Raw genomic sequence first — 144,179 nt, 5'->3', positions numbered from 1 at the left:
TAAATAAAATTAGTAAAATTTCTTACCCCTTAATGCATACGAAGCCAATATTGGCTTATAAACAAATTTTTTAAACAAATTAATTTAAACAAATTTTTTTAATGTAAAACGTTTTGAAACAACCCAAAGAACCCATGTAAAGCATTTTTTAATTTTTTTGTCTGCTAATATTAATTCATGCAGTCGGGTTAAGAGAATTGAAATTTATCAAAAATACATTGGAATATTATTTTTAACATATTATATAAGTCTTAAAATATATGAAAAAAAAATTTTGACACACAGTTAAAATCCATTTGTTTAATTTAAATAGGTGACATCTAACCACAACTATCAAATGAACATCAAAAACAACAGATGAGAATATTTTCTTGTTTCACACATTTTATAGCTTGATTTTGGGGAAGTAAGGTTTTAATATAACCAAAATGGTACACTATCTTTAAAAATAACTTCCCAATTTCAACATAGAGTGTATAGTAATTTTTTCTTAGTCTTTCCACTTTAACCCTTTGACTGAACATTTAAAATATAACTTTTTAATATGCCTACATTTTTAGTTTCCCAACCAAAAAATTCTTGCATTTTTGTTAACCATACTACTTTACTTCAAATTGTTTTTTTTTTTCTATTACATTATTTTATCTACACCTGCACTCAAGAACATTTGAATTTTAAATTAAAGTAAGTAATACTAAAAAAAAACGTTATTACCTGGAACCTGGCAAAAATACTGTGTAAGGATTCTCTCAAAAAATCCTCTCCAAGTTTTAATGCATTGCATTTAAATGTTCAACCATAAAAGTGCGCTTGGTTTATTTCAATCTAATTTCTTTGTAAAAAAAACATTCAGAATATAGTTTGCTTATCTTCTTCCATAAAAGTTCATATTCTAAGAAAAAAAATTATTATTTGTAAAATAAATTCCAAGAGTGTTTCTGTTGAATTTTTCAACATTTTTTCGAAGAAGAAACAACACTTTAAAAATATTCATGTTTTCTATCAAATTCAGTTCTAAGGAAGAATAAAAGTTCTTTTCATACAATTAAAGTCACATAAGCCAAAAGTAATTGTTGAAAAACAACCCAATTTACGAATATTAAGGAAAAAAACAAAACTTCCACAAAAAAATTCTATTGATTTTTTTTTGGTCAAGTCCTTTTCGGGGTATTTATTACATTTTCAAACTTTTTTTTCTTTTTGATTTTTCCTGAAAGAAACCACCCAAGTCCTTGTCCTTTGATCATAATCAGTTTTGGCATGAAAGTCTAATGTTCAATGACATGAAAAGGGTTGATATATGAGTTTGAGTTGTTTTTTTTTTTTCTGTTTTCTTAAAGGAAATCAAAAAGGAAGTTTGTGAAGGAAAGTGAAACAACTAAAGAAAATAACATTCGAAATAATTGTTTGGGAAGAGCCAAAACATTGTTGTGGAACCTTTTTTTTTTTTGGGTGTGTGTAAAAAATTCAACCTTCTCTAGAAATAGAATGGAGATCAAAAAAACTGATAGAAATCTTATACATTTGTTGAATAGCTGAGGACAAGGCGAGCTCTAGTTTTTATTCGATTAGATTTTCTGTTTGAATTGAGGAAAAGGTTGATAGAAATCCCACAGGACATTCCTTAAATTATGGTTATGATTATTAAGGATACTTCTGAAAAACTTTCCAATTTTGTAACAAAATTTATGAACGATAACAAGAAAATCGATATTAAAAGAAAAAGGATATCAAAATATCAGGATTAGTTAAATTGAAATATTTCCTTAGTTTGAAATTCCCAAATTAACTGACCTGCCCTGGTTAACCTCTTTTTTAATTAAAACATGTTACTTCTCTCATCTCCTTGGAACTTCAAATGCGTCAAGGGACGAATGTGAGAGAACTGTTAATATTATAATTTAACAAAAAACACTTCTACTTGCTTAAACTCTTGTTTATAAAACATTACACATTTTTATTTCTCAAGAACCCCATAATTTACTGTGAGGAACTTAGGAATTTATGAAAAAAAAAACTACAACCTTCAATGCATGATGTGTATGCTAATTTGTTCAAGGAGCGAATGTGCATCATCATCACTTAGCCTAGATTTAACTCTGCATCTTTTTCTACACACATTGCCTTGAATTTCTCTTTTTTTTTCAAACTTTACTTCTATTTTAATATTTTTTCTTATAAGTTCAAGTTGTATAATGAAGAGGGTTGGGATTTTTAATGGCAAAGGACACGTAAGGACCCTTGAGGTGTGTGTAATGTGCTTTCGGAATTATTTTACTTTTTTTTGTATTCCAAAGCCCTGGTCTATATTAAAAAAAAAAATGTTCAAGTGTTGTTCTCTCTTGTGGAAGAGATGGAAAAGAAAATGCTCACAAAAGAGATTAAGTTAGTATTTAAAAAAAATTAGCATGAAAAGGGTTTAGTTTAATTTTTTTTTGTTTTTTTGTTTTTTTTTTTTTTTGTAAATGAAAATACATATAAGGCATTCTATGAATTATAATTTCTTGTATTTTTTTTTTCTTAAATTGTGTTTTAAATTTAATAAGCTGTTTTTCGACCAGATAAAATGAAACAAATTCTCAAACAAAATTTCTAAGGTGGAATTTACCTTATTTGGACAAAATAAGTTAGGATTTCGCAAGCTATTTATCAATGAACGCAGAAATAATTTTATTGCGTGAGTAGGTCTCTCAATTTTGATTTCTTTTATATGCAGAGTGACTCAAAAGTATTGGTCTAAATTGAAATTGATTACCTCGTGGGCTATCAGAATTTGTTAACATCTTTATTCCAAATCTTTACGGTTTTCGATTAAATGTCGTTCTTTTTATGAAATTTCGAAAAATTACTGCTTTTACTCAGTACTTTGCATTCATGTCCAGTAGTTGGTTTTTGTTTTTATTTTTACAATTATTTTTCTTAAACAGTGGGTAATAAATGGGAAAAAGTAATTAACTAAAACATATTATATTTCGTTCATTATTTTGATATAAATTAATTAACAGTTTTAAGTTTTTATAAAATTTATTTTCTAAATAAAATTTAAGAGCAGTTCCCTAAAAAATTAAATAAAATAAATATCAAACGTAAATTTTACAATATGCACAAAATAAATAACATAAAAATCGTTCTTGTAAGAAAAACAAAACTTCTTAGATGAATTTGCAAAGAAAAATCACACAACTTGCTTTAGAGGAAAAAAAATCTAAATTTGTAGACATATTTAGGTAGTAAGGCTGTAAAAGTAACGACAAAATGAGTACCCGCATGTATACGTTACTTTTGATACTAGTACCCGCATCAATGATATCGTTACTCGTTACTTTCGTAGGTTTCACATTTTTCGCATATTTCGTATGTTTCGTGTGTTTCGCATGTTTCGTTACTTTCGTTACTTTCGCATGCTTCGTGTGTTTCGTACATTTCGTATATTTCATGTATTTGATACGTTTCGTAAGTTTGGTATTTTAAGTATGTTTCGTACATTGGTATAAGGGTGAACAATTTTTTTTTTTGGAAAAAAACCAATAACAATTTCTATATTCTAAGCTACATTTTCATAAACATTAAAATTAGTTGCGGCATTCTCAAGTAATAAGAGTTTAAAGGTAGCTATATTGAATTTTTTTCTTTTTTTTTTAATCAAACATGGAAACTTTTTTGATTTTTTTCCAAATTTTTAGACAAAACTTTGGTAATTTTTTGTTTATATTCTTTCAGTAATCTTATCACAATTCTTTGGAGACCTTTATTTCAAAAGTGCAATGCGCAGATCTTGAAATATTAACACTTCAATACAACCATGTCGACCAATTTTTCATTTATTTTTTTTGTTGAGAGTGATTTTCAAACCCCGTTTTCTCTGCTTTTTTTGTGTTGAAAATTTTGCACCGAAAATAAACTAATTTTTTGAAAAACCAAAAAACTTTTGTACATTCTTGAGCTAAATATATCAATACCATTAACACCAAGGCCATAAACAGATTGGTTGCGTCGTGGATATACATATTTCAGCCAAATAGAGAAAATACAAAAACGTCTCTTTTGATATTTTTGTATAAATTATCGATAACCCAATGATTATTGAACCTTAGCACTACTGTTTTAATCGATACAAAAGTAAAATCCAGATAATTATCTGCAGTTAGCATTCTGACTATGGTTACGATACCGACACGAGATGCGAAATGCGACAAATTGAGTGTATCACTTCATTTCGTATCTCTTACATCGGATTTAGTATTGAAACTGGAATCGCGTCGTTACTCGTATGTTTCGTATGTCGTACGTTTCGTATGTTTCGTTACTTTAGTACCCAGTAACGAAACATACGAGTAACGATACTGTTTAGAAAGTAACGTTTCGTTACTCGTTACTGAAGTGAATACCCGCATTTTAGTAACGAATACATACTATTTGCTACAGCTCTAGTAGGTAGACAATAAATAAAATTAAAAAAAAAAAAAAATAAAATAAAATAGGTAAATTTTGAATGCTTTTTTGTACTTAAACCAAAATTTCACAAAAAAACCTACCGTTTTCGAAAACTAAAAAAAAAAAAAAAATTAGTACAATATAATGAAGTTACTTAATATTGATGAAATTTTTCAGAGTTGTATAAAAATTAAATAATGTACCTACCTATTTAGAAATCCAAAATTAATATTAATTTTTTGTCCTCAAAAATTGATTTCGAAAACCTCTCTGGAAAGTGCATAAAACGAAGATAAGCTAAAGGACCTATTCATTTAAGCTATAAACTATATAGAACAAAATCGCTTTCATGTTGATTGTTTTAAAATGTTCAAATTTTGCATATAAAAATGGTATGTATACCTAATCTAGTCAAAAATATTTATAGGTACAATGCAAATGTTTAATGTCAAGAACTGGTTCCTTTTGATTTTATCAGTTATTTTTAACCCAATGCATTACGCTTATTTGTCACGAAAACTAGATCATTGTAATATGATCCAAACAAATATAAGTTATGATAATTTTAACGTTATCGTGCTATTAAATAATAATTATTCAACGTTACTGGTTACTGATTATTGTATAGCTTCAAACGAGGTTCATGTACGCCAGAAATAACTTTAAATCTTATATATTTAATCATAATATAGTTAAATGTACCAGAAATCAGTTAAATATTACAGAAATAAAGCTAAATTTATCAGAAGTAATGTTATTTCTCTATTATTTTTTTCTGTTTGTGTAAACACAAATATTTATATCAAAATCGCAAGAGCAGTTTTTGAAAGAATTCAACTCTTCCAAAATTGGTAGAAGATATATGGCATGCCAGTTACCCTTATTTATGCTTTCCAAAAAACTGTAAACAACAAACCAGATTTTGAAAACAATCAATTCATTCGTTTAGGCTGCAGCATCAGTGTTATTCTTTACCTCACTTCAACTCCAAAATATTTATACTGCCAAAAAATTTTCGACTTGAAATTTTATCTCATGTCAATTTCTTACTTTTTTGGATAGCTTTTTTTTGTTGTGATTATTTTTTTGCAACATTTTTAAGGCCATGGTTCGATCGAGTATCAAGTGTGATAAGGAAAGTGCAATAGCTGTACAATTTTATACTTCAAAATTTACATGAGACATGACATACAAAATTTTAGAAGGTAGTAAGTCCTCAACATAAAATCTCCTAATTTTAATAGAGAAGTCAGTTTGTATCCAAACTGTTTCAAAAGTCTTCTAAAATATCATTTAAATGAAGGTCGCACTTAATACAATTTTATGATCATGTGTAGTATGGATATCAGCAAAATGAATTTCTCAAAAGATACTTTTTATCAAACATAAAAAATTTTTTCCAAACTTTTTAATTTCAGCAAAAGTTTAATCAATTTAACCTAAACTCAACCTACATTATTATTTACCAAAATAAAAATCTATACACACATTAAAAAAATCTCTCCAAACAAAACCTCGAAAAACAAAAATTCCCAACAATTATCCTAATTACATTATCACCCACCACATAGCGTGAGCGTTCATTCAATTGCCTGTTTTTATTTTTGTTGCTAAACAAATCACGAAAAATAAACCCCAAATCATGCTGTGTGCTATTAAATCGTTTCGTTTCACCTAAAAAAAAAAAAAAATATTTTAACCTTCGAAATAGTATAAAAACCCAAAACGAACTCAATTACGGTTAATAGCTGTCAAAAAAAGTTCTAATTTTCCCTTGGAAATCACGTTCCAAACACGAAAAGTCCATGTTCTAGTTACGTTAAAAAAAAAAAAATAAAAATACCCAAATAGCATGATTTCAACTGGCATTATTCAAAAAAAGAGAAAATGTTTGTAAAACAACAACAAAAAGACAAAAAAAAAAAAACAATCAAAATCCGATTTAGGGAAAGAATTGCCAAGCTTTATCAATTTTATCACACAAAGAATCATTTATCCTCTCGAGGGCCATCCCTTAACTAAAAATATAGTTTGATAATTTCAATTCAATTCCCCTTAAGACTTTTGTAAGGACGAAAAGGACACCCCACAGAGTACCACCGCCGGCCGCCACCGCTGAATTATAGCACAGAATTCAAATAAAGCCATTAAACATAAACAAAACGATTTCTCAAAATCGTAATTTACATAAAAGGATATAAGGCGGAAAATAACCTACAGCTAAAAAAAGAAGGAGTCTGGGTATTTCGGGATAGGTATTCAAATAAACATAATATCGTCCTGCCAAAGTGACAGACGGACAGATTGTGTTTGGCACTTCTGCCCGCGCCGCCATCTCTTAACACAATTTTCTTTGCCATGAAAATATAATTTAAAATGGTTCTCTGTCAGAAAAGGCAGCAGCAGCAGCATCAGGCAGCAGGAATGTGTTGGCCTCATTTGGTTGTTTGGGAAAATATTTCGCAAGGATCCGCAGGATACCAACCATCCGGTAAACACTTTTAGGAATTCCCTTTGAATTTGATTGTCTTGGAATTTGGCTGACGATGGGCGATGGGTCATAAAAGGATGAGAGTATGATTTTTGTTTGAAAAAGGCTCCTTGCCAGGTTTTTTTTTTGTCTATTTTCTGTGTGTGTTTATATTTTTTCGTTTGATGAGAAAAATGGCCAATTTAGGAGTTTTGCCCCAAAAAATATATATTTTCTCTGTTCTCTTTTTCTTTCGGTACCAGGCCAGGCCCAGGACCAACAGGAGCAGGACGCACGCAAAAACAAACTCATTAAATTTCTCATAAGCTAAACAACAGCAGTTGAAAGTGTGTGTGTGTTTGTGTATGTTTTAGTTTGAAGTAACTTTTTGCCAGAGTTTTGACCTGAATCCATTCTTTTTTTGTAGGCGGGTTTCGAGCTTCTGCTTCGATATAGTTTTTGTTGTTGTTTTTTTGAAAATTTCATCCATTTAAAGTTAAAATTAATTGGAAAACTGAGGCACATAGACGGCTTGAAATTGCTAAAATGCTAAGAAAGAAGGCAAATTTGAAATCGAAAAGTATGTTGCTGACGCCGATGGCGATGATGGTTTGGCTTGAAATTGCTTCCTTTTTGGCCTAAAGGATAAATTTAAAATACAAAATCGTTTGAAATGTGTATTTTAAAAGTATAGGAAGGCAAAGCAAGGATGAGTTGGAGGAAGTTGATTTATAATTTACCTCGAAGCCAAGGCGATTGAAAAATATTTATGAGTGATAAATTCAAAGTTAGTGTTTTTGTTTTCTGCTATGAAGAAGAGAATATACAACACGATAGTTATTATTGAAAATTTCTTCGAGAAAGTTGTTGGAATGAATTGAAAAATTATAAAATGTAATTTAAAATTCTCTTTTACACAGAAAGTCTTTGTGAATTTTACTCAATTTTAGTTTTTAAATATTTGTTGGGAGTTTGGCCTTTTTCAGCAAATTGTTATTATTAGATTTTATCATTATCGGAGGACCTAGTTTTTTTTTAATTGGGACATGCTAGCTTATAAAATTTCTAGTTTATTTTACCAGTAAAAAAAACCTACCGAGTATAAAGGAAAAATAAAGAAATTTCTTTACTTAACTTACTCCGAAAAGTAATACAAAAAGAAAAATGTACCGTTTTAAAAAATTTAACTCAAAGAAGAGTCTAAGAAAAAAAAAAATATTTACTGCCGAATACGAGAGTCCTCCCACGAAATAGATCAATGCCACTTTGAAGTCAAATCATTCTATAAACTAATAAATAATAGCGGAAGTTATAATAAAAGCAATTGACAAGGACAACTAATCGAATATATAGGATCACCAATATTATTTAAAAAAAAAAACTTTAAAATACAAGAAGATTTGTTTGAATTTGTCAGAAAAGTTAGGACAAAAATTTCCTAAATTTCTTACTTAGACGAGTTCTGCCTGAAAACATTAATTTAACATTATTTTTTTTTTTTTTAATTTTAAACAAAAAATTTGTTTTGATACATTTTTCCAAAATTTCATTTTTAATATTTATTAATATTTTGTTTTATTATGGCGTACCAAAATTTAATTGAGAAATATTTAAGAAATTATTTAAACGTACTTGCTCTTGTAGGAAATTAAAGCTTTTTTTTTGTAAATTATCAGATGATCAAGTAAAATCAGGGGTACAAAATAGTAATTTTTTCTTTGAAAATTTGTAAACATTTAATTCTTAAAAATGATATGGTATATGTATTAGACTGATTCAAAAAAAATTTTTTTTTATTTTGTTCAATGCATTGTTGAAAATATTGTTGGAAATGACGACAAAAAAATACTGTAAAAGTTTCAGCCCTTAATGTTAACATTTAGTACCGCCGCATCGCAATCTTCTATTTCCCATACGATTTGTATGGGAAAGATTGTGTATTTGTGTTTAGAATTTTGTATCTTTTTAATGGTTCATCAAAAAGGCTAAATTTAATCATTTTCTTGTATAAAATTGAACGCTCTACAAGATTGCATTTATGAAATTAAAAAAAAACGGACGCGAAAAATTAATTAAAATAATTTTTAGTTGAAAAAATGAATAATTCGAATTTATTGAAGAAATCTAATATGATAGTTTTAGGGGTTTGAGAGTTATATAAAAGGATCTGTGAAACCAAAACACAACATAGAATACAAATATTCGAAAATTTTGCCAAATTTTTTGAAAAAACATAACAATTTCGTCAAAAAATCGGAAAAAAATGAGAAAAAATTACTTTTTATATTTTAAAGTTGAATAACTTCGAAACGCGGGGGTAAATCAAAAAAATTAATAGGAGCTTTTTTGTAGAGCGGACAATTTTATAAAAGAAAATGATTTTGTCAAGCCTTTTGGATAAACCATTAAAAAGATACAAAATTCTAAACACAAATACACAATCTTTCCCATACAAATCGTATGGGAAATAGAAAATTGCGATGCGGCGGTACTAAATGTTAACATTAAGGGCTGAAACTTTTACAGTATTTTTTTGTCGTCATTTCCAACAATATTTTCAACAATGCTTTGAACAAAAGAAAAAAAAAAATTTTTTGAATCAGTCTAATATGTATGTACGTCAGAAAATTAGAAAAAAAAATTCAGCCTTTAACAAATATTCACGATAACTAAAAACTATGTCAATTTTTGCAAACAAAAATTTTAAGAAAAAATAAATCTATGTATAATCGTTAGGGCCGTTTTCGAGGCAAATTGCAGTGCTCCGAAAACGTTGGATGGGAAAAAGATATGCGTTAAATAAATAAAAAAAAAATTGCTTTGGGAAATTGCACAAAAATCATCTGGTCCAATTTTCAAGCACTACATACAAAAACCGCTCTAACAATTAAAAAAAAAAATGTTATTCATTCTTATATACAACATACATATAACAAGACAATGTTCGTTCTTCTTTATGTGTTCAAAATCACTTGAAACGATATTTGAGTAATTCTAGTATTTTTGAGGAAAATTGAAAAAAAAGTGCTAAAAAACCATTTATAATTAAAAAATGGTTCAGATTTAAAACAGACTATCTATTGCAGAAATGGAGCAACCATCAACTATGCTTTTTTCACCTGTTTGCGACCATCAGACAATAGAGCCCGTTTGGTTGTAGAGAGCAGAACTGCATACTTGGTTTAAAAAAAAGTGAAAATTGATTTCATCACCTTTTGAAAAGTCACTCTTCAAATGTATGAAGCTTGATATGCTTGATTTCAACTAATGATTTCCATCGAATTTCAAAAATATAAAGAGAAGTGGAGAAACTAATATCATGGGGCTAAAAACTAGCACTCCAAACATTCCAATAGACAGCTTGGGACAAAATATCTAAAAAGTAAATTTTTCACCGGCGCAACGAAACTAAACTTGACATTACGGGGAATTCATTTTTTTACTCTTTTCTTTTTTTTATTTCATCGTATACTGAACGATTAATATTATTTAATTATTTTTTTGTAGTTAGTTTACTGAACGGGTCACTGTGGCGTATGTGGAACATTTTATGTATTGAAAAAATTTTGATTTATTGAGAAATCTAACAGATTTATTATTTGTATACTGAAGCCAGATAATTTTATGACAATTGTTCGGTTCTGTTTTGATTTGACATATTGTAGTATAGAGAACAAACAAACCAAAAAAACGCGAATGCTTTGTGTTGAGCATCAACAGTTTAGGCGATAAAAACAACACGAACATTTGCATTCCAAGGCTAGATCTACACATCCATTTCAACATATAGATCACATTATGAAAACTGCTACAAGCAATGTATACAAAACCATAGAGTCCTTTCCATTCCACCACACAACACAACATCATTCAATCTCATTTCACCACGTACACGTATAACGTACGTACACAAACATCACAGAGAGAGAGAGAGAAAATAGAGAAATCCTGCAAACATTATATTGCGATGTGCATCACGTTGATTGTTGAACAAATTGCCTACAAGAGCATATCGGCAAAGGAGTATATTCGATTGCAATAACAAAAAACCCGAACCAGAACATCATTTTCACAACCATCATCAGGATCAGGAGAAAGAGACTCCCGTAGTTATCATCATCATCATCACAGGATAACAAGCAACCTACCGCCACCCTCTTCTGCCAATGAAAACCATCAGTGTATGATGAGTAGGGGAGTGTAGTATAGTTACATGCAACACAACAATTCCATATGCCAAATGAAGGTAGAGAGAAGTATACAGTACGAGCATAGTGATGGGTACACAAACTTAGATCCATATGTCCTCATTAGTCTTCATGTCAGCCTAGGATACGTGTTAGGATTTATGCCTGCAAATTTGCAGAAGGACGACGAACAAAATAGGACAAAAAATAAACAAAATAATCACAAGAAAATAGAAAAACAGCTGTCAGTTGAGGGAATCCTTGACTATGGCATCCTGGCAAATTATATTCCAGCAGGTTGGATGCTTAGTTTTCAATGAAAGTGAACATGGTGTATTAACCATGACATAAATAGGTTTTTTTTTTTTTTTGAAAAAAAAGGGAACACATATAAGTCAGAAAATTGTGATAAGTACGAGTAAGTTTAGTAGGTACATGTTTTTGGATGGAATAGTATTGTACTGTTTTTTGAAGTAAGACCAATTTATGAATGAATTAATGAATTATAATCCTTCTATAGAGGGGTATTTTTTTTTTACTAAAAGGAACACACCCAGGGGCGGACTGGCCCACCGGGCATTCTGGATTTTTCCCGGTAGGCCCTCGGGCAAGAAAACATTTCTTAAAAGCACTTGAAATTCAATTTTTAAATTCACTCACGTCATGCTTCAAGTCGGTTTCTGGCCTTTTTAGTCAGTATAAATCTATTGTGCCCCTTATGGATCTTTCGAGACCAATAGAATTATGTTTGTGAGCCCCCTATGTATGTTTCGAGGCCCACAGAATTATGTTTGCGGCATTTAAGTCAACGTAGGCCTCCTATGGATCTTAATGGGCCTACCGAATTCTGTTTGTGCCACCCCTATGGATTTTCAAAGGGCCCCATATGGATATTTCGAGGCCCACTGAATCATGTTTATGGCGTTTAAGTCAATGAAGGCCTCCTATGGATCTTTAGGGGCCTACCGAATTCTGTTTGTGGGTCCCCTATGGATTTTCAGGGGGCCCCATATGGATCTTTCGAGGCCCACAGAATTATCTTTGTGGCTATTAAGTCAATGAAGGCCTCCTATGGATCTTTAGGGGCCTACCGAATTCTGTTTGTGGGCCCCCCATGGATTTTCAGGGGGCCCCATATGGATCTTTCGAGGCCCACAGAGCACAGAATCATGTTTATGGCGTTTAAGTCAATGAAGGCCTCCTATGGATCTTTAGGGGCCTACCGAATTCTGTTTGTGGGCCCCCTATGGATTTTCAGGGGGCCCCATATGGATCTTTCGAAGCCCACAGAATCATGTTTATGGCGTTTAAGTCAATGAAGGCCTCCTATGGATCTTAAGGGGCCTACCGAATTCTGTTTGTGGGCCCCCTATGGATTTCCAGGGGGCCCTATATGGATCTTTCGAAGCCCACAGAATCATGTTTATGGCGTTTAAGTCAATGAAGGCCTCCTATGGATCTTTAGGGGCCTACCGAATTCTGTTTGTGGGCCCCCTATGGATTTTCAGGGGGCCCCATATGGATCTTTCGAAGCCCACAGAATAATGTTTATGGCGTTTAAGTCAATGAAGGCCTCCTATGGATCTTTAGGGGCCTACCGAATTCTGTTTGTGGGTCCCCTATGGATTTTCAGGGGGCCCCATATGGATCTTTCGAGGCCCACAGAATTATCTTTATGGCCTTTAAGTCAATGAAGGCCTCCTATGGATCTTTGGAGGCCTACCGAATTCTGTTTGGGGGCCCTATATGAATCTTTCGAGGCAAAAAACAACAAAAACTTTATCTGTATAGATTTTTGAAAAATCCAGATAATTATCCAGATTTTACTTTCTCTCGATAAAAACAGTGGTGCCAAGATACTTTATTTGTTGTGTTAAGCCTGAACTACATCAAAACACAAAGTCAAAAAAGTACAAAAAAGTAAACACGATGTTTTTTCTTCTTCCCCCTAGTAGCTTGTTTGTATATCTCTCTTTCATTTTAAAAAAGTATTCGGTTCAAAAAGCTTGAACAAGACCAACCTTTCGATTTTCACAATGTTTTAAAAACAAATACACTGAAACAATATTTTATATCCTTTCCGTAAGGTAGCTCTTCGATCACATAGTTCCTGTCATTTTCCAAAAAAAAAGCTCTTTTGGCAAACAATTGAAATTTCAAATACATTCGATTCCCTATAAGTCATACTGTATCACTAACGATTCTCGAGCTACTTGTATTGTTTCAACCGTCCTTTGCTTCAACAGTACCTAATCTCCAATAATTAGAGATTTAGGTGACAAAATATGAAATAAAAGTAACAAATTGAGTTTTTAAAAAATATTGAACTCTTAATTGATTTGTAATCCAGTTAAATAAGGGTTTAACCTCGGAATGAATGTTAGTAGAAATTTTTTTTGCTCAATATCTTCCTTTTGCCATTCTATAACGTATCTCAAAAGTCTAGAAAAATCTCATGTCCGCTTGTCGCGATTTCAAGGACATATCGCGAAATGGAGATTTTCAAAATTAGCAAAAATAGGCTATGGTAGTATATACACATATGATACATGATTTCAAGTTATACCTGTTTTTCATCTGTCAACTCATATTATTATAACAGTTGCAAACTTACTGCCGAAAAACCCTTAAAAGTTATGGTAGATGAACCAAATTTTGCATGAAGATTTTAGAATCCATCATTATTAAAAATCAAAACAATCCCTTACAAAAAATATATATACCTACGAAATAATGGTATTTTTTGATGGAGGGGCAAATTTTAGGATATGCACTAAAGAAGATTCTTGTTCATCTTAGGAATAAGTGCAAATAGGCACTTCACCGCAAACCGCACTTCACGAATGTGGAATTTTCTATTAATTTTAATAGTAATCTTAAAATCTGAAAAATTATTAACAAAATATCGTTAATAGGTAATAGGTGTGTAGTGTGTTCCTTTTTAAATGTTAGAAAATTTGTATACCTACTTGAAAATTTATTTTTATAACTTAGGTATTCAATTTTTAATTTTTGTCTTTTAAATTCTTCTTTTTACAATAAATCAATTGGAATACTTCGTTTTGTCATTTTAATCTTTGTTTGGATATTCTCTAACTACCCTCAAAAATCTAAAAAAATCTCATGTCCGCAAGTCCTAATTTTCTTGGTTTGAAAATAAGGTGCAGATTTTAAAAAATTAATAAGAAAAGTTTAAATTTTTATATGTATACCAACATAAGCGACATGATTTAAAGGTATATTTTAACACTAATTCCAACAAAACTCACAAACAAGTGAGCCTGACCATCCCTGAAAAGTAATGCACCTTATTCATGTTGATCTGACACAAATATCTGAAGTGTAGTTTTCCAATTTTTTAAAATCTGCACCTTATTTTCAAACCAAGAAAATTAGGACTTGCGGACATGAGATTTTTTTAGATTTTTGAGGGTAGTTAAAGTATATCCAAACAAAGATTAAAATGACAAAACGAAGTATTCCAATTGATTTATTGTAAAAAGAAGAATTTAAAAGACAAAAATTAAAAATTGAATACCTAAGTTATAAAAATAAATTTTCAAGTAGGTATACAAATTTTCTAACATTTAAAAAGGAACACACTACACACCTATTACCTATTAACGATATTTTGTTAATAATTTTTCAGATTTTAAGATTACTATTAAAATTAATAGAAAATTCCACATTCGTGAAGTGCGGTTTAGGAAAAAATCAATCACTGTAATTCACAGTATATTTTACATTAGAATCAATTAGAGATAAATTTATTAATGAATTTCTATTTTTTTTTAACCAATTTAACGAACTAATTTTAACTAAAATTAAAAAAAAAATGTCAGTTATTTTTTAAAATTAAATTATTTTTAAAAAACGGTTTAAACAAAAAAAAAAAAAAAAAAAATATGTAAAAAAATTTGTTCGTTGGGAAAAAAACATTAAAAAAAAAAATTATATTAGATTTCTTATAAAAATAATTAAAAATAAAACTAAATTTTATTATTATTTTAAGATAAATAAATTCAAAGCTTTTACGCCATCTGTTACCAAGTTGTGCATTTTAATATATTTATTAAAAATGGATTCATTTTTCGAAAATTAGTGAATAAATTTTCTTAAATTATATTTTAGGCAGTTAATATATATTAATTTAAAAACAAGATTTTAATTTTGGAAAAAAAAATTAAACGTTAAATTTAGTTTGGTTTAGTTATTAAAAATAAACTTAAAATTAAAGTTGGTGTGCCATTTTCTAGCAATAATTACCCAACATTTAAAAATTATTTTTCAAAATCACTCTGTTTGTATAAGGGTCAGCAGCTTTAACGAATCCTTCGATCCACTTCAAACTTGCTTTGTAGCGGTTTTTGATAACTCTACAGAGAAATTTTTGGAATAAACTTGTATGGACAAAAATTAAAGGTACATGTTGCTATTATATACCTATCAATTTTGTTAAATTTTAATTTTCTCACAAACGAGTCCGGTTTTGATAAAAAAATTGTTTGTGTTACTTTATAGACAAGGTATTATCTTTTAATGAAAAACCCAATAATTTTTTTTTTAACATTTATTAACGATACTTAGCATAGTTTTTTTTTTAAGTTTTCGAGTATCTCTCAAATGACTGGATCAATATTTTCTCATAAGATAAATTAAATTACAAATTTCCAAATAACTAAACGGATTTTGAAAAAAGATTTGTTTTTTTTTTGACAAATCAAATTTTTAAAAATGGTGCATTGATTTTTTATTATTTTTTTTAAGGTGATCATTAAAAGCTTCTACAGATTCTGCAAGATGGCATTTAAACTTTTTTTTCAAAAATGTTTTGATTTGAAATTTTTTTAACAAAAAATACATCTTTACAAGAAATTAAATCGCATATTTTTTTCTTGGCGGTCAAATTCATTGTAAATGATGTTTTTTGCCTTTGAAGAACAAAATCTCTTGTCTTAGAAAAGTATTCCAAATAAAAACGCCTCTTCAATATAAGATCTTTATTAATGAAAGACATTCATTAGAGTTGTAATCTGAATTTCTTCAATAAAGTAGTTTTATTTGTTTCAAGGATATCATTTTTAACATTCTAGTTCAAGTTTCTAGGTTTTGTGTATCCTCCTTTCAACTTGATCTATTTATACAACTCTCATGAAAATTCCATCAATTTTAATCATTTAATTGGGTATAAAAAGTACCTACTTTTTTTTCAAAACCCTGTTTTTGTTGAAGAAGAGATTTTTGAAATTTTTGAAAGTGAACTGATTTGAAACTGGTTTGGTATCACTATAAAACTTGCTTTCAATTGATTTCAAATAAATTTGCTGTTGAAATTAGAAACATTCATAACGAATATTGTATAATGGAATTTTATTTAAATTAAAACCAATTTGTAAACAATTTGAAACTAATTTGCAATCAATTTAAAACTTTTTACTAAGGTTGTGGTTGTGTACATAGTAAATATACAATCAAATAACTTCAACACATCTAAAATTTCAAATTATTTGCATTGTGAACTTTTGACAAAAAAACACCCTGTTTATTTATAAATGTATATGTGCATTATACGTGACCATCTTAAGAAGACCATAGTTTCTCGTTGAAGTGCATCACATGTTTTTCTAAGTAGAAAAAGGATATGTCACCTAGCATTTGGAAAAATAAGAAACAACAAAAAACCACAACAACAAAACAACAACAAAAACACAAAAAAGAAAATGCATTTTCCTTTAACATGAAAAGATGAAAGGACAAAACGAAGTGCAGCAGCAAAACAAGAGTCACCATACCGACATATTATGCTCAGCACTCTCTACTGTATACAAACTTATGCTTCTTATATGCATCCGCAGTCCTTGTTGCCCTAGCTTGTAGAGGTACTATTCACATGTGGATGGGAATATAAAAAAAAGTAGTAGTGTATGTTATAGTGTGTTGTGGAGCATACAGAGTGGAGGTTATCCACTTCGTTTATGTCTACGACTGCATTCATTTGTCAGTCGGTGCACAAAACGACTTAACCGGTGTGCGGTACACAATTGAAGACGACAGTTAAGGAAGGACACACTTAGTGGCTAAAAGGAATAGAATGCCATACAGAATAAGAGAGGATATGGAAAAAGAAAACTTGTATAGCAAGGACATTTTTTTCTTTTTTCTCTAATGTTTGTACATATTCTTATGTAGATTTATATGAGTCAGTATGTATGTATATGATCTTGGCCCTAAGTGAGAGTTGGCTAATATGTGACATTTACTTGGGGCATAAGTCACCACTAAATCAAACATTACATATATAATATCCTGTCTCATTTAATATGCATAAGGACTTGTATAGAGGGGATTTTCGAAGAAAGCTTGCTACAATATAGATAGTGTACTCTTCCGGAAACAATAACTATCTGAATAAGGAAAAGAAAAACTTTTCATGATTATGCACAGAAACGTATCATACGACGACGACGACGTCGAGAGAGGTTTAAGTTGATTGATGTAAATATATAAGAAATAAGTACTCAGGGATTCATGAAAATGTCCTTCGACATCTTTTCCCTTGTTTTTCTGATATTTTTTTTCTTGGTAGGTACAAACAAATCCTTTTAGGAAGATTAATAAATCCAAAGGATTTCCAATACAAAACCACATTGTTCTTCCTTGATTTCTATTCATTAAGAGGAAAAAATTCTCAACATCTGGGAAATAATTATTATTATGAATGAAGATGAGAGTGGGTGGGGTTGAGTACTGAGTACCAGGATCTATATTGTTGGAAGGTACGAAATCAATTTTTATAAGGTGAGGATAAGCTTTTCATCTTCTCTCGGTACTCTATTGAAAAAACAAGTCCTCTTGTTGAAAGGTGGAAAATGCTTTTAGAAATTATTTGCTTTTATTTTTATTTTTTTCATATTTGAAAGGTTGCTCAGCTACTACTTCTGATGCTGTGTTGAAAAAACTTTGTCCATTGTTCGATGAATGTTTTTCAAAAGTTCATTTATTGTTTAAAAAAAAAAAATAAAGTTCCCTTATATTATATTTTTTTTTTATTTCTTAGAGAGAATATTTTCTTTGTTATTTATGGAGGAAGATGAAAAATCAAAAGGAATCCATTTGCAGTATGAAAAAAAAATTTTGTAAGATTTCCAGGATTAAGTGATTTGTATTCAAAAGTAAATCGATTTGACACAGATTTGCTGTTTATATTTTTTTTATATAAAAAGTCTTTTTAATAATAATGTCACGAGATAATTTTTTTAGTTTGATAGAAAAAAAAGAACGCAAGGAAAATTTGACGAAATAGGGATATGAAAAATGTATTTTTTTTTTTGGAATTTTTTTAAAATAAAAAAAATTTTCCCTAACACTTTTGAAAAAAAAAAAATTTAATGCATTTGTTTTCCATTATGTACCTACAAATTATAAAAAAAAAATATTTATTGCAAATACAAAATTCTTCCATTAAAAAAAAATATTTGTTGGAACTGAAAAATATTTGCATTAAAAAAAATTATTGCAAATAAAAATTTTTATGCATTGAAAAAAAAAAAAAATTAATGCAAAGTGCTTAGCTACATTAAATATATTTTTTAAATATTCGTCGACTTTCTTACAATTTTGGCTATCTGTCCATACATTAGGTTTAATATTACATATAGGTACATAGTTAAAATAGCTTTTGTAGGTCAAATAGTAAGAAATTCGACGAATGTTAAAAAATTGAATTTTTTTTTTTCAATGCAGAAAATTTTGTATTTGTAATATAATTTTTTTTCTTAACTCAAAATATTTTTATCTGCAATATTAATTTTATTTTCAATGCAAATATTTTTCACTAATGATAAATTTTTTTTAATGCAAAATTTTTTATTTGCAGTAAATATTTTTTTTTTTAAATATTTATGCTATTTTTTTTTTCTACATATTTTTACAACACTGCTTTAAACAAGTATTGAATTTATCTCCCTTTTATTTTTTTTTTTCAACCCATAACAACGCTAACTTTTGTTCTTAACAATCTCAAATGCATGGTTCATCCAAGTCCTGATAAATTTATATTTTCTTAACAAAACTTCACTTTTCTTGTTAAAATAATTGAAGAATAGATTGTATTTTGTAATTAGAAGTCTAAAACTTCCTCCATTTCCTTTTTAAAAATCAACAACAACAATAACAAAAACAACAACAACAACAAAAATGAATAAAAATTCATCGTTAATTGAAAAACTTTTTTCTCAAAATAAGTCATCAACGCTGCTTTTCATCGGAATTTCCTGGAAAAGCTGAAAAACAATAATCTCCATCCGTTTCCGTTTTGGCCTTTTTTTGACCTTCTTTATTGAATGGAAATACTTTTTTTTTTTTTTTTCTTTAAAATCCATAAAGAACTAATCATCTGGTCTGGTAAACATTTCCAATTTAAACATGGCTGAAACTGAAAGCATGATTAGTACCGAATGTTGCATGGAAATTAGGGACATCCTTTATGGCATCAAATTGCCTATTAGCGTTTACGTTTCCTTCTTTATTTTGTTTAAGAGATGGCCCTCCAAGGAACCGTTATTTGGTAAATCACCTTCGATTTGACTTTTAGCTTAAGAAAAAAAAATAATAATGCAAACGAGTGAACAAGAGTTTCTCAAATAGCAACAAGGTCCTTTTTTTTCAATGTCCTCCTGATGTTTCGTCCATTAACCGTCATTTCCACGCGCTGGAAGAAAACAAACAAAAAAATAAAATGAAAACAAATTCAAAACTTTTTTCATTTGAAAAGAAATCAACGACAAGGTGTGTGCCAGCGACGACGACGCACGACAACAATGACAACAACACCGTCCTTGTTATTTGCAAGGAGATTTAATATCCTGGTTGTGCGTTGAGAGGTTGTTAAGCACCGGGGATAAGCTTTTTTAGTCACGTAGGACTTTTTTAAAAGAACGGGAATGGAGGGAAACAACAAAAAAAAAAACTGGATGACAGGTGTCAATTGTGGGCTGCTGATTAGGGATATTTTATTTTTTTGCCTTTGGTTTCATTTTAGGGCTTAACGCTATTGCAAGCTTCAGCTTACAGACACTGTTGGCTGAACCGAAAAATTTGTTGTTTTTATGAATGTTTTTACCATAATCATAATGAATTTTTCTGATGGATTTTTTTTGTAAAGAAATCTTAATCTAAAAAAACAAGAGTTTAACAGGCGTAGCGAAATTTTTAAAAAACAAGAAAAAGATTTATGTGATTGAGGGTTCCAGTTTGTACCCAAATTTGAAAATAAAAAATTGAAAAAAAAACATTTTTGTAAAATTTGGAATTTTGCATTGATTTTTTTTTTTTTTTTTTTCATATGAAGACAAATTTTCGAGCCATTGATAAAAAATTGACCTCCCATTTTCCACTTTCCTTTTACCTATTGATATCTTCAATCAACATGAGGTTTTCAAAAAGAAAAAAAAAATCCCAAATTCGAAAATATGAATAAATTTTTTTTTTAGGTTTTTTTAACGATTTAACGATATTTTTATTGAACAGTTATTATATATACAATTTGCTTAAAGCTAGTAATCTAAAAATGTACATTGATTATATTAGTAATATGTTGGCACAAAAGGGGCCTAACGTTTTTACATTGTTTTTTTTTTTAAGCTAAATTTACAGTTAATTGTCATTGTGTTTGTTTTAAATATTAATTCTGTTGGCAGCTTCTTAACTCGGGTTGTTCAGGTCCGGTTGTCATTGTAAAGGTTGGATTAGGGAGAGGTGAGGCTTTCAGCCACGATAGTGAGCTGATCCAGGATCAGCGTAGAAGGGGATGTTCTCTTCGTCGTTGGTTGATATAAGATCCTCATCCAAAAGTTCCTTAGCTTCTAGGTACCGCTGGTTAGGATGTCTTGGCTGGTTTATTACTCTTCCTATTATGGGGTTTGGATGATTGCTCAGGTTCTGTAGGCATCTTCTGCTTGATTGGATAAGATATTTGTCGAGTTTTATAATTTTGGCTTCTTCATACAGTCTCTTGTTGCTGACGTGTTTCTTGCGTATCCTGTCGTAGTGCATGCCTGTACAGATCCTTAAGATCTTCCTCTCCAGTATTGCTAACTTGTTTAGATGGGATTTTGTCACCGTGAACCAGATAGGAAAACAGTAGGTGATGATAGGCCTGATGAGCTGCTTGTACAGGAGAAGCTTTGTCTTTTGGCTGAGTCCGTTTCTTTTCCGCATAAGCGGATGAATGCGATGAAAGGCGAAATTGGCTTTTTTCAAAACGGCTGCTGCTTGAGGGTTAAATCGGTTCTTCTCATCGAATTGTATTCCCAGATATTTGACGTTATTTTTTGCTGAAATTTGTGTTCCATCGGGAAGGCTTATCTTGATGTTCCTGCAGTTCCTGGCTGAGCGTATTCTAGGATTTCCTGGGGTGGCTGGTCGTCTAAAGCATATTAGTTCCGATTTGGCTGTGTTGATTTTGAAGCCCCAGCGCTTATAAAACTCGTAAAGTTGTCTTATGTGGGCTTCCACTTTCCTTGCGGCTAATATGGGTGACTTCGACTTCGCGTACGTGAGAGAGTCGTCTGCAAACAAGAGATTCTGAGCTAATTCTGGTTGGGGCTGATCGGATGTGTAAATGTTGAAGAGGAATGGTCCTAGCTTCGATCCTTGTGCAACTCCGGCATTGATTGTCCTAATTGTTGATTGGCTGTTTCCTAATTGTACAAAGAACGATCTGGAATGAAGAAAGCTGTAAATAATTTTGATTAGTGAAATTGGAAATCTCAGCTGGAATAGTTTGTGAATAAGTCCTACAATCCAGACACTGTCAAATGCTTTTTCTATGTCGAGAAAACATCCGACAGTGACTTGGTTTCCGTTTAGGGAGGCGGCAACATCGTGTTGAAGTTTTAGGAGTGGATGGAGTGTAGAGTGCTTTTGACGGAATCCAAACTGCATATCTGGCACTATGCAGTTGTCGCTGCAAAAAGATTTCAGCCGCCTAAGTATTAGCTCCTCGAGTATCTTGCTCATATTGCTTAGAAGTGAAATGGGCCTATATCCAGAGACGTCCTTGTTGTTTTCCTTCTTTGGTATGGCCACGACTTTAGCTTTTTTCCATTTGCTGGGAAAGTAGCAATTGACAACACAGTTGTTTAAGATAATTGCCAAGAAAATTATCGCTGAATGAGGTATTCTTTTAAGAATAAAATTAGAGATGTTATCTGGTCCTGTTGACTTCTTTTGATGGCTTCTTTGTAGAATTTCCTTTATTTCATCTGGGTTGGTAAGCTCGGAGTTGTCTGTGGGGTCGCTGGCAATATTGTTGTCGCTGAATTGCCTGGTCTCAGTGACAGTTTTGGCGCGTTGCACTGAAGTGTTGACTTCTTCTAAAAACTCAGGGTCCAAAGGCGGGTTCGGCTTGAAGTGATTTTCAAAATAGTCGGCAAACGCTTTCGCTTTATCTTCGCTAGTTGTAACTTCGCCATTAGGTGTTGTGATGATGACTGGCATAGGAGGCTTCTTCCCGATAACACTGTTGATTTTCTTGAAGGTGTCAGGACCTGGCTTGATTGCTTGGAGTCTTTTCTGTAGCTGAATATCGTTGAAGTGCTGTACTGAGTTCCTAAACATAGTGTTTACACAGTTGAGTTCGCTGAGTACAGTTTGGTAGTTGCTGTTGTTGGTATTTAACTCCCTCTGGTGAATCCTTTGGAGCAATTTCCTTAGCCGTTGTCTATGGTGGTAGAGGTTCTGGATATATAAGGGCAGATGTTGGTATCTATCTTTTGAAGTCCTTCGCTGTTTCTGATTTTCTAGGGCAGTACTGATAGCATTCTCCAAGTTTTCAATTGCAGCATCGATCTGATGGTTTTGAAGATTACTGTTTTCTGCTGGTAGAATGATTGCCTCATCGATGTCTCTCTGAAGCCTTGGAACATCCAGCTTGGAATAGTTGATGAATCCTTCTTCTGGTTGGTTTGTTGTGAAGATCTGGTGTTGTAGATTTATTGAGAGGATAACTGCTTCGTGGTCTGAGTCACTAGTGAGTGTTGTGCAGATATAGTTTCTCAATTCTGGAAGAATGAATACTAGGTTTGAAGTTGCAAGAAAGAAGTCTAGCGTTGATGGTGTTCTTGGGAATGTGGGCTTAGGTTGTGAGATGATGACTAGGGAATGTTGATCACTATTATCGTCCAGCCAGTTGACAATAGTATTCCCATCATTGTTGTTTTCGGTATCCATCCATCGCTGATGTCTTGCATTGAAGTCGCCACCGATGAGTCCATATGTACTTCTGCTGGCAGTTTGGTTAAGGATTTGAAGATCGTGTCTTATTTCATTCAATCTTGCTGTGCATTTGTTGTAGATGCTGATAACGGTTAAAGATTCGCCCATTTCGAGCTGGATTGTGATGGCGGTGGCTTCGAAGCATTTTAGGCCGGGAATTGTCACTTTTCGGGCACAGTAGGCAAATTTATTGTGAAGGTACAGAGCAGTTCCTCTCTTTCCCTCGCTCTTGTCCGTTCTGAAAGTCTTGTAGTTGACGAAATCAATGTTGTTCCTCGGCGTTACATTTGTTTCGCTGATTAAGGCAATGTCCGGGTTGTTCTTTTTCAGGAAAAGGTTTAATGATGTTCTTTTTTCTAAGCTATATAACGAGTTAACGTTATAAGCCACTATGCGCAGTTTTTGTAGGCGCATTAAGCGCTGCATAGGTCAAAGATAAAGGTGGCCAGGGCCACGGACTTCTGTTTTTCGCTTAGATAGTTGTAATTTGGTGGCACGGCGCTACGGGCTTTATCCATAACCGTAATGAGATCGGATCCAAACACACGTTTAACCTCCTTCGTTAAGTTTTGACCTGAGTTCTTTGCTCCATTAGAAGGTGATGGTGTTGCTACTGATGTCTTTTTTGGGGTCCTCACTGCTGGCTGAATCTGGGAAGTAGGTTTCATAAATGGATTAATTGTTGATTGTGGAACTGGGTTTTTTCTTGATATAGCTGCAAAACTTATGGCTGGTTTGGTAAAGGTGCAAGCTGACTTCGTGACGAACTCTTGTTGAGCTTTCTTTTGGGTCAGAGCTTGTTTTTTCTCTTCTTGTTTCTTCTTAAGTGTTGGGCATCCTCTGTAATTGGCTGGGTGTCCCTCGGTTTTGCAGTTGGCGCACCAAACATCATGGGTAGAGTTGTCCTTGCGTGGGCATTCTCCTGGCAGATGGCTGTCCTTGCACTTAACGCAGACGTAATTCATTCCGCAATTCACTGCTACATGCCCAAAGCGCTGGCAGTTCCTACACTGGACAATATCATTGGCCTTGAAGCGCTCCCAGTAAACTTTATGGTTCATGATACTTGTCTTTGTGTAAACTTCTGCAACATCGCACGTCTTGCTAAGTTCTACAACAAAGCTGTTGAATTCTTTGTTGGAGGTCTTTCTTGATCTGTAGGGGGAAACTTTAATGATGGGCAGTCCTTCGATTTTAAGTTCCTCTTCAACTTCTATGGCACTGATGGTGAAGTGGATACCTTTCAGCAGCATCAAGGTTTTTCTGTCTTCTTTTGGGGTAAACGATAGGTTTTGGATTTTCATCATCTTCAGATAGTTCTTGATCTCATCGTGGTCTTTCCTTGTTGTTGTACTGATTATGGTTTTTTTCGTGTTAAGGTTCTTCAGAGTAAAACCAAGCAGTTTTCCTTTAGCAAACCTGCGTATTTCAGCAATGTTACCAGAGAAAACTATGATTGGTGGCATGGCACTCTTTTTTGTTGTCTGGCTTGGAACTGCTACTGGCTTTACTGGATTCGGCACAGTTGATGATGTGGTCGCCTCCTTCGCTGCGGTTATCGGTGCCTCAGTGGGTTGAACACTTTGCTCGAGTACTTCAACAGGGGTGTCATTTTTCTTCTTTTTAGGGTCCTTCTTCTCTGGTGATTTCCTGGACCTCTTTTTTCTTTTCACTTCAGTGAAGTCTGCTTCTGTCTCCATCTCGTCACCTGTCAGACCGATCATTGGACCGTTGAATTCGGGTTCGTCCGTATCTGTTTCGATGGTTGATTGGATGTTACTATCTTCTTCTTGTTGAGGACCCATTACTGCTGGTGGTGTTATCGTGTACTTATCGTGCAACTCCTTAACAAATTGACTAATCTGGGTATTACAGCCCGGGCCCAGGTCATCGATCATTCGAGTAAGGAGAGCCTCTAGTGCAGCGAATGCCGTTACGATGGTGAGTTTTTCCATTGTTCCTCTTAATCTGGTGATTATCCGTCTTTCTTTTAATCCGGTGATTTATTACCACACACAATATTTTAAGAAAAACTTTGTGTAGGCTTAAGTTAATTAGTTTGTTGGGGATAATCCTTTTTATTACCACAGGGTAGTAAAACGGGTCCTTCGTACTAATTACTTTTTGGCGGATTAACTAGCTTGGGGAAAATCCTTTTGTCTGTTGACTTCTTGGAATTTCCTTCAGGTAGCTGGCAGGTAGTTTTTGAGGTTACTGTCGGGGTGGGTTTTTTTTTTTTTTTTTTTGAATTTTTAATCCGTACACACGTCCGTGTCTACTGACTGCTCGTGTTGAACTGACATGATTTTTTTTTTTTTTTTTTTTTTTTTAGGTAGGTACTTCCCATTTATAGAATTGGTCACGAACCTTTTTTCTTGACTTTAATTCCTGATGGGTTGCTAGAGAATACAACCTTTTAATTAATTTCGTAATCTTTAATCAAAAACTGAAATCAAATTGACATTTTCAATTATCGAAAAGAAAGAGGGCTTTTTTTTTTTTTGTTTGAACAAATAAATCTAATCAATTTGATTTATCCCCATTTGGTGTTTGAATGTTCTTTGCTGGGAGCAAACGAAACCATTTTCAAGGGTGAAGGCAGAAATATCATCCTTTTTGAGTATATCCTTAAATCAATGAAATTCAGTCAATTGTAGGAAGGATGTTTAGATAGCTGTGGTGACCATTCTCTGTGTTTTTAGTTAAATGGATTTGATCTTAAAAATAAACGTAATTAAACAAATAGAGAGCAAATAAAAATTAATGAGGGTTAAATATTTTTCAATTCTGTATAAATTTATGAAAATCCTGAGTAATCATCAATATCTTGAAGAACCAAAGGCTCCTTAATAATTTAGTGTACGAGAAGCAATAAGTCTACAAGGGATTTCAAAGCACATCTCAAAAAAAAAAATTTTATAAAACTTGGAATCAAGGTTTATTTATTTGAATAAGAAATTACATTTCATTTTATTTTTCAAATATTTGTTTTTCTATAAAATTCCTTTCTTTGTAAATAAGAAATCGAATAATTGCAGGTCACTATGGCGTATGCGTAACTTTTACTTTCTATACAAAAACTTAAGAAGTTTTGTACAATGTTTCTATACTAAATAAATTTAGTAAATTTATTTAGTATAGTCATTTTGTGAAATTTCATAACCTAAACTTAAATATGTATGTAAAAATTGCAAAATATTAGTAATAACTAAAACACTAGCCCAAAAAATTAAGGGAACAAAAAAATCGTTGTTTTTTTGAGTGATTTTCGATAGTCTGTATCTTAGCACAAAATGATTGTATCATGACGAAACAAAAAGGCTGTGAAAGCTACATTCTTCTAATTTTAGGATTTTTAACGGTAAAATAACTTAACCGTTGGAACGGTTCAAAAACCAAACTTTCAACCTGGCTTTCATTGCTGCTTCAAATTTTATAATCCGATACACTATGTGCGTGGAGCCTAAAATTGTGACAAGTCAATATGATCGGAAATTTTGCTTGTTGCAAAAATATTAAGAAAAAATTAAATAGAAAATATAGCTATATAAAATAAAAAAGACCGAAAAATGAAATTTATTTAAAAAAAAAATGCAAAAATGTATGCAGCATTCGGAAATTCCAATTTTTATTTCCTTAAAAGTGTTTGCGTAAAAAGTTTCGTGAACATTGAACCACTCGTTTGGAAATAAAATATTATGAAAAAATTATGGCCTACCTTTTTGTACCAACATCGTTAGAACCATTTTTGAAACAATATATTTTATTTTTTGAGTTGGTATATGTAGATACGAGAGCTACAGTTTTTACTTGCGATATAGGTACTATAGGGCAAGTTTAGGATTCGTAAAAAAAATCGAACTCGAGATAACAAAATTACATGACATTACGATGATGGAGAATGCCAAAAAAGTGGGTCCGGCAATTCTGTCTGTCTGTCTGTCTGCTTGTGTGTCTGTCTCTATCTGGAGCTGCAGCCTAAACAAGTGAAGTGATTTTATTCAAACTTATTAGTTAGCAGTTTTTGGTAATTCTCTAGGGGGAAAAGTGAAATTTTTTTTTATGACCAAAAATAACGGTACCTGCCATATAACGGAAACACAAAAGTTAATTTTTTTCAAAAACGGCTCTAACGATTTTGATTCAAATTTTTGTTTGTAGTATTACACATAAGAGCCAACTTTTAAAATAAAAAAATATTTTTTGTACCGTTATTAACGGTATCTTTCATAGAACAGTTTTTTTCGTTCCTAATATCTCGTACAACATTGACCCGATTTTAATAAAAATTTTTATACAAAAGTGTTTAAGTAAAGGTAATATTAAAATTTCAGAAAATTTTCAAAAAACCCATTTTTGTATTTTTAAAAAATATTTCAAAAATTTTTTTTTGAAAATCAATTTTTTGAAAACAGATTAATGAAAAATTTTGTAATTTAGTTTTTATGTGTAAATTAATTATTTTTTTTCAAAATGGCATACCAACTATTTTGTTGAAAAATGTTAGAAATTTTTTATATATAAAAAATTATTTTTTAAAAAAACGGCTCCTATGATTTTCGAAATTTTTTTTCTAAAAATACCTTATTATATAAGTAATAAAATGGCATAGGTACTTGTTTTTTTTTTTTAAACATCATTCAAAACGGTGTTTAATTAATTATAAAAACAGATTTTATTTTTTTAAACTACCTATGAAATTTCTTGAAAATATCAAATTTTTCCTAATTTTCTTGAATAAAAAACTTCAACATTAGAGTTACTTTCAGCATAAGAGCAAGTACGTGCGACCCTAGTCGTGCATTTTATTTTTTCTTGATTCTCAAAAATTAATTCTTAAATTCTCATCCAAAATAATTTTATGGCCTTTCCTAATGTTTATTTTCTATGCTAATGTAACATTGCTACTAGATTTCAATTGTGAACTGTTTTGTAACTAATTTTCGCCAATAGTTACTTAAGTCTATTAAAAAAAAAAAAAAAAAATTTTTCTTTGATACAACAAAATTAACTTCCTAGTCTAAAATAAACTCCCGAAAATAATTTTAAGTGGTCTCTAAATAATTGGTAACTAACGAAGAAAAAAATAACAAAAATAATAAAAAATTATTAAAATTATTTATTATTTTATTGAATTAATTGGTAACTATTTCAAATGTAACTCTGTTACCAAAAATCAACCTTTCATTCATAATTTTTTATCGTTCTGCGTTTCCAATCTCAAATATGTAATTTTTTTGTTTCCTTCATTTATTATTTTCTCTTCGCTTAAAAAAAAAACACCCTTTCAACACATGAAAAAAAATTATAGACTTATTTTATTCGTTACATTCAATCCAAATTCTTTTTAATAAAGTTCCTAAAGCTTTCATTCATACGATTTGTTATTTGGAACTCATGGCAGAAAATCCCATTTTCCCAAAAATAAACACCCTATTCCCCTAAAATATTTACTTTAACAAAAAAACAAAAAACATACATCTTAAAATTTCGATTTGTCAAAAATCGTGGGTCACTGTGGCGTATGCGTAACTTTTTTGTCTATAGAAAACCTAGAAGGTACCTAAAAAATGCTAACATTTTTGTTTTCTGTTGTAAATTGATCATTTTAAAACAAGAAATTTTAATTTTCTTCCCATTTTATTATATAAGTATAAACATTATGAGAATGTGAACTAAATGAATCAAAGTTTAGAACTCTATTAAAATTCATAATTTCTTAAAGCTTTTTCTTTTTTTTTTTGTAAATTTCTTACCTGTTTAATAGACAACGCCAACGGATCAAAATAAGTATATTGAAAGAAAATATGGTCACACTATTTGGTATAAATAAATAAATAACTCATCAAATCGGTGGCCAATAGAGACTTTGATGAGTCCTATGCTCTCACAGGAAATTAGATTGCTTTGGGGACATACATAAACATATGCACAAAGATATATTTAATTGAAATACAGTAGGTAGAGTTGATTAACTAAGATGAATGGCTCCCCGCGGGGATATTGTCTATTCTCTTCCATGACTATCATATATGAACATGTGGTTGTGGATCTGAAATAATCGCAACCTCCAGGTCATTGACCAATCCTCTAGCTATACATAATCTTAACTCAAAACTCCTCCACATTACTTTACTATCTTTGTATCTCTGTCTGGTTGATGATTATCTATGATCTTGCTTTGTTTTCCGTTTGACTTTTCAGACTTGCAAAAAAATAAACAAACTAAGCTAAATAAAACAATGAGAACATAATTCACCCTTTCGTTTTCGATGTCAAATTAAAAAAAAAAAAAAAAAAATAGTGTCACCCACAATACAATGCTGATGATGATGGTGTCTGCCGCACACAGATCCACATAATCTATCTCTTCTACTCGTCGAAATGTATCTCCACAAATTTAATGAATGTCGTGAGATATGCTCGACACACGGACACCATCTAAATCAGCGACGTGTCGGTCGTCGTTGTCTGTCGCGTCCGGGTGGAATTCACTTTTGTTTTTATTTGCTTCCTCTATACACAAATATATTCGAGTCAACACGGCAGCACTTTGAATCTCTGGAGACCTCCAGACAACACGACTGCTGGCTGGACTGACCGAAAGATGGAGGTTGCTGGATGCTGATTGTTGGACCGTTTTTATTTTATTTTTTTAGCAGATACAACACTCTATTAGCTTTGCGCTGCCGATTTAATGAGACAGGCGGGTGTCGGTGGCATTTTTATGTGACTGCTGGACAGAGGGTACTAAATCACCACATGCATATGTTGGCTTGAGATATCTTTATGCAGTTTTTTTTTTTTTTTATTCATTTGCTTAATGATGACCTTTTTCCTTCCTTTAAAGTCTATGGGTTATACAAGCAAAAATATAATATAGAAAAGTCTGAACTTGCCGACAACACTCGAAATACACACGATCGTAGATAGTTAAGAGTTGTTGTCTGACTTCTGGCAATTCGATGGCGATGGCGTGGCGGTCAGCAATTTTTCCATTAAGCTCTAAATGTCATCCGCTTGGTGTGAAAATTTACGCTGATAACTTAATCAGCGCTTTTAGATGTCAGTCGGTCGGATGGTATGTTTTTTTTTTAGTTTTTTGTTTGGTCTATGGAAATGAATACGATTCAATTTGGCATGTAAACAGGTATTACTAACATGAGAAACATACGAGTACTTTTACCTATGCATATTGTTAGCGATGTGGGTGCGGGATTGTCAAGTTGTAGCGCAATCAGATTTCTATGCTGAAAGAACTTGCATTGATAAATTTAAAAGAAGTGCATATTGAATGTGTTTTTTTTTTGCTTTTATGGGCTACACTGTAAAAAGTAAAAAGTAAAAAAAAAAACACACCAATGTCTTGTTTTGTTAGTAAAACATTGCATTTGTAACGATTATTTATATGCCCATTTTTTCAAATTTTTAATAAGACCCATTACGGGCAGGATATTATATCTAAAGCTTCTCATCAAAGAGTTGAGAGATTAATCAATTAAATATACCTTGATTAAAAAAAAAAAAAAATGTTCCACATACGCCACAGTGACCCTAAAATAACTAAATAATGAGAACAAGTCACTACAGATTATTAAAAAAAAAAAAACTTCATGAGGCTTATATTTTTATGAACGTTGTTAAACTTTTAACAACTGCTTAAATTTTAAAAATGTTTTGAAAAACCTTGCTTGTTGTTGTCTTATGGCTGTCAAATTTGTGTCTAAGTATATAAGTTGTATTAACAATGAAAAGTGTGATATTAATTTTTATTAAGTTAAGCATATTTAACACAGTTTTAAAAAAGCTAAGTAGTAAATAAATTAAATGCTGTTATTCAATTTTAAATTAGGCACTTATGTATATTAAAAAAAATATACTGTTGGCTTAACCCTTTACCGCACAGTGGCTCATATATGAGCCAAACCATAAAAAGCAATAATACTTTAAAGTTTGAAAAAAAAATCTAGTTTTGTTTATACTTTTCGAATTAAGTAATATAAGGCCCCTAAATATCATTATAAAACGCCATCTGTAATGATTTGGGCGAGCATAATTATCTGCTAAAGTGGCCAAACTGGTGATAGGCAGGACGGAGCATATTTGAAAAATTGAAAATTGAATAAAAAATATAAAACAATGAGTAAGAACTTTTAAAAAAATATGCCAATAAGGGATATAATGTGATTATTATTGCTAATATATATTTTTTTACATTTATCAAGTTTTAGTCATTTGAAAGTGGCATTAAGTGAATGGATCATATATGAGCCACCATGCAGAAATGTTCCTCTCTTGTTGGTCCATATATGAGCCATCATGCAACAAGGGAACAAATTCTCTTTTTTTCTTTCTCTACACCCGTTTTTTTTTACGTTTACGTGGGGAATGGTATAAATTTAATTTTAAATAGATTAAAAGGCCTTTTAATCTATTTTATTGAGACTCATACAGTTCCAGCGCGTAGTTTTTACGTATAATTAATTTAATTTAAATTTTTTTTTGTTCGTTTTCTGCTCAATGTGCCAAATATGATCCAAACCGGAAAACCCAAAATTTTCCGACTTTTACTCAAAAAATTGAAAATTCCTGAAACACGTGTCTTTTTATTTAACATAATCTACCATATACATTTTTTTCACGCAAAACAAAAAAATCATGCGGTAAGGGGTTAAAGTACTTACGCAATTTTTTTTTTTTTTTTTTTCAAATTGATTATTGTAGAAATGGCACCGATTATTGTGGAAGTAAATTATTTCGACGTTAAGATGCCTAGTAAATTGCTTTTAGAAATACATTCCACGACTGCATTCAACAAATATGAATCGTTTATTTCAGAAAGTCCATTTTTCCCAAAAAAATTTTTGTTTGAAATTTCTCATTTATGTATATGTAATTATTCATCTTCTAGAAAAAAATTAAGTATGTCAGACCCCCCAAAACACGAAAATTGAAAGAAAAGGGTTCAAAATATATGGAAATTTTTCACCCGGTGACAAAATTTTTGACTGTTAAACACATGACTTTTTGGCAATTTAAAATTATTTTGGTATTAATCTTGACACGCACACCCTTTTGTTATACATCTATAAAAAAGGTAAGGAATTACTCTATCTATATCTATTAAATTCATTAAAATTGAACATAGGGTTCAAAAGTTTTAGCCAGATTTCTCGCGGTGGCAGCTTTTTTAAATGTTGAATATGTGACATTTTACCAGTTTTACATTATTTTGGCAGCCATCATGACACGCAAGCTTTAAAATTATATATCAATGAAGAGGTTAATATTTATTCTTTCTATTGCTATTTTGTTCATTAAAATCATAAGCAGGGTTCAAAAACTATAGCTAGATGAAAACAAAAGTTTTACCAACAAAATTCGTTTTGAGCAGAAACGACATAAGTTTAGAAACTTTAAAGTCTTAAAAACCCGCTAAGACTTGAAAAAAAGTTTATATTTTTAAGGTTTTTAGATGCGTCTTTAGCTAGATTATAACTCGGCTTACTCTAAATTTGAAGTGCTGTGGAGTTTTAATATAAAAAACAGTTTTTTGTTGCTCCTGAAAAGTTAGTGTTCATGGCTGTTTCTGAAATAAACGATTCATTTGATATCGTATTCAAATTAAATTATTATTTTTTATATTTTTTCCAAAAAAATTTGTTCGAAAATTTGAATAAAATGTATGTATATGTATAATTCATTATTAAAAATGATGAGAAAATCTGTCTGTAAATTTTGAATTAAATTCTTTCGCCTATTGAAAAATATAAGAAACCAACTAAAAAATATGTATGTCAGTATTTTTGAATCACGAAAAACAATATACGAACAAAATATGTATTCAAAAACATTAGAGCTATTTATCAGAAAGTTGCAATTATTTGAAGACCTTATCCGTTTAAAAGGAAATATTAAAAAAATAGGTCTTAGAAATCAAGCAAAAATCATAGCAAATCCATCGAACCGTTTGGGAACAAAATTTTTATTATAGCAAAAAAAAAATATTTCCAAACTTTTGTTTCAGACTGTTAGGGAAAGTGGCCTAAAATGGCACCCCAAGGTAAAATGGCCCCCTTGCTAGAAATCGTAGAATCGAACATAATTAGAAAGTTTTATGAATGCTATTCTTATGTTAATCTGGCAAAACCGACATATACGAAGTTTTAGCAACTTCAAGCCATTATTTAAAATTCTACAGGTCAAGCTGTCTCTAACCACATCAAAAAGTACACTCGTCATAATTTTATGAAATTTTTTTTTGCAAAAAAAAAGTATAAAAAACATTGTATTTTGGAAAAAGAAGTTAATATACGTATGTATGAAGTATTTCTTAATAATTATTTAATGTAATAAGTTGGCTTAAAACGATTTTAGATTTTTCGGTATAAAACTTAAATTAAAAAAACCCAAAATGGGCAAAATGGCCTTCTTAGTACTCGGGTAAAATGGCATACTTACTTACACATGGCATTTTATACTGACTTTCACATTTTAATTTTTGTATAGTGAAAATGGTTGCTTAACATAAACGATCTACAGAGAGGAAGCCCTGGACTGAGGAAAGTCCTTGATTCCGTCCAAAATCTCGAAAAAAGCAACCAAATTATTCGAAGTTCCAAGAACTACAGTCAGGAGATGAGAAACCAACGGGAACAGGGTTTTGAATGACTCACAGACATTTTAGGGGTTAATAAGCACAAACTTGTTACAAGGAAATGGAAAAGGAGCCCTTTGACTCGATTTTTCAGTTAAAATCACGTATGTTTGGACAGTGTGCCATTTTACACGGGTAAATTTGACCAGTGAAATTTGTAGACGTCTTGAAAATTAAAAAATTTAAATACTTTTTAGAATTTTTTTACCTCACAAAGCACAAAAATTGTGAGAGTAATATATTAAACTTTGAAAAGTATATATAATTTAAGTTTGAATGTTACATTTTTTCGAGGTATGGGACATTTCCCTTAGGGGGGCCATTTTAGGCCACCTTCCCCTACGTTATATGTGCAAACTATGATTATGTATATAGTTAAATTAAGCATTCAAAATTGCTAACTGTTTAATTTGTTTAAAAAAACAACATAATGGAATTCTTGTGAATTGAAATCATGTATAACAAAATAACATAGGTACAAATTGAATAAATGAAGAAAATTTAGTCTGTCACTTTCTTTTAATTTTGGGTATGTTTTTTTTTCAATTAAGGTATTTTTAATCTAAAAAAAAAATGCTATATCTTGTTCTTTTTTATAGAAAAATATCAAAAACCCATTATCTGAATATTTTTCTCATCAGGAGGTTATGTGTGACTGTAAATTCTATTACGCCGTATTTAAAAAGAATCATTTTTATTCCAATTTTTTTCCAAGTTGTCTCTGTGATACCTTATGCAGTAACTACAAATTTGTGATTCCGCCATAGAAAGAAAAACGCTATAAGCTACCAACTACAAAAATACGCTTTCGGAAAGTTTCATCTCTAAAGACAAATAAAAGATTGTTGAAAAATGAAACGCAAGAATATTTTTTTCGTGACGAAAAATAGCCTTTAATGAACCTTAACTATTTTATTTTGGTTAACAAAAACAACAACTGATTTATTATAATTATGTATGTATATTTTATAAATTAAATAAAAAAAACCCAACCTGTTATGAAATAAGAATAAGAAATTGGCTTAATGTTTAAATAGAGAAAAAAATTAAAAAAAAATTTGGATTTCTTAAGAGAATTACAACATTTTTTCAATTTTGTTTGAATTTTCAGTGGCATATCGAATTCTTTTTTGAACTATTGGATTATATATTTTAAGGATATGTTAAATACATATGACCAGGACCATGGCTATTGAATGAACAACACATAACAATTTGAGATGAAAAATTTTCATTTTTCATATTTTTGGAGCATGATTTTGGAGTAGGGTTTTAGTCGATTCTTGAACTTATTTTTTTTTTTTTTTTAATTTACCTAATTGATTTAAGGTAATACATTCCGGATCAAGTATTCACATAGCCTCAGTATTATTATATTAAAAATAATAACATAAATTCAAGACTTTTCCTAAAGAGGGCTCCATAATTAGATTTATGCAACATTCTTACAACCATCGGACAAGTAAGACGCTTTCAACGATATGTCATCCTTAAGAAAATGATGAAAAAGTGTGAAAAGAGGTTAAATGAGCAGTGGGAAGCGGCCTTAAAATTAGGTATTATTTATTTTTATCTTTACAACATTTCAATTCAATTTTGATGCTTTGAATGCATCTTCAGTTTTAAAACTAAAAAAAAAACGAATTTAAGAAATTTTGTACCTGTTATCTCACTGCAGAGCTTTAATCCTTTGACATAAAATGTTCAATTTTATTTAGAGGCAAATTTTTTAAAAATTATTAAATACAAAATGTTATAAAAAAAAGTTTGTTTGATTTTAACAAGGTTCATTAAATAAATATATCTTCCTTGTAATTGGGTTATAAATAAAGGAAATTCTTTTGAACCAAATATAAAAAAAAATCCCTTACAAGGACGAACATCAGGTGAAAGAACTGACCTAAGACTTAATTATAATATTCCAGGTTTCGCATTCATCAGTATATTGAAATATCCCCCCAAGATACAAAAAATTCATCCTCTCTTTTAAACTCTCCAAATCTTATTTTTCCATACAATTCCAGTCTCCATTCAAAAAGGATATTATCCCTGCGCATGTTCAATTTCCCCCCAAAAAAAATACAATACTGGGAAAATCCCCAGAACAAACAAGTGAATCCTTCCCCCTCAAAGAAGAACCGCACAATTTGGTAAAATACTCATTACACAGTTCTTGACTTCTTCAGTAATCTTTAGTCGACAGAACCAACCGGCTGTGAAAGAGTTCTTGTGTCGTCCTTTAAAAAAAAAAACGCGAAGCAAAGTAGCAAAAAAACCCAAATTACAATATTGTCTTTTGTGTACATACAACTTAGACTTCTGTGTGTACATAAATATTGGTCACCATTCGTGTACACAAAGGAGATGTCCTTACAGAAAATGTTGAAAGTAGTCAAATTTTACCCAAGTGTTACGTAAAAAAAAGTATTAATCTTCTGTGTGTCCTTTTTCTCTGGTTCGTTTTTCTTACGCTATGAGTGTTACATGATTTTCTTCACGAATCCTTGATCTTGAAAATATAACTTCTACCAAGAGTGTCCTTTAAGGAGAAGCAACCAAAAAAAAAGGTGTTTAATTTTTTTTGTCTTCTCTCTTCTGGAAGTGTCGTAAGACGACAGGAATATAGTATTATGTAAAAAAAAAAATAAAGGAAGAAAAAAATCAAAGTTAGTGAAATTATGTAAAAGAGTGTTGTATGTAGTTTTCTTTTGATGTGAGAGATATACGAAGTTCGAGAAAATAGATAAAAATATCCATCACTTTGTGTGTCCTTTCTATACTCTTTTGTGGAATAAAATTCTATGTTCGCTGCGCATCATAAGGATACACTACATCACCTGAAGCAGGGGAATCAAAAACAAATTACGCAAAAGGTATACCAAAAAGACGACGTCAAAAAAAACTTATCTCAAAGGATGTAAGATATGCACATATAAATATGATTATGTTTATGTTACATGAAAAGGATGTATAGGATATTCAGGATGTATGTATTTTTATGTATAAAATTGCGATAGGATTCTATACGTTTTCAAGAGTTGATGATGATTACGTTTTTATGATATACACTGAAATTTCTTTTGATAGAGTTCCTTTATTTTTTTCGTCCTTATTTTTTTTTCTTTTTTCATTTTTTTGTGGTTACCCAACTTGTTTAACTTTGATAATATACACAAGTTCAGTAAGGGTAGTAGGTATAATGAAAATGAATTCAATATATTCTTTATACATATACAAAAAAAAAAAACAAATGAGTTTTGATGATATTTTTGAAGTTTTTTTCCTTCAAAGTTAACGAGAGGACTTTATAGCTGCATTACCACAAAGCAGTTAGAAAGTAGAAATATTTTTGATAAGGTCTTTTCTTTCCCCACAGAATATCCTTTAATGTTATGGTTTTGGTACTTAAATACAACAGCATACTTTCAGCCTGAAGGTATTTCATAAAGTTGGTTAATTAATAATTCAAAGGGAGATAGTGTTTTAGAGACTACTTCGTGCGGTAAGATTATGGGGGCATAGAATGTGGTCTATATCGCGAAGAAAGGATAAAAGTGGTTCATTAGGTTCTTGGGGGATTTTTAAAAGGACTGCAGAGAGAGAGACTTTCTGGTTATTTCTGTTCGTGTTATGTTTTTAAAAATAAATGTTAGACTCGAGTTTTTCTTAGGTATCTAATCAATATTGAGTTAAGGTAAGGTGAAAAGTGAAAATTTTGCAATTATTTATTCATAAATTTATAAGAGCTTGAGATTGATTAAAGAAATTAGGAGTTAGGGTTATTATCTCAACCATCTTTAAAACCTTTATGAAGCTTATGAAAAAAAAAATAAGTTTTACATTTTACTTGTAGAGTTGGACTTTAGGTTATATATTCAATTAATAAATAAAGTCATTCTTAGTTGAAATTGAAGCTTTAAAGAAGATCTTTCATAGAGAAAATTATTTGAATGAATTTATAATTTTTTTAAAGGATCGCTTTTGCAACTAAATAATAAAATTTAAAGCGTTTTCTATTATTTGATTGATTTTTATACTGCTAGGCGTTTAAATATGGCTGTCTTTGGCCAAGTTTGGGTTTTCTCAAAATCAACCGCTCTTTTTTTGTACCTACACGCAGAAAAATTATTGGTTAAAAACAATGTAAAACTCGTGTAAAATTAACAGAGAAGATTGTAAATAAAGCACCTGCAAACTAACCCGGGTTAAAATTACACAAGTTGACTCGGTTATTCAAAATTGTTTAATCTTACCCACTTTCTCGGGTAAATTTTACTAAAATCTCAAATTTTAACCGAGTTTCTTGATCAATATCAACAAATTGATCGCTTAAAATAACCTTGTAAAATGGTAATTTTAAACAATTTAACTTAACCGAGACGACTGCGTTGATTTTAGCAACAAGAACTAAGTAGTTTTTAAACAAGACTACGTTATTTTAAACACATTTGTTTTAACCCATTTCTCGGTAGGTCCATTATTTTTCTGCTTGTATACGTAACTAGTTGTTGCTATTTTTTGTTAAAAAGTGTCAATCATGGTTGACAATTGTTCAGTAGATAAATTTACTAATAGATGAGAAATAGCTCAATAGGTAAAAATAGGTATACTAACCACATGAAAGAGCAAGGGCTAGTGACTAACAACAACAACTCTCAACCAGTCTTGTGTGCTTGTTATTATTTTGCAAGAATGGAAGGACCTACAATTTACCATTGAGTCCGAACAGCTAAAAGCAGAGATGCACTTTTCTTGCAGACCTTGACACTTCATCAGAAGATGCAGTGCCCCTTAAAGAAATAAAAACATTTTTTTAGGTTGTGGTGGTGAAAGCGAATCGAACCCGGGGTTCTAGTGCTAACTATTAATTTTTAAATCGATTTTTTGTATCTAAATCACAGAACTTGTATCTTATATAATATTTTAAGATTATTGTCCATAAATGACCCCACTTGATTTCATATGCAAGAATCCATTTAAAGGGCCAGTTTGTTCACACTTTAAAATTAAAATCCAAAAGTAATAGGTACAAGATACTGTTAATTTGGGCACACTGTTTTGGCCAGCAATTTGTTATTCTTAGCGATAGTTTTTTTTTTTTTTTTCATTTTGATAGTGGAGTGATTAGCTAAAGCCAATTATTTAAGGAAACCCGCCAAACAGCTGCCATTTTCATGATTTTTTTTACGTCCATAGTCGGTAATTTTAAATGGGTTAAAAATTGCCGTTTTTAACGTATTTTTTTTTTTTGTATTAAAACTAAAAAAGTGTTTTAAAAATTTTGTAAATTATAAATGATAAAAAAGATAAGATAATTTAAAGAAAAAATTGTGCATAAAGATGACAACTTTGCATCGTTTAGTTAGGTTCGATTGATGATGCAATTTTCTCACAAATTGACACAATAGCAACACCTTTAATACTACTTGTTTATTTTTGTCACTTAATTTTAAACAAAATTAATTCAATAAATGGTTTTCGAAAAAAAAATGGTCTTTTAACTCATTATTTTGAACAAAAACGAAAATATGTATTTAAAACACTTTTTAATTTCTTTTTTTCGTCATGAGATATAAATTTTCTTTTTTGACATATTTCTTGTTAGCCTAGGTAATTCAAAAATATAGAAAATCTTATGTAAAAGAATTTGAAAACCGTTAATTTTCATGAAAGTTGTAAGAAATGTTTTGAAATAATTTTAAACATATTTTTTAAGTTTAATATTAAAAAATAAAGTTATTGTTACTTTAATTCATTAAATGCAACAAGTTTGAGGGCCTAGTTTTTGAGAAAATTAAAAATATTTCATTAATATCTGTTTTTATCAAAAAAATTTTATAAAAATGTATTTTTTTATAAATATTTTTACTTCATTCAATTAGCTTGATTTTAAAATCAAAGATAGGAATCCCTACAATCAATGATAAGCTATGTGGTGTTAACTCTAGTCGGGAAATTACAAATTAAGGTGAATTTACAATGCACTTTTTAAATAGGTAAGGATGACACAAAACAAAAATTTTTGACAGAAGACAGATCTTCCTTGGCATATATACTAAAATGTCTGGCATATGGAAATATTTTGGAGCCAATCTGATTTCTCTAAAAATAGTTTTATCTGAAAAAAAACACTATCTTCATACTTTGAAATTAAGAATAGTGAAAATAAGTTTGGTAAATGGTTTTCTGTGGCAAAAAATCATATCTGTTGTCTAAGATTGATATACTTTTTCAAGTCGTATATAGATCTTATTTTAAACGAAATTGGCTTTTTTCACCATATTTTTGGACATTCTACTTTCTTAAAAAAAAAAAATTAAAAATAGATAAACAGATACAATTTTTTATATTAAGTAACTTTTTTATAAGAACGAACCACACCTAACAATGTATTTAATTTTTCAAGTTTTTCCCACCGATTTTCATCCAATTATATTCGATTTTTAAAACATTAATTTCAATATTTTTCCTTGAAGTTTCAGCTATGAAAATAGAATTTCGTCGGCCTCACAAGGAAACCTCGTAATTCCCAAAATCAAAATTTTACAGAAGAGACAAAAGAGTAGAAAAACAACAGAGTAGTTGGGGGAGTAAAGTGCTTTACAAAATTTGAATTGAAGTCTTTTTAGAGTTTTCGAAATGACTTTAAATTCTTCTGGGTAGCTCCGCTGACATATTTTCTAAAAAATGGAAAAAAATGGGAATTTAGGGAAAGTCCTCTTTGCTTCTATTTACTAAAAGTTTTACCGATAAAAAACTATTGAATGTGTACACGCAGAAAAATAATGGACCTACCAAAAAGTGGGCTAAATAAAATGTGTTAAAAATAACTTAGTCTTGGTTAAAAACTACGAAGTTCGCGTTGCTTAAATCAACGTAGTCTAGGGTTGCCAGGCGTCCGGGTTTTCCCGGACATGTACTCTTTTTTGGCTGTGTGGGGGACCTCCGGGATAGCTTCTATCAATTGTCCGGGATTGTACTCTTTTCTAGCCTTTAAGTATCTCACTACTTGTATGCTTCTCTTAATTCATTTAGCCCTAATTTTTCAATCGTCAGTTAGACTATCATAAGAATAAATGTCAATATAAAAAAAAAACTTTTATTCCTAGGAATAAGCTCTGAGGTTTATCTGACTATTGAAAAATTGGCCCTTATTATTCAAAAAACGAATCGAGTTCATTAAAAGCGAGGCGTTTTTATTTTGGTTTATTATCTGCTCAATTCTGTTTTGTATTCTGTTCCAATATAATCAAAACTCAAAAAATATAGAACATGGCAAAATTTTAAACGATTAAAGAAAATCTAAAGCCACTTGAGGTATAACTACAACATCCACTTTTTGCAAAAAGTCAAAAAGTGAAAATTTTCAAACTCATTTTGTGACAGTTTTTCCAACCACAAAATTAAAAATAATGATGCAGAAAGCTTATTTTGTTAGTTTTTTCCTAAAACAAATAGCGCTAAAAAGAAATAAAAATTTTTTACTTTTGTAAATTTCTCACTTTTTCACTTTTTAGGTTATTGTAGTTATGGCTTTAAGTAAGTTGCTAAGTCAAAAAGACCATTTCTTAACTTAGTAACTTACTAAAAATTTTATTTGCATTTAACTAAATCGTTTAAAATTTTGCGCAATTGGTTTTCAATGGAATTTTAAAAAATTTTTTAACTGGAATTGCATTGCAACTTTTGTAGTATTATAGCTCAAATGTTTATTATAATACTATACCGAGAAGGCCAAACTTTGTCCCAGAGTTTTTTTTTTTTTTCTTTTTTTGTGAAAAAATAAGAAAAAAATGCTACGGGAACAAGGGTTAAAAATGTGATTTTTAGTTAAAAGGATTGTTCGGTTATTTTTTTTATAAAATTATGCATTTTTTTTGTCCTAGTTTTGTACTCTTTTTGTTGTCCTTATTTGTCCGGGAAAGTCCGGGATTTTGCATCTCGATCACTAGTTTCGTCCAAATATATCTGGCAACCCCAACGTAGTCGCCTCGGTTAAGTTAAATTGTTTAAAATTACCATTTTAAAAGGTTATTTTAAATGATAAACTTGTTTATATTGATCAAGAAACTCGATTAAAATTTAAGATTTTATTAAAATTTAACCGAGAAAGTGGGTAAGATTAAACAATTTTTAATAACCTAGTTGACTCGTGTAATTTTAACCGGGGTTAGTTTGCAGGTGCTATATTAACAATCTTCTCTGTTAATTTTACACGAGTTTTACGTTGTTTTTAACCGATCATTTGAAGAGAAATTTTGAAGTTCCCCTATAATCTCAGAGCCAATTATTTATATCCAACTGTGTTCAAAACTAACAGAAAATATATTAATATTAATAAGTTTACGATATATTTATGACATTTTTATTTTATTATACTTTTATTTATTGTATCTAATTTATTGTATAAAGAAAATATGAAAACTTTAAAAGCACTTTACTGAGATCTGTCTGTCTTTTCGAGACACTGAATTTTCATCCTTTTTCAATTATAAAAAAGAACTCCAATAAAGATAATTGAATCCATTGGTGTGAAAAGGTCTCGTCTCTCGTCGCCTTTCATTTCAAGTAATAATAATGAGAATATAGGTATTTACTCTTCTCTTGTAAGCTCCCAAGAGTATTCTACATGTCTTACCTCGTGTTGCTGTCATTTCTTTACTCAAATTCACATAAAGTTGAAAGAATTTATAAATTATGTAAATTTTTTCCATTAAGGTGTGTGTGTGTGTGTTCAGAAAAAAAAAGGAGCCACATTCCATACACATTCCAAAGTTTAAGTGCCTTGCAAGGTTAACTCCTTTTTGGTCCCTGGGTGGTTTTTTGTTTGTCTGAGGGCGACGATAAACAAAAAAGGAATGGGCATTGAAAAAAACCATTATTGTATACATTGTAACCGATTCTATGAGCTTTATTTTGCTATAAATTATAAACTTAGCAATCGTTTGGTTGATGTTTATGCTTATCTTTCTAGAGTTTGAGGTATCAAATAAAAGGACATAAATCAACACAGTCAACAAAAGGGTTCACCCAACCCTCATTTCTAACCTGTCGTCATACCTATTTTAACTTGTTTTGAGTTCTTTAAAAGTTTAATACCCTACCTCAACCCCAGATAAGGTGTTTATTTTAATTAGATTATAAAGACCTAAGCTCCGTTGATGACGGTTTTTGTCTCTGCCTCTTGTTGTATTCATGTGACACAAATTGATATTTCAAAACACACATTTAGGCATATAAAATAAACGCATGTCAAAAGATTAACATTTCTATAATTAAATCCACTCGATAATAAAGGATTTTGTACGTGACGCAACTAAAAATACAAAAGCACTCTGAAATAGAAAGGATATAGAAAGAGATATGACATAAAACTCATTTAGATGCTTTTGACATTTTAACAATTTAGCTAGTTTTTTTTTTGAATAGAAATTGTAGATTTTAATTAACATTATGAACTAATATATTTGTGTGTGTTGATGGGTTTTAATATGTGGGGATAATATGAGCGAGTTAAATAGGGCTTAGAATGGATTTGAACTTAATATTACGTAAGGTTTATTTTAATTGGACGACCAAAATGAATGAATAAAAAGTTATTTGTTTGTTAAAACCATTGAAAGGTAAATATGTGTTGAATAATTCTACGAGTTTATAATCGGTTTTTTTTTTTTTGTGGTTTTTTTAGTTAATGTTTAGTTATGCAGTTCTTAATAACAGATTTAAGTAGATAGTTTTTTAGTTTTATAAATTTCAACACTAAGCGGATTATAATGAAATGTATTTAGAATTAGGTTTATTTTTTTTTTTGTTTGGTCATTAATTTAGTGAGTTTTGTAATAAAATGAAATAGTTATTCAACTGTTAAGTAATTACTAAATAAAAGAGATAATATTTGAAAATGGTAATCTAAATGTTAGTGATGTACCTAATAATGTTTTTAATAACCCAGCAGGCATATAAATATAAGACTTTATCTTGGGTGTTTCCATTGTGAGGCTTTTTAATGGAAGCGAAAATGATAAAAAAAAAATACTTAAAGAGTTTAAATTCTAAAAATTATTAAATTGAAGCAAGTTCGTTTTTTCGCGAGATCTAGAATAAAAAAAAAAAAGATATCGTTCCTGCTCTAAATATTGTATTTTTTAAATACAACCCATTTTTATTTTTTTACTAACGATACATGTATACAGAACAGAAATTTAAAACTCGTAAAATAATGAACTGAAGGTAACAACCACACATGACATTACGATGAAAGAGAATGCGAACCAAAATGGGTCTGGCAATCCTGCCTGTCTCTATTTCCAGCACCTGTCTAAGCACCTGAAGGGATTTACTTAAAACTTCGTATTTAAGAGAAAGGTGAAATAAAAGATACGTAATTTTAAGGGACTTGTCATAAACTAGAAGAAGTTGATTTTATCAAAAACGGCTATAACGATGTGTTTGAAAATATATTAATGCAGTCAAATAAGGTGAAAAAAAGGTTAAACCTCGGAACGAATGCTAATAGAAATTTTTTTTGCTCAATACCTTTGTTTTGGCATTCTATAAAATACCTCAAAAGTCTAGAAAAATCTCATGTCCGCAAGTCACGGTTTTCAAAGTCAAAGCTCTAAATGGAGATTTCAAAATTTTTGTAATGCAAGGTATTTTGTAATGCTGATTCCAAATCATCTAAAATCAAGGCAATCTGACATCTCTGAAAAAAGTTATACCGGTTTTTCATCTGTTAACCCATATTATTATAACAGTTGCAAACATACTACCGAAAAACCCTTAAAAGTTATGGTAGAGGAACCAAATTTTGCATGAAAGTTTTCATATCCATTATCTTTAAGAATCAAAACCATGCAATGAAAAAAACATTCATATCTAAAAAAAATGATATTTTTTGATAAAAGGGGAAATTTCGGGATATGCACTATAAAACATCCTCATACAATCTTGGAATTAGTGCTAATAAGTTAATTTTTTTGTTTCTATCTTTGTTTGGATATTCTATAACTTATGTCAAAAATCTAAAAAAAATCTCATGTCCGCATGTCCTAATTTTCCTGGTATATTAAAAAGTTTTATACATTTTTTTTTTTCATACTTCCTTTGGAGGCCACTAGCAATTAAAGAGACGTTTTTGTAATTTTAAAAATAAAATTTATAGGTAGTATTTTTTAGTTTTTAATAAATTTCTTATAAAATCAAATTTATATTAGTATTTAAATCAATTTTTACAATTGGAATGTACTTGCTCCTGTTGTGTGGCATACCAATTTTGTTTTTGAAAATTTTTATTTATAAAAAAACTTTTTCTTAAATCGGCTTTAGCTATTAATAATATTGATAAAAACTGTTTCTTATGCTAGGAATTTGGAGGTAAATTTTTATATTACCTATGTATGTATGTTTTTGTAATTTTAAAGAAATATAATTTTATGTAGTTTTTTGAGTAGTTAGGTATTGAATTTCTTATAATTAATAATTTATTTTTTTTTTTACTATTTTATTTTTTTTATTATTAACTAAATTATTTATTACGAATTTTTACATACACATTAGGGTGCTTCTTAAAAATCAATTTTCGAAATTTTAATGGGACACCCTTGCATTTTGTTCTTCCTGCCTTAAATATTAATTGGGTAAAATTTGGTCCAGTTTAAACACGTTCTAGGGGTCGCTACCACAACTCAAAATTTGGAAAAATACACCAAATTTTGTTTTTTTTTTCTCAAAAAATTAAAAATTTGTAATCAGAATTAAGTACTTTATATTAAATCTTTAACTGTTTTGAAAGAAATTTTGATAAAAATACAGCGGAATAAAAATGAAGTTTAATTTTGAATATTTTTGAATTTGACATTTTTTTGTGTTATTCTGTAGAATAGCTTAATTGAAAAATTCAATGATTTTATCTGATTGTTTATGAGCTTAATATCTTTATTCGACAGACAGTTAACTGACTGTTTATTAGAAGATTGAAAAATCGGTCTTAAACGTACTTTGTATTGTAACAAAAAAAAAATTGTTGAAATTGATTTTTTTTTTTTTACTTAAATCTTTAGTGAATGGTAGCGACCCCTAAATTTTAATATTAAAATCGGAAAAAAATACCATACACTATGCTTATATGGTAGAACATAATGCAGGCGTGTCCCATTAAAAAATCGAAAAAAGATTTTTTCGACCATATAAGAAGCACACTAATACACATATAAAACTTTCTTATTCACATCAACTTATTTCCCATGAGGGCAAAAAGTCCAACAAACAAATTTTCTTCTATAAAACTTTATACAAAGAGAAGAAGAACGACAAAATGGGTTTTGTTTGAAATTTTGACTGAATTGATACTTTAAGTTTTCTATTTTGAATGAAGTTGCGCGAATGCAAGTCACCAAACTTGATTAAGGAACATTATGTGTTGCTTTGCAACTCAAGTCAACATTACTTTCCGCCGAAAAAAAAAAATTAAAAATTACTTCAATTTCATTGGATTGGACTAAATTTTTGTACAGAAATAATTGATTATCTCAATGAATTTGACAAACAAGACCTTCAAACTATCTCCATTTCACCTTCAAAAATAAAGATTTTTGAATGGAGAAAAAATAACTTTTTATTTATATATAGGTATGTTGAACCTTGAAAAAAAAAAAATAGGTTACATTTTTTTTCAAAAATTTCCATAGGCCCCCCTTTTTCGTTATTTTGTTTTTCTTAACGATTTTTGGTTTGGCTTAAGAAATATTAATGTTCAACTTGTAACAACTTTTGGAATTGTATTTTTCGAAAAAGGGGGCTTATTAAAATTTTTGAAAATGTGAAAACATCACGATTTATTTTGAAATTGCATTTTCATACTGTAGAACACTGAAACTCACTCCAAATATGTATGTATGGTTAAATATTCGATACCAGAAAAAAATTTTGAAAATAGTAATTGAAAAACTTGTTTTTTTTTAGTTAAAAAAAAAAAATTCCAAAGCGATATCTTTAAAACTACCAATTTTAGGACCTCAATTTTTTGGAACAATGTTTAGAACACTTTTTTAAAGTTAAAAAAAAAATATAAAAACTTAAAAAATCGACAAAAAGGGGGCTACAATTTTTTTGTTTTTGGCCCCTAACTTTCGAAATGTTGAACTTATGGGTCCAAAAATTTGGAACATTGTTTGGAACAACTTTTTAAATCGGGAACAACTTTAAAAATTTTAATTTTCGAAAAAAGGAGGGCTAGGTCAAAAACGGTCCATTTTTGAAAATTAAAAAAAAAATTTGTAACATTCCGGAACAAATCGGGAACAACCTGGAACAACTTTCATAAATGACAGTTTCAAAAACAGGGGGTCTAACTTCACACTTTCCAGGATTCTTTTTTAAAGTTAAAAGTTATGAAACAAACAGAAATCACAATTTTTAGACGTTTTTTTTTCTAACTTCTCTATTGAATAATCTATCCAGAACGTTTGTACAAAAAAAAAACTACATAATTTCTTAAAACAATATAATAACAAATAAAAATCTGAACAAAATAGCAAGGTAATGCCATTAGCAACAAATTTCAGAATCAAGTTAAACAATAAAAAAAATGTTCAAACTAAAATTGATTTATAGTATAAGATCTACTCTAGCTATTGAATTATCTTCAATTAATTGTATGCCCTAGCACCAAAAAATTATTGCAAAATGCTATCTTATGTTAATCTTCTTAATTAATTGCTGCCATTTTGTATTAATTGATTTTTTATTTAATAACTTGAAAAAACAATCTTATACTCGATCACTGGCAAATAGGTATCAATTAAATAGACATTATCAATTTTTTGTTTGTCCAAATGGTAGCTTTTAATTTTCCGTACAAACAAATTCATCAGTTTGTTTTAATATTCGCTCCCCAGTTAAAGGTTAATATTCAATTCATGACTTACAAACTTAGGATCATCTGTCTTTTGACAATTTTAGTTAATGTTTCCTCAAAGGTATAATACTTTTAAATAATAAAAAATGTGAATGCATTTAAATTTGTTTCTTTTTTTCAACAAAAAGCGTCCATTTAATCTTTTTTTCGATGAACTCAAATGCACTCACTATGGAGCCCCAGTCAAAGAGTTGTTTTGTCACAAATACGTCCAAGAAAACAAAACTATAATTGATGCAAAATTAGTGATGCCAATGGAAGTAAATGATTTTGAATTTCGTGGATTAGTGGAAATTCCACGTGGTGAAGGTGAAACTTACAAACTACTTAATTTGACTCTAGATGGCTGTAAGCTTTTGGAGGATGTTGATTCTAATGATTTATTTAAAGTATGTTTGCAAATGATGAGAGAATCTGGAAATATTCCAAAGAAATGTCCAATTGCAGCAGTAAGTTTTAAACAAACAAACAAAAAATATATGATCCAAATTCCTTTGTTTTTAGAATGAAATAATCACTTTGAACAAATTGATTTTGAATCCAGATATACTTCCAAACTTTTCACCTGAATTTGCTTTTTTGGTTAATGTGGATTTTTTGTTTAATCGAAAAATTGGTATTAAACTTTTCATTAAAGGACGAGTTGAAATGAAACGGAAACGAAAGTTTTTCTCTAAAACTTAGATATTTTTTGAAACAGTTAAAATATTTTATAATCATATTTCTTGTTTAAAAATGTATAAAAGGAAAAATATTCATTTAGTTAAAAACTAAATAAGAAATAAAATAAAATAATGCGTGTATGTACGCGAAACCTTCTACAAACAAATAGTGCGGAATTTACACATTATGTAATATTTTCTGCTTCGAATTTTTTACCGGCATCTAAAAATTGCACCAAAGAACTATTAGAGAAATCTAACATTGAGGCATATTTTCAAAAATTCCATAAAAATTGTAAATCAATTGAAAAAAAAAATTTATTTAAAACCTTAATACATATATATTTACAATTTGTTTATAGTTAAAAAAAAAATTATAGGTTGTAAAAAATAATTTTTTTATGCATTTGTTTTCCATTACTAATTAAAGAGAAAAAAATGCATTCTGCAACTAAAAAATATTAACATTAAAAAAAATGTTAACAATAACAGTGAAAAATATTTGCATTGAAAATACAATTTTTATTGCATAATAAAATATTTAGCATTCAGAAAAAATGTAGATATTGCAATTAAAAAATTTTCTGCATTACAAAATGTGTGAATTAAATATTTTTTTTTTTTTTAATATTCGTCAAATTTCTTACAATTTTGGCTATTTGACCATAAATTAGCTATTTCAACTATAATATTAAAACTAATTTAATAGTCAGAATTGTATGAATTGGACGCTTAAAAATGCAAACATTTTGCATTGAATTTTTTTTTTGCAAAGCAGAAAATTTTTTATTTGCAATAATTTTTTTTCATTTTGCAAATATTTTTTAATGCAAAATTTTTTTTAGTGGCAATAAATATTTTTTTTAGTGACATTTTTTTTCAGTTGCAATAAATATTTTTTTAATTTTCAAATGTATTTTTTTAATGATATTTTTGTAACTCTTTATTAGACTGAAATTCAATGAAAAAAATCAACCAATCTTCTTAAAATCTTAATTTTCCCTGCCAAAATTTCCACTAAAAAGCACAAACAAGCAATTGCTATTAGAAAAAACAACAATTCAAAATTTCCAATAATTTCATTTAACGGTATTGTGTGAACAATACTTCCATGCATTGCTTTGATTTTCCTCAATTTATCCGTTACCGAAATATCATAGATTTTATCCATATGACCATGATTAATCATCATTTGTATTTGATTATTCAATTCTTTGGTAAAAAATGAAAATTTTGGCAAATAAACACATACAATATGGTGTAATATTGGCTCTCTAACTTGTGCATAGTGTTGATATCTTGTTGAATCATTTGCAATTACTGTGAGATAATTATCCAAATTGATAAATCCATATTTTCCATTATATTTGTCAAATTCATCGAATAGTTTCGATAAAGAAACTTCGGTAAGTATTAATTTATCCACTAAATTTGGGATGTGTTTAATAAATGGAAAATAAGTTGATTTCGCTACAAATTTGTAACCGTCTTGTAAGGCTTCTTCGAAGCTTTGAGGAGCTCTTCGTATCGGTTGATTATGAAGAAATTTAAATATTGAACCTTCATAAGAGCTTCGAATGATGAATATGCTCAAAAGCCATGAAATAACTTGTAATCTTGCGGAATAGATTTTTCTGCGTCCGAAGGAATTCGTAATCTTCTTCCTCAAACTTCGAATTGTTAGATTTATGACGAAAAATAGAAAAAATGTTAACCACATTTGCGAATCAAATGGAAACAGAAGAATTTCTAGCGAACTATAAGGATCTGGTTTCTTGACAATCATTTCAACAGCTGTGGTGTAATAGCTTCTTGTACATGCTAAATATGATCTTCTAACATTTGAGCATATTGTTCCTCCAACTGTTAAATCACCTTCACCATCTTGCAACTAAGAAAAAATATAAAGCTTTAAGAAGATTTGTATATGGAATCAAGGCAACTTACAATCTTGAAAGCTCCTCTCATTGTTCCATTTGGAAGGACTTCACCTAATCCTCCCGGAGACTCATAAATGTCGAGTGTAAAATTCATAGCTTTGGATAAGAAGATCAAAAAATTGCCATCAATTCCTGATAATTCTTTATCACTTTCAAGAAAAACAAAGGGTGGTTTGTGCCAAAGGACTGCTTTCACAGGACACAACCACAAATTTTTAGTCTTTTCTGGAAATACTGGTCGATTCCATTGGAACTTTCCTTCAACAAAACGATTGTAGACAATTGGTGTACTTTTTCGGCAGCTGACTTCGGTAAAAGGAAAATATGTGTAAATAGTTATAAGTCCCTCAGAATCTTCCACAAGGACATTAACATTGACAATATAGCTCTGAAGACATAATTCTAGAATTTTTTCAATGGTATTGGTACCTTCTTGATAGTTTGTTAGAATAATATTGTAATCTTGGCGAATACCGTGTATATCAAAAGAATTTTTCCGCTGGATTTTTAAAAGATCCCTGGAATAAAGAAAAGTCCTTATTAGTCCTTGTTTTTGTTCTTGTAAAAGTTACAAATTCAACTCACCTGAATGAATTGAAAGAATCAACAATAATTAATCGAGTGTGAATGTCATAGGTAAACGTCTTACCAGACACCTGTAAGAGCTCATAAACAATATTTATGTTGTTTTGTTTCATTCTCGCGGTTTCAATTATATCGCCGGCAATGAACTTTGACAAAACCGATTCCGTTTGAACACTTATTCGAACATTTCTGGTAAATGGTATATTTTCGTCAATAACTAAATGTATAACACATTTTGCTAAATTATTTTCCATGTAACTTAATTGCCAGTTATTTGCTGACGACAAATATAAAAACACATTGAACAGAAATAAATATTTAAAAAGACGTCCCATTGTTTAAAAGTTTCAAATTCAACTAGAACATTATGCTTATTTGTAGTAAGCTTTTGATGTAACAAAAAGTGAAGAAGATCAATATTTTGGTATTATGTTTGTTTGACACGAGAAAGGATGTACGAGGTAATAGTGGAAACGTTTATAAATCATCATTAAGTTAAACTGTCGTGACATAAAACATATGGTTGACAGATAATATTTCTTTTGCAAAAAGCTTCTAATGATGGTAATGTTTTTTAATTGATTTTTAAATCAATTTTGAATGTTTTGCAGTTAAATGAAAATTAAAAATTTAAAAGCTAGACAGAAATAAATTAGTCTCATCACTTATTTTTAGACGTTACCTAATAGAGAAGTTGGAAAAATTAATTGGTATTTGTGCGTGTTTTAGCTTTCCAATGACAATCGAATGGGTTTCTTCCGAGTTAAAAAAAAATTTAACTTAATTTTGTAATCAAATCTTCATCAAAAAAAAGTTCAAAAGACTATCAAATGTGGCGATTCTCTTTAAGAATGTTTTCAATACGAAATTTTTTTTTTTTCAAAAATAGACAAACTAAATTCAATGAAAGGAATTCATTAATAACAGGCTTATTTTTGATGCACAGGCTGGGATTGAGTTATCTTACAATCTGTGAAATATTCCCAATGGATAAGAGGTCAAAAAACTTAAATCTCAAAAACAGTAGGTTAAAGATAAATACACCGAAAAAAAAATTTGATAATAACAGCTATTAAATTAACATTTTTCAGTTATAAAAGTCGTCCAACATTTAAAATATCAATTTTGATATGATTATCATATCAATTTGACATTTTTCAATTTTAGGTGGAGAGCGAAAATTTCACTTTGACAGTTAAAATATCAATGTTGACTAGATTTTACGATTTAGTTTATTATGATGATATTTCTTTTTTTTTTTTTTCTTTTTTATTATTTTTATTTTTTTAAGTATTTTCTTTCTTTTTTCTTTCAAATCAAAAGAAAACATTACTGAAAGTGAATATTCCTTATAAAATAGTGATGATATTATTTTTTCTATTATAGGTGATAAAATTGTTTTGTTATTTTCTCTTTTGCCGATCAAATTTTATCAGTGAATCATACATTTTACTTCGAAAAAACACAAAGCGTACACATTAAGAGTTTTTTTTTTAAATATTTTTCAATAATTTGGAATGAGAAATTGATATGAAAAAAATTGATAGGTAATAAAATATCAAAAAAAATTTCAAAAATGTGATTTTTAAATTTCATCCTGATAATAAAATTATTATTTTGATATTTTAATTTTCATAATATAATAACACATTTAATAGGGGATCGGGTCAAAATTCTGGCTTCAAAATTCTGCTTTTCAAAATTCTGCTTTTTCAGCGAAAATTCTGCTTTTTTTCTATTCTGTTTTTCAAAATTCTGCTTTTTAAAATTCTGCTTTTCAAAATTCTGCCAGCATTATATTTGAACAAAAAAAATTCTGCTAATTCTGTTTTTTTTTTATTGAATATGCGCTGGCTAAAGAAAAATACACCTCATCAATGTAATTCAACATTGGTACTTTCCTAAATTTTTTTATTTAAGTGTCGCAAATATTTTTTGAAATGCATATACTGACTTTCTTTCAAATAAAATATGTATACTAATTGGAACCGATGTTGTATATTCCTTTTCTTATTCAAATTTTTGAATATTCATCTTTATTTGATAAATTAATAAATTTTTAGTTATTTTTGGAAATGTTTAATATTAAAAACCTTTTCTTAATATTTTCAAATTTATTCATTTATAAAACAAAAATTAATTCGCATTTAAAAAATGTGTGTAAGTAATCAAATAAGCAGATAATTTTTCAAAAAGATGATTTTACAGAATTCTGCAAAAAATTAAAAAAGGGTTTGGAAAATGTTTAAAAGCGCGCGCTTTTTAACATTTTCCAAACCCTTTTTTAATTTTTTGCAGAATTTTGAAAAGCAGAATTATGAAAAGCAGAATTTTGAAAAACAGAATTTTGAAAAACAGAATTTTGAAAAGCAGAATTTTGAAAGCAGAATTTTGTTAAGCAGAATTTTGAAAGCAGAATTTTGACAAAAGAATTTTGACCCCAGCAGAATTTTGACCCCAACCCATTTTTTGCTGATATTTAAAAAATGTATATATAAAATTGATATTGTTTTTTTTTTCGGTGTAGTGTCGTAGATAAGCTAATTTTACATAAAATTGTCTTTAAAAGTTTTCTTGTGCAACTCACTGTTTAGAAACCACAATGACTCAAATTTACATAAATAATATTAATAAAATTGCATATTTTTGGGGTTTAAGGAAGTTTTGTTTTTAAATTTCCGAGCCAACAGATAAAATAACTGCTTACTTGAACAACGACGCGCTCTCATGCGACTTCTTTTTTATCACAAAAGTACAACCTTATTTTCTGAATTATACAACAAAATGTTTATCAAATTCTTTTGAGCCGTTTTTGAAAAACATAAGCTTTTTGTTTGTTTCGGTTCATAGAAAATTGAATGTCCCTTCTTGGGAATCACCAAAAACTGATAAATACTGGTAGTCGGAGAGGTGACTGTAGACTTATTTAGCACATTTTGTTTTTTTTTTTTTTAAATTTAAGTGCCATCTTTAAAATACGAGCAAGTACCTACCAACTTGAAAACTTTACTAAAATTCTAAAAAAAAAAAATACAAAAAATCGGAATCATATTTAATAGAGTCATCAAAAGCCTCTAAGGCTTTTTTCGATAGAAGAGGGTCTCACCTTTAACTCTATCAAATATTATCATTTCAGCTGAAAAAGTAGTGTTATTAATGTTTTTTTGGCATTTGAGTAGGGTTGCCATGTATTTGCTTGTGTTTTGAGATGAGGCAGGACATTTTCTGGACAGAACTGAGGCTCAGCTAAATTTGAGTGTAAATATATTTTACGCTTGTATTTAAACTTGATTGTTCTAAAAACATTTTTTGCTGTTTTTTTTTTCATTTAAACATGGTTTCTCTATTTTTTAAGCTTACATTAATTTATTTATTTTATTATTATTTTTTCATTATTTTGGATTTTGTTTGAAATTTTATTTGACCAAATACAAATATATAGTAAAAATTTAGTCATGTGAAATGACATGTAGCGGGGACTCTTATCTACATTTGCATTCAACTCCCATCCCTGTAGGTTCACGCGTTCTCAAACCGGGAGAACTTAAAAATAAAAAAAAAATAGGCACGATTCTGAAAAAAAGGCATGATGTGGCGGTTCAACATGGAAGGTGATTTTTTAAAAATCTGACAATGAGCAAAGCGTAGGCCCATGACACAAGCTATCATTTGCCATCGCTCCCGAAAATTGCTCTCAAGCGGTTTAGCTTCCAGGAGTGTTCAAATATTCGGGGATTTTTCGAAAAAAAATTTTACCCCAACTTTCAAACGCGATTTTCTCGGAATTTTGAAAAAAATCCAAAAACCGGATTGTAATACTATCGGGTAGCGGAGAATATAAGCTTTCATATGGCACCACTCCCATGTCTCTAGGCTAACCGACAGCTCAGCTCACCCAACAGCTCAGATCACATCTATCAGCTATTATGTTCATATTCATTTTTTTAAACATAAAAATTCACCATTTAATCAGATTAAAATTGAAACTCTTTTACAAAAATAGATCTCTTAAATTTGAACAACTTTTCCTTCTTTTCGTTTCTTAAAAATATTCAACTTTCTTAAATTTCATCCCAATCCTTCATAATGTAATTACCTATTCTATGAAAAACCAATCCAAAAATTCTAAATAATCCATCTCTTCTGCTCCGTTTTATATTCACCGTATTTTTGCTAACAATATCATATTCTTCTTTTCTCATTTTCTCCTCCAGAACAGCTTTGAAGATGCTTCCAATTAATTAATTTAACATTTCCACTTCCCTTTTCTTTATAACGAATATTATGTATAAATTATTTGAGTGTTCCGCTAGCATTTTCCAATGCTTACCTTCCGTTCATATAATTTATAAGGATTTTTTTTTTTTTCTTCTTTAATATCTGGTAAGGATATTTCTTCATCACTGCTGGATAATATTTTGCAAAGACAGCTAAATTGATGTGAAGACAAAAAATAAAAAAATAAAAAAAAAATATAGGAAAAGAGAATCTGAAAGTTTCCTGGTTCACTTTGTTTTAATACCTCAAGGGTATTCAAGGCGGTAGAGGATTGGTGTAGAAATTTTTATGTATAGCTTCATAAAAAGAAAAAAAAGAAACTTGTTATTCTTTAAGATGGTTTAAAATGAAAAAAAATATCAAGGGTGACCATTTTATTCATTTCCTCTCCACTTTCAGCCAAAAGATGATAACTTTTTATGGAACACTGAAAAGTGTAAAATTATTTTTTAATAATACCTAAAGAATAATACCAATGAGATCACTTCAAGAACTATGCCCACTTTGGAGTCCTAGAACCTGTTGGATTGTTTTCAGTTTGTAATTCCAAAGTAGATATGGAGTTCCCCAAGGTTCCGTGTTATCTCCTGTTTTCTTACTGATCATTAAATTTGTATTTAATTTTCTCGACTTTTTCATCGGTTTTTATATTTTCTCAAAAATATTATAAATAATTAAGTTAAGATTTTTAAAAAAATATATCTAAATTTAAAGAAATTAAGAAGTAAAATATGGAGTACCTCAAGGTTCTGCTTTGTCCCCTACTATCTTTGATCATTTTCATTTATTTAATTTTCTGAACTAATTCTTTGATTTCTTTCTCTTTCTTAAAATTATTAAATGAATTGAACTGATTTAAAGAAGTATGGTCACCACTTAGTTAATTGTGAATCTCAAAGATACTTTGAATCTTTTGGGATAAATCAGCTGCAACAAAAAAAATTATCTACCTGCTTCATTTCATTAAAAAAATGAAAACTATGCCAAGTAGAAAAATGTAGATGGAAGCGGTTTCAACATAGTTTAACATTTTTTTTTTAGTTTTTTCTTCAGAAAAAAAAAAAATATAAACCAACAAAAGATTCCCAAAGTTATTTTTTTGTGCTTTTGTTGGTACTTGAATTTGTTAGGTTTTTTTTGGCAGATATGTCCTTGAACTGTTTTTTTTTATTAACTTCTTTTCTCTTATTTTTTTTTCTGCTGAAGAATAAAATAATTTTAGTAATTGCATTAGCATTTCAAAAGAAAATAAGGATTTTAGATTTTTTTTAGAAATGTATAGCTTTTGTATGAAAAATATTCATTCCTTATTATTATTTTTTTTTTGTAAGCAGAAAATCTAATTAAATAATTTTTTTTCTTCTATTTTCAGATAATTGAATCAATATTAAAAACAAAAATATGTTTCAAACAATTCTAACGCATCTTCTTCATAAAAAACAAAATTTGAAATTGAGATAAACTAAAAATTTTATTTTTCTTTAAAAAAATGTAAAAATTTCATCATTTTAAGAAAACAAAAAACAAAAAAAAAAAAAAAAACATTTGACCTTCGAACAATGTCAGCAACGGGCTACTTTTGTTTGCTGAATATTCGAACTTATTTGATATATCTGTGTTGTTATTTGTTAATTATGGTTGCAGCTGGTAGCCGAGTTGTTAATGGCTTAAAATGTTATTGCAATCCAAAGGAATGTGACGTTATAAGATCATTGGACTGCCCTGGTAAGGGTATGGTTTTATGGGATCCATGCAAGTAAGTTTATTTTTTAAGCATGTTGGTTATATGTAAATTCTTAAATAATAAATTTTTGTATTTATTTTTAGATGTTGCAGAATGTGTGCGAAAACCTTGGGAGAAACATGCGGTGGACCAGGAGGATTTTCAGGGACCTGCGAACCACCATTGCAATGTGTAACAAAACTTCCCATCGCGAGTGGTGTGGGTGTTTGTATGGGTAAGTTATTATTACAATAATTATTTTATTTCGTAAACTTGCTTAGGAAAATACTTTGTTGTTTAATTCCTAAGAAATGTGACTAATGTATGAAGGTACTGTCTAATTTGGAAACCTAATTCAAAATACATAATATTGGATCAGCTCTCGTTTTTATATACAAGTTATTTTGAGACTTTTTTTTGTGATCTTCTAATGCGTATTTTGTTTATGTGGGATTCATTAAAAATTTCAATATTTTTGCTGCCAATGGGCAAAAAAAGATTAGAAAAGTAGGACAAAACGAATGACTGAATAGAAATAACAGTTTAATTTTTTTACAAGGTCAACCGAATCTAAAATGGTTATTTTCTACAAAATACTCATAATTTTCAAAATTTATTTTAGAATTAAAATGCACGACTAGGTAGCACGTAATAAGGCTCTTATTGTAAGAGTTGCTACAATTTTATAATCTTTTTTTTTTAAGTTTTTTTGTATAGCATTTGCATTAGTACCTAATATAAAAATTGTTATTTAATTTTTCCGAAATTTTACAACAAATTTGAAAAAGGAATAAAAACTGTATTAAAAGTAAAAAAAACACCCTTTTTCGAATTGTAGGAAGCATTTAAAAAAAAAATTTCAATTTAAAAATTTCTCAACAATAAAAATTGGTAAGATGATGAAAATTCAACACATTAGAACAAAATTCCAAAAAAACAACCAACCGATTTTCAAAATAGTGATTTTTCAAAAACAAAAATTGAAATTTATTTAAAAAAATATAACGCTGAGTGGTTTGAAAATGCTTACAAATTTCAGATGTAGTGAGCTAGTTTACAGCAAGCTAGGATCTACAATCAGAGGCTCCTTATAAACCGAAGACATTCCAATGTTACGGTTTCTCAGAGGCTTCTGTATAATTTTTTTTTTGTTGAAATGAGTTTTTAATGACAGGTACCGTTAATAACGGGTGCAATGAATATGTATATTTTATTTTTCGTCCGAACTATTTTTGAGAAAAATATCCTTTTCCATGTTGGTCATATCGCAAGTACCATTATTTTCGGTTGTAAAAAAAATTCAATTCGTACTCTAAAATTTTAAATAAATTTGGTTTTTTTTCTAATTTTGATAAAATTGCGTTTATAGTTGTTTTTCTCACAAAAATCTGATGACGGAAGTATGTGGTTGTAGTTTTTTGCGAAAATCTAAATATTTTTATTTAATCTTGTATATTTCTTCAAAGAGTGAATCAATTATATTGAATTTCAATTTTCAAAAAAAAAAAACTGGAAAAATTAAAAAAAAAATACATTGTATATAAATTTTTTTTTCATTACTTAACCAAAAGCTTTTAATTCGAATAGTTTTTTATTTGTATGAATTTGTACAAATTTAACTGAACATTTCTGAGCACTTTAAATTTATACGGCCATTTAAAATAATGAAAAATTCTTATTTGAACCTTTTGGTTAATTGTTTATCAATTGACGAAAAGTAATTCAAACAAAGAATTTTTAGCAACTTTCAAATTTCTTATTCAAGTCTTTTGATGGAACATAAATATTCTTCCTTTAAATAAATGTTCACCCTTGAGTATTTTGCATACCTACACCTTAAAGTTCATCAAAATCAAAATGCAAAGTGTTACCAAAAGAAGTTTCAAATATTAATCAGGTGTTATAATGAATGACAAATCAGCCACGGGCGTCGATTATTTCAAAAATATTTGAAAATATATCATTTTGAAATATTAATTGTATTTCATTACAAAATGCAAATACTTTGGACAACATTTATTATTTTAATTAATTTATTCATTATATTTCAATAAAATATCGTTCTTTTATTCCTTTGAAAGGATTTTCTTTTACCTTTGAATTAAAGGACATCCCAAGTTTCTGATATAACTATGATAAAATTCAATTAAAAAAAAAAAAAAAACACCCAAAAAAGGGTTATCTACAAGAGCAAAATCAATGAAAACCTTATACCTCTTTGATCCTTAAAGGTTGGGTTTTTACTTAATAGAAAATTACATATCAGTTTGAAAAAGATACAATCTCTGTGTTACAGATAAAAACGAGTAGATATATGCATACTCACATGTCACATCCTTGTGAAAATTTACACTTTAGCTCTTTACCTCATTTCAGAATTTTCGATCTTATTTTCGTTTGAAAATCTCTCTATTTCTTTGAAAACAAGGATAAATGTTCATACCATACAGGGAGCATCTCTCTATGATTTAAAGTGCATCTAGTTTAGGATTTTTTTTTTTTTTTGAATATCCTCTGGCTCTATTTAAGATCCTTTATGAAATACGAGAGCAACATGAAATACGAATACAAGACTTGGAAATCTATGTTTCCGATGAAAGATTTATTTTTCTAGTTACCCAACAGCAACACAGAAAGGAGATACATAAATACTCAATTGTATTTTGTTCCTGGCGGGTGAAAAAAAAAGGATTATTTATGTATGTATTTGTATATGAGTGGGTATAGGTATAAAGCTTTTGTAAGGATTATCTCTATTTGTTAGAGAGAAAAACGTATTTTATTTAACTTGAATTTATTTTTACCATAAAATTTAATACTATCATCTTTTTTTTAATATAAAGGATCCGGAAATCCCTTAAGGGTTGCTCGAGGTCAATTTATTTTTGTTTAAGAAACTTTATTGTGTTATTTCAACAAAACAGTTTTTTAACAAAATAATAACTCAGCAGGATTAATGAAACACTCACCTTTTACTACTTAACAAAATTAAGAAAAAGGAAGAAGGTTTAAAAATAGTAACTGGATCAATATCCTCCAGAGGGACCTAATTTTAGCAATATTTCTCTCTCAGGATATTTTTCTACCAAATCCTCAAAAAAATCTCTCTATGTAATAAAAGATTTAAATTGACACAAAAATACAAACACTTTGGAATCCTTAACACGTTCTCATTTAATACTTCCACTTAATATAGGTACACAAAAACACCTACAACCTTCCTAAACGTATTTAGAGATCCTTTTTCTGAATAGTAAGTTATTTTTTCTTTTAATAACCACTTACATTCAATTATACTGACAAATCACTTTTCCTTCATCTTCTTCCTTGTTTAATGCTGATAGAATTTCCTTTTATTCTTATGTTTTGTGAGAAACTTTATATCCAGTTGCGAGATGAGATGTTTTTTTTTCAAACAAGAAAAGGAAGAAGAAATAAGTATACTTTCATAGAATACAAACCAACAACGGGAAGGATGTCAAGGACATTTCTGATATTAATAATTCATTAGACACTAGAGGGTGATGCTTTAATATTATTTAAGATGATGATGATTATGTGGCTTGTGTTGTGTTGGGTTTGGTATTTCATCGATATATTTTATTTTTAGGATGAAATTTTTTTGAAAATGTGTATAAGAGATAGCAAGTTTTATGTAGGTAGATAGAGCTTTATGTATAAAAGTCAGGCCATTAAATAATTTAAGGAAAGTTAAGGAATTATTTATTATCCCTTTTTATGGGTAACACTTTTAGGCCTCTAGACAAAAGAGAAGATTTATTGTCTTAAAGTGGTTGACAGAAGGGTTTTTGAGACTTTTCTTGGCAGCAGAAAAGAGTTTTAGAATATTTGGTGAAATAAGTTAAACCATATTGAAATGAAACTTGGAGTCGAATTAAAATATTTACTACACTACCAAAAAAATTAGAACTCAAAAACGAAAATAAAACAAAAAAAAAGTTGTTTTTTTTAATTTTTAGATTAATAAATTACATATGACCGATTTCATAAACATTTAAAAGGCTTTTAAATTTTTAAATGACGTTATTTGAATGGAACAAACGTCAATTTTGGACGTAAAAGCCTGATAAATACTTAAAAGGGCTTTATGAAATTAGCCAATAATAGTGTTTTAACCGAAGTTTTGCATTTTTTTTTTTTTTCAATTCAGAAAATATTTTAGTTGCAATAATTTTTCTTTTTAATGGAAAATATTTTTATTTTCAATAAATTTTTTATTTTATTTTCAAGCAAATATTTTCACCTGTAATATCATTTTTTTTTTTTTTTCAATGGAAAATATTTTAAATTACAATACAATTTTGAATGCAAATATTTTTTCAGTTGCAACAAATATTTTTTTAATGCAATTTTTTTTTCTGCCAGTATTTTTTAAGTTATAAAAAAATCAACCATCACCTAGTTTTCGTTTACAATTAAATTTGAGAAAAAAAAAGAATTTCAAATTGATAAACAATATATCTTTGTGGATTTAAAATTCGCCTATTAGTGGAGTAACTAAAGCTCAAAAATTGGCAATATTAGGGAACCCGGCCGAACAGCTTAGATTTTGATGATCTTTTTTTTCAAACGTCGGTAATTAAAAATACTTTAAAGTTTATAGATTAAAAATTGCCGGTGTTGCCGTTTTGATTTTTTATATTTAATTGAAGATTTTTGTGAACAAAAACAATTTTTTTTCAAAAATTTTTCTTAAATTTCATAAATTAATTGATGCCAAAAGATTGTCTAGGAAATTCAAGGAAAAAAAATATATGGGAGTGAGGGACAGTCTTCCATAGTTCAAGCGATAGATGCAATTTTCTTATTAATTGACTTCAAACACAAAAAAAAATATTTGAACACAACGGCAACACCTACAATATTCAAATATACATTTTTTAAAAGCTAGAAGCTTAGTCATATATGTAAAATTAAAATTAAGTTAATTGAATGAACGGCTTTTGAAAGAATGGTAATTGAACTCAGATTTTTGAAAAAAAAATTATTGAAAAAATTTTAACATGTCGTTTTTTAAACTTGGTCGTAATATAAAATGCATTTATTTTCAAATTTTTTTGGCCGCATTTATTATGATTTCAAATTATAAAAGGAAATGTCAATATGTATTACGGTTTATGAAAAAAATTAAAAAATATTTCATTTTCGAAAAACTTTTTTTAATAAAAGTTTTGAAAAAAAATGTAACTTATTTTTTTTTTTAAGTGCAACATCTAAACATAAAATTATTTCTTATTCATTTAATAACCCTTACTGTTGAAAGTTAAATAGCAAAAATTTAAAGTTCTTATTTACTAAAGTCTTTGAGAAAATCAATTATTTCAATGCAAAAATTTAGTTTTTATCAAAAAAACCCATTGAAATTGAAGTAATTTTTAATTTTTTTTTTAAACTGTAATATATATTACCTTTTCCTCTTCGGAATTCAACTGATAATATTTATGGCCAAAACTTTTTTTTTCTGCGGACAAGCGTTTCTCCGCAATTTTGCATCAAACCCAATTTTCTTCGTTTTGTAAGTTTTTTTTTCACTTTCATATCATTTTATTAAAAAAAACACGTAAATGAGTAATAATTTCCATGAATTTTATTTTTTTTTATTAAAGCCAAGTTTCTTTTCCTGAAAAAAATTACTTTTTTTTTCATAAAAAAGACTACCGAAAGTAGGTACCTAATTAAAAAAAAATAAACAAAATGAGTGAATTAAAAAAAAAATATTTTTTAATACAAAATTAACTTAAATGAATTAAAAACTTTTTCTTTTTGGTTCATTTGAATTAATTTTGTATTTAAAAATTATTTTCTTCTTAAATTCACTCAGTAGTCTTTTTTATGAAAAAAGGTAATTTTTTCAAGAAAATAAACTGGGCTTCAATAATAAGTGAATAAAATGAATACTCATTCAAGTGTTTTTTTTTTTTTTTTTTTTTGAATAAAATTATTATGAAAGTGAAAAAAATAAACAACTTAAAAAACGAAAAAAATAGTTTTTGATGCAAAATTGCTGAAACTTTAACTGTAACAAATTCTTGATTGATTGTAAAAATCAGACGTATTTTGGCAAAGATAAAGCCAGTGAAAGGAAAGGAGAACAAAAATCATAAAAACCGTCATAACTCGAAAACGAAAAAATTACCTCTTAAGTTTTTCGATTTAAAATAACATCAAGAATCCATGGTTTTCATTTGGGGTGGTGACTGTGGGACACCTTGTATATAGTTTTGTGTAGTACCACACTGTTTGTCATGTTTTCCATTTTTACTTTCGTCAACAAGCATCCAAGTCAACTACTGATCTGTATCGAAAGCAATTTTGAATTCCTTTTTAATGAAAATTAATTAACTGTAAAATTTAAACTTACAAAATTCGTTTAGATTTTTTTGTCCAGTACTTGACAGTCTTTTTTATGTCTTCAAAAGTACCCTCAAAAAATTATTAAATTAACCAGATAAATTACCCCTTATAACCCTTACAACCTTTTATATTTTTTTTAACTAGGTGCAGACACAAAAAAAAATTGTAAAAAAGAAAAATCAACACCCAATTATTTTGCCATAAAAAATTGGCCTTAAAATTCATGGAAATCATACTCTCTTTCTGATCTCTCTCTCTGTCAAGGTTACATAATATACCTACTGAAAAAAAAAAAAAAAAAACTGAAAATGTAGAGAAATCCCAATTCAAAATGTAAGTATACTGGTAACTGCGGGGCACGTGTAATCCGACGTTTAATTCGGTTTATTTTTTTTTTTTTACATTCATCCAAAGTACAGAGAGAGGTATCTCAAGAATGCAATTATAACCATTAAAATAAAGGATAATTGACTCGAGGTGTATTTGCGTGAGTGGGTTTCTTAATTAAACCAAAGGGTTCGTTTTTTAATATTATATATACGAGTAACGAGTACTCGTACTACTTTTTTTCGGTGTGTCTGTGTATAATACAGAGCCAACCATTAAGGATTTTACATTCTTGGTGCTTTAATAAATCGGCACTTAATAACACTTGGTTACCTTGGTGTACACTTAACAAGTACTTAAAGAGGATTAAAACAAATTACTTTACCGCAAAATAAAAATTTATAAAAAATAAAAAAAAAAAAACTTCTGGTGCATTCACAAAAGAATAAAAAGGATCCTTTTGCATATCATTAAAAAACAAAGTGAAAGAAAAAAAAAAAAACAATTGACAATACCCAAGGCAAATAAATAAATAAAAAAGGTTGTTGTTTGGTGCCTTGCGGAAAAGCAATTACATTTTTATTACCATGTCCTTAACAAGGCGTATATTTATACAATATTGTGTCGCTTCCTTAAAAATGTAAAAAAAAAAAAAAAAAATTAACAAACACAAAAAATTTCGTTGACATTTCAAAATGTCAACCGCAATGAAAATTGTGTTGTAATTGATATGGGTGGTTTATTCTTTGCGATAAATTATCCTCAATTTCATTTATTCATTGTTATTCTAACGGGGCGTGTGTTCACAGTTAATACGAATTCGCAGCTAATAAAAATTAACATCCTTTGGGGCACGTGCCAACATTTTAAATTTACTGACATTTTTCTTCATTTGTTTATTATGAAGGAATTCTTTTTTAACGTTTGATATCAGGACCTAGAGGCTTAAAAGTTTCAACATAAAAAATTTGGGTTAAATGGAACTAAAAGATTAAATGTAAAGTAACCATTTTTTTCTCATATTTTGACCTGTGGATTATTCTTATGTAAAACAAGTGTAGAAAGACTGTTGTTGATTAAGTATTTTAATGGATAGGGTTGCCACATCGAACTTTGAATTTTGAGTCTGCGGAAGATGTAAATCACCCTTAGCGATTTTTTATAGTTTGTTTGAAAAATAACATTTTACATTTCTTCTGTTGCAAATATTTTTTCAAAGTTTTAAAAACCTTGGACCAAAGTATTCTACGTAACAAACTTCTAAAGTCGCACTTTGCTGACATCATAACTCAATAGCAAAAAACAGTCTGTTTTTCTGTAGAACAAACTTTCCAGTGTCTTCCCTACCATTCAAAGTATTCAACAAGGCACTATGCTAGGACCACTTCTTTTTTCACTTTTTATAAATGAGATAAATTAAAATTTTGAAATCTACTATAAATTTGTTAAGGACATCCAATTATAGTACAGGTAAAATAGTACATTAAATCAACAGTTAAAAAAAAAAAAATTGTTACACTCATGAAACTTGGCAAAAAGTTTGCTTTTGGGATAAGAACGAATAGTCTGTAAGAAAAGTTGGGTGCAAGGGTGTTTTTTCGCGGACAAGAGGGAGGTGTGAAGGTCAATAATATAAAGAAGAAAAAGAAGAAAACGTAAAGAAGAATCTGTTTTTGTTTTATGAACATTATGAAATAAATTCAATTTGATGTTTTGTCCAAAATAATGCGTTTCGCCCAGGCACAACAAGTTATAGTGAACAAAATTTTTTGTCGAATATTATCATATGACACATGTTTTTTAGGTATTTTTTGATGTTGAATCTAATGACATAAAAATAAAGTCAATACGATTGCTCTAAAAAAAGTTATAGCCGATTAAAAACAAGGTTGCTTGTTTTTTCGACTTCAACAGGTAAAATATAACCGAAACCCATGTAAAAAACATGATACACTGATAAAATTCGGGATGTTAGGTTAAGATAAAGCAGGGACAAAGAATTCATAAAGTTCTTAAACATAATTATTTTTTTAAAGAAATGATGAAATTCAGAATTTGTCCCCACAAAAACTGGAAAAAAATTGTTACACCAATGAAAATTGGTAAAAATGTTTCATTAATAACCAAATATTTTTGGTTAAAGGGTGTTTTTTTATTAAAAAATGTTGCCTTTCCCATAGGAATTACGAATAAAACAAGTGTTTAAATTTTTTTCATGTGAAAGGGTGTTTTATTTGGTGCAGAGAAAAAATGGGTGTATTTGGAAAAATGAGTAATACAAGAGTAGTAATAGTGGTACCCTATTGAAATTCAGCAATTATGTTACTTTTGAGATAAGAAACAAGATTCTAAAGTGTCTATAAGAATATCGTTATTGAAAGGGTTTTTTTTTAGTGTAAACAATAATGATGGGCCACCTTAATGAAATTTGGTAAAAAACATTGATTTTGGGATAGAAAGCAAGAATAAAGAGTTTTCATATAAAAAAATTTAAGTTAAAGGGTGTTTTTTTTTTCGAAGAGGCAGTAAGATCTGTAATTGGTCACAAAAAGCCAATGTTTTATTTTCTACAAGAATATGTAAAAAATTTGCTAAAAAGTTAATTTATGAAAAATAATTTTTTTAGTAGAAGATTGATGTAAAAATGTCTGTCTGAAGTATGAAAAAAAAATTCAATTTTTTTCACCCACCCTAATAAATATGCTCATAAAGGGAACGAGAGTATAGAAATCAATATAAATCAAAACAAAAGCTTTAAAAACATAAAACCTGAAATTAAAATCGATGACAGTGACACAGTGACTTTAGATGTTTTTTTTTCAGAATGTAAATAAAAATTAGTACATGGACCAAACTTTTCTTATTCAAATAGGTACCTTCTAAATAGCTTGAATGAATGAAAAATCCTTTTCGAAATATCATTTAACTCTTACAAAATCTTCTTGAACTACAAAAAAGAAGAAAAAATAATAAACTTCTAGTCATTTGATGCAGCAGCATCATCATCCAAAGGAACCAAAATCAAGTTAAATAAAAATGAAAGACACAAACAAAAAAACTGAAATCCTTCTTAATGAGAGATTTTTCTCTTAACCCCCATCATTGTGATCAAATGGCTTCCAAAAAGAAGTAATCCTGCCAAGCTTCCAAGAAAACTTTACAAAAGAACAAAAGACATATATTAACTGGGTTGAATTGTTTCCTTGGCAATCAAAAATCGATACTGCAATTTTCAAGATAATTAAGAGAACTTTTTTTTCTTGCTTCTTGTATTTTTTTTTTTTTTTTTCGTTGATAATATTGTGTATTCCATTTCAGTGACTTTTTCGTCCTTCTTAATGTATCCTACAGCTTTATATCCTACAGCTACTCATATATGATAGAGAAGCCGCTCTCACTGGTGCACATTTCTTCTGTCTGTTGCTATGTTTTCTTCTTGTATAAACATATTAGCTGCTTGCTAGAAAACATACCACTCTGTCATCAGATCCTTATAGTCCTTTTATGTGTATGGTATAAGTTTGTATCCTTTTAGCATCTGTGTCAAACTATAATACAACAACGATATACCAACGTCATCGTTGTCGTTGGCGATGTCGTTGTTTTCTAGTGTATTATCCTTTTGGCCTTGCTTTAGGTTCCGTATAATATAGAAAAAGGTTCTAATTAATTTTCAATTCTATATCCAATATCCTTATTTTCTTCTTTTTTTTTTTTTGTGTCCTTGCATGTGTGTGTTCCTGTGAAGTTTATACATATTTCATGTTTGTATAATGCACATTCACTATGACAGATTTTCTAAATTAGACTTTGCGAAATCGAAACGAATTATCAGCTCATTAATGAGGATTTAATTTAATGTCCTTGTGGAAAGGCAGAGCAGAACAAGGATTGCATAGTCTGCATAATGCATGCTCATAGAAGGGAAAGATAACTTTTTGATTATATAATTGACTAATTTGGTGTAAGCTTTGTGTGTGTCGATGTCAATGTGGATATATATGGTAAAGGCTTAGTGGAGAGATTTTCTGACATTAAGGACATTTTATAGGTTAAGATAGAAAAGGATCAGGGTTAGTTTATGTGAAAATGTGCGGGATTAAAATAGAGCAAGTGGATTCAAGGATGTAAACTGAAATTAATGAGAACATAAGTAATCGATTTTTATGTATCAATACATTTTGTTCTAATTTATTTGAAAATATATTTTTATTTAATTCTGAAAAATGCCAATTGATATGGATTTATCAATCAAGGAAATGGTAAATGTTGGAGTTACAGCTAAACTTGCCTCTCCTTTGTACCATTTGTCTGGAGCATTGCAAAGCAGTTCAACAGAAACTGATTATACAGATCTTCACAGCAAATATCAGAAATTTCTCAATGAAAAAACTTCAACCCAATCTGATGACACTTTGGAAAATTCAAAAAACCTCTATCGTTTGAAAACTGTTCACGAACTTGGAACACAGAAGGTTACACCTTCAAAAATTGAATTTTTACTTTATCGGAGACCATCAAATTATAAAAGATTGCATAAAAAGTCAAGCAAACATGTTCGATTAAAGAATTCCCACACTTCGATTAAGCATCTTTTAGAAAGTGAGAGTAAAAGTGAAGAAGCAAAACAGAAGGCAAATCCAAAAAATGAAACTTCATTTGTAGAAAAATTGAAGAAATCCCTGGGAAACATGAAGAAAAATAAGAATACCAAAAAAGAAACTTCAAGTCCCAAGAAACGAAAAACTCCCAAAGAATCCAGAATTGATATTTATCCTTTTGACCATGGATGTGCAGAGTATCTACAAACAACTGATTTTGCCCCGCAATTAATTTCTGAACTTTTAGCTCAACGAGCTACAGATTATGCAACACGATTTTGGGCTGAATTTTTTGGAAGTCTTCATATTGGAGTTGCATTTGTTTTGACATTTTTCCTGCAAACTTATCGTTTTTTATTGCACAGTTTGATTAAATCAGTTTTAGTGGGATTTTTACAAATGTCATCAGATTATGGAGTTAAACCTTTATTGACAGTTGTATTTAATGGATTTATACAGCCATTATTGATTTTTATGCACAATATATTGTCATCGGTGAGAGATGTTTTCAAACCAATTTCAGAGACAATGGATAGTTTTTTTAAGCCAGTAGGAAGTTTATTACGATCTGTAAGACTCATAACATTTAAAGAAAGTCGATCAAGAAAAACTGTTGCAAGTGTTTAGAAAAATGTTTACATTTATGTATTAAATAAAATATTATTTGTAATTATTTATTATTATTTTAATTTTTACTTGCGATATAGAACCATATAAAAAGTTATAACTAACGGAACCTTCCAATTTTGCAATTTTGGGAAAAATAGTGTTCTCCAAAACGGCTACAACGATTTTATTAAAAAAATTCAAATATAATTTTTTTATAGATTTTTTTTCGAACATCATTTTAACGAATTTGTTATACCAAAGCATTTATATTATTTTAATGTAAATCAAAAATAAAATTTTGAAATGCATTTTTAAAAAAGTTTGTACAATTTTTTTTTTTTTTCGAAAAATCATATTTTCGAAAATGGGACATTGATTTTTTCTAAAGCTTTGTTTTAGTGTGTTGGTTAATATTTGCTTCAAAATGGCATGCGAATTTTATTTAAAATTCTCTTCCAAAAAATTATTTCTAAAAAAAAAAACAATTTTGAAAAAAAAAAATGTTTTTTCCCTCGAAAGTTGAAAGTCGCAAACAGGGTTGTATAAATATCAACTGAAAAAAAAATGTAGTTGAAATTTAAAAAAAAATATTATTACAAATAAAATATTTTTGCATTAAAAAGAAAATTTTTATTGCAACTGAAAAATATTTGCATTGAAAATAAAATTTTTTTGCAACTTTAAATATATAATAAATTGTAAGAAATTCTACGAATATTAAAAGCAAAATATATATTGCACACATTTTGCATTGATTTTTTATTTTTAACCCTCTGTCGGCACACACGGGTGTGAATTTGGCAAGACAAAAATGAAAAGTGGTCACAGAAAAGTGTCTTTATAAGGGTGAAAATACATTCTTTTTGGATTGTGAATACATAGTGGAGTCAAATTAGCTTTATACCTCGGAATCCAGGGAAAGTCGATGCATCTGAAAAACGAGTATAGGACTGCATTATAAAAGGGTCAAATAAGAAAGTTAAAAAAAAAAATTTCACCGCTCTCGATTACAACAGTTTTTATGGACCGTTTACTGTCATTCCGTATGGAAGCGTCAATCGGAATTGCTGTCTCATTTTAGATTTTGCTCAAACTTTGTAGGGATGTTCTCTAGGACTGTAAGGAAGCAAATCCATGATGATTTAATTTTAAGTTGCGTGGTTTCCCCGCTACCCGCATTCGAACTTTTTCAGAAGGTCATTTTTATGTTATTATAACTTTGCGTCTACTTAAGATATCTTTTTGTTTGAAACGCCATTTTAAAGCTTAAGAATAGTAATTTTTGAATACATATTAAAAAATTACGTAATAATTATCCCTGAATTAAAAATAATTTTTGAAAAACTGGTAATTTTGCTGATTTCTCATGGTTTTTGACTGGCTCCAGAACCTTGGCTATTATAATTAGGAAGCTTATACTTACCAAATATTAAATATAGATATTTTTCAACAAATTACATCTAAAATGAACTCGATGGCTGTACTCCTTATGCAAAAATTTTAAGTTCAAAGTATTGAGTATTTTAAAAAAGCTAATTTTTATACTGTCATTTTCTACGATTTGACTAAACGAAGAAATGTGAAACTTACAGTGTGTTAAGTTAAGAGTACGAACTAAATATACTATTAATTTCATGCTTCTATCTTATGTCAAACATAGTGCAATCATAGCCTTAAGTAGGGGTTATTTTGGCTTTTTAGCATTTTTGCGAATTTTCAAACAATTGGTACACTAAGAAAATAACACAATTTTATTTAGAGGACTTAAAGTTAAAAGTTTCAACTTAACACACTGTTAGTTTCATGTTTCTATCTTTAGTCAAATCGTAAAAAATCATAGTATAAAAAAATATTTTTTCAAAAAACTCAAAACTTTGAACTTAAAATGTTTGCATAAGGAGTACAGCCATCGAGTTCATTTTAGATGTAATTTGTTGAAAAATATCTATATTTAATATTTGGTAAGTATAAGCTTCCTAATTATAATAGCCAAGGTTCTGGAGCCAGTCAAAAACCATGAGAAATCAGCAAAATTACCAGTTTTTCAAAAATTATTTTTAATTCAGGGATAATTATTACGTAATTTTTTAATATGTATTCAAAAATTACTATTCTTAAGCTTTAAAATGGCGTTTCAAACAAAAAGATATCTTAAGTAGACGCAAAGTTATAATAACATAAAAATGACCTTCTGAAAAAGTTCGAATGCGGGTAGCGGGGAAACCACGCAACTTAAAATTAAATCATCATGGATTTGCTTCCTTACAGTCCTAGAGAACATCCCTACAAAGTTTGAGCAAAATCTAAAATGAGACAGCAATTCCGATTGACGCTTGCATACGGAATGACAGTAAACGGTCCATAAAAACTGTTGTAATCGAGAGCGGTGAAATTTTTTTTTTTAACTTTCTTATTTGACCCTTTTATAATGCAGTCCTATACTCGTTTTTCAGATGCATCGACTTTCCCTGGATTCCGAGATTTTACAAATTTTATGTCTAATTTGACTCGACTAATTCGAATTCCTCTGAAAATTCTACATCAATTTCATATATGATTCTCCATAAAATAGTGAGACCGAAAAAAGTTATAACGCCATTAAAAAGTATAAACCAATTTCGCAAAAAAGAGAAAGTTAAATGCAGAAAATTTTTTAATTGCAATACAAATTTTTTTTTAGATAATTCAAAATATTTTTACTTGCAATGAAAATTTTGTTTTCAATGCAAATATTTTTCAGTTGCAATAAATTTTTTCTTAATTCAAAATTTTTTTACTTGCAATAAATATTTTTTTTTATGCAAATATTTTTCAGTTGCAATAAAAATTTTTTTTAAGGAAAGGACTCTGGTCTTAAATATTTGAGCAATTTGAACACTAACTTCGCCCGATCCAGTTTTGCGTTTAATTTTTTTTTATACTTCGCTTTTTGTTCGTTATTTTCTTTTTTTTTTTAGAAGTCAGTATTCATTATTCGTGACACATAGACAACTAATGTTTGGACTAGCTTTTATAATAAAATAAATTGTCGATGGTGTTTAAAAATTGCATTTGTACACTCGGGCGTATACGTAATTTTATTTTAACCGAGATTTCGTGTGGTCATTGTCGTCAATTTCGAACTTCTAGATAGCTTTGTCTCAATTATCTGTCCGATATTTAATCGAAACGTGTTTAATTGGCTGAACCATCTTGATACATCCCAAAATTGTCTATAACAGGCTCTTTATAAACATATCATAGAAAACCCATAACACGAGCAAGAAAGCAAGAAAAAAAAAAAAAACAAAAAATTCACTCATTGTCTATTCCATAGATGTCGAACAAAAAATAAAAATAAAAACATCGAAAACAATTTCCCATTAATTTTGATTATCCCCATGAGTCCAATATCCGGTTTGCTTAAACATTATGTGAAATGGTTTTAATGTTCCCAAAACAAAAAGTAGTAGTATCCTTATCCACATAAGACACATGTTAAATTCGTATAAAAACATAATACCTTTCTCAAGAAAATGTGTCTGTCACGCGACAAAAACACAACACACGTATCGCTCTTAAATAACTTGCTCTTACTTGAGTGTTGTGTTTTTATTCTTTCTAAATGCGTTTTATGTTTTTGTTGTTATTATATGTTTCCTGAAAATGTGTTTCCTCCTCGAGATATGTCCTTGATTTATAGGATTTGCTATATGTATTGCAGATACACAAGACACAACTACCTTCCTACAGTTACATTTCGGTGAAGGTTAAATGGAATTGATTTAAATGGAAAATCTAATGAAATGTCATTCATTTTGCCTAGTAGGAGGTCTCTCTATAGCAAATTATTGTCCTCTTCTAGTAAAGGACGTTTTTTGTGTATTAAAGAGGAGAGGATGCACTTGGAAAATATAAACAAGTAGAAACTTAATTTATTAGAATTGTTTTATAATGGAAAAAGTAGAAAATATTTCTCTCTATCTGCAGTATAATATGGGTTTACATGGTGTATGAGTAACATTTTTTTTGTCTATTTTTTTTTTTTATTGCAGCACTTCCATTTACAACCTCAACATATCTTAATTGTACAAATGATCAGACAATACTATTAGAACCTGGATGTGAAATAACAAATAAACGTTGCCAATGCTGGCCACAATTGCAGATATGCAGAGACGATACACAACCATCAGATACACGGTGGCATTTTAGGACATTAGAAGTAAGTTTTATTAGTGAATTGGATTATCTTCTTTTAGAAATAATTGCTATTTGTATATTTTTAACCCTCTACCGCATACCAACCCATATATGGTTTATCGATTTCATATCGATTTATTTCCTTTATATTGCACCAAATGTCAAAAAGAGAAAACTATAATAAAACTACGTCTATTTTTTTATAATAAATTGGTTTTTATTATCAGTAAGAGAGTCGTGATTCTGAAATAAACTCATAGTTTAAAGAGCATGTGTAAAGTGCAAATCAGTGAATAAAAGTGTGTACTTTTCCGGTGTTTTTTCATAATAAACAAGTAAGTTGCATCCAATTAAAAATAAGTTTCGTGTGTATTCATTATACTTTTATATGTTTACGAAGTTTGTTTTTTGTTTTTATAATATTTTTTGTCTTTTTTTGGCATTTTTTCCAAAACACCATATATGGGTTACCATGCGTTGGCGACATACATTACTGATTTTTGTACGATTTTCATTTTTTTTTGTAAAATGAATTCGAAGACTTTCTATAGAAAAAATAAGTGTGTAAATGCTATAACTCGTGATGGCTTTCGAAGTGATGATGATCTAGCTTCAGATTCTGGCTCATTTTAACATTAAACAAGCCATCTCCGAGCACTTATATGCAAATCTTGATAACCTACAATGTCACGAAAAAGAAGACGACCTTCAACTTTGGCAGGTGATCAAAGCACAGATGGAACAAAACAAAGGGGAGGGGGTTATACAAGTCACGGAAGTCCATCCCCATCTTATCCCGAAACTTCAATTCACTCACAACAACCAAGGGCAAAAGTCGTTGAATTCAGTGCCAACTGGAAACATCGACCATATCCCTGAATGGCAAAAAAAAGGCAATATGTCAAATTTGCGGACTGAAGACGTACACAATGTGTAGAAAATGGAATGTGTTCTTCTGCTACAATGATAAAAGAAAGAGTTTGAATAAACATACTTTACAAAACATACCTTGAATGCATACTAAACCATATATGGGTCATTAATTTTTTGCTGGAAATCACCTTGCTGCATACTAACCCATATATGGTTTATGTTTCCAAAAATTTATATATATGTAAAAAAATAAAAAATTTTATGTAATACCTTTTTTCAGCCCCTAATAAAGCTAAAAAATTGTAAAAATTTTTTTTATATCACTTCGATCATAATTCATGCAGTAGAGGGTTAAGTGGTAGGATTTATATTGAAAATTATTTTAATCTTGTTTATTTTTGTTTTTAATTCACCACAGGATTGTCAACTTAATCTACAAAACCTAATAGAAATCGAAATGGATTTCGATGAGGATTATACAGTCTCACCGCAAACTTTTACATATAAAAAATTAAGAAGGAAGCGCAGATCGATGAGGGAAACGAGGTGAGTTTATAAATTTGTAATTTATTTCAACGAAGTAATACTTAATTTTAATGCTGGGATTTTATATTTTTTTTTTTAATTTTTTATCAGTTAAGAAAAGTTTTAAGGGAAACTAAGCAAGGGTGTATGAAAATGTTTCATAAAGTAGGACACAGTGTGACTCTGACTTAATGAAAGTTAAAATAGTAACTAGTAAGACAGTTTTTATTATTTTTGATAAGTGCAACACTTTAATAGATAGTTTTCCTTCTTGGGGCGTTTAAGCAGCAAACAGTGTCATCAGAATTCAAAAAAAAAAAAAAAAATAATAATAATAATAGGTAGATATTCAGTTATGAAGAAATATTAATTAATTCACAAAATAAGATTCAAGAAAATCAATTAATCCGTTTGAAAAAAAAAAAAAAATGATTTTCAAATTTTTTTTTTGCTGTTTTTGAAAATTTAGAATTTTTTTCTTAATTTTTACAAAGATGCTAGTAAATTAAAAAGATGCTAGTTTTTCATTAAAATCGTTTGATCGGTTTATGAGAGAGTCAGAAATAAAAAAAAAAAAAAACAGTTTTATAAGAAATGCAAGTCCCGTTATAAACCGTTAAAAAATATGTTTTCACTAGTGATGGGAAATATTGAATGATTTCAACTATCGAATAGTTCATTCATTCATTTATTCATTCGAATAAAAACTATCAAATAAAACTATCGAATAAACTAACGATAAAAAATAATTATTCGAATGATAAAACTTTTGTATAAAAAAACTATTCGAATGAGAAAACTATCGTATAAATATACTATTTGAATGAAAAAACTATTCGAATGAAAATAGTAACTAAATGAATTAATCATTTAAAACTATCGAATAAATGAATATTTTACAACTATCGATAGTTTGATAGTTTTTATTCTATAGTTCCCATCACTAGTTTTCACTTTCAATTTTCTTTTAGTCAAAATCGTAAAAGCACGTTTTGAGAAAAACAAAGTTAACTAAACTTTTGATAATTTGCCGTTAATTTAGATCCTAGAAAATGTTTCCTCTAGGAAATCACCCAAACTCCTTAATTACCATCAAGTAACTTCAGTGTGGTTTGGTCTGTAACTTTTGGTCTTGTGATTTTACCGCAGAAACTCAAGACTTAACCGCAGCGATCCGTGATTTTACTGAAAAAGCCCACAATTTTACATGACCTACTATTATTTTATAGGAAAATGCATGATTTTACTTCTTTCGCATAGATTCAGGCGTTTTTGAAGACGGAAGAAAATAATAAAATAAAATAATAATTATTTTGTTTGGATATTCTTTAAAATAATTTAAACTAGTTTAAAATTCAATAAAACCAATTGTCCGCCGAATAAATTAAAGAAAACAATTCTTTAAAATACGATTTTTCTAATTATAATTTTTCAAATAACAATTTTTCGAAATTAATTCTTCCAAACAAAATTTTACAAATATCACTTCTTTGGTTTACAATTCTTCTACATACAATTCATTGAAATATTAAGGCTTTAAGAAAGGTTTTATGCATAGAATTGCATTTTCGGGTTTTTGAACAAGAACTTCTTTATATTAATATCTAAAACATACATTTTAGGAATACGATCGTAAAGATATAATCGAACCAATCCTCAAAAAGTTGTTCGAATGAAAATTCGTCCAAAATAATTTGTGGAACAATTTAATAGAAAATAGTTACCTAATGGAAAATTCATTGAAAACAAAACTCTTCTTTGATAATAAATTTTTCTGTTAACATAACCAAAGTCGTTTTTGAACCCTATTAAATCTTATGGTGCTGCGTATATCAAATTAATTTGTATTCGCTTGGATCGGATAAAAGTTCTTAGAAATCATTAATAAACATGAAGTTTCTAATAAACTTTACTGTTGAAAGTGAAGTTGAAAATTTCAAGAATTACTAATTTCATATTAATTCCACCAAACATTTCTAGTTCCCTTTTCAAAATTGAGATATTTTCAAAAAAATATTAAAAGCTCCCTTTAAATTAATTTAAATTCTCTTAAGTAATGAATTATTAAGAAGAAATAGTAAAAAAAAGAAACTAAAATAGGAACTTCCTAAAAAAATAATAAAAAAAAATTTTTTTCCACGCTATTAGTCAACAATTCAATCAAGCGCACTATTTCCGCTGATTCATAATTTACTCTCACGTTTTTTAATGGTGTTTTTCAATTTTTTGACTATAAATAAAAAATTCTTTTCCATATACAATTTAATACAAAAAAAAAATGAAACCAAACAACAACTGAGTTGTTTTTTATTAATAAATTAATGCTTTTACGTTGTGATCAATTTGTTGTTTATTAACTCATTCACAAGGAATTTATTGTTTTCCATTAAAAACATTTTATATTTGGTTGCCCATTCATAAAATACCTATCGCGGGAAAATGAAGAAGAAAAAAAAAAACAACTCTTTGAGTAAATTATTTTTGTTTTCAATATTGAATAAAACAGTTGGGTATTTTCTTATTGAAAAATTTGATTTAAACATTCCTAATACAAAACGCCCCCATTGATGAATTTATTTTGTATTTTTTTTTTTTTTCAAATTTCTTTTGTGTGGTGAATCATTCACTAAAATTTGAATAGGCATAGGTTGTGTGAGCGAACTCTCAAAAATTTAATTTTTCGTGTTTTCATTGAGTTTTTCAAAACAAGTTTCAAAAAAGTGTATGAATTTTTAAAAAAAAACTTTATTATTACTTTTAATGCAGTTAAACTTAAAATATGAATTTTTATTTTATTTATTTGAATTCAAAAACTAATCGTATGGCAAAGAAAAAAAATATTTTTTTATTAATGTTCTCGAATCACCAAACTAAATCCACATTCCTACATCAGACAATTATTAAGAAAACATTTTTCATAAAAAAAATTCTTCGGATATTCTCTTCACGTAGACATTTTTACTTGCGATATAGGTACTATAGGGCAAGTTTAGGATTCGTAAAAAAAATCGAACTCGAGATAACAATTTTACATGACATTACGATGATGGAGAATGCCAAAAAAGTGGGTCCAGCAATTCTGTCTGTCTGTCTCTATCTGGAGCTGCAGCCTAAACGAATGAAGTGATTTTCTTCAAACTTGGTAGTTAGCAGTTTTTGGTGATTCCCTAGAGGGGAAATTGAAATTTTTTTTTATGACCAAAACTAACGGTACTTGCCATATAACGGAAATAGAAAAGTTAATTTTTTTCAAAAACGGCACTAACGATTTTGATTAAAATTTTTGTGTGTAGTACAACACATAAGAGCCAACTTTTTAAATAAAAAAAATATTTTTGTACCGTTATTAACGGTACCTGTCATAGAACGGTTTTTTTTCGTTTTTGAATATCTCGTACAACATTAACCCGATTCAAATGAAAATTTTTATACAAAAGTGTGTAAGTAAAGATAATATTAAAATTTTAGAAAATTTTCAAAAACGCATTTTTGGTTTTTTAAAAAATATTTCAAAATTTTTTTTTGAAAAATCAATTTTTTGAAAACGGATTAATGAAAAATTTTGAAATTTAGTTTTAATGTGTAAGTTAATTATTTCTTCAAAATGGCATCCCAACTTTTTTTTTGAAAAATGTTAAAAAATTTGTATATATAAAAAACTATCTTTTTAAAAAACGGCTCCTACAATTTTCGAAAAATTTTTTCTAAAAATACCTTTTTATACAAGAAATAAAATGGCATATTTGTTTTTTTTTTTTTAAGATAATTTAAAACGGAGTTTAATTAATTATAAAAACAGATTTAATTTTTTTATACTACTTATGAAATTTCTTCAAAATATCAAATTTTTAATTTCTTGAATAAAAAGCTTTAACATTTAACTTTAAGCAAAAGAGCAAGTACGTGCGACCCCAGTCGTGCAATTTATTTAGGATGTTCTGAGAAAAAAAATCTTTTCTTTCCAAGACATTGAAAATTGTTGTTTTTGTTGTTGCTGTTGTTCTTATAAATTCAGGTCACTTCAGTAAGGTAATCACAAAGTGTATAAAGGTAAAACATAATTAAGATGAATCAACCAAGAAGAAAATGTTTGTATATACACCATTCTACCATGTATACAAAATATAAATTTTTCCCCCCCAAAAGGACAATCCATCATAATGCTTTTGACATTTTACAAAATACTATATAAAGAGGGGGGGAATTCTTCTTAAATTTACAAAAAATTTAGACTGCTTCATTATAAAATTTGAAAGAAAAGGCATTCTTATGAAAAAAGGAAAATAAAGCAAAAAAAAAAAAACAAAAATATAAATAATGGCGATGAAGATTTTCTAAGGAACTTGAAGATTCAAACAAACTGTAAGAAAAAGTCTTTATGAAAATGAAAGAAGGATGAACTTTCAAATGATTTTTAAATTTTAGTATTAATATTGCTCAGGGAATATTAATTTTTCGTTATTAATTTTGTATTCTGTTTTAAAAGATTTACTTTTTATTTTGGTAATTATTATGAGAAAAAAAATTTTTGTTGAGAAAAGGCTTCTTCTTTTTTGATTGAATTGGAAAAGTTAAAAGATGAGTTTTTTTTTACGTGAAATGGCTTAACTATGAATATTCTGAGGGTTGGAATTGTAGATAGATATTTTTATTATTTCAAAAATAAAAAATCAAAAATGAACGTTATAAAATAAATTAACATACACAACACATACATATCTAATTTTGTATTTTTATTTAATTGTATTTAAAAGTGGTTAATTCTGGCTGTAACTGATTTTAATGGCTAACTTTATAGTTTTTGTGGTGCAGAATATAAACATAAATGTGTGCAATACAATTTTTCATGATAAAGAGCAAAAAATGCTTATTTTCTGTTTTTGATATTTTTTTTAAAGGAAGCTAGGTATACAAATTGTATTTTTAAAAAGAAGATCCAATTACTAACAATTTGTTTGTATCCGTTTTTATGCACGAGTTATGGTATCCGTGATCGCATTTTTGAAGTAGATTAGGTTAGGGAGAGTAAGAAGCTATAGAGGCAAATTCCGACGCGGGTATGCTATCACCAAAATCACGGGTTGTTGTCTTTAAAAATTACTTCTTAAAGTAAATTTTACTGCAATCCTTTTTCAATTAATATATCATTTTGACATTTTAAGATCAAAATATACATATAGCATTCGCACTTTTATTTAAACTAAATACAAATTAGTTTCACCTTTCACAAATATATTTCAGCTTTTAGCAAATATATTTCACCTTTTAGCAAATATAATTAAACTAAAAGCAAATCAATTAAACCCAAAAGCAAATATAATTAAACTAAAGCAAACTATTTAAACTTTTAGCAAATCTATTTAAACTAAACGCAAACTGATTTAACCTTTTCTAGAAAAAACTTTTGGTATCGAGCTATGAAGAAGGTATGAGGATTTTGAAACTGTCCGTAGCACAAAAATCAACGAAACATCCCAAAAACCACAATAAGACCCTATAAACAAAATCCCAGTTTACGTAATTTTTTGTTGGGTGGGACATCCGCTATTTAATAAAAAAACGCGTTACTCTCATTATCTCAAGAACGACTTGTTGCACAGAAAACCTGTGCTTTTTAATGTTTTTTATTTCCGAAAAAGTTATGTTGGAAAAAACTAAAACTTACATACTCCAACTCTTATAGTATAGCTTATTAAAGATAAAAAGACACTTTCAAAACATACGCATGAAAAGTTCTAAGTAAGATTAACATGGACCATAACTTTGTTGCAGTTATTGAAGTAAAATTGATAAAAGTAGATCGCCCTAGCAATGTTATTGACATTATTCTACTTATTCCAATGCCAGCAAACTAGCTAACGTTGTTAAAAAAATATTATCACTATCATTTTTCATTTTAAAGGTGAAATAAATTTGTGTTTTGGTTAAATAGATTTGCTAAAAGTTTAAATAGTTTGCTTTAGTTTAATTATATTTGCTTTTGGGTTTAATTGATTTGCTTTTAGTTTAATTATATTTGCTAAAAGGTGAAATATATTTGCTAAAAGGTGAAATATATTTGTGAAAGGTGAAACTAATTTGTGTTTAGTTTAAATAAAAGTGCGAATGCTATATATTAAAATTATGTCTTCAGAAAAAAATATTAAACTTTTTTTGAAAACCTAAATAGATTCGCTAGGCCAATATATAGCATTCGCACTTTTATTTAAACTAAACACAAATTATTTAACCTTTTAACAAATATATTTCACCTTTTAGCAAATATATTTCACCTTTTAGCAAATATAATTAAACTAAAATCAATTATAATTAAACTAAAGCAAACTATTTAAACTTTTAGCAATTCTATTTAACCAAAACACAAACTTATTTCACCTTCTAAATTCTTATCCCTTCTTCAAAGCACGATATCAAAAGCCTTTTCTAAAAAGGTTAAATCATTTTGCGTTTAGGTTAAATAGATTTGCGAAAAGTTTAAATAGTTTGCTTTAGTTTAATTATAATTGCTTTTAGTTTAATTATATTTGCTAAAAGGTGAAATATATTTGCTAAAAGGTGAAATATATTTGTGAAAGGTGAAACTAATTTGTGTTTAGTTTAAATAAAAGTGCGAATGCTATATTCTAAAAAAAAAAATGATGTGTATTTTTAAAGAAACTATTTATCAATTTCAAAATCCAAAATTTGAAAAGTATTTAACAACTGGTTTTCAAAAAAATGGATTAAAAAATTAAAATAACTTCTAGTATTTAAAAAACCATATATGTATGTATTTTTTTTTGAAATGCAGAACAAATTTCGTTAAAATATGTCAAGTCTTTTGCGAGAAATTCAGGTATAAAAAAAGTATCTAGAATATGTACCAATAATAACGGTTCAAAAAAATAAGTTCTTTTAAAAAGTACACCACCCTTCCTACGAAAGTACAATCGTTATCTGACATCGTTAACTAGCTTAAAAAAAAAAACAAGTTTTGAAAAAATCACTATAACGACCAAATAAAGACTAAATAGCAAAACGTCTTAAATGCATCTACAAGACTTTTCTTCTCTAAAATGACTTCATTCCTAATTGCAATAAAAATAATAATACTACCTTGTTTTTTTTTTTTTTAATAAGCTTGCTCATCTTCTATTCCCACAGGTAAGCTTTATTTAACCTTAATCTTTTCAAATCCTTTCCATTCTGTTCTATCGTAAATCTCATAGAAACAAAAATAGAACAACACACAGAAAATCTTAAATCACAAAATCCTTGCTAATTAAGTGCCCACTACACAAACACGTTTTCCCTACTAGAAAACATACATTCCATAAATTATTATAATATCGTTGGTTAAGGTTTATATCCTTACGGGATCTAAAACAGACATAAAAAGAAAACCGCTTGCAATATAATTCTATAGACATATAGACAGTAACCATCTGAAGTTAAAATATATGATTATCTACAAAAAAGCTTTAACCAAGATTTTTTACTTTTTTTTTTGTTTTATTTTGATCTGCACCCCCATCATATAACCTGGCACCTTGAAATTCACATTTTTTTTTTGAAAACGCTAACGGAAGGATATGAGAGGTTTTTTCAGTTTATTTTTATATATTCTCTTAAATCTTAGTTATATTTATTATATATGCCCCTATTTTATCTCTCTTTCACTCTCATTTGATTTGAATAAAAACAGATAGAGAAAGATAAACCAACGAACCACCTATACCCTAGAGCACCCAAACCACAGGAGTAATATACATAATGTAAGGACTAAGGATATACTAAAGAATTTTCGTTTGAAAGTATTTTTGTTCTTTACGTCCTCTTTTTTTTCTCTCTGTAAGGAACATTTCATTCAAATGAAAGTATAGCGCATAAAATGAAGGTCATAGCTTTGTTCGCGTTATTCTGTGGATCTTTTATGTTACACCAACACAAAAAAAAAAAAAAATCATGTGTGCAATTCACACGTGGTAGAAGTGAAACCTTAAAAAATCATTTTTCTTGCAAAAAAAAAAAAATAGAAAAAATCTACCTATTTTTATTCTATCACGCTATTAAATCCATTTTTTCCCTAACAACCTATACAAATTTGTACATCATCTGAAAGCTTATTGTCTTAGCGCAAAATATATATATCGATCAGGTGTATGAGACATCTACAAAAAGAGCTAGAATTTTTTAAACTCGATGAAATTTCATCAAAAAAAGCAAAAAAAGCATTTATTTTTATGTTCTCATGCTATTAATTCAATTTTTTTGTTTGACAACCTATACAAAATTTTATACCATGTGAAAGCTAATTGTTTCCCCTTGTATAATGATGTATAAATCTTATTTCAAAGATGTCTACAAGAGAAGTAAGAATTTTTTAAAGTCAACCATGTCGAATTTCCAGACTGAGATTACGGTACTTCCTACACTGATAGCTGGTCATCGCCAACAGATCTCCACAGGTGTTTTGAGGTATTTTAAAAATTTTTTCAATTTAAGATTGTGTAACTTGTAGAGCACGTAACGTAATGTGTGATATATCAAATAAAAGGTTATGTTAGCAGCATGCGTATTAAAGTTAAATCAAATTTGTATGTGCACTAGATCAAAAGATATAACGTGTGTTGGAAAAGAACATCTTTTTACCGCTATCTCCGAATTTTGAATATGAAATTAATTGAAATTTTGTACAATAATATATTATTTAATTACCTATCTACAGTACAAATTTCATTCATCTATCTATTAAAACAAAAAAGTTATAACAAGTTGAAGTCGTGTCGCGTTTTCGTTTCATTTTGTTTCAAATCACTACGATACTAAAGAAGTTTTCACTTCAAAAAAAAAACACAAAAAAAAAAACAGAAAAACAACGAAAAAAAGGGATACGGACTTGAGTTATAGTGGAGGATAAAGAAGAAGTAGAGCCAAGCATCAAATCCCCTGGTTTTAACCGCTCACGTTGTTTAAGGTTTATATGCAACAAGTTGAGAGTATTGTGTATAAGCTGTTCTGTGTCAGTGTCAGAGTGTCTGACATTTACCCAAAGGGAGTACTTTCATTTATTTTTTTTTGTTTTTTTGAAAGTTGGTGTAGAATGAAACATCCAAAATGAAAATTTTAAAGCCACGAAATATCAACCCACGGAAGTTTTCAGAAATTCAATAAAATTCTTGACGGCTGATTTCTTCACCTATTTTTACCTAAAATTCATAGAGTTTGAACTCCCTTCGGTGGACTTAAGTTGCAATTCATCTGGTTTCTGTTTTTTTTACTCATTTTCAATTTATAAATAATTTTAAAGTTATATTTCCTGATAAATTAAAGTTTAACCAGCAATTGGGCTATTTACCCTATTTTCTATTTTCTTATACAAATTGGATATAAAATTGATAAATTGAACGAACAAACAAAGTTATTTGTTGTAAGAGTATTTTATACCTTCCCGTTTTTTTTTTTTATTCCGAAATAAGGCTCATTTTTTTCAGATGATGGAAGAAAGGTTTTTACCTTTCCTCGAAAAGTGGAAAAGTGGAAGAAATAGAAAATTGAAAATCACTTATCACATTGAGTTGTACCAGATGCGGACGACACTTACTTTCCATATTGATTTAGCTATTATCCAATTTTTTTTTCTCTGTAACTCCTTTTCCTTGAAGGTACCATGTGTTTGTTAAAAAAAAAAAATTACCTACCTATTGTATTCACGTATCGAAGTCCTTGTTTATGTTATATAGAAGAAGTTCTATCGACATTTTAAGAAGGACTCATTTTTTTTTTCCTCCATGACTGGAGGAATTTTATTTATTTTTACGCAAATTGAATTTTTATTACACGCACATTACAATACAAAATCCAAATACTTTCAATATAACAATAATACAAAAGAATTATGAGCTTTTTTTTGGGACTACCTGTCAAGGATTTTACTTTTACTTGGAAAATGTTACATTAGTAAGAAAAGGTTCTATAAAAGGAACGTATTTTTTTTGTTCTTTTGTTTGCTTGGATTTCAGTATTTTTTGTACAATTCAACATTTCTTATATAAATCGATTTACCTACACTTAAAAGTATAAGAACGTGATACATTGTAGAGTAAAAATGTTAAAGGAATCATTATGAGTGTGATTTGGCTATTAAAGTTAACCTTTGAAACTTTTCTTACTTTATTTTGTATTCAAAATCATTATTTAGCGCCAAATAAATTCTAGCTTCATTAATTTGCAGCCATTTTGAATATTAATTGTTTCACCTTTAAGACGACAAATTTGACCTCTTCAACAACATAATAAAGCATTTGGTATTGGCTTAGAATCTAGACTACAAAACGCAAGAATTTCAAAAATTACGCTTTTTTCTACATTGTCTCCACTGTATTTTAAAAAGATTAGTACAAAATTTGAAACAATTTCAACCAGGCACAAATTCTGAAATTTTGATACGAGACAAAACCGTTTAAAAGTTTCATCCATTTTTTTTTTTAATTAGTTTAATAAATGAAGTTCATCAGACATTATTGTTGTAAATGTTATTCAAAATTTATTTAAAAAAAGAGGTTGTCTGTAAAGCTGGTTTACGGACGATGATTTAACGTGATAACGTCGTAAAAAAATAGATTGTGTGCTGTTAAAATGAGTCAATTGAAGCGTTTATTTATTTCAAACAATCATAATTTACAAGAAAAAGCTAAAAAAAATTACCTTTCTCTTTTCTCATTATACTAATTTTTTTATTTTAAAAGCTTACAAAAAAACAACCTATAATAAATTTTATTTTATATCGATCATGTCTATTAGGCATCTACAAAAAGATCTAGAATTTTTTGAACTCGATCAATTTTCATCAAAAAAAGCAAAAAAAAAAACATATAATTGCATGTTCTCACGCTATTGAATCAATTTTTTTTTTGACAACCTATAAAAAATTTTATATCATGTAAAAGCTTATAATTTCACCTTTCATATGACGTTTCAGTCTTATTTCTGCGATGCCTAGAAAAAAAGTTAGAATTTTTTAAAGCCAACCATGTTGAAATTCCAAACTGAGATTACGGTACTTCCCACACTGGTTGCTGTTCATGATCAACAGATTTCCACAAGTGTTTTGAGGTAGATATTTTGAAAGTTTTTTTAATTTAATTTGTAGCTTTAATTTTGTAGCTTGAAGTGAATGAACAATTATGTGTGATATATCAAATTAATGGTAATATCATCAGAATGCTCAATAGAGTTAAATCTTATCTTAATTTGTATCTTAATTAATTTGTATCTGCTCTAGATCAAAAGATATAACCTGTTGAAAAATAGAACTTTTTTTTATTTTAGTCAAAATTGTGACTACAAAATTGATATATAGCCCTGTGTATTATCTATCTGCAATATAAATTTCATTTATTTATCTGTTGAAAAAAAAAAGATAAAAATAATAAACGGTTAAAAAAGGTCAAAAAACTTGGGACAAAAAACTTGTTTTTTCCCGTTATTCGGTCAGTACCAATTTTTTGCACATGTATGAGCACAGTTATAGACTACATGTTCTATACGCTTGAGATTTTTTGAATGCTACAAAAAATTTAAAAAATAAAAACTCTCCCAAAAATACCCCAAAATTTTGAAATTTAGTTTTACCCCTATTTACCCTATTAAAAGATGGAATTTTTTAAAATTCTTCAAATGTATTTTACTTTAGGTTATTATCTTTCAAATAAGCTTTAGAAGATTTTTGTATCTCTCCGCACTGCTAAAAATTTCAAGTGGAACATAAGAAAATGGCGTCACTTTTTCGTTGTGACTGCCTGGTTCATCGATTTATAAGACGTTATCACGTCAAAAAGCAGACAAAATTTCAATTTTTTTTATCCAAAAATTTTAACACCTTTAATGATTAGTAAAATTTTAATTTTTGTTGGCTTTTTTTCATTGTTGAATTTTTTTAATTGTATATATTTAGCACATTCTTATCTAAATATTATTCAAAATTTTCGAATGCATTACAAAAAGTAGGTTTTTAAAAATCTTTTCAGTTGCAATTTTTTTGAAAAAATTTAGTTTAATTCAAACAGTTTCAAAGTTTGCTTTTCAAAATGTATTCAAATGATTTGTCATCTATTCTTCTCCAAAATTCCTTAAATTCTTCCAAAATCTTTCAATATCCCCTACATCTCCCTTGCAAAACGGAAACTGTGAATAATAAGCTAACTCAAGTGTTATAAAGCACGCACCATTTCAACTTCTTCCATATGAATGATTGGAATGCCATAATTCCGTATCCACTTCAAAAAACGTACATACGTTATATTCCACGACACGCCAATGATAGACTGCGTTATATGCGAATTTTCATTCCATTCATCTTTCGTTATACAGTCGTCATCATCGTCATCATATTAGGAATCAAATCTTTTAGCCTGAAGAGTGAAATGAATATTCTTCGAGAAAATGGAAAATCAACATTATTCGGCCATTGATACCGTCGATATCGGACATCAACAATTTCAATGGACTTGGTCGATTTGTTTGTTATTGCGTTGACGACGCTACCAACAACGACGACGACGATGTGATATTGGGCATTGGGCAATCAACGATAGCGTTACAAAGTCGAAAAGTCAATCGAAACAGAAATGAAATGAAGGAGAAGTAAATTTATGATAGGTACTCCAAACGCCAGATGGCGCTCTCTAGTAATTAAGAATTGCTATATAGATTGGTGTGGAATTTTTTTCGATATTATTTTTTATATTGGGTCATTGATGAAAATGGGCGGATATCTATCTTATTTGGTTGTTTACTGTTTTGAAAATAAAATCATATGACGATAGACTTTTTTTTATGAATAGGCATTGACCGAATAACGATTGAATATACTTTTGAGTAATTAAAAGCAATGTTAAAAAGTTGTTATTGAATGTTTATGTTCATGTTTGTTGTAAATATTAATTTATTTATCGAAATTAATTGAAAACAATGTAATGGAGAATGATAATTACTTGAAATTCTTGATAAGGATATGAACACTTTGGGTTATTACGCATGGAAATATTTCTGATATGTTTCTGAAACATTTCTTATACATATTTGAAGTAATTTAGAAAAATATTTAAAATATTGCTGAAGCATTTCTGAAATGTTGCTGAGACATTTCATTTATAAATGTTATTGAAATATATCTGAAATGTTGCTGGAATGATTTATATTTGAAATTTTTTTGAATTTATGAAGTGTGAAACATTTTGAAAGTATATGAAATATTATAAATGTTACTGAAAATGATTCTGAAACTTTTCTGAAATATTTTTGAAACGTGTGAAACGTTATGAAATATCACATTAACATTTATAAGTATTTTTGAAAATTATGAAATATCATATGTTGCTGAAACATAAATATTGAAATTTTGACTGAAATATTGCAAAATGTTGCAGTCACATTTCTGAAGGGACTCTGTAATAGTTTCTAAATATTTCTTAAAAATCAATGAAATGTTGCTGAAACATTTATATAATTGTCACTAAAATATGGTATTTTAAAAAATGTCTAAAATGTTGCTGAGATGTGTTTGAAATGTTTAAAAAAAATATATTTTGATCGTCAAATATTTATATACCTAATATTTTTGAAATGTTAACTGAAATGTTGCTGATATTTTTTATCTGATATGTCCTAGAAATTTCTGAAATTTTGCTGAACTATTTCTTAAATGTTGGTGAAATATATTTGAAATATTGCTAAAATGTCTTTGAAAATGTTTCTGAAATACTTATAAAGTGTTTCTTAGTCATTCAATAATAGTTTTGAAAAATGTCTGAATGTTGCTGAATTGTTATGAAAGTCACTGGAATTTTATAGATATTTTTGAAAAATTCAAAAATGTTGTTGAGATGTGTTTGCAACATTTCTGAAATATATTGTTGCTGAAACATTTGGACACATGTATGTATTTCTGAAATGTTGACTGAAATGTTTTTTTTCGGAAATGTCCTTGAAATACTTCTGAAATGTTGCTGAATCATTTCGGATTTGTGTCTGAACCATTTTAAATATGTTGTTGAACCCTTTCGGATATGTTGCTAATAAATTTTATTTTATAAGTTGTTGTTAAAATGGATCGAAAATGTGTTTAAATTATTCAAAAAACAAAACTTTGTATATTAGAATACCTGAAAGAGCAATACAAATGCATAGTTTTTCTCGTCTCAGTTTATAAATTCAAAATAGTTTGTTCTTTAAGTTGAGAAGGCTTATTTCAATAAGGTTTTCATATAGAGTTTTTAAATATTCCTACAAAAGAAAGCAACAATTTACCCCTTCTCTATTGTTATAAAATTTTAAAGCTAAAAAAAAAAACTAAGGAAAGAGAAAATATTTCCCAGGATGTATTTATAAATAAATTATTCAAAAAAAAATATTTTATACTCTGTCTTCCAACTTTTCTTTATCGGAATATAAAAATAAACTAAAACCTTACTGATTCTAGAAAAAAAAAAAAACGATGTAATCATTTAGGTATTACAACAAAAACAAAAAATCAAATCGTAATCACATTAAAGTGCTTTCAAGGCAAACCTCTGAGGAGCACCATATTCTACCTATCTTCTTATTTTATTTGTATTCCTCTTTTGTTTTGTTCCTCTATCAAGTTGAATAGCCCAGAATAAACGATGAATATCAAGAAGACACACATTTTTTTTACAACAACAAAACCAACACAAAAACTAGAAAAAGGAAAGAAAAAAAAATACTTAAACGAGATATAAATTTACATTTTTCCATCGCTCAGGAAAAATTACAAAACAACAACAAAAAAAAAGAAAGGAAAACTCCCAAACAACAATCTTCAAATTTTATGGACTTGGCCACAAAAGGACGAAAGCAAAAAGTTAAGTTTTTTTCCTGACAGAGGGAATAAGAAAATTTAGGTGTCCTTGATGATTTCAATACAAAATCTGCTGACGCGATGTTGTAAAAAAAATACCTTTTCTTCCTCCTTCTTTTTTTTTTTGTTCGTGTCGAGTTGTTATCCTTCGGTTTCATCGGATCTTTTGTCGTCATTTTCTTGTTGTGTAAATTGTAAAATGTATATTGCTATTTCCCGACACCTGGGTATTGGTTCGGGATGTCCTTTCTCCATTGAAGTGTTGGAGTTCCCCCGCATCCGTCCCCTATTCTCTAATTTATTATAAAGAGAAGGGAATTTTTTTTTTTTTTTCATATTCAACCAACCTCGTTATTAGAAATAATATCATGATAGTAATCTATGCAATAAAGGTGGCGTCAGCTGTATAAAAGTTCTATTTATGGACGACAAAAATTATTCAATTCTATGTTTTTTTGGACAAACTTGAGGTAGTATTGTATTTTTTTTTTCTTTTTTGTGGAAAACCACTGTAAATTTGGTTGTAAATGATAATTTTTTTCGTTTTGTTTTATTTTTTGTGCGTGACAGGAGATATGCAAGTATAAGCAGGGAAAATAAAATTGGGTCTGGTTTTGAAATTTGTTTATTTTACGATCGAGTTGAGATTACACCGGAAGGGATAAATAGTTTTGACCTTTATTTAAATTTAAGCATGTTTCTAGTGCTTTTATTTGATTTCATGTGAAAATTGACCATTTAGATTATAGGGCTAATGTCAGAAATAAAAAGAAATTGTGCTTTGTTTAAGGGGAATAACCTTAAGCTGTATAAAAGTAGTTTGAAGAAGATTTTGAAATTTTTCTGTCAAAAAAAAGGAAAAATATCTAAAAACGGTATGAAATTTTTTTTTCAAAATTTAACTGTTTTTTTGGAAACTTTTAATTTTCCTTGGTTTATCTAAAATTTAAACGCAAATAAACTCAAATAAATTTGATTTTGCTCATAAAAATGTGATTAGAAGTGAAACTTTGAATATTAATTTCAGGTATATTAAGCTTCAATAATAAATCCTCAGTTTAATCTTATCACCCATAGTTAAAAAATAGCGGCGAATTTTCTAAAAAAACTGTAAAAATGTCTATTTTGATACCTAGCTTTTCTAAATTAATCTCAAATGTAAGAACACATTTTTCTAACAAAGTAAGCTTAATTTTTCTCTAGAGAATTGAATGAGGTTTTAAAATTTATTATTAAATTTTCTGAAGGTTAAGATATTGATAGTCAAATTCAAAAGTATGGGTTTTGGTTAGTAGTCTAAAAATCGTAGGAGTTTGAAACAAAAAGAATCTTAAAGCCAAATAAATAACCTTTCTAAAAATAATAATCATTTCATGAAAAAAAATTTCCCACTGTTTTATTAGAAAAGTAGAAAAAAAAACAATTTTGAAAATTTTGGTTTTTGAACAGTTCCAACGATTAAGCTATTTTACCGTTAGAAATAAAACATTTTGTCATAAAATTCTAAAACAAGAAGAATGTAGCTTTCACATGCTTTTTGTTTTGGGATGGTAGGTACGATCATTTTTTACTGAGAAACAGCCTAACAAAAATCACTAAAAAAATCACGATTTTTTTTTTGTTCCCTTCATTTTTTGGGCTAGTGTATCTTTTATGGTTTTTTAGAATTTAAGAAGTAAATATACACCCACTTTAAAAAATATTTAATGAAAACAAAATTTAATTTTTTTTAGATTAAAAGCAAACCCAACAAACTGTTCTCTACACAGAGAAAAATAGACCACATAAAATAGAACAAAAACAATAAGATTTCTCTATGGTTTTCATCCAAGAAGGAAACCTTATTAAAACAATCGGGTTTTCTTTATTGTTTTAAAATCTGCAAAAAAATAAAAAAAATGATGACCAGGCTGGGAATCGAACTGGAGACTTCAAATCATTAGTCGCCCACCTTACCACCTGAACCAACCTGCCATGAAAATATTCTAGTGCTAAGTTGCAAAAAAAAAATCAACTTTTCAGTGAAATTTTAATAAGATTTTCTCTATAAAAATAATAAGAAATCTCCTTAAAAAAACCTTATTAATCGTTGATTTTAATAAGATTTCCTTATGAAATGTATGGACGGTAAAACAATATGGCAATCTGTTAGTTTTTAGCGGGTCATATTTTTCTCTGTGTAGTTTAATTAGGCTCTATATTTTTGCGAGTCACTGTGGCGTATGTGTAATATTTTCTTTTGCTCTAAAAGTGATTTATAAAAGAAAAAAAAAGTTCTCAGACCATATCAGAGATTATACGTATTAACATCTGTCGACAAAGTGTAACTTTTGCCAACTTTTTCTAAAGAAACTCCCATATAGCCTACCCAGCCAATATATCTCTGTCTAGATATATGTACTAGGGTTGTCCTTATTTGAGACATGCAGTTGGATTTCCGGTATCTGGTTGGAAATACTGAAAAAATGTACCCTAATTTTTTTTAAATTTTTATTTGACTCCCTTCAATTCCCGGATTCAACGTGAAATTTTCATGTAAAACACGTTATTCCCTTGGATTTTGTTAGGTAATGTTCTAATTTTATATGGGGTTTTCCGGATTGGAAAGGCAGTTGAAATAAAAATTTCCAAAAATTAAAGAATTTTTTCTTCGCTACTTAGAACTAATTGATGTATGTACATCCCCAGTGAAATTTGGCAAAATGCAATATTAGGACCACCACATAATGTGGTCTTTACATATCCATAATTGTTTTTTTGTTTTTTTTTTTTCGTAAGTGTATGGATATGCGGCATTATCTATTAACTCCAGAATCATAATTTCTTTTCCATTAAAATAGTCGTTGAGCGTCACAGAAAAAAAATGTATATTAATTGAAATTAAGTGAAATTGCCATATTAACTACTAAAATAGTTATTATGACTACCAAAATAGTAAACATTACAACTTTTTTTTTTCAAATCTTAGACTACCATATAGTCGAAAGAACAATTTTTAATATTCAATTTTGGTAGACGATAGGACAATCGCGGTAGTCAATATAACAATAATTTGGTTGTTATACAATATGAAAACGAAAATATAAACTGAAATTAAAAATTTCAGTAATAAATATGAAAAATTCTTTGATCGTCAACTTGGTTGTCAATATGAGAAAATTATTATCAATCTGAAAATTGTAAGTAATATTGACTAAGTTAATTTTTCTTATTGCCTACTTCAGTTGTCCTCTCAACTACCACATTAATCATATTGACTATCAAGGTTGTAATATTTACTTCAACAACTGTGATATTGACTATGGAGTTGTAGAAAAAATGTCAATTATCAAATTGACTTCTAAAAATTTTTTATTGACTATTGTGGTTGTTAATTGACTATTATAATAGTTAAATTGACTACCAATATGGGTTTTATTGATTCTCCGTAGAAAACTGTAGATCTACAGTCTACAGATCAGAGCTTGAATTCTCTGTTGACGCACTATCAATCTAAACCTATAAACTGAGGGAAAAAACGCAACGTAAAATGTAAAATGTTCAACGTTGATTTAATGTTGAAAAAATTAACAAGAAACTTCTTCAAAATAAATTTTTTTATTTTTGTCGGACTTCAGCTTTTGTTGCATTTTATCACTCTAATTTTCAACAGTGAGATAGCACGTTGTTAAAGCATTCGCCTAGTAACCCAAGAGTTGTAGGTTCGATCCCCAACAGCTGCCCATATTTTCAATTTTTTTAATAAATTGATGCTTTTTTTTAAGTTGAAACAACTTTGATTAAAAGATGTTTTATAACGGTTAACCACTTTAAACTAACGATGTTTTACTTTGATTTTAAAATTTTCGTCTTCAACGCAAAATCATTCCGAAAAATAGATGAATGGCTTTCGTTGATTTTAAGTTGTTTTTTCCCTCAGTGTATCAGAACATATTTTATGTCCTATCGATAGCGTTTGAAAGGAATCGGAACATGTGTAGTTTTTAAGACCTGATAAGCATCAGCTACAGTCATTATTATGCAAACTGCAGAGACTTCTCCAAACTCCAGATAAGGTAGATGAACTTAATTAACAATTATGTTTTTTTTTTTTTAAACTTGCCGCTATACCTTTAAATTAGGCTTTAACCTTTTTGGGATACTTTGTGGTAGTTTTTCAATTATATTGTCCATAGTTCCTGAATTCACTTTAACAACTCGTTTTAATCTTTAAGACGGTTATCCTATAGGATGCATGTCATGTTTCAGTAACTGCGCATAAGCTTTTCACTAAATTTGAACCTAGTCTTTTTTCAGGTCACTTCATACATAATCAAACAAGAAAAGTCTTTAATCATTTTCAAAATAACCCATCACTCATATTTTCGGGAACATCTTCTTGTTACACATGAATAAAAACTTTGATCTAAAATTCTGGAAAATTTAGACCTAAAAATAGAAAGATACTGTGTTTTTTTTGAAGTTATACTTCTTATGGGAGGGTGGGTATGAAAATTTACTTTTTGACAAGAATGTCAAAGGGATTATGACGCGATCACCCTGGGTAGCAGGGCTGTCGTTTCACCTTTAGAGTAGGCAGTACTTTAGTATTTAAAAATGCAGTACGCCGCAGTACAGCAAACATAAAACACACAACACGTTGCAAGTTACATGTTTCATGTGGCAAGTTGCATGTGGCAAGTTGTATGTGGCAAGTTGCGTGTAACAAGTTGTATGTAGCAAGCTGCATGTGGCAAGTTGCATGTGGCAAGTTGCATGTGGTAATTTCCATGTGGCAAGTTGCCAGGGTTGCAAAAAGCTCACATTTCAGCTCAGGTCACAGCTCAGCTCAAATTTGAAATTCAGCTTATTTGAGCTGAGCTGAAAGTGAGCTGAGCTGAAAGTGAGCGCCCCCAACTTTCAACACCTGTATCTCGGAATTTTGAAGAAAATGAAAAAAATGTTTTTGATGTCAAAAGGTAGCGGGGACTCTTACCTACATTTGGGTGCAACTCTCGTCCTTGTAGGACCACGCGTTCTCAAACTGGGAGAACTTAAAAGTAAAAAAAAAAATAGGCACGATTCTGAAAAAAAAGGCATGATAAATCTGACAATGTGCAAAGCGTAGGCCCATGACACAAGCTATCATTTGGCATCACTCCCAAAAATTGCCCTCAAGCGGTTTAGCTTCCAGGAGCGTTCAAAGATTCGGGGATTTTTCGAAAAAAAATTTACCCCAACTTTCAAACGCGATTTTCTCGGAATTTTGAAAAAAGTCGAAAAACCGGATTGTACCGGAATTTTTTTTATGATAAAAAAGAAATATTTTACTAAAAAAATAAAAATATATCTACTATTAAAAAAATCAAGAAAAAAGATCACGAAAAATTATCTGTTTTATTTATAAAAATATCCATGTGTTAAAATAATTCCATTAATTACAAGCTAGAACCAAACATCTTAAGCTATGGTGTTTTATAAAAGCTTAAAATATCTTCATATTTCATTATGCTTTCCAAATAAAAATCAATGTATCCTCTCACCCATCACAGCTCAGCTCACTTTACCTCACTTTCAGCTCAGCTCATGAGCTGAGCTATGGTACATAGCTCAAAAGTCAGCTAGCTCAAAATTTGTGCTGAGCTGTGACCTGTGAGCTGAGCTCAGCTCACTTTTGAGCTTTGTAGCAACCTTGCAAGTTCTATATTGTTACTACTAGTGCTGAAGCACACACAATTCTCATAAAATTGCCATATGGCACATTTTATGCGCAATTCATTTACTTTCGTTAAGCATATAAGGTACGTTCTGAACCGCACAACATGAGTAAATTTCACAGAATAAATTGAAAACTACATGGACGCAAGGTGGATGAAAGAATTAATTTATTGTTCACTTGATAAAAATGTAAGAAAACGAATTGTGGATTAATTAATTTAATAATAGAAATTAAAAATATCAAATGAAATTCATTTACATATACTGAATGAGAAGTATAACTTCAGTCGCGTGTACATGTGTACACACACTCTTTTTTGGTACTACACTTTCGTTTTTCTCCAAAAATTGTCTTCTTTTGTCTTTTAATTAAATGCAGGTATCTAAGAATAAAAATTTATAGATACCTACGTTACGTAGGCACATCTTGATTTTAAAGTCCCATTTTCCAAGTAAAAATATTAAAGTATATTGTCAATTTTAATTTTAAATTCGATCTCTTAAATAATATTACTTTAATATTTTTTACCAAGAAAAATGTATCTTTTTTCAAAAATCATCATTTTTTATCATAAAAATCCTCATCTCATGTGTAGGTAGTTAGGTAAATGTTATATATAACCTATTCTTAGAAGAATGAACACAGAAACGAAAAACAATGTTCTCTGGAAAATGATTTTCTAAATAAACTACCTCTACCCCCCTTTTTCAATTCATAACAACCGAAAAGCCAAAAACAAAGTGCGTATGTGTGTTAAATTTTTGATATTTTTCCACCACTTAAACAAGAAAACAGACTTCTTTTTTGTTGTTGTTGAAAAAATCGTTTCGTTTTATCATCTCAGTCTCAGGAACCATAATTTCTTCAAAAATGCGTCTACGCCTCCTGCGATCTAATACTTTGGTCTTTTTTATTAATATTAAGTTTTTTTTTAGAAGGGGACATACACGAAAAAACAAAGTAAAAAAAAACAACATTTCCTTTATGTGAAATAACACTCTGGAGATTTTTTGATCCTGGATGCCTTCTATTCCGACGGAGGCCGACAAAATGGCAAATAAGCTTACAACATCTTTTTTCTGTGCACTTGAAATATATAACGGTAATATAAAAACGACGCCATTACGCGCTTCTGATGGCAGAAATGAACACACGAATACAACAACAAGAACGGGAGAAAAAAAAGTAATAGTTATTGGCTTTAAGTGTATGACGACGACGACGACCAAAGACTTCGTTGTCCTTGATTGTTGAAAGCTTGATGGTTCTCGTCCCGTTTTCTGAAGTTTTTCATCTTTTTTCTTTACTTTTCTTGAGGCTAATTGGAAAATTCTTTAAAGTTCATGTAATCAGTGTTTTTGTTGCTGTTTTTTTGTTTTGTTTTGTTTATATCCCCATGCTTCTTTCTTTCTATATTGTTATAATTTTTTCTTCTTTTCAATTATATATTTGAGTCTTTTTTTTTATACAAAAAGAAAAAGTAAGAAAAGTAGCTAAAAATATATTTATATATGTAGTTAAATTGATGAGAGATATTCCCAAGAGTTTTTAATATAATTTCTTATTCTTTTGTGTTTCTTCTATATTTTTTTTTTCTCTCTTTCTTTTTTTTTTCATTTTCTTTTATTTTACTTGTAATTAATCACTAAGTAGGTTGTTCTTAGTGGGTCCTTAGAGAAGAGGACCAAGCAAAAAAAAATCCATTAAATATAGGGAATTCCCAGAAGTCTGAATGAAGGAGACAAATGACACTTGAGGAATGAACTGATTAAGCTTTGAAGCTTTCACTTAAAAGATAAACTTGAGAAAATACAACAACAACAAAAAAAAAAAATACTGAAACAACTTTGGTTTTGGAAACATTTTTGATACATATAACCTCGACTTGTTGATGGCAAAATAAGTGGCAATGATGGATTAATTTTTGAAATCACATTAAGTCTCATTCTATACTGGTAATAAAAAAAGAAGAACAAAGTGAAAGTAACCATGTAGGATGTAGGTATAGCAATATTGGTTTTGTAATGCTTCGTTGATGAAAATTTTTAGGCTAAGGTTGTCTAGACTAGACTAATAGGATGAATTCATTATAAACAAGATGATTGAAAGAGTCTAGTAAGAAGCATTTTTATAAGGGCATTGCTTCCATACTGTGCATTTAACAACTAAAACGATAAAAAAAACTGAATAGCATACTTGTTTTTGAGTCCCAAACCATTTAAAAAACGTTTTCAAATATTTAAAACCAAAATTTATATTTTTTAAATATTTCTAATATTGTTTTCTTTTTTTCATGAAAACCTTATAACCACTTTCAACATTTTTTTTCAAGTACGTGCAACCCAGTCATGAATGTAATGTTTTAGTACCAAAATAAATGGAAAAGGTTGTTTTTCTGATCCATAGATTCTGATTTGAAAATATGTATCGAAAATTTGGTCGAACTTTGAAAGTAAGAAAATATTTTTTAAACTGTTATCAACAGTATCTGCCGTTGTTTTCATGATTTCAGATTTTATCGTAAGCAACTTTTCCGATTCAACCAAAATTTCTTATACAAAAGCTTTAAAGTAACACTTTTGTCAAAATAAATAAAAATTTCCAAAAAAGAGTTTGCGATTTTTTTTTATTCAAATTATTTATCAAAAAATTGAGAATGCAACAATAACCACATATTTTGAAATTTAACTTCTTTGATATTGATTGATATTTATTTTTGATAGCATAAGATTTTTTTTTAATTTTTGCAAGGTTGCAAAAAAACAATTTTTTTCTTATAAAATGATTTTCAAATTTTTGTTTTATAAAAATTTTTTTTTTAAGAAATTAAATGGCATTTTCTGTTTCGGGGCCAGAATCATTTAAAAAACTTATTTGTAACTAAAAAAATTATTATTAGGTATTTTTTAAGTTCTTATTAAATTTTTTTTACAAATTATATTTAAAAAATACTTATGCTTTTTTAAATAGTATTTCATTCAAGAATGCAGCATAACTGGGTCTAATAATTCTGCTTCTTAAGTTTAATAAGTTTATAGAATTTTTTAAAACTTAATTGATATTAAAATTAAGCAAATATGAAACACTTCAAATTCATTTATCAAAGACTAAAATGAATTTGAGCTCCAAATAATATTCAATCTGCATTTTAAATCGTTTGATTCGTTTTTAAAAAAATAAAAAAAATTTATTTTATGTTGTATTTTGTTATTGCTTATTAACGAATAGTTAAAACAAAAAGTAAAAAAAATTAAAACCCTGTTGTAGAAAATTTGATATTTCCAAAAAAAAAAAAAAGATTAGTTATAATTTTTTGAAACATCTCAAAATGTATAGTTTTTAAAAATTTTGATTTTAATTTTAATGAAGGCAACATTAGGATAAAACTATACAATACGCCCCAGTTTACAAAACGCCCCACCAGTCTCGTACGCACACAAGTGTTGTTAAGCAAACAAAACGAATACTGTTCAAACTAATTTAAGTTGCTCGTCAATTGTATTATTGAGTTTTAGTATTCTGTGTGTCCTGAAAAGAAAAAAACTGCAAAACAAAAATTTGGCACCAAAACATATTGCGGAGAGCGCAGACAAAATTTCATTTTTTCGGAAAGTATAAAGACCATATCAAATTGATACGTATATTTAGAAAGTTAAAAAAATGGGCTTCTTAGTTCTTTTTTGGTAATTCCTTGAAATCAGTTTGGGTTGCTATATTTTTGCATGTGCGTATTGCACTTCGAAATTTACAAAACGCCCCAGTACAGTGAGTGTAATACGCCCCAGTAAATTATGAGGTAAAATACTCATTAACATTTTTTTTTAATTTCCTATATGCTTAAGAATTGCATGAAATTACATAAGGACGACACTGCGGCCATTATGGTGAAAAACGAAAATTATTACAAGACCGTTTTTAAAGAAGTTTAGTTCTCAGCGCACATCTTGCCATATGGCGTTGCATGAGTTTTTTACCGTATACATATCAGATTGCAACATTTGCGGCCGCAAAGCATCACAAAATGCTATATTCCAAAATCAAATAATTTAATTTTTCCAATTTAATACATTTGTATCTACTTTTTCCTTAGGGGCGTTTTGTCACTGGTGTGAGGCGCTTTAAACAGCAAATGAGGTACAAAATGCCCCACTTGAACTTTTTTTAAACGATTTATGTATAATATATGCTAACATATTTTAGTACAAAAAATGAATATGCCAAAAGTAAGAAAAAAGACTATACTTTTTATATTTAACAAAAAAAACTATTATTTTCCTTTATTTTTTTGGTTTTATTGAAGATTCAAAAAAAGTGGGGCGTATTGTATAGATTTACCCTAATATTTTTGCATTAAAATAATCGTTAAGATTAAAGCAGTCATTTTGGAGTTATTCAGAAATTAAAAAAAAATTGTTCGACGTGAGGTACCGTTAAAAATAATTTTTCAAAAAAAAAAAAATCTTTAAAATACCCTTAAAAGATATCTAACCCTCTGCCGAAAAAAATATTTTTTTAAATTTCACCTAAACCCATCGAATGATACGTTAAAAGAAAAGTCTTCTCAAACTCTATTAAGCCTTTTAAGGGCCATTTTGTTCACTATTGCTCAACTTGAAGCAAACTCTCAAGTTAACAAACTTGAGAGTTGACTCAAACTCGAGAGTTAAAACAAAAGTTGAGAATCTATTTTGTTCACTATTTTTTTCTTAACTCTCGAGTTTATAAAACAAAAGATGGCTATTTTTCAGTTTTAAAAATATCCCTAGGATATTTGTGATAACTGAAACAAATACTGCCAGTTCAATGTCATTTATATTTTGTGCATTTTTTGTTGAAATTTGTTTTAACAATAATTTAAAATCGGCATCTAACTTTATTTTGCTTTATTTTAACTCGAATTTTAAGCAAATAATTTCTTTTTGCGAAAGTTTGAATGTGCCGTTTGACAACAAAAATTCTGAAGTTATATGTATATGTGTGAATACAAAACGGCGGGAAATGTTAACGATTCATTTGATGAATTATAATTATCTTAACTAGTGTTTTGATATTAAATGTAAAGTACAACCATGAGTGATGTTCACCTAGATTTTAATTATTTGATTGCTTAATAAATCTCTCAAGTTCTACGAGCCATTTCAGTTCATTATTTAACAACCATTTTGCCCATAAATAATTTTTTTTACCACGATAAATTGCTTAAAACAAAAATTTATAATAAAACATGAAATTTTTCTATGAAAAACCTCAAGTTTGCTTCATAACTTCTACTTTTCCGGAAGTTGAGAAAACTGGAAGTTGATAAATAAACTCTCGAGTTAAAAATCGAAAGTTAAAAACGTCAACTTTAAGTGAACAAAAGCAAATTCGAAAGTTGAAGATAAAAATCCTCAAGTTATGTTCAACTTTTAGTGAACAAAGTCGCCCTAAGTTATTTTATCATTTAAGGTAAAAATTCAAAAAATAGTTTTTGAGAACATTTTTTTTTTTTTCTAAAATTGATATTGACAGGTATCTACCATTATATAAGGTTAAAGAAAAAACTTTTTATCTTAAAACAGTTCCACATGTTATCTTCTGAAGGTTGTAGTAAAATAATTTCACATTAAGAGGGAATTAAAACCACAGAATTTTGTTGGCATTTCTTACCACCTATGGGGAACAAATTCTTCTTGATTCCATAGAACCAGTTCCCATATTTCTAAAAATATATCCAAGTACTCAAGGGATTTTGATGAAATATTTAACTTACAAGGTTCTTACTAGCTGTAGTATAAAAAATTTCAAAAATTAATTTTTGCATAAAACCTTTAAATAGAAGAAAAGTATTAACTTATCTGTATTCATTCAAGTATTTTCATAAAAGAAATCAATATTTTCTCTATCCGGTTTCATGTTCAACAAATTTCCCCATCAAGAACTCAAGTTCAACCAAACTCTTAAGGACTAATATAATTAATGGTTTGGTTATTATAATTTTTTCCATCGGACTGACTTCCAATCCAAAACAAGACGTAAGGAATTCAACTTAAGAATACCAAGAAATTAAACAAAAATTCATGCAACCATTTATTCAACTTTTCTTTTCCCTCGAACTCTGTCCGTCTTCGATAAACCTTAAAAAACCTAGACTTATATACGACCTTAACATCGGATAGGATGTACGTTTTACAAAAACCCCAAATGATTTATTAACCTCGCGTGGTTAACTTTTTTCTTTCCATTCCAAATCGAAAGTCCAAAAAACCCAGTGAAACGAGACAAGTGCTTGGAAATTCGCTCGAACTGCCATTGTTTTTTCCCTATTCATACTCGTAGCTTGTACCATTACCCAATCCAAAAACGATTCTTTTTTCCAAGAGGAGGCTGATATAATTTACATTTAAAAGGACTTATTTCGTCGACGTTTTAAATTATATAGCAATCGCCCGTGTGTCTTGCACAGGTGAAAAAGCTATGTGCGGGAGGACGAAACAAAGTTTCGTGTATTAAGTTCGAAAGGAATGAAATATTATTTGGGTTTTAATTTTTGAACAAGGAGATTAGTCTGAAAATTTATTTGAGGTCATACAGCCCATTCTTTTATTTATACAGTCAGGTAAAATCCACCGAGAGATAAAGGGAATGACAGCGACTAAGACAATACGCTGTCGTCGTCTAGACTCTCCAGAGGATTAACATTGAGATATTTTAAAATTTTAAACGAAACAATGCTGATGGTAGTTTTTGTTTCAAGTAAATATTTTCATTTGCCTTGAGGGATAATTCAATTTGAAGTTATTTAATTAATTTATTCTGAAGAAGTGCTGTCCAAAGGATCAAGTTGGAATCCCTAAGGGTTCATGCGAAAAAGAAAATTTTAATTATACACAAAATTGACAGGAAGGACATTTGTTATTATTTTTAGAATGCTACAAAATGATTAAACAAATTTATTTTTCAAGGAAATTTCTATTTTGTTTTAATTTCAGGTCCTTAGGAGTCCACTAAAAAATTAAAAGACACAAAAGCTAAGATCAAATACGATGTTCATTCAGCAGCAGGGAAATAACTACATCAAAATATCCCTCCTTCCTTATATACAAATAAATATCGAAATATAAGAAGATATACTAACAGCAACAACAAAAAGGACACAAAAAGGATAAAAAACAATTTTTTTTCGTTTAAAGATGAATTAACATCTCTAAAAAATAAAATAAAATAATTATTATTTTTTATTTTTTCAACAAAATAAAAAAGTTTCATTTCGAAAACTAAAACAAAAACAAATCTGTAAACATTTAGCATTAAAAATTATAAATAAATGCATACCCCATATAAATGTTTTAATTTAATTTTTTCGGCTTTGTATAAAAAAAAAAGTGTACTAAAAAAAATATAATTATAAGAATGAGATACAATAATATATATTAATAAATTAGTAAAACCAAAAAAAAAAAAAAAAACGTATATGATGTAAAGAAAAACAAAAATAAAACAACATACAAGAAAATTTATAAATTTTAAATAAATTGACAAAAAAAAACAAAAGATAAATAAAAATATTAACGAATAGAAAAAATAAAGAATAATTTTAATGTAATTGATTTTCTAAATGTCTAACTAAGAGCATAATGTTAAAAATTTAAATAAATAAATATAATAAAAAATAATGTACATATATACATATACATATATTGCAGACTACAAAATATTGATTATAAAAAATACATTTTAAGGAGCTAAATTTTAATGAGAAAAAAAAAAACAAAATTGTTGACTTTTATTTTGGTTGGATTGGATGATTTTTATGATTAATGTACATATCTTTAAAATTATGACTGGTAAGTAATATTTATTTGATTTTAGTTTTTTACTTGATATTTTCTTAAAAACAAAGTACTACAACATTTTCGACATTGAAATTTTAAATCAATTTTCGGGATACACGCACGGAGAAAACATGACGCCAAGGATAACTTAACTTCTAGTACCTATATTTAATCATAATTAAGCTAAATATACCAGAAATTAAGTTATCACTGCGTTATTTTTTCTCTGTGCGGGTCTTATATAAATGAAATTTTAAAAAATTAAAGAAAAAACTGACCCAAATAAAATTAAAGAAAAAAACCGGTGATCACAAAAATTAAAATTTCTGGAACGGACAGGGAATGGTAAAGGGTAAATTATAACCTGATTTATAAGTAAGTTAATTTTTTCTTTTTTGAACATCATTTAAAATTTTGGCAAACTAACATGAAAAATCGATCGGGAAAATAAATTTGTTCGGCGATAGAATTTTTAATTTTTGTTTTCGAAAAAATAACGCATACACCACAGTGACCCATAAATAATTTAATTTGTCAGTTAAATGACCTGTGTAGTGAAATTCATCCTAAAATACATCTAAATCGAGTAAAGTCGAAGCGTCCAATATAGTTAATTTATAGGTTCTTAAAATTTAAAATTAACAACAATTTGAAAAGGCTGCCCAAATAATAATTTAAAAAAAAAATTGATTTAATGAAGGATTAAAAACATTTTTGTCTACTCTTCAAGTAGAAATAATGTCTTGCTGACTAAATACAACGACAATAAATACTAAAACATTATTAAATATTTGAACAACATTGGATACAACGAACGTTTCGACCGAAAGTAAAAGTTTTGTAAATATTTTTATTTGGACAATAACAACTAACTTCAAAAGTCCAAAAAATCGCGAAATTTAAGGTTCAACTGGAAGAAGTTAAATTGTACCTAACCGAAAAACCAACGTTTTAAATAATGTTAATAAACGTTAAAAATGTACTGTTTATATAAAGAGCGTTGATCGTTAGCAAAATGTTACAGTAGTTTGGAATATAGGTGAAAATCTTCTATTCGACATTAAAGCAAAGATTTAAAAGAATTTTAAAATATTGACATTTTGTAAACAACTATTTTTGATGCTTCGTACCCAGTTCGAGCACTAAACGCTCTTTACCCTCTGTCGGCACACGAGTGCGAATTTGGCAGGACAAAAATTAAATGTGGTCACAAAAAAGTGTCTTTATAAGGGTGAAAATACATTTTTTTGAATTGTGAATACAATATTCGAATTCCTCGGAGTATTCTACATCAATTTCATTTATGATTCTTTATAAAATAGTGAGACCGAAAAAAGTTCTATCGACATGAAAAAGTATAAACCAAATTCGCAAAAAAGAGGTGTGCTTACAGAGGGTTAATAAAAATCACATTTTCACCGTTTATTAAAGTTAATAAGATTTTTAAGAAGCATTTTAATAAAATATACTTCTGTCACAAACAAAACAAAATTATAGGCGAGTAAATCAAGTAATTAGTCCTTGCAAGTCAACTATCCAATAAAATTGACTGAATTGAAAAAAATATTTTGACTTAATATTTTGTCCCTAACTTTACAGTCCATTTTCTTTTTATTACTGGATTCAAACCAAAGACGCGAATATGCTTGAAAAATTAAAGCTGTTGTGTTTAGATTTTTTTTAAGGTTCTGGAAACGTTATGATTGTTGAAATTTTCAAGAGGATTGAGATAAGAATCAAAAAAGATCAGGAAAAATCGATTAAAAAAACGTGTTCTTCGGGCAGAATTGACAATAGTGAAAATAGCACCAAACAATGTCTTTGAAAAATGTTACACTCCTGCAATTGGGGTAAAGTAATAAATTTCACGTGAAAATTTAACATTTAAAAGAATAAATCGAAATTAATACACGGAAAATTTGTTTTTTAAAGGAAATTGATGCTCGAAATTTTGTAAGATCATTTTTTTTTTGTGCAATCGAGGCATGGTGCAAAGTTTGTATTGACTTAATTTAAACTGATTAAAACTTAAATACTTCAGAATTATACAATTCCATAAATTGCATTAAACTTGATTTTTTTTATCATTTTTGCATACATCTACATTTTTATTAAAAAAAAGATGATCTTTAGCTTTCATAATAAAATTAACATTTTTGCTAAGTTTTTAAAGATGGAATTTTTAGAATGAACATTTTTTGACTTTTTCATAAAATTATTTGAAGTGATGTTAAGAACTGAAATTGTATCTTTTTGTGGACAAAATATTTGTTTTGTTATGATTTTAAATATATTTCATCCTTATAAAAAAAAAAAATATTAGAATAATCAGTAACTGGAAGGAACTTTCAAATAAATGTTGGCTGGTTTGAGTTTTATTTTAATACAAATTATTTTTTTAGTGCGTGAATTTTGGATATTGCTCAGATAACAATAACAATAAATAATTAGTTGTTTATTATTTTAGATCGCCTCATGGGAATTAGTATTAACTTTATCCCACTTTAACCTAAATTTGAAATAGCTCTTCAACTGAATTATTTTTTCTATTTATATTCTTAACCCTTTCGGTACCAGCATTACTCTTATGTAACATATATTTAAAAATTCGTACAAAATATTTCATTAAATAATTTTTTAGGTTTCGATGGCTTAATTGAAAGATAATAATGCCTATTTACTGGATTAGTACAAAAAGTTAGTCAAATATCATACTTTGAATTTTTTTTATCGAAAAAGGGATTAAAACTTCTTTAGTATCGTAGTGATTTGAAACAAGATGAAACGAAAAAGCGAAACGAAAAATCTATTGATCAAAACTTTTTTGTTTTAATAGATAGATGAATGACATTTATACAGTAGATAGGTAATTAAATAAATTATGTTTGTGCAAAATTTCAATTAATTTCATATTCAAAATTCTGAGATAACGGTGAAAAGATGTTTATTTTCTAAACATGTTATATCTTTTGATCTAGAGCACATAACAAATTTATTTAACTTTAATACGCATGCTGATAATATAACCTTTCATTTGATATATCACACATAATAGTACGTGCTCTACAAGTTATATTATCTTTAATTAAAAAACTTGAAAAATACCTCAAAACACCTGTGAAGATCTGTTGCCGATGACCATCCACCAGTGTAGGAAGTACCGTAATCTCAGTTTTAAATTTCGACATGGTTGGCTTTAAAAAATTCTTACTTTTTTTGTAGGCATGGTAGAAATATGATTGAAAAGCTTCATATAAAAGGTGAAATAATAATGATATAAAATTTATTATGGGTTGTCTTATAAAAAAAGTGATCTTGATTTTTTTATGAAAACTAATTGGGTTAAAAAAATTCTAGCTCTTTTTGTAGATGTTGTATAGACATGGTCGATATAAATATTTTAAGCTGAAACAATAAGCTTTCAGATGGTATAAAATTTATTGTAGGTTGTCTTATAAAAAAAGTGATGGAATAAAAAAAAGTTAGGTATATTTTTTCAATTTTTTTTTTTTGAAAGAAAAATGATTTTTAAGGTTTCACTTCAACCACGTGTGAATTGCACACATGATTTTTTTTATATAGGTATGGTCATGATTTTGAAAAAAATATATAAAAAATGTTAATCCAGAAAGTGTTTTGTTTTTTGGCTAAGAAGAAGTAGCATACATTATTGTTCTATAAAAAGTTATTTTCTCAGTTGTCCGACTTTTTTTGGTGGTCATAGGCAGTGTATTTTACTAACATGCAACATGAGAGTAACACCTCAAGTAGCACACTTGTGTATAAATTGGTGTAAATTCATTAATTTTGGTGTAAAATTGAGAAAATTGAAAAAATATGGTGTATTTCTCAAAATTAGTGGTATAAAAATTATACCACTGTCTTTTCTGTACAAAATTTCAACATTTTTTTAAGATTCCGTGCAAAAAATACACCGATTTTCAGTTGTTTTTATAATATACCATTAATGGTGCATAAAATTATTTGATTCTGAAATCAACCAAAACGGTTTATTTTGTACACTCTGTTTGGTGTAGGAAGCACACCCTGTGGACATAAAATTCACCAAAATGCATATGTGGGAGACGCCATATTTTTCAATGGACGCCATTTAAAAATAGAAGACAGCGATTAATTATTTTATTAAAATAGTATATTTATCGACCTAATAGTCCCGCATTCTTAGTTTTTTAGATTCATTATAAAAAAACTTTTCTTAAAAAAATGTAAAACAACACAAAAATTATAATTTTTGAAAAATGGATTCTTAAAATCGAAAAAAAAATCATTAATTCACTGACATTTTTGAGGCGCTCGATTTTTAGAGGGGGTAGCATCTAAAATTAGTAGATAGAATGTGTTTCGTTTTAAAATTTGGCAAACAAAATCATATTTAACCATTGGTTTCTTATGGCAATATTATGAAAGTGAATAAAAATTCATTTTCATTTATTTCATAAGAAATGGTGTGAATTAGAATTCATCAAACTGTTTGAGATAAAAAATAAACTTTGGTTCAAATTTTAAATCAGAATAATTTAAATGGTGTATTTTATCCATAGATTTATTGTGTATTTTTCAATTTCAAAGGGATAATTTTCACCAAAAACAGATCATTTAATATACCACTAGTGCCATTTATACACCAAAATCGGTATATTTTTTTAACCACCGGAGTTTATTTTATACGAGAAAATGGTGTATTTTTTATATTCAAAATGCATATCACGAAAGTGCAAAAAATACACCAAATATTTTGGTGTATCTTAGACTTTTGTGCTACTTGAGACATTATTTTTGCCATTTATTATTTTGGGAAATAACTTTTTGCTGTTCATATTTCTTAGTTGTGACTTGTGATGTTTTTGACACGATGATACCAAAAAAAAACATTTTTAAATATTGATTTTCATAGCTTAGGTTCGAAAGGGTTAACTGACACTTTCAAAGAAATGCATCCTAAACTTGGACAATGGTTCTCATAATTAATTCATTGCTGAAAAAAGTTACGCATACGTCACAGTGACCCTCGTAGTAAAACTAAAAAAAAAAAAAATTACATAATTTAACTTGTGTTCAACAATGAAAAATCTTAACACTTATTCAATGAAACATTTTCAATATTAAATAATTATTTCGTCTAATTTTAAAATTAAAATAAAAAAGTTGTCAGGGAGGTAAGTATTAAGTATTGTGATGGGTCAACTCTCTTACACATAAACCAGTGATAAGATCACCTTTAAAAATATGAAATAATATATTTTTTTTTTTTTAATTTCATTGAAAATTGCCAGAAATTATTTCGTTTCGATCATCAATTCAATTCAGTGATGATTGTTTTACTTATAACCCAAGCTCCTTCAGTTTAAAACATCTCTTTGATTTCTTAAAATAAATTTACAAGCATTATAGTTTTCCCCTTCTAAGAAAAAAAAAAAAAACATCGCATAAGAGAAAATTATTCACTGATTTTAATATTAAAAAGAATTTTTTGTATTCTCTTACCTCATTCGTTTCTCTTCAAATTCAACTAAGAGAAGTATTTGCGATCATTCCCTTCGATTTGTAAAATCAACTAAATCAATCAGCTGGCTGACGTTATCACTATACCAAGCTTTATTTTTTCGCTGTCAAAATCAAAGCTTTCAGTGATAATAAAACTAAAATCACTAAAGTTCATTTTCTATTAAAATAAAAATGAACTTTCAAAGTTTTCTATATTCTCATTAGGTCTGTTAAATAATAAAAAAAAAAAATCTCTCTGTAGATAACAGAACAGATGATGTCATTAAAAAATCTTTTCAATTTCTCTATCATCCATCCATTCGCAGTCACGTAAATTGTATATGTCGTTGCCCCACACTAATATACTGCCGGTCGCACCGGCCAACACCACCGCCACCACCATCATAATAATCCACGCTTCATGCACTTGTTGTTTTGCCCGCTGATTCGTATACCTATATTTTTTTTTTTATTTACTTTCGATGCTTTCGGCTTTTTGCTAGTCAATAATAAAAATCGTAGCGGGATGAGGGGAGGTACATTTTGTTATGTTTTCGTTGAGTTCACTTTTTTGTGATTTCGTAGAATCAGCTGGCATCAGCTGTTAATTTGTGTCTTTTCGTTTTTTTTTTTTTTGTTTCTTTTATTATCTGTTTCACTTTCAGAGGGATGCTTTGATAAATCCAAATTACGACGACGGCAACGATTGTGTATGCATAAGAGAAGAGAAGTAAAGGGTTTAATGGGGGGGCTGTTTGGCAGCGGTGGTAGTTTTGATGGTGCCATTGCGTTGCCGTGCATTTGGCAAAAAAATAAAATAAAAATATTGTGGGTGACGTTACGTTATGTCGTCGTCGTTTGTCGTTCGTCGCTCTTCGTCGCCAATAAGGGGACAATTATTGTGGTGACTGTGACTGAATGAATATAATGACGCCGGCTAGTTCGGTCTTCGATGTGTTTTGTTGTAGGAATCCCATATGCTTTGCTTTGCTGCCGCTGCTTCATATTATTTTTGTCGTCACTGTTTTTATTTTTTTTCTCAATTATAATGGTGTTCGCTCGAGACAAAAAATCCACCGTCAAAGTAGTTCCACACTGATCGTCCAAGCGTGTGGATGAGCTTTTCGTCGTCCAGTGATAATATAAAATCATTTGAAAATAATTTTTGAAAATTATTCTATATTCTCGGTAATAATTACGTTCGAGATTCAATTTTGTAATAAGTAAAAAGTAATAGAAAAAGTTTATTACGTTTTTTGGTTTGTTTTGTTTTCGTTCTCTCAAAAAAATAAGTGAAAAACGTAAATAAAAAAAAAATTAAAAAATATTAATTTCTCACGGTGCGTGTTGGGAAATAATAATTTTTTTTAATTAAATTTAATTTAAAATTTACAAAAATTAATTTTTGTAAAAAAAATTAAAGAAAAATTTTTTCGAATAAAAATTTTTAAAAAGTGCAGTTTTGTGCTGAGTGGTTTTTTTTTAATGAGATTTTGGCGTTTTTTGATTTTTTTGAAGTGGTAAGTCGTACAAAGGGGGTTAAGGGAAGTGGGTTGATGGCTTTGTTTTTGTTTATTTCCTTGAGAAAGTCCTTCGCCTTGAAATCAGGTGGAAAAGTTACAACTTCAATTTTTTGTTTTTATTAAATTTTATTTTGCTTATGCGCAGTTTTCGGACATTTTGGCATTCAATTGGAAATACAGTAGACTCCGCTTAACTACAATTTTTTTTTTAATTCGTTGTAATTTTTGGCTAGAAAATTGGCTAGGAAAATCAATAGTTTTCTTTAATTAAATTAATATGAAAATTTGATTTAAAAAAAAGTGATTAGGTGGTTGTTCTTTTTAATTGGTATTAGTGTAAACAATTTTGAGTGTCGTAATAAAAAAGACAGAGCAACAAAGTTGCAAGAGGGATAATTTAGGTATGTTTTCTTAATTAGGTTAGCTTCAATAATGGGGGTGTGTTTTTTTTTTTTTTAATTCTTCAGACAAAATTCTATATTGAATTCCAATTTGTTGAATGTTTTGTAAGCTTTAAGTAGATAGATACAACAAACATAAACTTCAAGCAAAAACCACGTGTGAGAATATAGAGATAAGATCTATTGACACAATTGATTGGTATAGGTTAGCTACCTTTACCTCTATTTCTACCCTCTTTCTATTAACAATAAAATTTATTTAAAAGCAACAACTTAGATACTCTAGCTTGTATCTAGGTATACTTAAAAAGTTAAGTTTTTTTTTTTTACTGTGTTATTGTTAATCGTTTTGGAATGTGAATATTATTTGTTATCACAAATATTATATCTAAGTATTTTATAGCAATTTAATTTTACTTTAGAGATACATACGAGTACTCTTTGCCAGTCAGTTTTTTATATTTTATTTTTGTATTTTTTGTTGTTATTATTTTTTTTTTGCTTTTTTGCTTTTAACTGTTGACACAATTTGGTTTATTATTATTTTTCGAACTTTGAACAGAGGTGAGAGAAATTGTTTGTGTTGGGGTGGGTTTTTACTTGTGATGTATACTTGCTAACATACCTGTTGGTATTTTATAATGTATGCGTAAGAAAATCAATATCTATCTATTGGGTCGATGAACTTAAGTTTTTCGTACATTTGTAACAGATAGGAATTTCTGCATTTATTTTAATTCTTTTTTTACCATTTTGATTGAGATTGTTTAACTCAAAAATGGCTTTTATGATTTTAATGGCTACAAATCTGAATGGTTTATCTAGAACCTTTTTAGGTCAATTTCTTACTGTTATTTTATTTTTAAATGAATATATTTTTAAATAATTTTTTTTTTGTTTTTCACAGTTTATTTAAAATTAAATAATTTTTAAGGTTTCGATGGCTTATTTGAAAGATAATAATGCCTAGTTACTGGATTATTACAAAAAGTTAGTCAAATTTTTTTTTATCGAAAAAGGGATCGAAAAAGACACATTTTTTTTTTTTGTAAAAAAAATTTTTTTATTTACCTATGATCATAATTTTGAAAAAAAGATTAAAAAAATGTTAATGCAGAAAGTGTTTAGTTTTTTGGCTTAGAAGAAGAAGCATACATTATAGTTTCATAAAAAGTTATTTTCTCAGTTGTCCCATTTTTTACTTGCGATATAGGTACTATAGGGCAAGTTTAGGATTCGTAAAAAAAATCGAACTCGAGATAATAATTTTACATGATATACGATGATGGAGAATGCCAAAAAAGTGGGTCCGGCAATTCTGTCTGTCTGTCTGTCTGTCTGTCTGTCCGTCTGTCTCTATCTGGAGCTGCAGCCTAAACGAGTGAAGTGATTTTCTTCAAACTTGGTAGTTAGCAGTTTTTGGTGATTCCCTAGAGGATAAATTGAAATTTTTTTTTATGACCAAAACTAACGGTACCTGCCATATAACGGAAATAGAAAAGTTAATTTTTTTCAAAAACGGCCCTAACGATTTTGATTAAAATTTTTATGTGTAGTACTACACATAAGAGCCAACTTTTTAAATAAAAAAAATATTTTTTGTACCGTTATTAACGGTACCTGTCATAGAACGGTTTTTTCATTTCTGAATATCTCGTACAACATTAACCCGATTTAAATGAAAATTTTTATACAAACGTGTGTAAGTAAAGATAATATTAAAATTTTAGAAAATTTTCAAAAAACGCATTTTTGGTTTTTTAAAAAATATTTGAAAATTTTTTTTTGAAAAATCAATTTTTTGAAAACGGATCAATGAAAAATTTTGAAATTTATTTTTTATGTGTAAATTAATTATTTCTTCAAAATGGCATACCAACTTTTTTTTTGAAAAATGTTAAAAAAATTTTATATATAAAAAATTATTTTTTTAAAAAACTGCTCCTACAATTTTCAAAATTTTTTTTCTAAAAATACCTTTTTATACGAGAAATAAAATGGCATATTTGTTTTTTTTTTTTAAGATATTTTAAAACGGAGTTTTATTAATTATAAAAACAGATTTAATTTTTTTATACTACTTATGAAATTTCTTCAAAATATCGAATTTTAAATTTCTTGAATAAAAAGCTTTAACATTATAGTTACTTTAAGCATAAGAGCAAGTACGTGCGACCCCAGTCGTGCAATTTATTTTGTTGGTCATACCTAGGCAGTGCATGTTACTTACATGTAGGTACAATGAGAGTAACACATTCGTTTTGCTAATTTTGGAAAATAACTTTTTACTATTCATATTTTTAAGTTGTGATGTTTTCGACACAATAATATTGAAAAAAACATTTTTTAATATTGATTTTCATAGCTTGGGTTCAAAAGGGTTAAAAGATGTTTTGTTTTAGATTTTCTTAAAAGTTATTGTTTTTTTTTTTTTTTTATATTAAAAAATTGCAATTTTTTATTTTTTTTTTTGAACGGAATAATAATTGATTAGTAACTTTCAAATAGTTTTTTTTGAAAAAGTAAGGCATTTTTAATAGATTTTTTTTTTAATGCCTTACCAATTTTCAATATGTATTTGTTTTTTCTATATTTGTCTAAAAAATTTTTTTATAAAAGAAACTTCCACCAAAAACTATTAACTATTGATTAAAATTTGTTGACTAATTAAACTGCACAAAGAAAATTGTGTCCATTTAATTATTTTTTTTAAAATAGACAGTGTTTATTTATTGTCACGGGTGGGACAAAACAATCAATTTCAAATTTGACTTTGTACACAAAACATTCATAGCTTTTATAATAAAAAGCAAACTAATTTAAAAAAAAAAGTTTTTATATGAAAAACATTAGTTACAAATGTCACGGAGGGGACAACTTACAGTAACGGATGGGACACGTGCGAATTTCAAAAGAAGGTAGTTTTCAATTCAAACCGCAATGATGTAAGAAATTGAAAAATTTGCAAGCTGAGTCATTCCAATAACTTTTCCGAAACTAAAACTTCCTACACTAAACTGATTTAGGTATACTTTTAATAAAAAAAAATACCTAAATCTACTACAAAGTTCACATTCTAGAAATAATCTTATCGTAAGTAACTAGTTTTTAATTTGCTAACAAGACAAATGGATTGAAATAATTAGTTGATATGCGTAAAAGTGTTCAAAATTGAAATTTTCGACAATTTTTTCGCGTTTTAGTTTCTCATGGAATGCCCCAGATAATAAACTCACAAAAATTTTAATTTCTATTTTTTTTTTTTTTTTTCATATAATTTTTTTTAATTAAAGTACATACTACTTCTATCTAAAAAAAAATCAGTTGAATCAGCAATCATTTAATTATTTTATAGAAACTTTACGAGAAAACTATAATTTATAAAAAATTCACAGTAAAAATACGCAAAACATAAATTAAAGAATATGGTTTTAGAAAATGAATTTTCAAAAAAATTATAAGAATGTATTCCCTTTAAAAAATAAATTGACTCTTTTAAAGTAGGTATAAAATTTAAAAATATCAAAGGTATTTAAAATTTTTAGATATATAAAACATAATTCAATAATAATTAAAAAAAAAAAAAAAAAAAAAAAAAAATAATTTTAATATAATTTTTTTTATTATTTTTGTTATTTTTTTCTTCGTTATTATATAAAACATATTTAATTATAAAATTAAATTTGTTTCTTCTTATAAAAAAATCGATACATTAATTACAAAAGATAAGAGCAAAGCCATCAGAAAAAAACAAAATTTTTATTTTTTAGCAATAATTAAAACAAAAAGACAACATAAATACTAATGAACCATTTTTTCTTTCAGATTAAAATAAAATTAATTAAATTAATTAATGTAATTAAAAAAATAAATTAAATATAGTTTAAAAATTAAATTAAAAAAGTTTTGAGAAAAAATATATAAAAAAAAAAAAAATATATAGATAATCTTGTTTTGTGAAGTGAAAATAAAATTTTAGTTTAACAAAAATCAGTGATTAAATTTAATAAAACTTAAAACTTAATTTTAACATCGAGGAGTTTTTTGTTGGGACCATCAGCACCATGAATTGCAGAATGAAACTCATCATTGCAGTGTTCCTGATTTTAAATTCTTCAGCAACTATTAATTCAGGTAAGTTCATTTATTTTATATATTAACCATATCTTTAAGGAGTTAAATAGGTGAAGGAAAAAAAAATGAAAAAAAATTTTGAATGAGGTCATTTGTTTCAAAAAGATATTAAAGAAAAAAAAAAAACTTCCAAAAGAGAGATGATTCCTCCTATATGACAACAGACAAAACGAATTGTAGGAAGCATTTTTCTTAACATTTTTTTTTATTCTCTTATAGCTTTCCCTTTTTGTAAACTTCACAGAAAACAATAAAAAAAAACTTTCTCAGATCTTCTGGTACAATAAAGGTCTATCATCATTTCTTTAAAATAATACAAAAAAAAATGATTTCAAAATGAAATGACTTTCGATCAAACAAAATTAAAAATAATTAGATTGTTTTTACAATCTATCTAATTTATCTAACTAACCCTATCTATTAGAAAAGACCTAGATTTATGCTAAACGAACATAAAGGTGTTTAATAATTCCTAAACAAGCAATTATTCATTTTAATGTATATTTACAATAGTGCTATGCACAAAAATAGTCTTTTACTCATGTTTGTCACGCTAATTTATACACATTTATTAACCCTTATAATATGTATCTTATAAAGGCTTTTCGGTCTCTTATACTCTGTCTCTCTATATTGGCTTAATTGTCTCCACATATCTGCAGAGAAACAAAAGTTTACCCAGTTTACCCATATGCCCATTATTATGTATGTGGATTGTGTAAAAGGTGGACTTTTTGGAATTTATAGCATCTGCATGGAATTAATAGGTCTTTGGGTTGTAAATATAAATGGTCTAATAGTACTGTATAGCAGAGAAAATTATCATATAAACTTAGCCTATAGGTCTTGTTTTCAACTATTTCCAACATTAATTGTATGTTTAAGAGGGTTTTATATGATTACCTATATCATAATTTTTTTTTTCTTAGAGAAGAATGTTGCGTGCAAGATTACACTTATTTTCAAAACTCAAGGTTTGTTTGACTTGAAGCCTAAATAGCTTTGAAGTGAAGGTTTATTTGTATTTTAATAGAGTGTTTGCTTAGATTGGATTTTATCAGATTTCTCATTTTATAAGGAAAGAGACGATTTAAAGCTATTTCATAAAAATCATTAAAATTTCAAGCCTCGCCCTTTTTAAGCTTTCCAAATTCATTCATAGAAAATTGATAGCATTGGAATTTAATTTTTTTTCATCGCCTACCAACAAAAAAAAAAGTAGAACACCTGTTTGCACCTTAAAAAAATAAAAACAAAAATATTATCTCGATGAACCCACTATACCCACTCAAGTGTTTAAATTATTAGCTTACGCACTTTAAGGCGCGTCGAGATTATCTTTAAAATTAACTATCGAAATAAGATCTCTTAAAGTTACTCCCAATTTCGATAACAACATAATTTCTAATGAAATTAAATCAGCCCAAAGACAGGAAATCGTACTGAATTATTTTTTGGGAATGATTGGTATAAAATGTAAAAATTCTTGGAATCAAAGGTGTAGAGTAACCTAAAAGATTGAAATCAGGGCCAATTTTTTGTCTTTGATTTGTTTTGCTTCCAAAAAAAAAAGAAAAAAAATATGATTATTCAATTGCTTATAGAAGATGACGAAACAATATTTTTTGTATTTGTTTGTTTTAAAAATCAAATTTTGTTTACAATTTTTTTTTTTTTAATTTTTTTCTTCTTTGAACATAAATCTCTGACACAGAAAAGAACTCAACGAGATTACACAAAAAAACAATGCCAAAATAATATGTATATTTTGAGATTTATGAATGGAAATTTGTTGAAAAACATATATACAAAATCATGAGCCAATTTTAGAATTTATGTTCTCAAGAAAAATGCTGAGTGGTGGGGAATTGGGAAACAGTGAAAACAATTTCTGGCAGCATTAACGGATAGCATTTGTTTTGGCTGTAGGTATAATGCAGAAGGTAATCCCTTGAGTTGATTCTTGGTATTAAAGAATTGAAAATTTATTTCTACGGAAAAGAAGAATTCTTGACAATTTTGTGATATTTATTATGTTTAAGGGGAGTAAGAAATAAAATTGGGGAATTTCATTGAATAAATCGGTTTTACATGGCAAGACAAAGAATTTGGGGAGATGCAAGTTTGTTGAATAAAAAAAAATTGAGGTGAAAAAATTTAAATACACATTTAATAGTAATGTTAACACAAGAATACAACAATTATAGATATAGGTACCTACTTAATTTGCTGATAATAATTTGCAAAAAAGAGAAAATTAGTAGTAATCCAGTGAAATAAGGGTTTAACCTCGGACCGGAATGAATGCTTATTTCGAGGTTCGACCTTGAAAATCGCGACTTGCGGGCATGAGATTTTTCTAGACTCTTGAGGTCGGTTATAGAATGCCAAAACGAAGATATAGAGCAAAAAAAATTCTATTAGCATTCATTCCAAGGTTTACAACTTTTTTCACCTTATTTGACTGTATTATAGGTACTTCATGGTAGTTGAAATTGTACTATTTGCACTTAAAATAATTTGTATCCTAACTGCCTCTATACTCCATTATTATAAAAAAAAAAGATTACAGACGGTTAATCTGGCCCAAACACCAAACAGACCAGGCTAAAAATACGTTTTCTTTTCAAACATTAGGGCTTGGGGTTACGACTTGAAATAAGTCTCATATTTTTCATTTTTGCTATCCAAGTGTCCAAAAAATGTTAATGTTAGAAATTGTATCTAATCAAATTCTAATTTTTTGTGGAAACTCAAAATTTTTTAGCTCGAACATTTTTTTAAAATCAAGGTTTTGTTTAAAAAAATTAGCTCAAAACCGAAAAAGTAAAATTAATAAAAAAAAGTTTCATAAATTTGTAGTCACTTAGAAGTAAGTAAACAAAACGTGCAACCATCATTTTTGAAGCTCAAATATTTTCTTTTGATATTCAAGATTTCACTAAAACATAACAAAACCAAACCCATTAATGTTATACGGTCAAAATTTTCAAATGTTGAAATTTTCTTTTTTTGCTTTTCTTTTCGAGAAATTAAATATTTTTAAAAGAGAAGAAGATATTATTTTAGATCAAATTATTTTGAACTTAATTGTTCTCTGATGTTCTTCTGCAATAAAAATAGGACACAAGCCATACGAAGTCAAATTTTTACTGGCATATCACGTTTTTGAATAACTTCAATATTAACCCTTTCGGACCCAGCGTTACTCTCATGTAACATTTTTTTTTTTAATTCGTAAAAAATATTAAATTAAACAATTTTTTAGGTTACGATGGCTTAATTGAAAGATAATAATGCCTAGTTACTGGATTATTACAAAAAGTTAGTCAAATATCATACCTTTAATTTTTTTTATAGTGAAAGGTACTGAAATTCACATTTTTTACTTGCTCTATAGGGCAAGTATTGGTTTCGTGTAGAAAAAAAATTTGAGATTTTAATCAAAACCAACATAACGATGATGGAGAAGATAAAAAAAATGGCTTTCGTCATGCCGTCCGTCGGTCTGTGCGTGTGAGCGTCTGTGCGTCCATCTGTACATCGAGCTAGGGGCTAAGTTATTCCCTAGGACCGTTTTTTTTTATTTTTTTAATATCTCCTTTTTAACGCATATCTCCCATATAACGTTTTCGAGGTATTGCAACTTTCTCGAAAACGGCTCTAACTATTTTGATTAAATGTGGTATACGTAATAGACTTATTGATTCTAACAAAACTGCGTTTTAAGTTTTTCTCAAAAAATGCGGAGAACGGAAATATGGCGTTGCCGTTTTTCAAAAATTGACACGTTTTTTAAGTTCATATATTTCATCAAAGCATAAGTCAATTTTATTCAAAATTTACAGACATCATAGGTATTGAAGTGTAAAATGTAAAAAATTAAAAAAAAAATGTTTCAAAAAATATTTTAAAAATTGAATTTTTTAAGTTTCGATTTTTTTTTTTGTTTTTTATTTTTTTTTTTTCTCCACAAAATCTTAAATTTCCAATAGATATTTAAGATAAAGATACTTTGAACTACAAGAGCAAGTACGTGCGACCCAGTCGTGCATTTTATTTTTTTTGCAAAAAAAAAATTTTTTTATATATGGTCATAATTTTGAAAAAAAGATATAAAAAATGTTAATACAGAAAGTGTTTTGTTTTTTTGCTTAGAAGAAGTAGCATACATTAAAGTTTCATAAAAAGTTATTTTCTCAGTTCTTCGATTTTTTTTTGGTGGTTATAGGCAGTGCATGTTACTTACATGTTACATGAGAAAAACACATTAGTTTTGCTATTTATTATTTTGGAAAATAACTTTTTGATATTCATATTTCTTAGTTGCGATGTTTTTGACCCGATAATACCGAAAACACATTTTTTAATATTGATTTTCATAGCTTGGGTTCAAAGGTCAAAAATGCTGTTTTCGTTTACTTTTGATGTAGAATTGCATGATAGTTAATTTTTTTTGCAAAACTACTCGTGGAATCTCAAAAAGGCATAAAATACCTATATTTTTGTTTATTCCAAAATTAATTTTTTTTTCTCAGAGATATTGGAAATAATAAATAATTTACTATACTTCAAAATTTAGGTGTTACCTAACATATTTAATGGTTTTTTGAAGCAAATTCTAAATTCCGACTTTAACAGAATTATACAATTTTGAACTTTCATCGAGTAGTTTATTTTCATCATGAATTCACATTAAAAACACTTGCGTCATAAAAAAAAGAGATTCCAAAATCAGATACAGTCAATGTTTTTTCTTGGAACTCCAAAAGCTGAATTTTAAGAAGCAGTCAAATGTAAACAAAAAATTAGTTGTCCAACTACTGTCTTATTATTCAATCAAAACTGTACAATTATGTTTTTTTTACAGAACTTTAAAGCTTTATTAATCTTTGTTCAAAATCGAAATATTTGCCTTCAGTTTATTCAAAACAGGACACAGAAAATCAGAAACTACATTACTTGAACTTTTAGTATGAATAAAATCATTTTTATCAAAAACAAACAAAACCGACTTTAATGGATCCAAACTGGATGTTATGGTTTTTCTAATAGTTCCTATGGCCATAACTGAACGAAATTGAAATAGGACCACATTGCAGCTATAAGCTTTATCAAAATTGGTTCACCCAGTCCAAAGTTATGAGGAAACAAACACAAACACAAAAAAAAATACAGACAAATTGAATACCTCCTCCTTTTTGGAAGTCGGTAAAAAAGGTTTTTTTTTTACAATTTTTGATTTTCGAATTTTAAAAACCGTTTCAAAAACAAAATTTTGAGTTTAAATTGTCTAAGCACTTAAATATTTCTTCCTATGTAAAACAATAGTGTGGTATAGTAAACATTTTTCTCGTATACCGCTATAATCACCTTCAACTTGATCTTCAAAGTAGTTAGTACTCGATATTTTGTTATTGTTATTCAACTTAAATCGCATCATGACAATGCAAACACATAAATACCAACTCCAATTACCGAATAACTACCAAAACAACAACAACAAAAAACTGCCATTATTCAAAAAAAATAATTAATCTTATTAACTCAATTGAACAACAATAGGTATTCTATTTTTTTTTTTTTTTTAGTTTCTTAAATTGTAAATGACAGCTCAATTTATCCTCACTTAAATGCAATAAATTTAATCCACCTCTCATACTTTTTTTTTAGCACAAGCATTTTGAATGACTAAGTCACAAAAAAAAAACAAGTTCATGCAACATACACACTCCATCATATCTCTGCTTCATTTTGATGCCAAAAAAACGATTCAAATGACCTTGACAATGAATATTACAAAATGACATAAAAAAATATAAAACAAAATATTATTTTTATTATATGACTGCTGGATATATTCGATGGATATGTAGCTGTCTTTTTAAATCGACAAGATTATGTGTCATTCTTCACAGCTGACAGTTGGTTTTTGTTGTTTTTGAAGTTGAATTTTTTTTTTTTTTTATTATTTACCCACTCAAGATGATACTGCGTTTTAATTTAATTAATTAAGACCACAAAAATATTTCTCCACCGGATGCTTCATTATTTCGATAAAATAAAAATTGCATTTTTTAAAAATATTTCTTTTTTTATCATCATCTAAAATTTTTATTTACCGCAATGAGTTGATGAAATAAAAAATACATTTTTGCATTTTGTTTTGAGGTTTTTTGCGATAAGATACCGGCGGGTGTCTGCAAATTATTATTTTTTTTTTCTTTGTTATCACACTTATCTGGTTTGCAATAAGTATTTTTAAATAAAAAAAAAAAAAAAACAATCAAGTGCTGCCATCTACACAGGAGAATTTCGAAATTCTTTTTTTGTGACGTGCAAAAGCTAATTTGCGATCCACGATGTTGATTGTTTTGTTTTTTTTAAACCTCTGTTGTGCGATTGTATGATTCTCTCGTCATAAATCAATTTGATTAGCAAAGTTGTAAAAATTATAAACAAAATGAGATAAGTGATTATTCACGTTAAAAACCATGGTAGTAAAGGTGAAAGAAAATATTGTAAATTTAAATTTAAAATAATTTTTATTTTTATTCATCTCCCAAAAAAAAAAAAAAAAAAAAAATGTTGGCCACCCCTGACATAGAAAAAAAAAAATTAAAAAAACTAATATGCAAATAGAAAAATACCGTATCACGTATTTTTGCTCACCCAAATAATAATAATAATCGACCTACCACAACATAAAACTATAAATAATTCCACTTAGGTTACTTTGCTAATTTCCGCTCTAGTACGATTTAAACATTTGAATACAGACACTAGATAGAGTAGAGTAAAGTATCTATGCAAATTTCTTGCTCATAGCCTTTTTTTGAATTTTAAAAATTCCAAATTCAAAAGTGAGTCTGAGTAATAAAATTTCGAAGAATTTGTGGAATTTTAATGAACCACTTTCTGGGTGATTACGTAGATAAAAATAAAATAAAAAAATACTCAATGCAGATATATACATTTTTGTAGACGATTCATGTTCATTGCAGGTACAAAGTGGGTGTTGCAACACTTAAAATTCTGATACCTTCCAATAAAATAAATAAAGATATCATTTTTATGGGCAGTTTGGCGACCGTTGTATGGCCTTGGGAGATTAAAACAAACCTAAAAAAAAAAGTAATAATAGAAAAAATATTGTATTCAATACAAATTTATTAATAAATGCGTTATCATGAGATTTTAAAGATTTTTGTGAAATCAAAAAATGGAGTAGATCGCAGTGAGTCACATAATATTCTCTATAGAAAATATTGAAGTATGATGAAGAAATGGTGTAATCGTAGAAACTCCATAACGAGTAGGTGTACCTTATTGTTTGTTGTGTGTGACTTAGAAGATTGGAATGCGTAAGAAGTTCCACAACGTATAACGTAAACGTATAGAAATATGGTTTGTTTGACTCTATTTGCATTTCAAAAAGTTCTTGAAACTATGTTTTTTTTTCTAAGAAATTGAAGTGAGTCAGAGTGCTGGAGATTGCAAGGCTGGTTTTATTGTTGTTATTTTTTGTTCAAAGTGCAATTAAGTTATCATGGAGAGGAGCTATATATTCTATTTTGGGATCAAATGAAAGATCGAAAGGCGCCAGCTGAATGGGCACAAATAAAAGGAAAGATGAATAATAAATTTTGCATGATTGTTCCTGAACGATATAATGATGGTGTAAATTACGCTATTGGCTAATTTATTTCCTGTTTCTTTGTTAAGAGTTTATGATGGTCTGCCATTCATGAACTTGCTTTTTAATTTTCGTGAGATCAATTACTCAAAAAAGTCATACAAATTTGCTCCCATGTTTTATGTAATGTATTTTTTTCAAGAAAATTACAAAAATATAAAAATCACTTAAAAAAAAAACTTATAAACGTGATTTAACCTTGATTTCTGTAAAGCTTTTGAAATTTGAGTTTTTGGTTGAAAAAATTGTGAATAGTACTTATTAGAAAATTTATTTTTGAAATTTTTGACTGTTTTTGAGAATACTGAAAAAAATGAAATTCGAAAAGTGTCGGTATTAAAGTATGGGCCCGTAGTTTAAATATTTAAAGTTGGCTGGCGATTATGAATTTTTAATACAAAGAACATAGGATAAATTAAGTTGTATTTTTTTTGTTTTGTAGCTCGGTAACCAAACTTTATGCAGGAAATACTTTTGCAGTTTTTTTTTGTAGGTATACAAATTAAGCAATTTAGAAAAAAAACCTTTAGCTAGATTTTTGGATTTGATAGTAATTCGAAGTCAAAGTTCAACTTAATATAAATTTGGTTTGCTCCAAAATCGTCGCGAAACATTTTTTTTTTTTTTGAATTTTCAAGAGCTATCAACCAACTTATTTTAGATGAAAGATTTACAAAAAATTTAAAACCATGGGGCAACTTATACAGAAATTATTTGTTTACAACAAAGATGAAATACACGAGTATTTCGTGTACGTTAAAATTTCGTTTAAGGGGTAATACCTAATTGTAATTTTGAAATAGTTTTGCATATTCTGAATGTTTGTACATATGTATGTATAAGAATATTTCACATTGATATGGCAATTAGTTCCGGAGAAATAAGCGTATTTGTGTAGACTTTTTAACTTAATTTACATGGTTCCCAAAAATTTTAAACACCTTTTTCTCGAAACTATGTTTTTAAAGTCGGTGAGGAAAATGTCTCCTAAACGGCTTTACCGATTGGCTTGAAATTTTCACACGATTTCTAAGATATTTTTGCCAGAAGAAATAATTTTTCTGATAATTATTTTTATTTTTATTTTTTGGTAAAAATCGATTTTTTTTTCTTTGGAAGCTTCCATTTTGTCAAAAATCAAAATTTTGACTATTCCTTAGTTCATTACATGTATTCATCTATTCTAAAAACGAATCTTTTGGTTTTTCTTATTTTAAACAATTTGGATCAGAGATATATTCCTCACCGCCAGACATTTTTTTGTGGAAGTCCTCTAGGAAATCTTCTAGAAAAATAACGAAACTCAATATTTTTGTAAATACATAGTGAATTCTTAAAATACATTAAATTCGTATATGTACCTACAATTATTGTATGTTTTTATTTAATAGATAGCCTCTTCGGCTTAGGTATTTTAGTTGAAAACAAAATGTTTGGGTTTTGAAAATTTTAAGAAATAATTTTTTTGATTGAAACATTTTTGGGATTAAATTTTCAGCGTCGTCAATTTTCAACCAATTTTTTTTTTTTTTTCTATTTATTTAAAAAGACATTCAGATTCGTTAAAGACACTGAGACCTTTTTATTAATGTATAAAACATAAGCACGGCAAAAATATTCTTTTTTTTACAAATTCGATGAAAATCAAATATAAAGAGCACCCAAATCCTTGAAAATTAGGGTTAGGTATAATCTTGACTATATTAGATATTAATTTGTAAAAACTACCATTTAAATTTATTTATTTACTATAGTTACATTAATAAATGGTTTCTGCTAAAAAATATCGTAAATTTTCTTATAGCAACTGAAACTATTAAGGCACTAGGGAAAAACATTTTAAAATTCAAAAACGCAACATTTTTCAAAACATCCTACTTTTTGGTACAAAGACCAAAATTAATGAAAATTTTATTCATTATTTTCAAATATTCAATATGCCTGTTTCCATTTTCACGGGTTTGAAATTTTCAGTAGCAATGAAAAATTGTATACATATATGTATAGTAAATTATTCAAATTATATTAAATAAAATGTTTCATTTTAATGCTATTTTTAATTATATAATAAATAATAAAAACTATATATTTTTTATTTTCAGGTAAATTTATTATACACATTGCAAGAATCAATTTCTAAAAATATTCGGGTAAGTTTAAAAATTTATTGATAGATGTCGAATTTAATACGTGAAATTCGTAATTTGTTAAAATTAAATTAAAAAAAAATACGATTAAAAAAATCGTTTAAACTTACAAATTTTAATTTTCACTAATTTAAAGCTCAATTAAGTGTACTTTTGTTGAAAAAAAGCATTTCATAAGACACATTTTATTCAAACCTATTATTTTAGTATTTATTCACAACTTTTGTTCCCTGTAGTTTTGCTTGATTGAATTTAAATGACTGTTTTGTCATTTTTTCATTTCACCTAGTTTCTTTACTCATAGAAAAAGGACATTAAGACTGCTCTTATATTTTTAATTGAAAAAGAAATCCAATTACGTTTACTTCTTTGATAAAACATTTTAGACCTTAATACTATTAAGTAGCTTTGATTCTTTGTTTAAGGACATTTTTTTTTATTTCCATTCATCATTTTTTATATTAAACCCAAGAATGTGTTAAATCCATTGGCACTTTATACAGTCTGTTGATTTTTCTTACTACAACAGTAGATATTGAACGATAAGTTCCAAAAATTGATATAAATTCATTGAATTGAAAAGTCCAATTTTGTATTGTGTCAACACACAGAAATAAGAACCAGAAAAAAGGGCAGAAAATCAAATAAAGAGTATTATTACGTTTGAATTCTTGTGTGTCCTTTAACTTTAGTTATCGCTGGACACTACAGACAGTTACACACACACAGACACATAGTAAAAATACTTCTACATTCTACTTATCTACTGTCAATATCAACTTCAATTATCGTGTTCGTAATTCGATTACCCTCAATTCGTTTGGTGAATTAATGGCTTTTTCTTTTAGTTCGACTAAAAAGGATATATATCTCTCTAACCTCTATACCCTCTCAAACTCACTCCTTTTTTTTGTCTACTACGATGTACAGAGAGGATATACAAACAAAACAAAACATAGCTGATTTAGATTTTAGTTTAATGAATTACATACAAAAACACATTCTACCGCATTCATTGGTTTTGTTGGGATTTTGTGTATGGAGGGAGATTTTGTGTTGTTTAATTTGGTCAAGAGTTGTTAGCTTGAAAAAACTCCTTCAACTCAAACCCGCCCTCAAGCTAATTTCAGTTGATTTCTGTTCGTAAATGCTTTTTGGTCAAAACAATTTGACCGACAATCTAGAAAGAGAGAAGGGGATTGTCTTTGAATCAATTTCTCGAAAGGGTGCACATTTGTTTAGGTTCAATTACGAAGATTATGTGGTTATTTGTTGTATGTGTGAATGTTTTTTGTGAAACAAGATTAATTTTATTTATTATTTATAACTAATTTAGGTAAGAATTTTTTTTTGGTCTATAGGGCAAGTATTTTTTTCGTGTACAAGAAAGTTAAATTAAATTAAATAAAAACATTAATTAAATAAACTTTATTTATTTATTTTATAGGTATTTATTCATTTTTTTTTTGTAGTGTTTTTTATAAGGATTAAACAAAAATCAAAACCCTGAAAGATTAAGCATATGTTACCAAAATGTAACAACTATTAAAAAAGATAAGAAGGTAATTGCTACCTACTAATAAAATTGATTTAAACAAAAAAAAAAAAAAAAAAAACTCCTCCCATCACAAAAACATTATACCTACCAATTTTCATATGATCTCATTCCTTTGTTTCATTTTACTTTAAAGTAGTAGACAAATAAAAAAGCAACAAAAACAAAATATTTACTTTCGACAATAGATAAATTTTATTTTAGAATTATTTACCCATTACCGTTGTCTGATGATGAAATTTTATGGGACACTAGTCCCACTAAAAAAAAAGGGGAGAAGGTTTTTTTTTTTTTACTTTTGTCATTCATTGTCAAAGAGCATTCCATTGCACAGAGAACACAGTAAAAATGTACTCCTCGTATATAAACACATTTCCGGTGTAGTTGGGAATATATATATATTATTTGTGTAGTTACAAATCAAGTTGTAATTCATGGAAAATGTATGTAGAGTAGATAGGTTAGGTATTGAAATACCCTTACTTCCGACCTATGATAGTATATCTTTATTTCTATACACAGTCATATATCGAGGTGGGTTACACCAAGTCTAGATGTCTGAAATAAAATTCAAATTTTAGTTCAAAGCAAACACCTGTCAGGCACTGCCATCTGATAAGGTTTTGAGTCCGCACTCCTATAATAATTCACCATGTTTGGTATTCGGAGGTTAAATGAGGACACAAAAATGTATGACAAGAGGAAATTGGACTTTAACCTACAAAATTTTCATACTACACTTCCCAGTGTTGGATTGAAAAGTTTGAGAGCCCAGAAATTTTTGAATATTATAGGTACAAAATTTTAAAAACCAAATTTTGTTACCATCACAAAGTCAAAATTTTGACATACGCTTTAAGAAATTTTTGATTAAAAATGTATTAAGAAAATACACATTTCTGACCTGAATTTAGAAAAATTAACTAAATTTTGCCACAAATTTTTGAAATAGATTTTTAAATTTTGAATTTAAGACTTCACCAAGCAAATATTTTCTTCTAATCAGTAAAGTGTAAAGTAAAGAACTACATTTGCAGAATATTATCAAAATTTAGTACAAACAGGTAAATGAGAAAAACCGAAATTAAGCTTAAATTTTGAATACAAAACAAGATCAGGTCTTCAGCTTCGTTTAAAATTTGAACAGTTATTTTTGTCACACATTCCTTGAAATTTTAATTTATAGAATTTTGACGATTGACTTAAGGACAAGTCGAAGAAAACAAGAAGTTTTATTTTGACAAAAAAATAAGGTCTTTAAACCAAATTTTGGCAAATGCATATCACTTTGAAAAAAAAAAAAAAAAAAATTGAATGCACTAGAAAACCAATTTTTGGTACAAGTGGTATAAAATCAAGAATTTTTTTTGTTGAATATATGTCTTAAGGTCTTTAAACCAAATTTTGGCAAAACTTAAAAGAAAATTGAATTCAATAGAGAAATAGTCTTTTTACTAACAGCTACAAAGAAAAACAGTTTTTTTTTTGTTTTTTAAATCTTAAGGTCTGCAAAACCACATTTTCTTAAAAAGATTGAAAAAAAAAATCTATTCACTAGAAAATCAATTTTTGGTAGAAAAAGGTAGGTACACAAATCAAGAAGTTTTCTTTAACAAAAAAATTCTTAAGGTTTTCAAACAAAATTTAGGCGCAAACATTAAAAAAGAAAATAAATGAATTCACTGGGAAACCAATTTTTGGTACAAAGAGATCCAAAAAAGAAGCAGTCTTAAAGTCTTCAAACCAAATTTTGGCACAAACTTAGAACAAAAATTACTTCACTAGAAAAACCAATTTTTGGTAAAAAAAAAGTTTTTTTGGTCAGGAAGCGTCTAAATGTTCAAATTTTGACACCTGTTAAAAAAAAATTGTGTTTTTCGCACAGACAAATTTTTGATCTAAGAAACTAAATCTTAGGTTTTTAAGCCAAATTTTGAACAAAACCCTCTTAATTCAAACTCTACTAAATCAAAATGATCAAAAAATGTGGTTTTAAATACTAGAGGTTTCAAAGCCAGTGTTTAGTCAAATTTGCAAAATTTTTGAATCGAAATTTGGCACACAAAACAAATAAGAAAGTTAAAATCTTCATATTCGTTCAAAATTCGGAGACCTAGATTCTTCACACATTTACCAGATTTTGAACTTGTGGAATTATACGGGTCTTTGGTTGAAAAAAAGTGTCCTAAGTTCTGGAACGAAATTTAAGCGAGTGAAACTAACAGTTCGGTCCTCAGAAAGTTCATATCTTTCAATCCACCACTGTCTCTTAAAATACTAATAGTATTGTTTCAGTGGATTAATTCGGTTTGCTATTATACATCATAAATTAGGCCCAATATATATTCTTTATATGGACATGGATTCTCTCTCTGTGTAAATCATTCCGCAGGGCATGGTTTGGTTTTTCTGATGGACATGTCATACTCTATTGTCGAAAATCGAATTAACTATTATATCAAAAACGTAAAATCTATGTTAAACAAAAACATCAACAACAACAACAACCTGTGTACCAGTGCCACCATCATTGTAACTCTTTTATGTTGTATATAGAAAGTGTCAGAGCATTTTACTATTATTGCTAGCTATGTGGGGGGCGCGCGATTTTGATGACTATCACTGTAAAGAATCTGACATTTGAATATTTTATTGTTCCAGTTTTTTTTTCTCGTTTTTCTTTTTTTTTTACATTTTATATTACTAATGACACACGGTTGTTTTTTTTTTTTTTGTTGTTGTTTAACTTGGATTTCGTGTTTTTTTTAACGAAGCAAGTTGATGGAGAGTTGAATAACAAATTGCTTGCAATTATCCAATGGAATGTGTACCAGGGAGATGGAGTTCGGGTGATGAAATGTCAGAGATTGGAAATTTATTGTTCCGGAATGTAAATTGATACAGCAGGGTTCTCTGATGGCAATACAGTTTAAGTTAGTTCTTGGATTGACGTGAAAATACAAAAAAAAAAAAAAAAAAAACATAAAGAACACAAGAATTTTTTTTTCCTGGAAATAAGCTTCAATGATCTCTTAGAGCATCCTTAACACGTATTGACTTAGAGTACTACCAACTAACATCTTGTTTCTACTGAAAATATATTTAAAAAGAAATTTATTTTAAGAATTAAAGAGAATTTTTGAAGCTAACATTTTTTTTTTTAATAGGAAAAGAAAGGTAAAAGTAGTAAATTTATAGGGCGGAATTGATTTATTTTCAGTACATTTATATACCATAAGTTTAAGATTAATAATAATTGTTTTGAAGACATGATTTCTTTAAACATAAACTTTTCATCATTGAACTAAATATTGGAAAACATTGCTAAACATGATTTTTCTATGTTTTTGACTTTGTACAAAAGTGTGCAATGAGTACAATTATATACTGTACTCATAAAAATGTATTGTTAATGATATAATGTTGTGAATATAAAAACAGAGCACAGAATTATATGCTGGGTATAATACTGACTATGTCATCAATGAAACAAGTACATATTGAATTAAAAAAAATCTCAGAAAATACCTTAAAGTACTGATTAGAATTTCGTATGTACCTACTCGGTGAAGAGAATTATATAGAACTCGTTTAAGACTATTTTCGTGATCTAGCCGCCAAAGAGTAAAGACGTGGAGGAGTAGAGAAAATAAGAATGTCTTGTAAAGGGTGTAATAACAAAATTGGTAGAGAAGATTTGTGCAAAATAAAGTGTGATGAGTGCAACAGATTTTTTCACGCACATTGTGCAATGCTTTCCACTGAAAAAATTGATTATTACACAAAGAATAAAAAAATCTGGAATTGTGAAGAGTGCATAAACACAAAATCAACATCTAGCAGTATAAATGATCTTCCAAATATAACACTCAGAGAAATCTATGATCAATTAATTGAGGTTAAGACCACTCTCACAACAACAGAAAATACAATTAAGTCAATAAATACTCGTCTCACTGCATTAGAGCAGGCAGTCAAAATCGCAAATGATTTAAAAGAAGAGAACGATAAATTAAAACAACAGCTAGACGCGAACAATGAAAGACTAAGCAGCGCAGAATTTTTACTTCATGCAAATTATTTGGAGATTCACAATGTTCCAGTTAACGAAAATGAATGCTTAAATAATACTGTAACACAAATATTCAATGCTGGACTGGGACTTCAAATATCAAATGATGATATTGACTTCTGCTTTAGAAAAAAAATACAAGCTAACGGAAAGAGTAATAAATCTTCTGAATCTGGTGTTGTTGTGGTGAAGATGATGTTAAGGTCCATGAAAGAAAAAATATTGTCTACAATGTACAAAAATAAAAGATCTATCAAGGCAAATTTAATCAATCCTTCTTTCAATGGCACTATTTATATCAATGACTGGCTATCTAATGAAATGAAATCCATCCTCAGGGAGGCAAAGGTGGCTAAAAAACAAAATAATTATGAATATCTATGGGTGCGGAGGGGGCGAATCATGATGAGGCGTGCAGCAGGAACAAAGGTCGTTTTTATAAGGAAGCTTGAAGATTTGAAAGAACTTAGTGTAACTAGTTCTACTTAAAAAATAAAACAAAAATCAAAACAAATCTATAACAAATAATGCAAAATAATTTAAATGACCTTTTAGATCTAAACATTGTGAGTCAGAGTAATGATATATTTGTTGGTTCTAATTTTTGTAATTCATCAAGAGATTTAACAATTTTTCAACAAAATGTGAGGAGCCTAAGAAAGAACTTTGATACATTGTGTGGTTATTTAGTCAATTGTTTTACAAAATTGCCCCATATAGTTGTACTTACGGAAACTTGGGTGTATAAAAATGAAATTTGTAATTATAATATTCCGGGGTATAATCTGTATGCAAAGTGCAATGAAAATTATGCAGCAGGTGGTACAGTTGTTTTTGTAGCTAATGATCTTGATATTGAAATGGTGTCTACCTCAAATATTGAAAGCGCTGATGTTGTAGTACTTAAATTGAAATTGGGTAAGAAATCTATGTTTTTTGTGTGCATTTATCGATTGCAATTTGTACACTTCGATATTTTTCTCAACGATCTTAAATGTCTATTGTGCTCTGTTAATAGTAGTGACATATGTCTAATAGGCGACATTAATATAGATATACTTAATATAACGAGGGCAAGTGAAGAGTATCTGCTTCTATTGTCATCACTGGGCTATCAGTCGATGATTGATCGACCTACTGGAGTATTTAACCAATCAAAAACATGTATCGACCATGTATTTCTTAAGTCTAAAAATTTCTCTGGTGTATATCCGTTTATTCTAGAACTTAACATTACAGACCATTTTGCAACTGGACTTTCTTTTAAGAATGTTTTTCCTATAGATAACAACCACGGTGAACATGATGAGATTTCTCCTAGTGAACAAATGTTAGAAGTTGATTTTATAAAACTCAAATGTTATTTATCTCAAGAATCGTGGGCTCCTGTATATAGCTGCGATTGTCCCTCGGATGCTTTCAGCATATTCTTAGATATTCTTAAAAACTATATCTCAGCTTCTACAAGGGTTAAACAAAAACAAAAAATTAAAAAAATTAAACCTTGGATGACTGAAGAAATAAGTATCATAATAAGAGAAAAAAATATATTTTATGCTAGAAACAAAATAAAACTTAACGAGCCCCTTATTAAGGAAGAATATAGAGAAATGCAAAAAAGAGTTCGGAATCTAATAGCCAATCAAAAAATTTCATATTACTCTAACAAATTCGTGGAAAGTCGTTCAAATCCCAGGCAACAATGGCGTATTGTAAATGATATTTTATGCAAAGAAAAAAATGACCATACCTTAAAGAAACTCATTATAGAAAATAAAACTTACACTAGCAATGAAGACCTTAGCAATGAACTGAATATTTTCTTTAAAAATATTGCTGCCAAATCTAAGCCATATTCTAATATCACATTAAATGATTTAAACAGAAATCTATTGTATGATAAAAACATTTCTTGTTCATTTTACTTTGGCCCAATAAGCGATCTTGAACTTCTTTCTGTTATAAACAGCTTAAAATCAAAGAACTCATGTGGAATCGATGGTGTAAGCAATGTCGTTCTTAAAAAGATCGGATACTTAATTCTGAACCCCTTAAAACATTTAATTAATTACAGTTTTCAAAGTGGAATATTCCCTGATAAACTAAAAACTTCGATTATTATTCCGGTTTTTAAAAAAGGTGATCCTAGTGATCCCAATAATTATAGACCGATATCGCTGTTATCAGTTTTCTCAAAACTCTTTGAAAAGATTTTGGTCAATAAAATGTTTGCTTTCTTTGAAAAAACTAAATTTTTAAACAAATCTCAATTCGGTTTTGTTAAAGGAAAATCGACTGAAGATGCAATAATTGCGTTTTTGAGTAGAATAAATGATGCACTAGATAAGAATTTTAAGTCAGCTGGTCTTTTTCTCGACTTAACAAAAGCATTCGATCTCGTGAATCATGAAATTCTTATACATAAACTTAATAACGTTGGCTTTCGAGGCAGCATTGTTGAGTGGTTCAAGTCATTCTTGACAGATAGAAGACAGCGAGTTCGAGTGAATCAATTCTTAAGCAGAGAAGATTCTTGTCCTGATACAGGTGTACCGCAAGGATCTGTGTTGGGACCTATCATGTTCTTAGTATACATAAACTCTATTTTCAATCTGCCTCTAAAAGGTAACATTATTGGCTATGCTGACGACCTTGCCCTCTCTTATGCAGAAAACTCTTTTGAAAATGTAAAAATTCAATTAAATCATGATCTTCTTCTACTCGGTAACTGGTTCAACTATCATCAGATGGTATTGAGCTCTAAATCAAAAGCTATGTGTTTTTCACTGTCAAATTCCAATTTAGTATTGGAGAATATATGCTTTCACCACAACAGTTGCCAACAAACAAACTGTTTGAATAACTGTTTTGTTCTAGAGTTTGTGAAAGAGTTCAAATATCTAGGTGTCATGATAGACAGTAAGCTTAATTGGAAGTCCCATATAATGTGTTTAAAAAAAATATTATACATTTCGATTAGTAAAATTTATCACCTTAGAAAATTGATCCCTAATAACCTGCTAATAACTATTTATTATTCACTTGTTCAATCAAGACTAGAGTATGGATTGGCAAGTTGGGGAAGTGCTTATTTGAGTAACTTGTCATCTATTATTGTTGCTCAAAAAGTAATCATTCGGTTGATGTTATTTAGAAGCAGATACGTGTCCTCATTGCCCTTATTTCAATCTTTGAAAATACTCCCACTACGTTATCTTTTCATTTATAAAGCGCTTAAAATTTTTTTCATTAGAAGTGGGAATATCAATTATAAAAGAAACGAAGCTTATCCATTAAGAAGTAATATTAACATGGTAGTCCCTCGAGTTAACAAAGAGCACTCTAGACGTTTTCTTAATAATATTGCACCCCATATATTTAATAAGTTACCACTAGAATTATCTAGTTTGGTTACTCAAGGTAACATATTTTTAAAAAAATTAAAAATTTGGTTGCTTTCTCGATCTGAGGTGGAAACTCTACTACAAGTTATATCGTAATTGTAATCCAATATTTTATCATTACTGCTGTCTCACTTTTTAAAATTTTTAAATGTTTTTTTTTCTTTAATTGCTTGCATCCTCTCAAAGTTTACATTCCCTCTTTCTAGAAGTATTACATATTTATATCTTGAAAAGCACTTGCATGTTGCATACTGATTAAACTCTATATTTTGATTTTTTATTTTTTGTTTTTCTCCTTTACTCTTTTATTTTTTTTTTGCGGCTCATTTCTAATTTAAAAATTATAAATTGATGTAAATACACTTGCTACTGGTTTTTATAGCCACAAAGTGTAATTCTTTATTATTTCTAGCTTTAATATCTCAATGTATATAACTTAATTACTAAAAAAAAAAAAAAAAAAAAAAAAAAAAAACAAAACAAAACAAAAAAATTAAAACAAGTAATTTATATTCATGTAAGAACCATATTAAAAATAAATGAAGTAGACACAGTACTGTATATAAAAATTGTAAAAAAAATAAAGATTAAGTAAATTAATAATTCAGATTTATATAAAAATATAACCATATACAAATAAATGAACTTAATTACAGCATTGTATATTAAAAAATATAAAAATGAACATATATATGAACTTGAAACTAGAAATTAAGTTAAAGAAGTTGTAAAATGAAGTATGGAAACAATAAAATCTAATTCTAATTCTAATTCTAAATTTTTAATTGGCAATAGCTTTGTACTGAGTAAATATTTTTAAGGAATTTTGAAAAGATTTGTATGTATGTACTGTATTAAGGTTTTGAGAACTGTATAGTTATACTATAAGGTGTACTGAGAACTGACATTGTAAACTATTTGTGTGTACTAAACACAGCCTTATATATTTATACTCAGTTCAGACTTGTAGTTACCTCCTAGTGTGTGCTTTATTAAGAATTGTACATTGACTGCTGAGAAAAAAACCTATATAGCAAGTACAGAATTTAAAAAAAATTGATCTCAGTAAAGACTTTAAAGTTCTGAGTACAACTTCGTATGTACTTAATGCAGCGAATTATGTTGGACTAAGAATAGACTTTTATTTACTTTAGGAGCTGATTTGTACTGAGTAAATATTGTAATTTACTTTAAAAAGATTTGAATGTACTGAATTAATGTTCTTATGTACTGAGTAGGTACATAAGTTATTCACTAAGTATAGATTTTTATGAACTGAACACAGACTTATATGTAGTCAGTATACAGGGTTTGATCTGCCCAATCTCAAACTTGTTTGTACTATGTACAGATTTGTATGTACTCTATTCAAAACTAATATATCGGTCCAAAGAACCTTTACAGTATTAAGATTTTCTGATGAATACAATTCTGCAATTATTTAAACGTGTTTTCTTTCGGCAAATAAAATTTCAATCAGTACACGTTAATTAAAACTGTACCTACATCAAGTTCAGTACTGAACTAGCGAACTCTACATAAAAGTCTATACCTACTCAGTCAACAATATGCAGTACTTTAATATCTGTGTTTTTTTAAACAAAATATTTATTGTGTACATACCGGGTACATTTGTTTTCTTTTTTAATTAAATATGCATTGAGTACCTATCTATAATTATATTTGAAACAAAAAATTTTGATTATTTGATTCTTTTTTCTTTGAAAGACGACAACAAAAAAGCATGTGTAGCTTAGCCACCCTCATTTGTGTCCATGTCTGTTTTTCAATATTGAAGAAATAATTATTTATGCACGAGCTATAGTTCCAGAAATCTTCCCAATTTCAGACCTAAAAAAAATATATACACATACCTACAGGTGTTCGAATTCATCTAATTATCGATCCGTCTTTTTATTAGAATTCAAGCAAGTTGTAAATTAAGGAAAAAATAAAAAGGAAACAGAAAAAATGTTTTCGACAACCTTTGAACAAGAATTGAGTTTTTGGAATTTTTAATTGCCTTGCAAGAGAGAGGGAATTTCTTTTCATATTTTTTTTTTTCGTTTTTTGGTTCTTCCTTAGTTTGCCAATTTTTATGTGTGTCTTCTCTTCTTTTTTCATTCTTTGTGTGTCGTCCCATTCAACCAATATCCATCAAATAAATTTCTGCTCCAAAACACCGGAGGCTATGGAGACTGTCTGCTCTTCTGACATAATTCAACATCAATTTCAAAAGATATAATAGCCAGAAGGTTATGTTCTTATAATGTTGTATTTCTCCGTACCCATCAGCAAAATCAATGAATATAAAATATATATAATGTATCTGGAATTTCACATTCTTAGTTTAGTTTTTTCTTATTTTTGGCAAACGAAATGTGAATAAAAAGTGAAAAGACAGCTTTAAGGTACAAAAAAAAAACAACAGTGAAAAAGGAGATCAATAAAACGGCACCATGCAGAAAAACAACAACACAAATGTTGAGAGTTACTTGAGGTAATAAAAATGAAAAAAAAAAGAAATTAAAAACAAAAGGAAGTTTTTCTAAAAACATCATCGGAAATGTCACAAAGGTTGTTTGTGGTCAAACAAGGGCAGAAATTTAGGAAAATATTTTTTTTCCTGGCTCTATTGCCTAATATCTAATTGGGTTGTTTTTGGAGTTCATTCAGAGTGGAGACATTGTGTCTTTAAAATTTAAACAAAAACAAGTAGGTTTTCTCAAACCAAAACAAATTGTGTGTTTAATAATTATTATTATAAAATCTTTTAATATTTATTTTGAAAAGGTTAAATAATAAAAATGTATTGTATAACAACGAGTTTAAAAAAAAAATAATTTTTAGAGACGTTTTTAAAAAAATATTTTTTTTAATTAAAAAAAAAAATTTTTTAAAGCAATTTTAATTACATATAAACATATTTCTACATTAAAAAAAAATGGAATATAATTCAAAACAAATAATTGTTGAACACAAAAAATGAATGCTCAAAATATTTAATATTAAAATAAAAATGATTTTTCCAAAAAAAAAAAAAATGTTTTTGTTAGAAAATCAGAATTTTTGATTAAATATAATAATTAATTTTTAATTTTAAGGTTAAAAAGACGCTTTTGTATTTAAATTTTCACCAAAATCAATTAAATCGTTTAAGAGTAAATACAAAATTGAAAACCAAAATTAATTTATAATACCTATATCAAAAATTAAAAAAAAAAAAAATATGGTGTTAGTTAAAAAAAAACAAATACTTTTCTTAACGGTTTCTTGCTTTTTGTTTTAATCGTAAAATGCTCAACTGATTTCAACATTTCAGTAATGTTAATATTAAAATTTTACATTTTTTTTTAAATTCAGGTTTAAAAACAACAATTTTTTTTGAAAAGTCAACATTTGACGAATTCTTATTTTTTTTATTAATTTTTTCGTTTTTTTTTTTATACAAGAAATAAATATACAAGAATTTTTGTTCTGAAGTCAATTTTTTATTTACCTAATTGTTTTAAAAAAAAAAACAAAGATTAATTTATTTTTAATTTTAAATTTCTTCTATAGATAAATAATATTTTATTATTCCATAAAAACATTAGGAAATAAATTTTTGTTTAAGTACATTTTTTTTAAGTAAAAAAAAAAGAAACGGTTTCTCGCTTTTTGACATTCTCAACTGATTTCGACATTTAATTTATTTTAATATTAAAATTTTAGAATATTTTTTTTTAATTCAGGATTAAAAAATAACATTTTTTTTTTTTGAAAAGTCAATTTGACGGATTTTAGTTTTTTATATTTTTTTTTATCAATTTTTTCGTAAATTGTTTTTTTGTTATACAAGAAATAAATTAGAATTTTTTGTTTTCAAGTCAATTTTTGTAACTAATTCAAATACCAAAGATTAATTTTTTTTAATTTTTAATTTCTTTCAAAGTTAAATAATGTTTTATTTAGGGCCGATGATTCGACCCGGGTATAATGCTACCCGGGTACTCGGTTAGCCGGGTAGCTTGTACCCGGGTAGTAAATTACCCGAGTACCCGGGTACCCGGGTAAAATGGCTATTACCCGGGTAACCAACAACAAACAACCAAAGAAACAATCAAACAAACATACAAACAATCTAACCAACATTCAACTATATACATTAAACACTATAATACATAAAACACTATTTGATTGCACTCATAACCATAGCAGCGAAGCGCTATGCAACGGGCAGGTCGGCGTTTTCTTGCTTTTTGACTTAGGTACTCATAAACTCTCAACTGATTTCAACATTTAAGTAATTTTAATATTTAACTTTTACAATTTTTTTTTTAAATTCAGGTTAAAAAACAACATTTTTTTTTTTTTTGAAAAGTAAATATTTGACGAATTCTTATTTTTAATTTTTTTATTAATTTTTTTTTTTTAACTTTTTGTAGCTAATTAAAATACCAAAGATTAATTTATTTTGAATTTTAAATTTCTTTTAAAGTTAAATAATGTTTTATTATTCCATAAAAAGCATTAGGTAAACAATTTTTTTTTAAGTACATTTTTTTAAGTTAAAAAAAAAAGAAACAAAAATAAACTTTTCTTAACGGTTTCTCGCTTTTTGACATTCTCAACTGAATTCGACATTTAATTTATTTTAATATTAAAATTTTAGAATATTTTTTTTTTAATTCAGGATTAAAAAAATAACATTTTTTTTTAAAGTCAAATTGACGAATTTTTATTTTTTATTTTTTTTTTTATTAATTTTTTCCTAATTTTTTTTGTTATACAAGAAATAAATTTGAATTTTTGTTTGGAGTTCAATTTTTTATTTAATTTTTAAAGTTAGATAATGTTTTATTATTCCATAAAAAACATTAGGTTAACAAATTTTTGTTTAAGTACATTTTTTTTTTAAGTAAAAAAAAAAGAAGCAAAAATAAACTTTTCTTAACGGTTTCTCGCTTTTTGACTTACTCGTACACTCTGAACTGATTTCGACATTTAATTTATTTTAATATTAAAATTTTAGAATATTTTTTTTAAATTCAGGATTAAAAAATAACATTTTTTTTATTTAAGTCAATTTGACGGATTTTTTTTTTTTTTCAATAAAAAGCATTAAATAAATTTTTATAAAGTAAAAAAAAACGTTAAATGTACTTTATCCTTGAAAAAATGTCAATGACTGAAACTGAAAAAGAATTTCCTAATTTGTATGATTCCGAATTTTGACTTTGCGTCGCAAAAAAAAGCACACAAAACATTCCCCCTACTTCAAAAATTAAAAAAAAAAAATGTCTAAAACCCATTTTTCTTATGAAAACATCTGACAACCACACTACCCACATACGAATTAACCAAAAGAAAAGGTATCACTTTCCAACCTCTGTCTTACCTCAATTTCAAGAATTCAATTCCACATGTCGTGCAGTGGTGCAGTGTATATCCTGTCTGTGTATGTCTGTCTGTTAACTTGTCTTTCTAATACGAGCGATGATGATATGCCAACCATCCATGACAACCACCATGTCTCGTTAGAATTACACAAGATTCCTGTTAAAATCCTTCAACTTCAAAAATGAATGTTGTATAAGGGAACGTATTCGTAGACTATTCAACAAAACCTTCTCATAGAGAAGATGGAACGAATGAGAAAAGCAACCATAATATCGCACATTTCCATGCAATTATGTTCGGAAATGAAAATTTACTGCACACTGCACTTTTGTAAATTTTTCATTTTTTCCTTTTATTATCCTTTTTTTTCTGAAGAAAATCATATTTTTTTCCCCGAGAAGAAGGAGAAGATAACAAAAAAAATATGAGGAAAAATACGCACACTCTCGAATGGTGCATACCTTAACTTTACTCTACTTGACATATGGTGGATTTCTCTAATTACTCGTCTCATTACATTAATTATGCACCACTCACTTGAAGGAGTTTTTTAGTAAACGGAAAAAAAAGGAGCAAATTTTCTCTGCTTCATCTTTGTTTTCGTAGATTTTTCTCCTAGTTTTATATAAATGCTTTAAGCAGGATCGCTTAGTTGAGCAGAAAAAAGGATATAATGGAGTGAAATTGGGGCGAAATTATCTCAAGTGTGTGATGTTTGTTAGAAACCGTTAAGTTGCCTTCGCTCCTTTTCCACCGGAAGCTTTTAATGTATTTTTTAAAAATAAAATTCAGTTTGAATATAGTTTCTATTTAAATTTCTTCAAAGGATAATAAAATTTTATCTAAATGTGAAATTCTGAGAATTTGTAAAAAAAAAAAAAACTGAGATTTATTTATAACTTTCTCTACTCTTTTTTGTTGTTGTTGGCATAATATATCTACGGTACGGTGGCAGTGGTTTGGTGGTTTTGTCGATATGTTCAACACGATGTCACTTGTAAATTATTTTGAATGATGCAATATAATTTGTCAAGTGTGTGACTAAATGAATGGGTATCCCGGAGTCTCTACAATTTGAAATGTGTGGGGATGATATATACACAAGAACAGAGATGAAAGGATGGTTGGGGTAAAATGAATACGAAAGTGATTTTACATTTTTAATCGCGTATAATGTGTCAAGCGAGTGTCGTACTCATTAATCAGTTTGTCGCGCAGAGAATGAATGGAGACGATGCGATGCGATGCGATGCGACGCGACGCGACAACAACCGACAACGACGACACAAAAACGAACGGCAGCCATGGTGGAGGCATTATTATGGCGACGACGTCATATTGTATATGTATGTGTGTATGAAATAGTGACAAAGATGACAACTATGACGATGATGATGATGATTATGAAGATGATTAGGGCCAAGAATGATGGAGAAGTGTTAAATTATATTTTTTTTATACATTAAATAGAAGTGAAGGATCAAAATTTAGTGAAATGGAAAATGAAATGGTATAAAATGGAACAATATAAATTATATTATGAAAGGAATTATTTTATGTCAAAGAGGAGAGGACTAAATTCTGTTTTTTAGTTTGATAATAATATCATTTAAAATTGGGGGAGTGATTCTTTGAAGAGGTTTGATGGAATTAATGGTTCAAAACTATTAATAGCTGTTCCATTTTAAATTTAAAACTTTAGGAATATTTGTGGCATATTGATGCTTTGATCAAGGTTAGAATCATGCTAATAATAGTATCTTGAAATAAGAAGAATACCTTAGATATGAATTGGTTTTTACTTTAAAATTTGAACTGATATTAAGGTTAAATCATTTTCTGCATGGAAAACAAATTGAGTTCAAAATTTGGATTACATTTTTTTTTTACCTATACCTACCCATCCATCGAATATCTTAAAATTTTGATTATGTGATCTGTAAGCTAATTCAAGATAATATGATACTGAAGTAAATTTAAATGCAAATAATCAAAATTGTTAAAAAAATCGACGAATACCTATATATAAAAAAAAAAATACTTTGGTAGTGCACACTCTTTGAATCGATTTTTTGAAGTGAAAACTTCTTTAGTATCGTAGTGATTTGAAACAAGATGAAACGAAAAACCTACAGGAAAAATCAATAGACTATAACTTTTTTGTTTTAATAGATAAAGAAATGAAATTTATACTGTAGATAGGTAATTAAATAAACTATATAATTGTGCAAACTTTAAACGAATTTCATATTCAATATCTTGAGATAACGGTAAAAATATGTTATTTTCTAAAAATTCTTAGATACTTTTTTTGTAGACATCGTAGAAATATGATCGATACATCACATAAAAGGTGAAATAAGCTTTCATATGATATAAAATGTATCATAGATTGCCATCTAAAAAAATATATTTAATGGTGTTAAAAGAGAAAAAAGATTGATTTTTTTGCTTTTTTTGATGAAAAGTGATTGGGTTCAAAAAATTCTAGCTCTTTTTGTAGATGTTGTATAGACATGGTCGATATAAATATGAATTGAGCTGAAACAATAAGCTTTCAGATGATATAAAATTTATTATAGGTTGTGGATTTAAAGGTGATAATAAAAAATAGGTAGTTTTTTTCTTCTTTTTTTTTGCAAGAAAAATTAAGGTTTCACTTCTACCACGTGTGAATTGCACACATGATTTTTTTTTTTTATTGCAATACAAATATTATTTTAGTGCAAAATAGTTTTACTTAGAATATTTTGTTTCTAATGCATTTTATTTTATTTGCGATAAATACGTTTTTGCTTCTGATATAGGCACTTTAGGGTGGGCCGTTATTAATGGTACGTGTCATATAACCGTTTTCTTGATTTCTGACTTTCTTTTAAACGACTCAACCGATTTAGATAAAAAAATGTATACAAAAATTTTTAGGTAACCGTAATACCTATTAAAAGAATCAAATTTCAATTCCTATGTTGGGATTTAAGAAATGTTTCAATTTTTTTGTTTAAATCATTTTTTAAAAAAATTTTGTTTTTTAATTTTTTGTTATAATGTATAAAGAGGAATTAATAAAAAAAAAAAAAATTAAAAATTGTTAGAGCCATTTAAAAAAAAAAATTTTTTACACAAAAGTCTTATTACATTTTTCAAAAAATAATTAAATGATATTTTTTAGAAAATATTAATCAACACTTAAAAACGAATTGTTAAAAAATCAAACAAAATTGGTAAAAAACATTGAATTTTTCTCTTAAATCCAAAATTTTGTTTTTTTTTTTTTAATTTTGTAAAATTTTGATATTGCTGATTTTTTTAACACTCTTTTGTAATCGTTGATATCGGTTACGAGCTGTTCAGAAATTTGAAAATATTTCTTTGACAGCTAACGTGTATTAACACCGCAGCACAGTGGTACATATCGTGCTTTTTGGCGGCCATTTCTTGACGAAATTTCATGAAATTTGATACAATAAAGGACATTTGTATGGAGAATACGAAAAAGCTACCAACTGTTTTTTGTTCAAAATGGCTCTGGTCTTTAAATAGAATTTTCTTTTTCAAAATAGTATATTAGCTGGAAATTTGGCTTAATTGAGGTCAAAAAGGTCTAAGATCTTAAATATAGAATTCATAAATTCATATTCTATGAAAAAAAAAAAAAAAATTAAATTTGAAAAAAAAAATATCCAAAAAGATTCCAAAGTATTAAAACACACTTTTAGACCTCTTTTTATGCTATTTCAAGGATATGTTTTTAAATTAGCACCATTTTGACATCTCTTCTATTTATGTTTCCTAACAAAATTGAATATTTTAGGGTTACATGGTTGCCAACTATGTTTTAAGGTAAATATTAGGGTGGTCCAATTTTTTGGTTTTTACATTTCCGTTGTTCCCCACTCAAAAATTGGTTGCATATGTGTTTTGTATTACACACGTGAAATTTCAGCTTTTTAGGTGAAGTGTAAGTGGGCGCTCAACAGGCTCAAAGTTTTTGCTCACATGCTGTTATAGCTGGGTCCTCATGCCTAGTAATTAACTCTTGTTTTGATTTATCAAGTGGATTAAGTTATGATGTAGTAAAGTTTTTCATAAAAAACCAATAGTTAAGTGATATTTTCACAGATAATAATTTTTGTTCATTTAAATTCGTCTGTAAGTATTTTTTGCTTAAAGTTAACAAAACAGAATTAATCAATGAAATACGAGCTAGTGACTCAAAACCAAAGAAACATGAAAATCATTAACATGGTTGTCGGGAACATGCGTGCTTATCATGTTTAAGCCAAATTCCAACCTCAAGCCAAGTCCTAATACAATATAATCAGAAATTAAGGGTAAGGTAAGGGTAACAAAGTCTAATATTCCAAAGCTGATGAGCGCCCTCTTCCTTTTACTTTTGAGGGATAAAACTTTCAGCATGTGTTGGTATTGATGTCTGTAGCAAAATAAAGCGTGGGGAACTAATGAATTATATGGTTTATTTTTTTGCCTTATAACGTGGACCACACTAGTAAATATGTATTAGAAAACATTACACATAATGAAAATTTCCATTGTTCAATGAAACTCGCAGAATTTATTTTTTACGGTAAGCCAAAATATAATGAAGTCGAAAAAAATACCTTGTTTTTACTATCACTAAAAGAGTCATTTCAGCAAGATTGTTGATTTCCAGAATCTTCCACTTTTTTATGCAACTAATAATCCTGAATGTAAACTTTGTTTTTTTTTTTAATTTTTACTGATTTTTACTTTCAATCACCCTGTATCTATCGTTAATCAAAAACCAAATTTAATATTACGAAATGTAACGACGACGATACCAAATAATAATTGTTGACCCATTTTCCAGACGACCAACATACATATACATGTCGTAGTCATCATTCATTTTGATTTTATTTGTGTGTACATTTAAAACCCCCGCATAAAAGTGTACTCGTATAACTTTTATATTCCTACCGAATAAAACCACTTATTTGTTGTATATGGTTCATACTATACAAAAAAAGCATACTGTATCCTATAATTGGCGGTTTGGGGTAGATAAAACGAATATAAAAAGTTGTAGGTACAATGTAGGTAAACGTACGCATACCTTCAGTTACAAGGGTATTTTTCTTGTCTATTACACAATTTATTATTTTTTATTGATAAAAGTATTACATACATTTAAACATTTTTATATATCAACCGCATACATCAACGATATAGAGCGGGCTGCTGCTGGTAGTAATGGTGTAAAGTGTAAATGATATATTTTAGATAAATTATTTAGCGGCTGTGACAGAGTGATTCTCATTTGTACTTCCTCATTTAATGAGGGTAATCGATATGATGGCGATGGGGGGTGTATATAATTGGTT

At 28.4% G+C, this 144,179-nt stretch overlaps 3 protein-coding genes across 3 annotated transcripts in view; 2 read left to right on the top strand and 1 right to left on the bottom strand.

Moving 5' to 3' along the window:
- Window positions 1-36,197: 36,197 nt before the first annotated feature.
- On the top strand, window positions 36,198-102,554 carry LOC129918464 (cysteine-rich motor neuron 1 protein). The gene is made up of 6 exons (XM_055999045.1): window positions 36,198-36,897; window positions 56,780-57,163; window positions 57,235-57,365; window positions 73,077-73,246; window positions 74,516-74,643; window positions 102,152-102,554. The coding sequence occupies exons 2-6, from the start codon at window positions 56,967-56,969 to the stop codon at window positions 102,168-102,170; spliced, it is 645 nt and encodes a 214-aa protein (XP_055855020.1). The 5' UTR covers window positions 36,198-36,897; window positions 56,780-56,966; the 3' UTR covers window positions 102,171-102,554.
- LOC129919315 (uncharacterized) lies at window positions 49,597-51,464 on the bottom strand. The gene is made up of 4 exons (XM_056000170.1): window positions 51,130-51,464; window positions 50,552-51,062; window positions 49,693-50,495; window positions 49,597-49,621 (listed from the first exon to the last, which is right to left on the bottom strand). The coding sequence occupies exons 1-4, from the start codon at window positions 51,462-51,464 to the stop codon at window positions 49,597-49,599; spliced, it is 1,674 nt and encodes a 557-aa protein (XP_055856145.1).
- Window positions 102,555-114,340: 11,786 nt separating the features above from the next.
- The window catches only part of LOC129919749 (cysteine-rich motor neuron 1 protein-like), a 330,805-nt gene continuing 300,966 nt past the window's right edge, over window positions 114,341-144,179 (top strand). The window contains exon 1 of the mRNA XM_056000762.1: window positions 114,341-114,557. Coding sequence (XP_055856737.1) covers window positions 114,488-114,557 — 70 coding nt within the window. The 5' untranslated portion in view covers window positions 114,341-114,487. The remainder of the gene's footprint in view (window positions 114,558-144,179) is intronic.

This window comes from Episyrphus balteatus, chromosome 4 (genome assembly GCF_945859705.1).
Source record: "Episyrphus balteatus chromosome 4, idEpiBalt1.1, whole genome shotgun sequence".
Taxonomy (NCBI): domain Eukaryota; kingdom Metazoa; phylum Arthropoda; class Insecta; order Diptera; family Syrphidae; genus Episyrphus; species Episyrphus balteatus.
This window is presented reverse-complemented; position numbering and strand designations above follow the sequence as displayed.

Excerpts from the sequence above, each read along its gene's own strand:
- LOC129918464 (XM_055999045.1), top strand. The coding sequence starts at position 56,967 with ATGTCAGCAACGGGCTACTTTTGTTTGCTGAATATTCGAACTTATTTG. Across the intron at positions 57,366-73,076 it reads TGGTGTGGGTGTTTGTATGG|CACTTCCATTTACAACCTCA; the intron begins GTAAGTTATTAT and ends TTTTTATTGCAG. Across the intron at positions 73,247-74,515 it reads GGCATTTTAGGACATTAGAA|GATTGTCAACTTAATCTACA; the intron begins GTAAGTTTTATT and ends AATTCACCACAG.
- LOC129919315 (XM_056000170.1), bottom strand. The coding sequence starts at position 51,464 with ATGGGACGTCTTTTTAAATATTTATTTCTGTTCAATGTGTTTTTATAT. Across the intron at positions 51,063-51,129 it reads GATTCTTTCAATTCATTCAG|GGATCTTTTAAAAATCCAGC; the intron begins GTGAGTTGAATT and ends TCTTTATTCCAG. Across the intron at positions 50,496-50,551 it reads TGAGAGGAGCTTTCAAGATT|TTGCAAGATGGTGAAGGTGA; the intron begins GTAAGTTGCCTT and ends ATTTTTTCTTAG.